The 120,978-nt window shown below is 40.7% G+C and overlaps 2 protein-coding genes and 1 long non-coding RNA gene across 6 annotated transcripts; 1 reads left to right on the top strand and 2 right to left on the bottom strand.

Moving 5' to 3' along the window:
- Nucleotides 1-8,441: 8,441 nt before the first annotated feature.
- LOC6567794 (homeobox protein prospero) lies at nt 8,442-22,563 on the bottom strand. Of its 3 annotated transcripts, none has more exons than XM_001994324.3 (5): nt 18,051-22,563; nt 16,421-17,429; nt 15,157-15,342; nt 10,450-10,594; nt 8,442-9,967 (listed from the first exon to the last, which is right to left on the bottom strand). In XM_001994324.3, the coding sequence occupies exons 1-5, from the start codon at nt 21,907-21,909 to the stop codon at nt 9,788-9,790; spliced, it is 5,379 nt and encodes a 1,792-aa protein (XP_001994360.2). In that variant the 5' UTR covers nt 21,910-22,563; the 3' UTR covers nt 8,442-9,787. The 3 variants fall into 3 exon arrangements, with proteins under 3 accessions (XP_001994360.2, XP_032595998.1, XP_032595997.1); XM_032740107.2 differs by having other exon boundaries at nt 9,466-9,967; nt 15,157-15,311; nt 16,492-17,941; nt 18,002-22,563; XM_032740106.2 differs by having other exon boundaries at nt 9,466-9,967; nt 15,157-15,311; nt 16,492-17,429.
- A 363-nt stretch (nt 22,564-22,926) lies between these two features.
- On the bottom strand, nt 22,927-69,243 carry LOC116805782. 2 transcript variants are annotated; one of them, XR_004365390.1, is made up of 4 exons: nt 69,104-69,243; nt 64,707-64,755; nt 25,099-25,143; nt 22,927-23,168 (listed from the first exon to the last, which is right to left on the bottom strand). It is a non-coding gene; the product is annotated as an uncharacterized LOC116805782 (long non-coding RNA). The 2 variants fall into 2 exon arrangements; XR_006246659.1 differs by lacking the exon at nt 69,104-69,243 and adding an exon at nt 65,472-65,514.
- On the top strand, nt 53,001-55,413 carry LOC6567796 (serine/threonine-protein kinase MARK2). The gene has a single exon (XM_001994326.3). The coding sequence runs from the start codon at nt 53,030-53,032 to the stop codon at nt 55,163-55,165; it is 2,136 nt and encodes a 711-aa protein (XP_001994362.1). The 5' UTR covers nt 53,001-53,029; the 3' UTR covers nt 55,166-55,413.
- Nucleotides 69,244-120,978: the final 51,735 nt, after the last annotated feature.

Here is a 120,978-nt window from a genome sequence, read left to right as displayed (position 1 = left end):
TTTTTTTTTTTTTGGTTTTTTGCATGTTGTAAGTATGTAATTTATTTTATGTACGTTTAGTTTTCATACTTATACTGACATTGACTTTTGTTTTCTGACTGCTGTGTGTATGTGTATGTGACTGAGTGTGTGTGTGTGTGTGTTGTGTATATGCACAAAATTAAACCTAAAGGCGGTACCTCTTCAATTTGACGAGTGCTTTTCCATTTGTTGTATACGTTTCTCGTTTATATGTGTAAGTAAAAAAGCATACAAATATCATACGTATTTTCGTATTAAGTTTTGTTTTCTGGATTGGAACATATCTAACTTTTGACTGTTGTGGCTATTTCTGCTGATGTTGTTGTTGTTGCTGTTGTTGTTGTCTTTCTTGCTTTGGGTCTGCTTGGTTTGTGGTTCCTTCTTTAGTTTGATAGCATTTTCTGCTGCATATTTGATGATCGCTTTTTCGTCTGTTTTATTATTTTGTGTAATATATATTTAAAATAGCAACTACCATTATTATTATTTTTTTTACGGTTTTTTTTTTGTGTTTACTTCATCTTATATAGTTAATAAGTTATATATATTTATAGGGCGTGTGGCATGATGCATATATTGGGGGTTACGTGTTTGTGTTGGGGTGTTCGGGGGCATTGGGTTTGGTGAACAGTTTTTGGGCTAGAGGCAATCATTAAACGCACACCTGACACAGAGAAAATCAAGCGCAAATGAGATCATTTTCTATTTTTTGTGTTGCATACCATTTGACTGGCTTTTGGTGTGGACTTCTTCATTGTACATTTAAAACATTAGTTAGCTATGCTGAAATACAGTTTACGTCGTCTAGAGTATGTATAAACATATATATACATATATCTTTATATATATATATATATGTATGTATATAGTTACTTATATTTTAAATATTACCGGCACTATTGTTCAGAACTAAAAGTTATTTCAATTTTAAGACGCGCAAAACTATAGCAAAATGTAGCCAAAAATTCTTGTTGTTGTATAAACATAATGTACATGCTCCTTTACTCAGCGAAAATAACTCAAATCATTGAATACATGTAATAGGTATTTAAAAGTGTTTATTCATTTTTTATATATCATATTTGTAGGCAAAAACTGTTTTTTTTTTGTTTTTCGTTGCTGCTTTTTCGCTCGCCTGCCGAGCTCGTCTTCTACTCCACTCCTACTGGAACTAAATATAATCTTTGTATGAACCTTGAACTAAAATTACAGCAATTTTTAGGTGCTGTTTTTGTTGGTGTTGTGTATAATGAACTGAGGCATTTGTTAACTGAAAACTGGTTGAAAACTGTGGCGGCAGCCCTCGCTCGAGAGAGAGTGAGGGGAAGTGCCACCATTTTGGCTTTGTCTATTTCACTATTTGTAACTTAAATGGTAAATTGTTTCTGTGAAAGGCAACTGTTGCGCAAGAAGCTGCAGAACCTGCTCCTGGAAGGGATTCTGTGCAAGGCTGCGGCTCCCGCTCGGTTTGTTTGTCGTTTGCTATATTTAGAGATTGTTTTGTATATGCTATTGTAAAAAATATTATTATAAATATTTTTTTTTTCGTTTTTAACTTTCATATTTTTGGTTTTGTTTCGCTTACGTTTTAATATTGACTTACATTTTGCTTACAAGGTTGCGGTTGTTGTTCATTGTTGTTTTGTGGATGTTCTCGATTCGATTTTGATTCGTTTCGCTATTGCAATAAAATACTAGAAGATTTTGGTTTTGGCTTTCTTATTACTTGTTATAGCGGTTGCTTGTAAACTTATATTATTATAAAATATCTGATCACATTTGTTTGCAGTCTCTGTATAAATATTGTTGTTGCTTCTTTAATTGTTGTTGTGGATTTTTTTTGTTTTTTATTTTTTTTTTTATTTTTGCTTTGGTTATATTATTATTTATTTGTTTGATTTTTTCGTTTGTATTTCTTTTATACATATTTTACACACGCACAAAGGGGGCGTGTCAACTACGTCTTGTGTCGGTTTCGCCTTTGTCATAAGTAAAAGCGAAAAAACAACAAAACTGAGAATGAACTCAAAATTAGGAAACTGAAAGTCTATATATTTTATATATATATATTTATTTAAATATCATTTGATAAAATTGCGTTTTTCGTTTGCTCCTACAGTTTTTACAAAAAATGTGTGTAGAATTTTGACAAACGTCTGATGCGATTTCTGACAAGCGGCGCTAATTTTGAGATAGATTTCCATCTATGGATTCAAATACTTGACGGACCTAGGCATATTTCGAGCAACAGAATAAATATTGTTTAAGATCATCGTCTGATCGATTCGTGGTGCCAATGTTGTTTCTTTTTTTTTGTTTTTGTTTGGTTGTACTTCTGTTTTACGGCGGTTTTTGGCGCCTCTTTAATCCTCGAGGAATTACAAAGAAGGCGCCCTGGGAAAATAAGAATAATATTTCTGGGCTATTGTCTGTGGCACTCTGAGGCGCACAATTCGAATTGATTGATCAATTTATCGCTTGTTTATTGTTTGCTTGTTGCATTTGTGTATTTCTATTTGTGAGAGTAAACCAAAAGAGTTTGCAGTTTTCATCGTCATCTTCCTTTCTGTTGCATATACCATTGTGTAGCGACCGTAGTGACTCTGTCAGAAATTGCGTCAGTTCAACGCACGCAAATCTTGTGGTTCATATCAATTGATTGATTAAGTTTTCCGTAAGAGAATTGTGAAACAAAAGGTTTGTTTGTTTGTTTTTCTTTTTATCACTTATTTTTGTTGTCTATTTGTGCTGCTGAGTCTTGATATTTATTCATGGCGCTGGCTTAGGCAGGAGGCAGACAGTTTCAACCACGTGATCTACAATTGAATAGAGAGTTTGGACACAATCACATGGGCTGGGCGAATATATTTTGTTTCTTTGTAGCAGGCAGGCATCTTTGGGGGTCATCCAGTCTATCAGTCTTCGATTCTTCATATATATGTATATTGGACATATATATTTAGCTTTCATATACTTGTTGGGTTTCTATTGTTAATTTCATTTATGGCATGTGCTTGTGTTGCTCCCCTAATCGTAGGCGTGGCATGTTGCAAATACCTCTCGGTTCATATTATGCCTTACCAGCTGGCAGTCAGCTCTGTTTTTCTTTTTAACTTAAAACATAAATGTTGCTGTTGTTAAATTGTGAACAAAAAATTAGTTGTGAATGTGAACTAAAAGTTTTGGCTTATTTGGCTAATTGGCTATTGTTGTTATGGTTAATTCATAATCAATCTTTCATTTTTTTGTTTGTATAAAAATATAAATAGTTTTATAAAAATTTATTATGTATGTATTTTGTTTGGTTGTTTGTTTGGTTTTGGTTTGTTTGTTTGTTGTTGCATTGTACTATAAATTATCCCGGTTCGCGCGGTTGGCACGTTTTGACTATTGCAAATGAAACTGTGGCATAAAATTCTTTACACTTTCGATGAAGTCATTGAAAATTCAACTATATGTATAAACACTTATAATATTTATATATTTTATGTTATGTTAATTATTATATTTTGAGTAAATATATCATTCATATTGACGTTTAAAATTTGAACTTAGGATGGCTTAAGGAGTCAACACAAAATCATGTTTCAACGTTCCTGTCGTACGTCGTACTTATTGGGTCTTTACTGTTATGTTGGTTTTTTATTTTGATATGTGTAGACAACCCAAAAGAAGTTGCTGTTGGAAGTGCGATGTGTGTTTGTTGTTGTTGTTGTATTTGAAGTTATTATAATATTTGGTTGTTGTTGTGTTCGTTTGTTAATATTGTCACATTGAATTGGGCTTGTTGTTACATTGTTGTATTGTTGTATATGCGTTTCAGTAAAAATAAATTAGAGATAAACTCAAAAATATCACATACGAGTTGTGTATGTTTCCCTGGCTATTGTTGGCTGTTAAAACTAAATTCATGAATTATCAGTTATCAATTTCTTTGTTGTTATTTATATAGTTTGTTTAATTATTATTACGATAAATGTTATGCAACTGTTTTATATTATTATTCGTTTTCTTCTTGCTTCACAAACATGTGCAGATTGTGTGTGTGTGTGTGTGTGGGTGACTGTGTCTGTATGTGTATGTGTAAGTGTAATATATATATATATATAAGTATATCAATCGAATTTCGAATTTTCAATTAGTTGTTGTGGATTTTTCAACTTGGTTTTATGATAAGCCAAAAATTTTAACATCTTTTTATAAACTTCAAAACTGAGGATGCTTAAGACTGTTGCTTGTTGTTAACTGAAAAATTGTTCAGTAATTTCAAAAATTTCGTATTTAACTTAATCCGTTTGTTTGCAGCACAGTGTGCGCCAAAAGTATGCACGCCTGTGCTGCTCTATTGCAGTTGTGAAATTAAAAGTTGACGCATCTCTTGTGATGCGACCAAAAGTTGGTATTCTCTGATACTCTACGCCAAATAAGTGATAAAAATGTACATTTTTCTCGAAACATTTTGTTACTTCTTTTTTGTCATCTGGGTTCAAAAGTTGTTGGAATTTTGTGAATCGCGTTCGCTACTAAAAAAACGCAATCATTTTAAGTATTCGTTTTCGTTTTTTGTTTTTTTGTTTTGTTTTTGTCGGGTTTTCTTTTTCCGCATTTTTCTTGGTTTGTATTTACCTAAACTGCAAATTTTTGTGCTCATTTTTGTTATATTTCGTTATTGTTTTGTGATCAGATGTTTTCCAAAATCAGGATGTTTAACTAACTTACCTAAATAGAATGCAAGTACATATCATTATTATGATTTGAAATTTCATTCTGCCTTTTGCCAAAATCTTTGTTTTATTTGATATACATATACTATGTCTACAATGAGATACAAATTGTATCTGTAACTGTTGATGTATCTGTATCTTATGTTGGTTTTGGCACATGTTCTAGAAACTTGAATATCATTTGCGCGCATTTTCAATGCATTAAAGCTCTGTGTATAAGGATTGCCTTTGCCCTTGGCTGAGTTGTTGCTTGGGTTGTTTTGTTGGTTGGTTGGTGTGGATTTAAGGGGTTTTATTATTCTGTTTGGGTTTAGCTTTTAGGTTTGTTTGCTTATGCTTAAACTGTAGTAATATTTAATTACGTGTATGTAGTTGTATTTAAATGTGATTTTATGTACAAATTTAACCAATTGTTCTCATTAAATCTTTTCATTCAGTATATGCGGTAATCGGTATTTTGGTATTTTGCGGTAATAATGCATTAAAATCTAGTTAAAATTGCATATGGCTGCATTTGCATTTATATTTCGTATTTTGTTTATGTGTAGTATATAGTTTGGTTTTTGGTTTTTGTTTTTCGATTTTCGTTTTTAGATTACGTGTAGTTCTTGATTTTTTTTTTATAATTTGCTTGTGGTTATGCTCACAATCAGTTAATCGGTAAATCAAATTATTCCGCTTTAGTTTTTCGGTCTGTCATATTGCTGGTGCTGTGCAGCACTGCAGTTGCCACACAGTGCGTTAACCAATACTGTGCGTCATATTTGCTTGTGAAGGGGGCTTTTTCTATACGGTTTACCTGTTTTTTTACCTGTCTGGTTGGCTGTTTGGATGCGGCTGCTTGGCTGCTGTCACTGCGTTCTGATCTGGCTTTTGTTTATTGTTGTGGTCTGTTTGCTGGTTTGGCTGGCTGGTTTGCTTGCTTCCTTACAAGTATTCAATGCTTATGCTAATGTCCTGGCTCTCGTTTATTAACCAGAATGTAAACTGTACTTGGCCACATTGATGTGGAATGGCGCAATGGGGCCACAAAAGCAGTGACAAGTATTTGAATAAATTATTTAAACTGGTCTCCAGGCTATGGCGATATTCAATATTTGTTTCATATTTTGGAATTTTTCAACACCAAAATCTCGATCATACATTTGTGTGTGTGGTTAACAAAACGCAATTTGAGCGCCTCAAAAGTAATTGCCAAAGAGTGTGAATATACTTTAAGGATTGCCGTTGCTTTTATGGACCACATTTTGACCTTTGATTATACATAGTTGGTATGAAAAATATTCGCTTACCGTTAGTTGTGCTTGGTTGTGATTTGGTTTTGAATTTGTGTTGTTGTAGTGTTGGTGAAGGCCAATCAATCCAATAGTCTCTGATAAATGCCGAAAGTTGTGACGCTCGTTCGAAATTTGTATAATTAAATGAAAATAACCGAAAATGTTGAGAAAAAATAATGCCAAAGTGGGGAGCAATTTTGTAAAGAAAAAGCAAGCACCGTTTGTTTTTTTTTTGTTGTGTTTTTTTTCTCAATGAATTTTGTTTATTAACCAATTATTAATATGCCTTTTTTGTTTTGTTTTGTTTGGTTCACTTATAGTATAATTATGTATGTAAGTATAAATGTATGAAATATGTACGTATGTATGTCAATTTATATAGTATATGTAGTTGTATGTATGTTGTTGTGTATTGTATTTTTGTTGTTCATTTTCTTGGTACGCAAGTGTAAATGTGCTGATTAAAATTTTCAAACTTCTAAATTTCTCAATTATCTTAAATATCGTCAATAAATGAGCTATGACATTTTGTTTTTAGTTTTTAGTTTTTTTTTTTTAATGGTGTGTTCTTACTAAATCTACACAAGGAAATAAATTGACAAACTGAAACAGAACAGAACTTTAATTTTGCAAATTTGTCTTTTTTGTTTTTGCTGTTATTCATTTTGACGGACTTTTTTTTTGGCTTTTCTCATCTCTTACGAGTATATCAAATATATGCTGAATTTTGACTTGCTTAATTTATAAAATTTTGCCTAAGGTTTTTTTTTTCGTAGCCAAACGTTTTGTAGCATTTGTTTATTGTTAATACGCCTTAAATTGCCTAAAGGGGGTTTTTGAAAAAATATTTTCAATTTCGATTAAATTTTTTCGCTTTCAATTTACTATTTTTTTGTTATCAATAATTTCGTATGGCTGCTCGTGTGGATCGTGGGCGCAACCACCGCCCACCGGAGCCGCCATATTGGTATTTACCGAAACAGTAATGTAGTTTTTTTACGTTTCTTATGTTTTTTTTTGTCTTTTTGGTATTTTTTTGTTTGTTTTTATCACAAAATCAGTTACAATTGTATTTAAATAAATTTTTAAGTCGACTTCAGTGCCAAAAGTACTTTTTAGTTTCAATTTCGTTTAATAAATTTTGTAAAGGCATTAACAATCAACGAGCTTTCAATTTTGAGTTTTCAATTTCGATTTCTGTCTGCTGCAAGTATGAAGTGAAACGAAAATCCTAAAATAAAATCAACTGGATAAAAGTCAAAATAAAAATATTTGATTTTTTTCATATTTAGCCAAGATAATAAATTTATGTTTGTACGCTTTGTTAGTCTAATTATACATTTTAAATTTAATTTTTTAAGAAATTGCAATTTTTATTTAAATTTCGATTTGAATTTAAATTTTCAAAGTTGTTCGCATTAGATTAGGAAACTCACCGTTTATAGTTGTTTAATTTTGTCATAATTTCGCCGAATTGCATAAAATTTTGTTTAGTTGACCATACTTATGTGGTTTAGGCCTAAAACTTTTTGTTAGTTCGTTTCAATTTTGCTTTAGCTAAAATTCGACTATTGTTAAAATTTTGCATAATCATTGGGTTGCCAAAAGGTTTGCATTGTAATGTTGTACAGATCAGCTTAGAATCAGCTCGTACTGTACGCCTATATAAAGCGGTGTTCTTCCGACTCTAATCATTAATTTCCAGCCAAAAAGTGCTAGGGGGCGTTAGGGGCGGGGCGTGTCGGAGTTGAAAACGAATGCCGACTTGTGAACTGCTTAATGCACATGATGGGCCGAAATTTCTGTGTTTCGAATGCTTGCCGCAAAGTTGTTGAGGAATATTTGTTTCATTTTGTTTTGTTTTTTTTTTTTTTTGTGAATGATAATATTTTGATAAATATTTTAGCGATGTATTTATGTGTTTGTTGATACTGATGTTGATGTTAGTGTGCTGCTGTTGGTGAAGTGCAGCATTGGTTTGCCCACCCTTTGACGAGGCTCAGAGCAGGCAAACATATCCCTCTTAACCCGCCCACTTTCCATGTTTGGTATGAAATGAAGGTGCATTTCGAGTTTCACAGCCGGCTTCACGACAAAATGTTTTATAATAATAATGTTACATCGATTTGAATGTCAACTGATAAGAAAAGAAACTCAAATATTTGATATTACAGTGTTGTGATTTTTTTTGTGTATATATTTTGTATTTTGTTTGTATTTTGTTGCAACTTAAGGCCAAGTAATTTAAACTAAACATAAACTTAAACCGAATGCTATTCAACTAAACGTATAAATATGTACATAAATAACAGACTAGTGTGTGTGTGTTTGTGTGAGTGTGTATATGTGTGTGTGTTCTTGGGTATTTAAAAAATTAATATGCGTGCACAATTTGGTGCAATTAAAAATGAATGTTTTATTATGGGGCATGTTTCAAAAATAAATCGCATTCAAATTTAGATTTTTTAACAATTAACTTTGGTCGTATGTTTGCATAACATTATATAAAATTTAGCTACCCTAACGCCCTCTGCTAATACAAATTATTATTAATTGTTCGTTTTAAAATACTACGCGCAAGATTTTATACTTTTTTTCTTGATCATTTTTTTTTTAAATTTTATATTTTTGGTTTTTTTTTTTTAATAGACATCGAATATATGCTTAAGGTTAAAAGGAAAGAAGCAACCTGAACTTGGCTTATTTAATTAATATGTTTGTTGATTTAAGCAACAGAATTGCACGAGACTTTTTTAAAGCTTGTGCAATACTGTCTGTAAATACGTACTGAAAAGTTGGTCTGCAATTGGAGCCGATTAATCAAAGCGATTGCTCCAACCGGAAAGCACTTTTCAATCGGCTAAAAACACACTTTAAATTTCTGCGAAAACTGTACCGATGTGTATTAGTGTGGGTGTGGTTGTGTTTGTATTTGAAATGTGTGTTTGTGTGAATGTGAATGTGTGTCAACTTTCGGTAGATTATTAGACGGCTCAACTATGTATGTATTTTAAATATATACGTATTGTAAAAATATTTTTTAAAAAATTTCAACTAGCAAACCAACGGTCAGAGTACAGTTTACACTCTGCATAGATACATTTTTTGGTATGTGTGAGAGTTTCTCTGTTTTTAACGGCTCAGGTGTTTTTTTTATATTTTGTTTTTGTTTTTTTTTTTTTAATTTGCACTATAGTATTTCTTGTTCAAAAGCGATGCATACTTTTCAGCGATCAATTATTTGGTGGCTGAGGCTTGTTGTTCAGGTATGTGTTTGTATGAATTGGTGTTGTTGTTGTTGCTGTTTGTTGTTGCATCAAACCTAATGCGAAATGCGGCTATATTTGTATTTTGTTGCTTTTAGTACGCTCCGCAGAGCGTCGACGGCATTTTCGAAATTTTTGAAAAAATATTTTACGGCTCTACAGAATTTTTGTATTGAATTTGAATATGTTTTAGTTGTTGCTGTTTTTCTTTTTGTTTTTACTGTTTTTCGACGAGAGGCCTAAATCTGCGAATACTTAAGAAAGTGTTGCCTCTGTTTTGATGATGTGTGTCTATAATACAACGTTACTGTGCATTATATCCAGTTGTATTTCTTACGTAGATTTAACTTTTTGACTTTTGTTTTCGCTTCGCTTTCGGCATTGTTGTTGTTGTTGTTGCTGCTCTTGTTGTTGTTGCAGTTGTTGTAGTAGTAGTCGTAGCAGGGTTCGTAGGATGATTCAGGGGCGGTGGCATTGTTGGCAAAGCCAACTCCTCCACTTATTCCAGCTGCTCTAAAAAATTCGGCGACTTGAAGTACTCGGGCACGGGATCGTCCATGCGTGAGATTATTTTGTATATGGATTTCTTCCACGATTGCTCGGTGTCTTTGCCACCCTGTATTGCACGGAAAAATTCACGCAGTGTCTGTTCGACCACAAAGCGAAAATTTTGGGGTACCTGCGAACGTGGGCGAAGCCGAAGGCGTACGATAAAATTAGCAAAAGGTCACAGCAGCGAAACTCAAAGTGTTAGTATGTGTGTTGATGTGTGTGTGTGTGTGTGTGTTAGTGTATTTTCGATTGTGTGTGTGTGTACGTGTGAGTGTTTGAGTGTGCTCTAAATATCAGCTATAAATATCAGCGATGGTTCATATCCCACTCTCTCTACACTCACAAGCACACGACACTCTGTTAATGTTGTTGTTAACAGATCTATAATTACTCGTAATTACCATTCGCAAGCAATTCTCAACTGCAACTATTTCAGTGGAATTCAAAAAAACATTACTTAATTACTTAAATGTGTGTTTTAAGTAACACTTAGGTAACAGCAATGATTGAAAGTAATTGTTGTTGAGAATTGATCTTATGCTCGTTTCTATTTAGTGGCGGTAATTGAAAGTATTTACATCTCTTGTTGATAGTGGGAATGTTGCATACCTCAATGTGATTATTGCGATTGTAGTGCAAATTGAGCACGCGATATAATTCACTATCTCCAGCAATCAACAGATCATCGGGTGTCTTGATGCCTTCAGTGACAGCTTGTCGTGCATATTTCTCCATTTGTATGTAGTAGAATTCTCTGCAGATGCGTAGATGAGGAATATGTTTGGATTGGTCAGTATACTAAATAGCTATGCTTTTGTTTTTTGTTGTTGATTTTTTAGATTTTGGTTGTTTTTTTTTTTTTAGTATTTTTTTTTTGGACAGCATTCAAATTTACGAAATCAAAGTAAAATGTACAAAAAAACAAAACATGTAAGATACAAATGAAAGAAAAGAAAATGCAAAGAACATAAAAAAATATACGGCTAAATTAGACAACTGAATTCGAATACAAAAGTTAAAAGATCTCTCATGCATACACAATACACCCAAAGCGGAGACTTGCTTTCTCTCTCTCGCTTGCACACTCACGCTCATGCCCACTCTCTCGCACTCACACGTCTCTGCTAACTAGTGCTAAGCCTACTTAGACTGCCTTTTTGCCTCTATGGGTTTAATGCATTATATTGGATCGACTTTGCAATATGACATTATTAATAAATTTAGCAGCATACTCTTAGGCGCGCCTTTGTGTCCTACCCTCAAAAAGCCTCGACTCTGCTTGTGGGTGGTGTATGGGTGTATGTGTGTGTGTGTGTGTGTGGGTGTGTGTGTGATTCTTGTGCTTCTTTGTTGTAAAGAATTTTTAATAAATCTCAAATGTGCAACGACAGCGCTGAGGGGTATATGAGGCATATATGCACATATATCCTGCACGTATATCCTGGCGCTTAACAATTGCAAGTCAACGGGCAGCGTCTTCTCGATGCGGTTTGCACCGCCAACCAGCCGTCGCCCTTGCCTGACGGCTGACTGTTGCCTGCCGATTGCCTGGTGGTTGGGGACTTAATTAGCAAGTGCAGTGGTGCCACAGTGGTGCCTGTTTATGCTCCTCGTGTTGGCAGCTGTGTCGCCGCCTTGTTTAGTCAAGTGATTTGTGTCTGCACCAGCAGCTGGCTGGCGAGGGGTGTGGCTTGGGGTTGTCGGTTCGGGCTGATGTATAAGTGATTGCTTGTCTTTTTCTAATGAACGCTCCTCCACCACCAACTGTCAGTGAGCAGTGCTGAGTAGCAGTCTGTGTATATTTTGTTTGTAATTGTTGCTTGCCGCCCACTTGACAATCCGCTCCGATAATCGCGCTAATTTCAAGATTTCCCAGCAGTAGACCGCCAAATGCAGTTCTTTTTTTCTGTTTTTGCTCTTGTGTTGATTTTTCCAAACAATAAGCGCGAATTGCGCAAATAGAACAGATTGCCAGCACGGCCGGCTAAATCTTTGGCATGAAGAACGAGAAACGAGAAACGAGAAAGGAGAACGAGAACGAGGCCTGTCAAGCTCGGTGCGAGCAGGAGTTCCCTGGAGGCAACTGCCACGCGCACTTGAACAGAGCCAGAGTCCCTACAATGGGCATCGGTGGCCATAATAATGAGTCGAGCACAACACACAAGAAAGCCGCCAGTACAAATTGTGACAGTTTTGCGTATGTATAAGTGTGTGTATGTGTCTGTGTGTGTGTGTGTATGTGTGTGTGTGTGAGTGTTGCTTTGTTTGAGCTTGCAACAATATCTGAATATCTGCGGTTGCAACTGGAGGGGGCACTGTGTGTCTATAGTTATTAGGCGTTTGGCAACAATGCATTTGCCTACTTGGAAAAGCACAATAAATAAATTTTTTTTTTTTTTTTTGATGCAATTAGCTTTGGGTTTTCTTTTTTATATATTTTTAGCTGTTGTTGTTTAGCTTGAGGCAGGCATTCAAATGCCACACACATCAAGTGTTAAAAGTGGGGCCAGGAAAAGGAAGTTTAGCTAACTGCCTGCCACAAGTGTGTGAGCGCTGCGCCACTTAATTTAGATAATACGCTACTAAAAACACACACACCACACACACACACCACACACACACACAACACACACACTCGCACACAGTCGTCAACGGATGTGCAGTCGCTTCTATAACTAATTAGTTTTATATATTTTTCGTAGCCTATTTACAATTCAGATTTGTATGCACATTTTTTTGGACGTGGGCGGGGGGCGTTTCAGCTGCTTCTTCAGCCCATTTAAAAGCAGGCAAGCGTGCGTGAGTGTCTCTGTGTGTGTGAGTGTGTGTGTGTGTGCGTGTCTAGTTGAGGTAGCTGTTGCTGTTTTTGTTGTTGTTGTTGTTGTTGTTGTGTGTCAAGTCTGCTTCTTTGCTACTTCTTTGCCTTTCTTCAGAAGTGCCATTCACTTATGGTATATGAATAGAGAATAAGTACATTAATAAGCTCACACATACTCACCCACACATATGCAGACATCTCTACCTCATACATTAATGAAGTAATTGGCAACACTTAATATACATGTACATATATATAATATATATATATACTGAAATATGTGTGTGTGTGTTTGTGTGTGGGTGTATGTATTTTTTTTTCTTTTTACATATATACGTATTTTGTGTGCTGTTGTTTGTTGCTGTTCATATTTCATAATATTTTCCATATGTATTTTTTTTTTTTTTTTGGATTCAGCAAGATCTTTTCACGCGGCTGGCAGGCTGGCTGGGAGTGAAAGGGTCGGTGGAGGGGGTGCCTAAGCGCCAAAAGGACACTTAACCTCAAAAATGCTTGATGAAAAAAATGGAAAAAATAGAAAAAAGAAAGAAAAAAAGAAAACACAGCGCATATGTGCGAAAATGTGTGTGTGTGTGTATGTGTGTGTGGAGTGCCTTGCATATCCTTGAGCGCCTTTTGCCAGTTGAGAATAGTGAGGAGGAGGGCGAGTGGTGCTGCCATTATGCGCATCTCTCCAGGCGCGACTCTCAAGTAGCTTGCCCCACGAACAAAACGTGGCAGCCAAAGAAACGAGCTCCTCCTAACTGGCAGTCAGTCAAACAAACTAATTAGCCTGCCCCTAACTGTACTTGTGTGTGGATGTTTGTGCAGGACATGCATGGGTCCTTTGGATGCTTTCTTTTCATTATTTGCATTTGCCATAAGAGTAACGGGCAGATAATGCAATTATATAAGTGCCATACAAACACAAAAGGCACTTTTGCTAATTAGCCAACACAAAGGCAAAAGAGTGGCAAGAAATGGCTTGAATGCTGCCCATTCAGTACATCATACATGGCTCTGCAGCACAACTACTTTTTATACATATATATTTATATATATTTTTTAATAATAAGCAGCCAGCCACAGCAGTTGCAACTTTCTTTCACACTTCGAGCATGTGAAAAGTGGCCAACATCCTTGGAACCCTCATCTCAACTCAGTTGGAGGCTGCCCCTTTTGCATTTTCTTAAGTGGCCACTACAAGCGGCATGCAACATGTTATTAGTAGTAAGCAGTCTAAGGGTCTCTCTCTGTGTGTGTGTGTGTGTGTGAAACTCATAATGCTAAACTTCGCTAGTTAGAAAGCAATCCTTGAGTTGCAATATGAAAAAGATATACTCAAAATGAAACAAAATTGCATGAGATAAAAAATGCAAACAAGTTGCGTTTGAAGTAATTGAAAAATAACCGTTACATATTAAACAACCCCTAAGCGTTAAGGACTGTGAAACTAGAGGACCAAAAAAACATAAAGAAATCAACAAAAATATTCCCACCCATTTTAACCTCAGCAGTCGAAAGTTGAAGTCGCTCAAAGATACGCCAAAGAAATTCCCATGCAAAAGTCGCTTTTCATTCATAAGAAAAAGGCGACACACAACCCCTTTTTGTGGAGCCGGGGCAGAGCCAACCCCTAAGAAGCAGTACAAAAGGTGCAAGAACCCAGAGAACAAATTCGGAAATTCCGACAAACAGCAGAGGGAAAAACCCAGAACGTGCTGCGATTTGTGTGCGCAGGTAACAAATGTCTTAAGACGTTGCGCATGTCTTGAGACAAATCGGATAGAGTAGGGCAGGATTGGGTAGGGCAGGGCAGGGCAGGGTAGTTTAGTTGCTTAAGCACGAGAAGGGACAGCTGCTAAGCCAATGAATGTATGTATGTATTTATGTGTGTGTGTGTTTTGTTAGGGGCTGCAAATCAAAATCCAGGTGAACTATTGTACTGTCGCGTGGATAGAGTGTTGCAGATGTGGCTCGCATTTGGCGCGAAAATCGAAGCGCAGTTCTTAACTGCAGGCAGCAACTGCAGAAGCCCGCATGGAACACGAGGAGCTGTCGCTTTGGCAGCTGTCGTTTATTTCTCTGATACATATATGTTTTTTTGGCAACTTCTCTCTTGCTCACAGCCTGACAGGCATATGCAAATTGCCAAATAATTTAAATATGTTTTTGTTTTTTGGGTGGTGTTGGGGTTTTGTGGGGATTTTAGCATTGCATGTGCGGATTTCTTGGAGTGCAAGTCAAAAGGGTTTTCGACAGTTGAATTGGAACTTTTTTTTTTGAAGTGTGCCTGACAGATATGCTGCTCGTCGTCGTTGTCATTGTTGTCTATTGCCATATATAGCTGTATAATACTAACCGAAAAAAAACCATAAATGAAATCATAAAAATGAATGCTGCTTGAAGAAGTTACATATAATAGAGTTACAAATATATATATATATATATATATATATATTGGGAATTTGGTGTTTGGAGGCGTGTGCAAAACTTACCGAAAATTCGAGAACCATTTCACCAATTGTGCTGTATTATTTTTGTTGAACTTGATGTCCGGGAAGTACATCTTGAGCACCGCTGAGCTTGGATAGCGGACCCAGAAGAACATCAGTTTCGCCTTGCGCAGGTGCATCGGTGTCAATGTTGAAGAGTGCAGAGGAGTCAAGGATTCGCAATGATTGCTACATTTTCATATATTTATGTATATATACATATCGTACAGATAGGGTATATCGTTATTATTATAGTCAATGCTGTTTTAGGCCCAAAGAAATTTCCATGTTCGTGCTCCAAGGGGTACCAAGGGGACCAGGGTTCGACTTCGAGATGGGGGGCATGTCTAACGTTTGCTGTTGCACTTTCGAGTGTTGCAAAGGCAGCAATAAATGCCAATAATGAACGTCTAAGGGCGCCGAGTAGCGTAAGGGTTAGTTAGGGCAAGGGGCGGCTGTGGGGTGTGGGGTGCTGAGCTTGCCACTTGGCTTTGGCTGATTGAAAACACAACAGCGAGAATGAGAAAAGTGACAAACAGTGTTCTGCATCGATATTCGTATACACTATCCATGCAAAACTCTCAATTGAAGAAACTAGAAACATTTTGAGCCTATTTAAAAATAAGGTGACAAATGTAAGGCATTGAAAAGTAACTGGTTTTCGAGTATATTCTTTATTTTTAGGAGAATTTAATAATGAGATCAGAATTTAATAAATGAATACTTTAGTAATAATATGTGTTAATAAATATTACTAAATCCGACCTTGCACTCAATCATAAATGCCCAATAATATAAGGGTATATTGAGAATGAATTCAGGCAGTTGTATGCGCTGCTTAGGGACAGTGTAGGGGCTGGGAGGAATAGAGGGGGTGTGTTACACTTGGAACTCATTGCAATTGGCTGCGCCGATTGGGCATTGATTTTTCTGGTTTGCTGTTGCAGCGATTCCAAATGCAACTCAAGCCAAGAGGCGGTCGAGACCGAGACGACGTCGACGACGACGACGACGACGATGATGATGATGACTTGAGGTGGTTGGGTGGTGGGTGTTGTATCGGGGCGTTTGCAATAAATAAGGTTTTGATTACATTTTATAAAAGAATTTAGTTGAAATGGGAAAATAAATAAACTGAAGAAGACACTTGATTGGTTTCGTTTTGTAAGCAACGGACCCGGACCCCAGCTCGTAAATGTACTTAATTTGCTCTACACCAAGAACCCCCCGGGGCACTAGATGGACTATAATGTTGGGTAAAACTCACTTGACCATTAGCATTGAATGCTCTCCGGATTGCAGGGATTGTTGCTGTTGTTGTTGTTTTAAAAAGGATATAGTAGGTTGCATGCCATCGAATGACATATCGGCCGAGTTGCACTCGGACTGTCGATCCTGGGCATCCATGACGGCACGCAGACAGGTCTTGTAATCCGGCGAGCCGCCATGATGAGCGGCTGCGAGGAGAGCGGGATGCAGCATCGTTGGCGGATGTGGCAGTGGCGGTGAGTCACGCGAGTCCATTAGGGCGCCCAAACTGCCCGGCGGACTTGACGACAGCTGCATCGGATGGTGGTGCTGGTGGTGCAACTGGGCAGCACTTGGCTGCCCACCATGTGGCGGACCGTGTGGACCCGGCGCCGCATGAGGATTAAAGAATGGACTGTACGGCGAGAAGACCTTGGACTCGTGCAACGATGGATTTGGTATGGCCACCGAGGTAGGCAAGGACACAGGCATCATGGGTGGTGGTGGTGGTGGTGGCGGATGATATGTGCCCGTGGACTGGCCACGACCCGTTGGGCTCTGTGCTGGCGTTGCATTGCTGCTGTTATTGTTATTATTGGTCTGCTGCTGCTGTTGCTGCTGCTGCTGCTGTTGCTGTTGTTGCTGTTGCTGCTGTGCGGCAGCAACTGCTGCTGCTGCTGCTGCTGCCTGTCCACTGGGCGGCACAACGCCATCCTGAGCTAATATGCGACTAACGGTACGTGGTGTTATACGCGTATCGGTGACCTTATGACGCTTCTTCTTGGGTGTTACGACCAGGCTCAAAGCCTCATTCTGCTCCAATTGCTGTTGGGTTTGCTGTGCGCTTTGTTGCTGCTGCTGCTGTTGTTGCTGCTGCTGTTGCTGTTGCTGCTGTGCGGCTTGCTGCTGCTGCTGCTGCTGTTGATCTGGTGGCAGGCAGAAGGGACTCGTCATCGAGTTGTAGAGCGCTGCGGCTGCAACGGGATTCATGCCCTGTGGCGTTTTGGGCGCCTGAAACATGGCCGCCGCTGTGGGCGAGGGACGTATGTGAGGTGGTGGTATATTAAGTGAACTTAAGCTATTGTTAGTGGCATTCGTTTGGCTAACATTATTGGACGCATTGCCTCCAGCAACAGCTGCCTCACTAGCATGCTGCTGCTGTTGCTGCTGGTGTTGCTGCTGCTGCTGTTGCATTGCTGCCGCGGCGGCAGCATGGTGCATTTGCAGACCCATCGCGGCGGCAGCAGCTGCGGCGGGTGAGGCAAAAGACAGCTGATTGCCATTTAAACGTGGTGCAGCAATTAGCTGCTGGCAATTGGGCAACTGTTGCTGTGCAGCAGCCATTGCAGACATGACTTGTGATTGGTTTAGTTGCGGCTGTTGTTGCTGCTGCTGTTGCTGCTGCTGCTGCTGCTGTTGCTGCTGCTGTTGTTGTTGCTGCTGCTGTTGTTGTTGCTGTGCAAGTTGCTGCTGTGCGCTATGCTGCTGCTGTTGTGCAAGTTGCTGCTGCTGTTGCTGCTGCTGTGCATTGACAACATTACTGTTGTTGCTGCTGCTGCTGTTGCTGTTTTGACTTTGACTCTGACTTGCCTGCTGCTGCTGCTGTGCGGGCATTTGACTATTAGCTAGTAGTAGTGAACCATTATTACCTGATTGTGTTGCTGGCGTCGGACCATTTTGGGCGCCCGTTCCCCGATCCGCGACGACCTTCGTTCGCGGCGACTTCCGGTCGAGTATCTGCGAGGCCAACATCAGATCCTTGTTGAGCTGCTCCGCTGCTGCGGTCACTGAATCCGCCTGCTTGCTGAACAGACGACGCTGATGCACAAAGCGGGTGACAATCGTGTCCACCAATGCGGACAATGATGTCGTTATCTCTGATTTGAGCACATCAGCTAAGCCCTCCAGATCCGTGCCAGACATTCGCATCATTGAGCTGTTGTTGTTGTTGCTGTTATTGCTATTGCTGCTGCTGTTGTTGTTGCTGTTCTGCTGTCGCAGCATTTGAAACTTCTCCGAGAGTTCGGACTTTAGAGCATTGTGTGCAGCAGCACCACCCATCCTTGTGGGTAGTCGGGCGGGAGGATGGAGTTGAGCGCGTGGCACGGCAACTGCAGCGGCAACATGTTGCTCGAGTTGCTGCTGTTGTTGCAGTTGTTGCAAGTGCTGTTGCTGTCGCTGCAACTGTTGCTGCTGCTCCTCTTTGCGGCGCTGCTGCTCCTGTTCCTGCTCAAAGCGACGCTGTTGCTCCTGTTGCTGCTGCTGCTGTTGCTGTTGTTGTTGCTGCTGCTGCTGCTGCTGTTGTTGTTGTTGCTGCTGCTGCTCGGCAGCCTCTTTGGCCATGCGTGCCTCTTGCTCGAAGAAGAATTGCTGATACATGGCAGCCGCATGCGACATATCGCCCATGTGCTGCAGTAGCGGTGGAAATCCTTGTGGCAGGGCAGGATGTGCCACGCCCACTAGAGGATTATGCTGCTGCTGCTGCTGTTGTTGCAGTTTGCTGGACATCATTTTGCTCATCATCTGTGTGAGCATGTTGGGTGTGGTTTCACTGCTACTCTTGTTGCTGTTGTTACTGGGTGGCTTCAGTGGTGGAGAACTGGAACCGGCACGCTCCACTACATCCTTGGGCGTGGATTCGCTTAGGCTGGGTGAATGGGAGAGCTCGATGTCATCGTTCTGTTGTTGCTCTGGCTCGTGCTCCTGTTCCTGTTCCTGTTCCTGCTCCATGCTGTCCATGTCCTGTTCGTGATCATTGTCCAGCTCCTGGCATTCTGATTCCTGCTCCATCCGTGAGCACAGCTGCACATATTTCTGTTGCATCTCAGCCAGTTGTTCCTGCATTGATCGCAGCTGTGACTTCAGCGCATTCTTTTCCACGCGCTTCTGTTGGATTTGTGGGGACTCCAGCTCATTGGATTCACTGTCATCCTGGTCGAGCATCATGCTCTGCAGATTCAGGCCGAAATTTAGACCCGCTGCAGCAGCAACGTACCGTTCCATGGCATGCTGTTGGGGCTGATAGAGCTTTCGCTTCTTGCAACCGTTCACTTGGAGCTGGCCAGCATGTGCCTGGACGGAGGAGGGACTACATCGCATGCTGGACACAATGTGCTCGACACGGGCGCGTTTCAGCTCCATGCCTGGTTTCTTTAGGCAGTTGGTGCTGTTGTTGGACTCACGTTTCGTTTCGATGCAATCATCATCTTCTTCCTCATCGTCATCGTCATCCTCGATGATGTCATCGTTGTCCAGCACCTCGTCCTTGCTGTTGTTGTCCAGTAGCATCATGTCCGAGTGACTGGGCGATGCCAGCGATTCCATATCCGAGTTGCGTGAGTGTCCCGAGTGTCCAGCCAAAGCCAACAGTTCCACCTCGTCCAGCAAATCTTCGACAGCCTCCTTTTTGGTGGGCAACTGCTCACTTGCCTCCGCAACTGTTGCTCCTATTGCCACTGCTGCTACTGCAGCTGCTGCTGGAGTTGCTCGTTCCTCGTCCAGCGAGTCAGAGGATTTGCGACGCAGACTGTCATTGCTGACAATGCTATTGCTGCTGCTGTTGTGGCTGTTGTTGCTGTTGCTATTGCTGCTGCTACTGCTGCTACTGTGACTGTGACTGCTGCCGCCGTTTGGCGAATGCGGCGCTTCTGTTGCTGCTATTAGCAGTTCGGGCTCACTTTTGATTTTTATCTCCGACATTTCGCAATCCTCAATCAAATTGATGCTCTCGGTGACAACATTATTGTTGTTGTTGGTGGTCGTATTGTTGTTGAGCTTTGAGTGCAGCTCCTGTTGCTGTTTCTCCTGATGTTGCTGCTGTTGTTGCTGCTGCTGTTGCTGCTGTTGCTGCTGCTGCTGCTGTTGCATTGCTGTGCGCAGCTCTTGATCCAGCTGCATTAGCTCCTTTTTCCCCTGCAATATGTTGCGCAGCATGTGATGTGCAACTAAATCGTGTTGCAATTGTTGCTGATGCTGCTGCTCATTGTTGGCGCCACCATTTAAAGAACTGACTGAAGCCGCACGCGGCGGTGAACCGCCAGCAACATCTGCTGATGCAACTGCTGCCGCATCCAGTGAGCGATCGCTGCAATTGGATACACGACGACTGTTGCCATCTTTGGTCGAGGATGACGAATGCGCCGATCCTGGCGATATTGAGGCATTATTATTATTATTGGTTTTATTGCCATTGCTGAGCGGCGTATTGTTATTGTTGTTGTTGTTATTGTTGAGCAATTTGCTGTTGTTGCTACTGCTGTTATTAAGGCTGCTAACCAAGCCAGCAGCACTCAAAAGCTCCGCACTGGTTGCCGTCTCCATGGCAGCTGCCAGCATCGCATTATCTAGACTCTGTGGCAGGCCACTGGTCGCATCCTGCGCCTGCTTCATTTGCCGCCCGAACAGCTCGTTTAACATTTTCGCCGATGTGCCACCGAATAGATTGCCAAAGGCAGCTGTCAACAGCGATGAGGCGGAATTTACCGAACCCGGCGAACTGCAGCCGGATAGAGCAGTTGCTGTTGATCCTGTTGCTGTTGCCGCTGATGTTGTTGCAATTGTTGTTGGGCTTAAATTTGTGATGTTGCCAGTGTTGTTGTTGTTGTTGATGTTGATGTTGTTAGTGTAGTGAAGTGCACCACCAGCGGCACCCGCAGCAGCCGCAGCAGCGCTACTCATGAAGGCAGCGGTTGCCGTTGCGCCGCCGTTGCTGCAGCTGTTATTGTTAACACTATTACTGACACTGTTACCGTTAGTATTACTGTTATTGTTGCTCAAGTCTTTGCTCAAGGATCGCGTGCGCGTGCGACGATTTCTCACCAAGTTCGCGTTCGAGTTGCAATTGCTGGCAACTTTGGTTGCAGCAAGAGTCGCTATTGGTTTTTTAGCCGCGCTCGTTGTTGTCTTGCCGACGGCCGTTGACTGACTGATTTGCCGTTTGTGTGCGTTACGGCGATTGCTACGACTGCGACTGCGACAGTTACTGTTGGCTGTTGGCGCTGCTGCTGCTGCTGCTGCCGTTGTCGTCGTCGTCGTCGTCGTCGTTGTCGTTGCCTTGTTGTTGCTTGCTTCGATTACGACGACGTCGTCCGAGTCAGAGTCGCCCTCGTCGTTGTCGTTGTCGTTATCGTCGTCGTCCGAGTCGCTGCCTCTGCCCTTACAATGCTTCTCCGCTTCGCTAACGTTTTCGCCGCAATTCGCCGTGTCGTCGCTGCCGTTTGTTTGTGTTTGTGTTAGTGTTAGTGCTGGTGCTGGTGTTGTCAGAACGTTGCCGCTGCCGTTACCGTTGCTTGCCTGCAGTGGCTGCGGTGCTGGTGGTGGCAGCGCAATCGCAACGCTCTTCGCCAGTTGTGGGGGTTGCTGCTGCTGCTTAGACTCTGCCTCTATCTCTGATGTGGCTATTGTTGTTGCTGTTGCTGTTGCTGCTGTTGTTGTTGCCTTTAGCAGCACATCGTTCTCATCGCTGTACAAACCAAAACAGTCCGCGTCGTACTCCTCTGATGACATCATAAGATGATGCCAAACAGCAGCAGCAGCGCGCGCTCTCCTCTCCACGTTGCCTCTCCTCACTTGCCCTTGCCGCGTTGCTCTCTTGTTCTTGCTCTTGCTCTTGCTCTTGCTCTTGCACTTTCGGTTGCTCTCTCACAGCACAAACAGGCACACACATGCAGGCCACTTCTCCTGCTTGCGATTAGAAGAGACAGACACAGAGTGAGAGAGAGCGAGAGCGCGTTTCGCCTTCGCTTGTGATTGGCTGTCACTCGATGCCGTCGTCGTCGTCGCCGTCGTCGTCGTCGGCGTTGTCGTAGCCGCGTTCTCCTGACTCCCCTCTTTTTTTGTTCTGCTCTGAGTATTGTAATTCGCCGCTGTTGCGCTCAGGCGGCGTATGTGTAATTTCAAGTTTGAGTCTCTTCTTCGGTCTCTGCCCGATCTGTAAGCTCTAATCTGTTATCTGTAATCTGTAATCAGTAAACAGTATCTTTATCCTTTAGCTGGTTGTTTTTGTAGGTCCGAGTTGTCGATGTGTGTGTGTGTGTGTGTGCGTGTGCTTCTATGCTATGCTTCAAAACTTTTTGTTTCAGCTGGCCCAAGACTTCAGATTCTTCTTGCGACTTCTTTTTATCCTTGGGCTGGGCTGCCTCTTTCTCTTCCTTTTCCTTTTCCTCTTCCTCTTGCTCTTCCTCTCTCGCTATCTCGCTCTCGCTGTCTTCGTTTAGTTGCGCCAAACTTTGAAATTTTGCTTTCGCTCAACTTGTTTGTCGAAATGTTACAATTCAAAATTGTTCGCGTTGTCGTTGTTGACAGTTTGTTGCAGTTGTTGTTGTTGTTGTTCTTGTCGATTTTGCGTCTACGTTTTCTACGTTTTTTTCTGCGTTTTCTAATTGTGAATTTTGTTTTGAATTTTCTTTCCACCACCACACACATGCGAATGTCCTTTGCATTTAATGTTATTTCAATTTGTTTTGATTTTGTTTTCTCCTTGTATTAATGGTCTTCGTTTAATTTTTCTTCCTCTTCTTCTTCTGCTTCTGCTTCTTCCTTTTCTTTTTACTTATTTTGCTTGTCGTTAGGTTTCGCTTTGATATTTATATGTAATTCTCTAAAAGTATTTTTTTCGGCTTCTTTGTCGAGAACTTGCGTTGAAATTTGTTCGTTTTCGTGTTATATTTATTTATTTATTTTTTGGTTTTTGTTTTTTGTTCTTTTTGTTTTGGCTTTCGTTTCTGTTGTTGTCTTGAATAATCCTTGCTTGCGTTCAAAAAGTGTTTCTGTGAATATATAGTAGAAGATGAAGTCACAAACAAGACTTTAACTAAATAAAAATACCGAATTATTGTACATAAGCAAGCAATTTAATTGCAAACAGCCAGCGACGGCGCTGAGAGGGATGGTTGCGGATGGGAATGGGTGGTAGTGGGGGGAGTGGGTAGCGGGGGGTGTTTAAATGGAAAGTAAAAGTGGCGAGCCAAAAGCTTTTGGTTTGGGTGGCCACTTGATTGGTTGGTGCTCGGTTGCTGCCGCTCGGGGGTTGACTCTGTTCGCCTGACCTTTGCCTCTGCTCTCCCTCCCCGTCCAGGCAGTGGGAAGGAAGCTGTAATCGATGTGTATGTGTGTGTGTGTGTGTGTATGTGTGCGTGTTTTAGTCCTTAATTCAGCTAAAGCCAACCCTTTGCCCTTTTTTAGAATGCGACAGGTTTTTATCTAATTTCTCCACTTGAGCTTATTTAGCTGGCAACTTCTTTCCATTTGTGTGTGTGCTCCTCGCACCCCCTTTTGAATATATCATATACCACATACGTGAACAATAACTGGAGATAACGAATGTGTTATATTTGGCTGATAAGCAAGTTTGACTTACTTTCGGTACAGCTACACAGATACACAGATACTTGTTTGTGAAAACACAGATACTTTTGCATATGCCCAGCGAACCGAATGCGTAAGCACTCAAAATAATCAATAAGAGAACTTTGAAACTGGGAAACTTTCCGCCAGCACATAATGCGTCAAAGTCACTTTGAATTTGGGGGCGTTTCTGCCAAGTTTCGACATTTGTATCTATCAGCGGTCATTTCTCATATTTATATAATAAAAATACATCTCATTTGCTCTGCATTTCAAAGAAATATGAATTTTGATTAATTTGACAGAAATATTATCTTAAAACCATTCAAAACCAAAAACTAATAAGAAATACCTATTTTATTTAATATTAAAATAATTTTTTAGCATTTCTCTTAAGCAAATTTAAACTATAATCGAGGTGACAAAATGTAAAAAGGTAAAATAAAAAATAAATGAATAACACTTTTTTTTTATTTGATAAGCATTTAAATATTTTTTTAAAAATTTGTTATAAAAAATTTAAGCTATAAAAAAATAAAAATATTCTAAATAAATCCAGTTAAATTGTTTAATTTAGTAGCAGTATTTATGAACACTTGAATATAAAATACAATTTAAAAAAATGCATAGAAAAGACGGAAAACTTAAATACGAACTTAGAGTAAAGTAAAGTAAGGGTAATAAGAAACTTTTAGAATACTACCTAAATAAAAAATAAAAAACATATACGCCCTCAATTACTGTAGGAAATGAATTCACATACTTAGTTAGTTTGTTAAGCTCTTAAAAAATGAAGTTTACTGTTCAAACTCGCCGGTGAGTCTGTCTGTCAACTCGCAACTTATCTTTTAGCTGTAGTAGTTGGAGAAAGCGGATTTAATTCATGGAATTCGAAGTTGCATCTGTATAAATGACATATGCAGTTTTCCAAGAACCGAAACCTCCCCTACGGGAGGCGATTATTTTAAAGCATTGCCATGACAACAAAGTCGCATTTGCCATCTAATTGCATTGGAATGCAGTTCTCGAGGCGCACAGAGGCAACCAACCCGCCCGTTTGCCCAAGTCAATGTCAACAGAAACTCCGTCCATACCCCACCCCTATGTGTGTCCTGTGTTCGGGTCCTTTAAAAGGACTGTACTTGGCAAGCGTGCAGCTTGCAAGGCAACGTTAAGAGCCACCCCTATACACATGCATACCTACACACACACACACACACACACACAATTTATACTTATGTATAAATTCATATCAAGGATCAAACTTGGGCTTGGGATGGGAACTGCAGAAATGCCACTGCAGTCTCGCAGATCTCTCTTAATATAGGTAAAACTTAGCCAAAATATATTTACCACAAACAAAGCGTTATTTTTCTCCGTCGTTCATCATAGATCCTCCTGCAAGGGAAAAACAAAATATTGGTTAACAAGATTGAAATTGTTAAAGGCAAGCAACTTCCATCATTTAAAAATGGGAAAGTTCAATGCACCAAGAACAACGGCTTGTCTTGAGCCTTGCTCAAACATCTACCGACCAACCCTCGGAACGAGCGCCCAAAGTAACATATGGCCCATTTCATAGTTTTGATAGCGCACTAGGGATCAAAGAAAGTTGGCTCACTATGAACTTGCCACCTACAAACGTGCCACAGTGGAAACATCAGGCGACTGCAGCGCACATAATTACGACCTTAACACATTTCTCTAGACAGGGTGTCTGAGCAGCAAATAGAAGGTTCTTCATATGTAGCGTTTTCTTTGAATATTGTAATCATTGTAACTGATTACAATAGTGGAATACAAATGCATTTAGTAGTATTATATTGAATCTGCTTCAGAATGAAAATTATTCAACATTTCTTAATATTTCCAGTCGCATAAGTTTTTTTTTTTTATCAATCTGATCATAATTACCAATCATTGACTGAATATTGTAGAGAAAACTTAATAAATATAATTGAATTTAATGTGCAATATAATCTATTGTTGAAAAATTAGTTTAAAATTCAAAAATTCAATATTTATATTTTGATCCAAATTTAAAAGTAACTCAACTGTATATAAAATAAAAATTCATTATATTTTAAGATCTATTAATAAAAAATTTATAAATTGCAATTAAAAAATTCCTTGCATATAATAGGAAGACTTAGAAGATAAGATCCCCATGAAAAAATCCCCCGAAGAAAAGCAAAAGCTCATTCAAAATCCAAAAAATACTATATATATTAAGATCAATTGACCTAAAAGTAATAAGTTGTCATAAAAACGATTTTATATGAAAAACTAATTAAAAATTTAAAATTCTAAAATGCCATACATAAAGTACTACTTCAATAATACCACATATTTCTATATGTATTCGGGTATATGTATTTATGTCGCAGCTGTTATCAGCACACACACATACACAAATTGCTGTGTTCCATTCACATTTGGGTTCCATAAAGCAGGCACATACTTTGCATGCACACACACACAGACACACACATATATAGATGTGTGGTATACACAGGGCGAATGTATCTGAAAGTGTGCTTTGGAATGTGCCTTCACAGATCGCGGCACACGGTAATGTACCCATCGCATTTACTGCCTACTGCCTGCTGCCTGCTGCCAACAAATGTACAAAGTGTGGCACAGCCATGTGTTCTCCTTCCACACCTCTCCTTGCTGGTGTTGTTGCTGTTATTTTTTGGCCGGGTGTCATCATTAAAATATGCTTTAACTCAACTTGGGCCGGGTGGCTAGCTGGCTAGCTGGCTAGTCGACTGGCCTGCTAGCTGGCGACACTTGGACACAATTGCGTTACGGTCAAGTGCTTTTGAAATCCGTTAAAAAATTCATCGCATTTGATGGCCTCAACATAAAAATATGACAGCGAATTCGTCTAATTGACACAAATGCAATTAGGCACTACGACTATTTGAGACTTGTATTCGATTTTAGATACTTTGCGAGAGCAGATTGCCAACTGCTAAAATAATCCAAACATGCACAGGCAGAAATCACAGTCTGAACTGGGGAGAGCCGCAGAGCCACAGACAGAGAGATAGAGAAAGAGAGCGAGAGAGATAGAGAGAGTGATCACATTCTCAACCCCCAGAGACCCGTATGGGTGTGTGCCTGCTGTGTATGATGATGATGATCGCAATCGCGATCGCATGACAGGCAACAACAACAAGAAAAAGTACGTGCCACAACTTGCAGCCACGAGCCCAGTGCGCACACCTGGGCACATATTGAGACTCGAACTCGAACTCGACTCGATCTCGACTCGATCTCGACTCGGCCTCGACTCGCTCTCGGGTTTTGACTATATGCCTGAATGCGCGTGCGCACAAGCCGATGATCGAGCAGGAAGGAAGCAGCGAGGCAAGGAGACCAGCAGCAACCCAAAAGGGGCGTTTCTGGCTTCTGTTCGTTAGTGGTTGACACAAAGAGGTAGAAACTGAGAGCGAGTGAATTCAGTTCCGATTTTTGATGCGTTACCTGAATGAAATTCTGTTGGGTTTTCTGTCGGAAGTTGTCGATCCTCAAAAAGTTGGAAAAACACCTTTCAACTTGTTTTTTTTTTCTGTGGTAATTGGAATACAAAAGTAAACGCCACCCCAAAAAAAAGTCCACTAAAAGCCCGTCTGGCTGCAATTGCTAATCCGGCTACGCGAAACACATTAGAATTACATTCGTAATGCGGACAAAACTTTTCTGGCAGTTGTTTCCAGGAGAATTGGCAGAGCAGCAGCAACTTTGTGAGCACAATTCAAGCGAAAATTATGCTAAAAGAAAATGTCCTTTCTGCTCGGGTCGACCTTGTCTGTGTAAGTTCGTGTGTGTGTGTGTGTGTGAAGACAGCGGCAAAGATTTTAATGTTTATGTGAAAAGTTTGTCGCAAAATTGGGCAAAAGGTTGCGTCTCTGAATGGAAATTGCTATGAAATGCAACTATTACTGCGAGTCTAACGAGTGCTCAGCAAGAATACTTCTGCAAGTAACTAGATACATTTACATAACGTGTGCTGAGAGTGGATAGTTCGGAAAGTAACTAAACACACTTACATACCTTGTGCTCAGAAAGGATACTTGTGGCAAGGAGCTAGATACACTCATATCCTGTTTGTGTGCGTCTGCTAATCAAGCTGTTTGCCAGGGTTCTATGCCATTTTGTTATTCTTGACTTGCAGCTAAGCTCATTGATAATACTGATAAGATATGTGTGTAGATATATATATATATATATATATGGAGATAGTGTTGCCTACATGAAAATACTTTTATAGACGCGATACCGATTTAGTTCGCCATATGGCAGCTCTGTAGATATCAATAACTTCCAACTGCTCTCAAGTGGAGCAGCACCGGCAGTCACAGCCGTTGTCATTGCACTGAGAAAAATAGCAGAAAATCCATCCATATGCGACAGGCTAAAAACACACAAAACACCTTCAAATCGATGTGTTTTGATATTCATAAATATATATAACAAATAAATGTTAAGTACATATTAAAAATAAAATAAGATAAATTTAATATTAAGATGAGTGTATGTATTTTGTGTATGTTGATCACTAATGAAAATTATAAATAAAAGTTTCTAAAAAATGTTCTTATTGTTATAAGTATAATTTTAAGAAAGCATAATTTGAGAGCGATGTCAACAATATTTATTAAGCTTTAGATAAATGTGTTTCCCTTTTACAAAAACATTGTCAATCCTCATCAAATATTTGTAGCTTAATCATAAAAAGAAGTCACTGAAATAACTGTCTCTCAGTGTAGCCATTGCACTTAGCCAGCTAAAAGTAGCTGGCTCCAGTTTTAGACCCCAGCACCAGCTCCACCCCTCCTAACTCTGCATACGAGTATCAATATCTACGAGGTTTTTCTAGTTGCTGTTGTTCCTGTTATTGTTTTAGACATGAGCACTTTTTGTGGTCGCTGTTTGTCGTGGCTGTGTGTGTGTGTGTGTGTGTGTGTGTGTTTGCTTTTATTGTCTTTCAGTGCTTGATTAGATAGCTGTGCCACACACACACACACTGAGTCACACACGCAATGCTGTGCGCCTGTAAAAATGGCCATATGTGGCCAAGTTGTTGGGCATTGTATTTGTTTGCAAAGGGACGGCAAAGTCCGTCAGTTGGTTCGACTTTGGCGCTGCATGCTTCTTGCCTGAATGTTTTGTTGCATAGCGGCAGGCGCCGTGGCGAGGCTTTTGTCTATTACCTGATGTCCGTCACTGTCCAAACGCCTGTCTACCGTTTCGTGTCTGTTGCTTATCGCGCTTTTAATATCAAAAAAATGAAAAAAAAAAACGAAAAAAAAATGCATGCCTAACGTGAGTTTTTCGATATAGCCATATAGTAGTCTCTCATGGCTTCCCATGCTACTCGGGCAAGGGGGCAGCAGTAGTTGCTGCCTTTATCTATGCAGATATCTTTCTCTGTCCGCCTGCCTGTGTATTTGTGTGTGTGTGTGTGTGGCATTAAAAACATTTTCATTGTAATCAAGCGTACTTTCTTTTATTATTATTATTTGCCTCTCTGTCTAATGCTAACGACGCAAATTACTCAAATGTATCTGCCAGATACTTTTTATTTTCTACTGTCGTGTGTAGTTCGTTCGTTCGCTTTTTTTTCGCTGCTCATATATTATTTATTGATCGCGATAAGCGTCACGAAGCCAATTTCAAGCGCACACCAAATGATAGAGAAGCACTCCAACTCTCCAACTCATACATCTAAAGCACCCACCCTCCCACGCTACCACCCATTTATCTAGGTGCCTTTGCCTTTGTTACGTTTAACTTGCAGCTTTTCCACTCATATTTCATATGGCAATAAAAACGAGGTACAGTCTGACCAACTCAGTGATTTCCTTACCAACCCGCCTTGGTGCGTGGCAGTTGAGTTTTGTCCCGGCCGCTTCCCTCAATTAACTCACAATCAAAGGTAGCCCTACACAGCCCTACCATATCGTACCCTCCAAACAGCCAGCTGCCAGATGCCGCTTCAGTAAGTAAGCAAGTAAGTCACCCCACTCGGCAAACGTCTTCAAGACGCTCTGGGAAAACAACTGTCGTCGTCGGCAGCGACTTCGACTTCGACTTCAGCCGTTACCTTTGCCACGTGCTGCATATGCAACATACACATGCAGCCGCTTAAGCACGAAGCGTAAAGGAAAACCCATTGCAAGGCGCACTCAATGGAACTGTAAGGCACACACCACCACCAAGCCATAGCATGCCACCATAGACCCAATGCTGCAGTAACTTATCGCCACCTTTTCAAAAATAAGAAATACAACAAAATATATGCCTTATGTTCGCTTTTTGTAACGTATTTTCTCAAACGCTGGCTGAGGCTATTACGAGTTTGTTGGACTTAACTTAAACACAACCCAAGCCAAGAACCCCAATAAACAAAGTTTTTCTGGTAGACAGAACCTTTTTATTTTCTTTGTGAACTTGTAGAGACGTTAACGACCCCATTTATTATATATATTCTTGATCAGTATCACATGCCTAGTCAATATCGCCATTTTTCCTTAGTTTAAAAGCATATTTGATGAAACTTGATATACAACTTTTTGCTGGAGAGTGTAAGTAAGTTGGATATGACCAGATCGTACCACTAAATCCTATAGCTGACACTTTATAATTAGATATATAAAAACGCTTAAGCTCTAATCTTTATATGACTTTGCTGCTGATTCAGTAATGAAATAATTATAGCTTTAATATGAGCACGAGTTCAGTATAAATCGAGCAAAAATCAGTTTGAGTTTTTAATGAGATAAGCAATAAATATTCAGAATGAAATGAAAAAATCTCGAAGCAAAAATAAAAACTGAAAAACAGCCAAAGTTATATTGAACTTATGCTTACTAATTATATATATTATATTGAACTAATTAATGTTTTAAACATTCATGTTTCTTATCATAAATTTGTACTTAAAAAACAACTCTTTTGTTTCGCACAGGTAAATATTTTTCACAAATATTTTACTTTTTATTATTTTTACGAGCTTTTCAGGCTTATTTTAAATAAGAGAATAAAATGAAATTTTTCAAGAGCGCTTTTATTAAATTGAATTGAAAAGAATAATATAGGCTGGTATTTTAAAAATAATTTGTTGACTACATCCCAAGGCACAAAGTTGCTAAAGTTTTGGTCAAGAAATTGTTTGAAAGTGGCTCACGCAATTCCATTTGTTAACTTAAGTTTGGAGGCAACGCCTCTGGGAAGAAGGCGCCTTAATAATTCAATTTTCGTGTGTGTTGGCCGTAATAAGTATGTTGTGTGTGTGTGTGTGTGTGTGTGTGTGTGTCATTTAGTGTAATTACGAACGCATATGACCGGCGCTTAATATGCATAAACATTTCCTTGCCCTGACCGGCCACGAATTTCCTTAACAAAACGCCTCCAAATGGCGGGGTGGTGTGTGGTACGGGGGAGGGGCAGTTGTTGGGATGGGGAAGTTGCCTACAACTGGGAGTACACCTGGCGGGTTGCGTAAGCAACGCTTGCTCCATGGGGCATTGTGTGGGTGGGTGGTATGGGGTGGGAGTGGGTTTGACTTATTTCTATGACAAATGTGAGATATGTTAATGTGATAGGCTGCGGGTTATTAAGGAAATTACCTACAACAACTGGCAAATGTCTGGACAGGTAAACGTCGAGTTCGAGGTGTGGGTGTTCACAGCTAACCAAGTCCTTGGGCTCTTGGCCAGAACAAATATTTGAAGTTTCAATTTCATGTGTGCGCGTTGGGCGAGCAAGCATTCATATATAGATAGATATATCCGTGACAGAGAAATGACTTCATGACATGCCTTGAAATAATTAGAGGTTGCAGGGGCACACTTTCCTCCTCGTCCTTCTCCTCTCCTCGCCCCCGGCTACGTTAGCTTATCGTTTAGCACAAATCAGCTTTATACTTTTCTGTCAATGCGAAAGTGTTCAATTTGCGTCAAAGGGGCAATTGCAGGCGATTGCATGTCCACGCACAGAGCCTAGTCACGGATCGATGGGTTCTGTAGGCGACGGTGGCGATACACATATATATATAAATACTATATATTAGAAAGAAAATGGCTACATTTGCTATAATTCTTAGTTTGATTCAGTTGCATTTGTGTTTAAGTGCTGCTATTTGCATGGCCATTGCTGTGGTATATCACACTTTGGTGTCATTAAGTCCAATGCAATGACTAAGGCCATCAACAGGCAGCAAGTGCTGCAAAAAGAGTTGACTCATCGCCTCAGTGTGGTGACAAAGGGGGCAGAGGGGGCGTGTAGGGGTTAAGGGCGGCAACAAAGTTCAATTGAATTGTGAAATTGTGAGACGTGGTCGAGTGCTTTGTGTGTGTGTGTGTGTGTGTGTGTGTGTGTGTGAACCAAATGTAAATTTATTTAAATGTAACTGCGTATAAGCAAATTGATTGCATTTAATTCAATTTAATTCAAGTGCGGACAGCTTGACTTGAAAATTAAATTGAAAATGAGAATAAAATTCTCAATTGACAGCTAATAAAGGCTGGTACAGAGATGTAAATATGAGTTCAGCTTGTTTTCGTAACAAATTCAACAAATTCACTTATACCAGACAGTCAAAAAGTCGCAATAAAATCCTGTAAAGCATAAAATTCAATTCCAATTTCAATTGTTCTCAGCCTCAGTTTCAAAAGTCGACCCCTCGTCTCCAGCAACTCCTTCGGCACCGTCTCCTTCTCATCTTCCTACTTGGCCATTGTGATTGCATTTAATGAAAAGATTTTCTTGGTCAAACAATGGAAGCTCCGCTGTCAGATGGGCTATTTGTGTAGTTGGGCGTTTGTTGATTTATGCATTGGTGCAGAATTCTTGGAAAAGGCTTAAAGTTTGCCAATAAGCAAAGCATTTAAATCTGGCTGCTGCTGCTTCATTATGTCCGCTGCATTAGTATGGAAAGAGCTGCTTCAGAGTGGAAGCGTCCTGGTCAGCGCTGTTGCAGAAAATCAATGGCATTTCAGTCGAGTGTCCAGGCTGGCCAGGACTTGGCAAGCCAAGGCAGCCGGGATATATTAACAAAACTTGCACTCGCCCTGCGGCTTGAAAAACTCTCGGCGGCTATAAGTGACATTTTCATTAAAAGGAAAAACTGTCAGCTGGTGGGAAATAGGACGGTAAGCGAGAGGACTGCGCCGGGCAGGACATAAGAGGCACAAGGACGCTTAGCTGTAAATATAATCGCAGCGCCAACTTGTGGCCACAAGAAGTGTGGATGGGGGATGGGGGGACGGGGCTTGGATGCATAACTCAAGTAGTTGAAAGAGCAAGCAAAGTCGCCCAGTCGGATTCATTATGATAATTTAGTTGCCTCGCCCAACGTTGATGAGAGAGTTTCGCGAATGCATTGACATTTCAAGAACTTTGAAGAGCAGCCCGGCAAAAAAGAAAACCAAAAAAAAATGAGTAAAGAAAAGCTTCGAGCGAACATTAATGAAATTAAATTTGTCGGAAAATGGTTTTGCATTTTGAGCAGTGGACAGTGGAGTAGCAGCAGCTGACGAGGGGTAGAGGGCAGAGACAACAGTTTAACACGTGCTATAAACGACTATAAACGACTCTGAGTGCAATATGAGGGCAGATTTATCTGTCTCTGTGTCTCCTACTCAGTGCTCTGAAAGCAATGAATTAACTTTAACAACCCAACCAACCACTTGCCTGACTGACTTAGTCAACTCTGACAGCTCGTCAGCTGGCATCATAACTCATACAACAGAACGAGTTCCAGTACCAGTTCAAAGGCTGCACTTAATGAGTGCATCCGGTGCATCCTACCCAAACAATACCCACCCTACACTCAGAGAAAAAAGAAGATTTTTACTTTAAATTTAGAATCTAATGCTTATCATATTAATTGTCAAAAAGTCAAGTTCTTAAACGAAAGCTAATTTTTAATTTTTCAATTCTTTGCCAGATTATTTTTAACTTAAATATAAAAATATATTTATAACATTGTTCCAAGTGCACTGTATTTTCCTAAAAATTACAAATAAATACGTAGCAAGTTATAATACTTAAATTATTTAACAGACTTAATTTAGTGTTTCTAATTTTAGGAAATTTATATCATAACAACATTCTCGTTTTGAGGACGACTTTCAATTGGGGACAAACTTTTTTCTGAGTGTAGCTACCCGCTGCCCCTTAGCTGTTGGCCTTGCATTGCTTCATTGCACTTTACATTAAAGTCGCGACATTACACAATACACAAATATTAATGTTCATTAGCCTCCACTTGGACTATTTTTAGGGGTATGTCCATGTCCAGTTCGATCGACAGGTTCGTCACATCCAAGTCCCTTATTGTTACTAGGTGTCTGGGCATTGCAACGCTTCACGCTCAATTACAGCGTGCCACAGTCATCAACAGCATAGTCATCCGCTGCTTCGAAAGTTCGAAAATCTTTGACGCGTAATTGAAACCAAGACTTGCTCTTCTTCATCTTCAGGTGCTGCTGCTGCTCCTTCTGCTGCTCCTTCTTCTGCTACTTCTGCTTCTTCTGCTTCTTCTTCTTCTTCTTCGCAGGAAACGGGAGCAACCGCCGTGACGTTTCCTTTCCTTTGCTCAGCTTTATTGTTTGTTTGTTTTTTGGTGGTCGCTTCTAGGCTTTGTCTTTGCTTAACATTACTTTAGTCGACTTGTCTTTCACTTCTTAGACTTGACCTTTTGTTTATTGGTTGCTGGTTGCTGGTTGCGGTTCATTAAGGCAACTTGAAACCCTTGCGGGCTGCTGCCCGATGGGAACCTTTTGCGCGTTAAGTTGACTGAACTTTGCTTGTTGTCATTTTGATTTGTATTTTCCCAACTTGACTGGTCGATTTTCGACGCTTGGTCGTGGTGTCAATTAAGTGGTGCGCCTTCGAAGCTATTTGTTGTTTTAGTATTACTGCCAGCACAACGACTTCAGAGAATTAGTTGATTTATGAATTATGACAATGTGGAGCAGAGTCGCAACCATTTGCAGACATGCTGTCTGCTTTGCCTCCTCTAAGCTGCCGGATATTCTAATAAAGCAACTGCTGCAGCAGCCATAGCAGCCACAGCAGCAGCAGCCACAGCAGCAGCAGCAGCTCACAATTGCAGCTAAACTGTGTGTGCCACTGTGCAGATTTAACACTTCTTGTCAGAAATTGATTGAAGTAACCCCTAGCAGACCAGTTGAGCCTCAGTGTTTTGGGTGTCTGTCCATCTGCCTGTCTGTCGCTGATCCAGCAACAACAGCAGCTGATATTGCTGAAGAAGGAACCAGCAATTGTCCCATGCGGAACTAGACTTTTACTACTTACAATATACACTGACTGCGCCCCGACATGACCCGACTGCTTTTTCATCCACTTTGCAACGCTTCAACATTGCATTTTTAATATAGAATATAAGATATATTAAATATATTTTATATAGATATATTAAACTAAAATTTCAAGAGAAACTGAAATATCTGGTTCATCCAACATGATTCACTTTTGAAAAATGTATTATAAATAATTTTCGCATAGTTTTGCCAAGTTGTAAAATGCATTTATAGAACGGTCAGTTAAGTGTATCTTTTATAGGGCAGTGAATAGCCTGCTTATTAAGCAGATAGTTTTCCTTAATCTTCGGCATTAGCATGGTGGCTGGACGATCTTTGGGTGTTTGGATATGCCCCTGGCCCCTGCCACACCAAACAGTTGTCAGTTGTCGCTCTAAATAGCAGGGGCATGGGAACTGTTTGCGTTAAGGCTGCTGCAACTGCTGTTGTTGTTGTTGTTTTTATTGTTGTTTGCAGCATTCAAATTAGTGCAATCAAGTTATCTTGTATCTGCACAAGTGCAACTGCAACTGCAACTGCAACGGCAACGGCGACTGCCCGACCACTTGCTGGCAATTGTATCTTTGCATCTAACACTTCAATTGCGGACTCTGTGGGAATTTGTTGTGCATATGCAAGCGCAATTGTTGCGATCAACTCAAAGGAAAAACCATTTAAACAAAGGAAATTATTAAAAATTATTGCCGACCCTAGGGCCTAGGGGCTGCTTGGCTTGCTAGGCAGGCAGGTCGGGGGCATATTGCACCGTGTGAAAAGTGCACCCTCGCTGCAAAGTGAAAAGATCTCGAGACCAAGTCGCCGCATGCAAATGGGAAACAACTTCCTTTCTCAGAGTGCTGTGCCAAGTTATTATCGGTGGTTAGTTGGTTATGCTTCAAGGCGCTTTTCATGTCGGCCAAGGTGCACTATGGGTCAGCACGCAAATAGCTTTACATGATTCGAGCATTATTTTTTTTTTGTTGCTCAATAACCATCTGGCCAAGAAAGGTCCTGGGTGAGCAAGCAAAGCGTGAAGTGACGCGACAAAGGGTTCAGTTAAGTCGCTCGGCTCGGCTACCCTAGGAGCCGTTGCTACATTTCTGTATATTTTGGTTGGGGAGGTTGGGTTGTGTGGGTTGGTGGCAATGCAAGTTCCTTGCCGTCTTTGCAGCCTGTCAGCAGCCTGGGGCACAATTAATTACTTTGGATTTGCAGCCTGTATGCGCCTAAAAGTAGACAATGTGCAACCCCAAAGTGGTGAGCCCAAACACCCCGAAAAATATGCCAGGCCAAGAAGATGGAAAAAAGTCTTAAAAAATTGCACGAACAGCTCAAGTAGCAACTTGCTGGCAATGCAACGGCATCAGAAGACAACCCACACCAGCAGCACCTCAGCCTGGCGCATAAAAAAGGGTGGCTCTGCCTGCCAAGGATATTCGGGTTGCAGCCCACTTGAGGCCTCGCAGCGAGCGGATTTTTAATTTTACAAATATCAGCGGCAGGGGCAAGTAAAAACGCATTTCTTCTACATAAAGCGTCAACACATTTAGCTGCGATTTTGACTCGTGTCGAGTCGTGTCGTGACTAGAGATGGTCGCGTGAGTATTAAGATAAATGACAAAAAATAAAAATTATAGAAGAAACTTAAAATAATTTTATTGTTTACAAATACAGCTCTTTAGGAAAGAAGAAGGAAGAGAGATAAAAATATAACATATAATATTAATTAATTAATGAGTTTCGACCTTTATTTAAAATTTTTGTAAGCTTAGAATAATATATCAAAATGTGAACGATATATTTTTAACGCGAGTGTCACAAGCACATTTCTGCTTGAAGATTGAGGCCATTGGCTCGAGACAAAAGAAATTAAAAAGTGCATAATATGAATCTATAATACATAATAATAAAGCTTAACAGCAACATCGTCATCATCATCATCTTAATTATCATGAGCCTCATAATCAGTCTGCTTGAGAGTGCTGCCAAATACATATATAAAAAAAGGGTTGGCTTGTTTCTGGCCGTTTTTCTTTTATTTTTGGCATGGCGAACAACAAGAAATGCAAACAGAAAATACAATTTTCGTTGAAAAGAAATTAAAAATCTGCAAGATTTGCATTTTGCCTCAGACCAGACCAGACCAGACCAGGACACCATCCACCACCCACCACCACCCCCCTGCATAAAAGTAATATATATATTTATACATATATATGACTTTTTTTTAGCGCCACCCCCTTCTTTTGCGCCCAGGCAAACTTTGAGTGTTCACCTCAAAGTGCAGTGGCGTGGACATTGAGAACTTGCGTGGGCGTTAAAGGGCGTGGCACCGCACAGTTGCTGCTGGCTTAGTGACAGCTTCAGACTTCGCTTGTGCTGCTGCTGGACAACTGGGCAGCTGAGCTGAGCTGAGCAGCATCGTAATGATGTGCGCTGCGCTTTGATGCTGCTCCAGCGGCAAGTCAAGTTCTTCTCCTGTAATATTTTGTTGTTGATTTTTTTTCCAAGCTCTTTGGCAAAGAGTTGCCCCTGCCACCCACAACGACTGCTGCTACTGTCAATTTGGTTCAATTTTAATTAATGAGCACACAATTCGCCGCATAATTTGCATTCGCATTCAACTTGCCAGCCATGCAAGCCCAGCGACGGCCTTGCCATTATCTAAGCATAATGGACCTGCGACTTGCGCCCGCTTAATTAAAAGCCAGGCGGCGCAGCTGCTCGACTTGGACGGCATTTTTTTACCCCATTGTAGAGGGTATTCTAATTTTGTCATCAAGCTTGTAATGCATTTAAATAGACAGCGCCGACTACGTAAAATATCTATATTTTTTATCAGCACAACTAACCGAGTCGAGTCGTTATAGCCATGTCTGTCTGCCAACATTCATATAAAAAATAATCCAGATCAGAATACAATATTGTAATGCTGCTATAAGAACGAACGGTCGATAAATGAATTCTTGTGTAAGTAACTCTTTGCTTTACCTTGATATCTCAGTCAAATTTACTATGCTTTTAACAATTAGACAAATACTATTCCAGCTAAGACTGCTATATAGAACCTATAGAAACGGGCCCATCGGAAAGATTAGTTCTTGTTTTATTTGTTGGCTTATTCGATTATGCGATTTTTAACATCAAGACAAAAATGTATCCAGATCAGACTACTATATCATGAAGCTGCCATTGAAGTCATCAGTCAAATAATAAGTTTATTGTATGCCAAGACAGCTTAAATTGGAATCAAAAATCATCAACATCAGACAACTATATCATAAATTAAATTTATAGTGAAGGTCAGTATATTAGCGTTGTTGACTCCGGTCAAAAAGGGTATTTCACTCTTCGGCGTGTACAAGATAATCATTCTTGCAGTTTTTTTTTGTGTGTATTCTACCTGGACGCCGTATCTGTGGGCATAGAATAAACACAATATGCAAAGTTTCTCTGTGCTTTTATTTACGCCCAGGCAGCCAGCTGCCATTGAGTTTTGCAGTTCATTGAAATGGCAGCAGCAGAAGAAGAAGCAGCACAAGAAAATTCGCCAAAGAAAGAGTGCAATTCATTTATTTGCGTTTCCTTCTTCAGTTTTTGTCTACTATTTTTTTAGGTTTGTTTCTTGTTTTTTATTTGCACCCGTTTTGGCCAGCAAATCCTTTCGACCAAGTAGTCAGGCTTAACTCAGTCTCACGATGCTGCTGCTGCTGCTGCTGCTGCTACTGCATTCCTCATCGTCATTCATATTTATGGGCTTTTGTGGGTTTTGCTGGGTGGCGTCTTCTGCTTCTGGTTCAGCTTCTGTTTCAGCTTCTGTGTGCAATGCACTTGTCAAAGCTTAATTGAAGGCAAGATTGCAGTCTGACTCGGGTTTCTTTCTCTTCCTCTCCTCTTCCCTTTCCCTCTCCCTGACTTGCTGGCTCTGTGCAGATGTAGCTGTGTGTGTGTGTGTGTGTGTGTCTGTGTGTGTGAATGCGGCATATTTTCCTGACGACTTGGCAAAAGTAACTGCAACGTCGCGTCGCTCAAACAAAGTGAAAGCCAAAGAAAAGAAATTATTTATATCCGACGTACACTGAGCAAAATGGATTATAAAAGTGCCTGTCAGCTTCTTATAGCAGTAGTGATGGATTTTAAAAATAAATATATTTTTTGTATTTTTCCCATTATAAATATTTGATTTATTTTAGACAGAATAAATTTGTATTTAAGAAAAATTGATTTAATTTATTAAAAATGTATTTTTAGTTTTGATAAAAAAAAACTGTGTTCATTTAAAAGCGAAATTAGTACATTTTTGTGGCATTTCAAGTCGCATTTTGCTACAAAAAGAAACCAAAAAATGAGACAAAAGCCTCGCATCAGGCAGGAAAGGACCTCGTGCGAAGAATGAGAACGCTGCCAAGGCGAGTTGCCCTACTCACTAATAGTCACACACACACACACACACACACACACGCGAAACCAAATAAGAAAAGTCAACGACGACGACGACGACGTCAAAAGAATGCAGTTAAGCACACAATTGACATTTGAAACGTCAACTTGGGCAAGCACTCGTGCTGAAGAAGTTGCATAAAAAAGTGCCTCCGTTAGGACTTCCACAAGGCAGCGGCAAGCCCTAAGAGAACGACGAAGCCTTCCTGCACACACACACACACACATTGCACACACACACATTGCACACGACTGCCGTTTATTTGCTGAGCAAATAAATTTCTATATATATGTATGTGTATATGTATATGTCGTCGGCAACGGAGCGTATGAGTTATCTTCTTTCTTGCCATGCTCTCCATTCTAAGATAATCAACAAACGGCGGCTGATGCTGAAGACTAACGATGTGCGCATATCTGATTGCAGTTTACTGTTGCATGCATCATTAAAATGTGTCTGTCGTCCCTTAACCCCTTCCATGCACAACCCCTTCCCCTTCCACTTCCCCCTTGGCCCACCTTTGCAGCGGAGCATTGCTGCAATTTCTTTTTATCATCCTACATTTACTTTGCTCAAGGTGCATCATCGAGTTGTGGGCGCAGTATTTGCATATGGGACAGCATCGTTGCTGGGTTGCAGGGGTTTGGGGTTGCGGGGAAGGGGGGAGGGGGAAGGGGGGTAGTGGCACTGAATTGAAAGACGTGCGTGAATCCTTTTGAGCTGCGTGTCGCTGAACTGTTGCCCAAGAGAGTGGGCCAGAAGGACGCTGGCAGGACACTTGCTGCGGCAACTGGCAATGCACAGTTTTAGGGCGCCCCAACTACACTCGGTGTATCTTTAATTAAGATCTATGAACTTAAGGATTAGCTGCTTTGCTCTTTATAAATTCACTTTTTGCACAGTGCTGAGCCAAAGCAAAGCAACAACTACTCAAAGGGGTTAAATATTACTATTATTGATTCTGACTGATGTTTTGAGTGTGGAAAACATTTTTGAGCAATCTCTTAGCGCAGGAAGTAAACAATAATGATTGCATTGAAATTTAGATAACAAGACGCTGAACAACTTAAATTAAAGAAGACATTTGTTTTTCAATTATTCTGTTAATCTGAAAAATGCAATATAAAATATTAATAAGAATGCATTTAGTTTATGCTGATTAAACATTTTGAAACGCATTTAGGAAACCCTACCGATTGAGTAACCTGGAGACTAGCTTGCCACCACAACTACTACTACTACACACACACACACACTCACACACACTTGCAGTAAGTGCAGCGCTAAGCCGTGAAGAAATAACTTTTGCTACATTTTCCGGGGTCTCAAAAAAAAAAGAAAAAAAATAATAATAATAAATAAAGGAAAACGAGAAGTCAGCCAAACGAATGCTGCAAAGGGTCGTGGAGCAACAGCACCTGCAGCTGTAGCAACCGCAGCCACTAGCGACTACTACAGTAAAGAGTGCAAAGTTTTCAACTGCCTCACACACACACACACACACACACACACTCGCACAGCTGAAAAGAAGCAACTGCATACGTTGCACATACGTATAGAGAACTAGGCTCCAGTTGCACGGCCCCAAACCTAACGCATTTGTCGACCAAGGCGCACAAGGACTAACCAAATACATACAAACGCATCTGCGACGGCAGCTAAGAGCGCAAAAAAAGAATTATGTTGCATACATTACGGCGTGCACACAAAAACAAAAGAAACTGCAGGGCAACTTTCTGCAGCAAACATTTTTCTTGCTGCTGGCGCGCACTGCTTCTTCAGTCTGCCACCCCTAGACCAATACCACCGACACCGGCACCGGCACCAACACTAGCACCCCCAACCCAACCCGTAGGCAGCGCTACTTCTGAGTAAATTAACTGCATTTCTTTAGTGGTGCACCTCGTGCCGCATATTTGGAGGCTCGACATGGCAAAAATTGCTTAACTACCTGGCTGGTTGGCTTGCTGGCTGGCTGGCTGGCTGCTGTGCGCAGCTCCCGTTTTCTGTTGGCGCCCGTAAGGGTTGGGGTATTCAGCGCCCAAAGGGTTGCGCTGCCAGTTGCAAAACAAGTTTTACTTGTAGAAAATGTACTTTGCATTCGCATTAATTAATTAAAAATAAAATATAGAGAACGCCCTCCGCCTGCAGAATACCAAAAATAAAAAAAAGATATAAATATATATTTATATATATATATATATATATAAATAAAGGGTGGCACTGCAGTCAGACGAAGGAGCAGCGAACAAGACGAGCTCGACGAAGGTTAGGGCTTGCGGTGTGGGGAGGGGGCTGTGGGGGCAGCCAAAGTGAATGCAACGGATGCGAAGACATGGCAAAGAAGCATGGCATGGGCGGACTGCGGACGGAAGTGCCTGGATGGGGTGCGACTCAAAAACTTGATGACTGCAAAAACTGGACTTTTGGGGGCGTGCGCATAAAAGCAGCAGCAAACGACCAGCAGCAGTAGCAGCAACAGCAGCAGCAGCAGCAGCGCCAGCAGCAGCAGAACAAAGGCAAGAAAAAGTCACGGCAAATGAGTGGGACGGGGGGTGGGGGGCAGGCAGCTGGACAGGCGAAGCTGAGCGCGGCAGGCGGCGATTTTATTTTGTTGATTGTTTGATTTTTGCTTCACTCTCCTCACTTGACGTCTGAGTAGGAGTCAGAGTCGGAGGGGTATGGGGGAGGGGTAAGCCGTGGCGTTGGCATTGCATTTCTGGCGCAGTTGCCTGTTGGTCACTGAAGGGTCTCCAGCGTAGCCTCAAGACTTTCGCGCTCTGTATGTGTGTGTGTGTGTGTGTGTGGCTTGTCGAGCTAAGCGGAAGTGTGCGGTGCGCTTGGAACGCCGTCGTTGATGAAAAACGCACTCGAATTAAAAAACCGTTGAGAGTCGAAGGGGGTGGGGGTGGGAGGGGGTACTCGGTGCAGTGTGGGTGCGACGGCCTTTAAGAATGGGGCATCGCCACACTGGACTCAGTCCAACTTTTGTGTGGCATGAAGTGCGTTTTGCGAAGCCAAGGGGCAGCTCGCGCATGTGGCTGGGGAAGGAGGCTGACCGAATAGCAACCCTGTGTCGATGCCAATATTTGCATTGCGTTTGAGTTGTATGCCCAGTTAAGGGGTGGGGTGGAGGGGGTGGGGGTGTGGGTGCAAAGTCTTGAAAATAAAATTAATGGCAAATTCAAATATTCAATGAAAAAATGATATTATTGCAAATAAAAATAATCAAATCAGAAAAATAGTAATAAAATTTAATAAAGAATCATCAAATAATAATCAGTGAGTTATATAATTAAAAAATAAGTATCTATTTACACTCAACTGAGTTGGCTTATTGCCAAGGGCTGAAGATTCTACAGTGCTGATTGCTTGAGCATTTTTCGTGTTGCCAACTCAAATTTGGGTCTTAACTTGGCCACTGCAGTCTAACTGCAGCAAGCAGCAAATAATGCGTACAAATGCAGTCGTAGGCGTAGTTTGGGGCCGTAGCTGGGGGCGGACAACTGCTGCCTGGCATGGGTGCCAGCAACCAGCTAGCATATTGCAATTTTACAAATCAAACAAAAGCCAGCAGGCAGTAAAAAACAAAAGCTAAAAAAAAAACATTAAGAGAGAAGGAGAGGAAAAACAGCGCCATAAAATGCAGAAGAATGACTGAAGCTCGACCAAAAGGACAATGCACGGTCCGACCACACACACACACACACACACACATGGATGGCACAGGACACAGCTCAGCTCAGCTAATATGCATTGCACATGCAGCCAGTGAAGTGCAGGCGTAGGAAAGGGGTGGGGTTGGGGGAGGCGGGGGGTTTTGGGTCGGACGAAACTTTTTTCATGACTGTTTGGCTGTTGCCTGTTGGCGGTTGTTTGGAGCTGGATAGCTGCCTCCAGCTCACTCAACTTGTTTGCCAAGCCAAATGCATCCGATGCAATATTCTTGCCATTTTTTTATATTTTTGTTTTATTTTTTTTTGGGGCGCAATATAGACGCAAGTCCTTGCTGCAATCAACTTTGCCATGTGCAAGAATATGATGGCTTGGGTTTTTGGCCACCGCCGCCGACGCCGCGCAAGTCAATCAGTCCAAAAAGTTGCAAAAGCCAAGCGACTCCCCCTTCCCCCTTGTCCTTTACTATCCGGCTAAAGTACTTATTATCCTTGTATGTTTGGCTGGCAACGAGCAAAATGCAAAAATGCAATATCGAATGCATTTGGAGAACAGACCCCAAACCCCAACCACGCCCCCGCAAAGCCCAACTAAACGCACAGAACTGCAACCGCAAAGAAATTGCAAAAATAGAAAAAAAAGAAATAAACAAAAATAACAAAAACAACAACAAAAAATGTCGTAATGCTTTTGCACTTGTAGAAGAGGGCGGTGCGGGGAGGGGCAACAACAACAAGCCAGCCGAGAGATTTTCAATTAAAAGGAATTGCTGCTCTCTATGTGGATTTTTGTGCTTATTAGGCTGCCAGTCTCCACCCCACCCCCTGCCCCTGCCCCTGTCCCTCTTCCTCACACACACACACAGACACACACACACAGAAATCTACAGCACTCAAAAACGCCCGTCGCATTTGGTAATCAATTTCAGTTGTTGTGTGTCGACGTCGCCTGCTGCTGCGGCTGCTGCTGCTGCTGCTGCTGCTGCTGCTGCATAGACAATCTTCGCTAATAAGCTGGTGGCATGCAACACACCACAACTCGTGCCCCTTAGTTTTAAAATGCACTTGCATTATACAACAGAAATCAGCATTCAGCATTCAGCATTCAGTATTTGGCATTTGGTATTTGGCATTCTGCTTCGCTCTGCCAAAATGCATTTGTCGGGCATAATTCACGCCAAAATGCTTAGGATGCCGCATTTCAATTAGGACAAGCCGCCGTTGGTCTGCTTAGCACAAGGATTAGTTTCCCGCTTATCTGCTCCTCTCCATGAACGCATCGAGGGCCAAAAGCAAAAAAGTGTCATTCTAGCACTACACAGACTGCAGCATAGGCAAAATATTGCCGAGCATCCCTTTGCCGGATGACGAGTGACTGCACAAAAAAGGATGCATTTTTGTTGCCTCCTTAAGCGAATGCTCAAATACAAAATACGAAAAAGATCGCTGCCCTCACAAAACAGTCGAGTCCATTACTTTACTCGACTAATTCGAGACAATTTTGTAAGCACTTGGTGAGAGAATATGCTTTAGGCCTTCTTTTTGGTGCGGCAGGAGGAAGGGATATCTTCTTTTAGTTACAGAATGAAAAATATATTATAAGTAAATAAAATATATAAGTTAAGTTAAGCAATGGTTAAAACAATGGGAAGGAACAGCGCAGGTTTTGTGAAAGAGAGGAGCTATCCTGGATGAACATCCTAGCAGAATGAGTAGCCTTAACTAGAAGAAGATGCAGCATCCTAGGGATGCATGTTATGAACTTCAGAGACATAGAAGACCCCAACACAACAAAGATTCCCATATTCGTGGGGCAGCTAGGGCTGATGGAAGAGCTATGGGCTCAGAAGGGGCACAATAGATCGAGTAGTAATAATAATATACGTTAAATTTGATTTCTTGCTGTTCCAAAAAAAAAACTTCAACTTCGATTGGAAGAATGAAATTTTTTCATTAAGTGTTTCATCTTTTAAAATATTAAATTTCCACAATTCAAATTAAGCTATGCATAAATTAAATTTGTATTTTATAGTCGATTTTTTATAATAAAAAAAGAAACAATTCCAGCTAGAAAATTTAATTTACAGCTGACATTTCCAGCTAAAGATCTAAACAATCTTCAGCCTCAGGTAAGTCGCAGAGTATGCAAATTTCGGTTCGTGGAAAATCGTGGAAATATATGTGTATTTTTTAAAATGTTGCTTCGGCTAATTCCTCAACGCATAAGCAGTGCAAATTGCGTTAAAGTTGTTGTATGCTGCATGAGGCATATTTAAGTAGCCTGCGAGGAAAACAATAAATGAAAAGCGACACAAACTATGCAAAAATGTAACAAAAACGGGCGAAAAACTCTTTGACAATGGCAGGTAGCAGAAAGAGGAATTGAATGGTTCAATGGTTGAATGGTGCTGAATGAATGGTTTGGTCCCGCAAAGGATTCACATTGGTTACAAATGCAAAACAAGCCCAGCAGATCAACAAAAGAAACCTTTTGGCCAAGACCCAAGTGCGATTCCTTTCTGCGGCGCACTCGAATGACAAATGATTGACAATGAACCCCATTTGAATGTGTGAGAATGTGAGAAAATATGCATGCAGTTTTCCGACAATTTCTTGATCAAAAGCCGACTTTTACTTTTACTTGCGGTGTGAATCCTTTTTGGCAGCTGAAAACTCTGATTTCTCCTTCTGCTGCTGCCTCTGATTTCTCCTTCTGCTGCTGCGGCTGCTGTTGATTTTATTGATATGCATTCAGCTCATTTGGAGTTGATTGTTGTTTGGCTCTTAGCGCTGCCAACATTTGACACATTTCAAGAATGCCAGCAGCCCTTTTTGTTTGAATGGGTTAATTTGTATATTTAGCTGGTTTGTTCCGGTGGTTGATTGCTCCTCCCCCAACTCCCAGCAGAGTCCAGCAGCTGTTTTCCTTGCTCACCTGGTCGGTCAAGACATGCTCAGTCTGATCTTCTCTGGTGGCTCCACACATTAGCATGCGGCTGCTGCTGCTGCTGCTGCTGCATTATCGAATCTATTGATGCAGTGCGTCTGCCAGCATTGAAACATAAATCCAATTAATCGTTAAGTCGCCGCAGACAATTTGTGGCACGTTTTGCTTGCACCTTTTTTGGCAGTCAAATGGAAAACGCAAATCATACCAAACCAAAAAAAAAAGACCGCAAGTCTTCTGCGTCAACGTAATCGATATGCGCCCGCATCCCTAAGATGCCCATAACTCATGGCAATGTGCAAAAGTGGATGTATCGCATATCCTTGCCGAGTCGACCGAGTCCTTTGTTTGCCAAAATGAAAGATGCGCCAGCCGCCTGAAGTCTGAAGGCTGAAGTCTACAGTCGGATTCCCCGACTCCTTGCTCGCCTCTTGTCCCTTTTAACCTTTTGGCCTTTTGTTTGCGCCTCGTCATCTGGTGCTGCAATCTGTTTTTCCGCATCCTCCATGATTAAACATTGCCAAATGCAGCACAGTCGTTGTGGCAGTGGCAGTGCCAGAGTTTGCATCGATATCAGGTGCTGCTCTTCCTGCTCCTGCTCCTGCTCCTATTCCTGTTCCTGCTGCTACTCCTAATTCTATTGCTGCCCCTGCCCCTGCCTCTTGCTACTGCCACATTCAGCGCGTGTCTATTTGTGGCCAACTGTGATTTGCCGACTGCGCTATTGTGTGTCCTTCAGGACCAATTCCTGCGCGTCAGCTGTGGACGCCATGTGGCACGTGTGCCTGACCCAATTATAGACACAAGATGTCTCTCTTTCCACGCTTTAGCTTATCTAGCTACACTTTAATGTACAACAACATTATTTCATCTGTGTATTGTCCAACATACCCTAAAAGTCTTCACTTATACAAGGAAGGCTTATTCTATGAGCCATATTTGCTTCACAATTTTAGCTGAATTATAACATTCTTGGAGTGACTATCAGTCAACAATTTGTTTTTATCGTATCAAATGAACATTAATTTATTTAGAATATACTTTCAATTAATTTAATAAAAATAAACTGTTATTTACTTAATTAGATAACAATATATTTAAAAAGGAATAAGAGAAAGTGCTTATTTTGTTAGATAAACTTGTCAAATATAATAATCAAAATATTATAAGATTAATTAATAAAATGAGATTATCTGATCTTAAATAAATGAAAAACCAGTTTTGAAATTATAATTATTTCTTTAATTTATTACAAAACTTGTCTGCAGTTTGTGTTAAGTATTTTTGCTGAAAATAATTTGGCAAGCGACTCAAATATTTTAGTCAATTTGTGCAATCGCTAAAAACTATATTTAAAGTAAAGAATAGAGAAAATGTCTACGAACAATGTAAACTTAACTGTTCGAGACAATCTATTAATCTATTATCTATTTGAGATATTTTAGAGCAGCTGACAGGGTATCTCTAGGTCGATGTTCCCTTTAGCATTTTATTTGTTTGGCGGTCTTTCGTTGGCTGTTGTTGGCATGTTAAAGTACCCGCTTGATTATTAACATGTTACTTTGGCCCACATTCGGAGCCAAGTCGGTGTCTTCTTCTCACACACAAGTATTTCACTTGTATGCAAATGCGACGATCTCAATTCGAATTGGAGTAATGTAAATTGGGCGCACATTGAACGAGACGAGGAGAGAGCAAGTCGGAGGCACAAGTTTCACTCAAAGTAATTTTAATCAAAAGGAAAACTGTTGCAGGGACTGACGTGGGGCGGGGAAAGTGCAAAAGCTTTTTAATCAAGCGCCTCAAAGTCGCCGCGGCCAAAGAAAACCGTCAAACGACAAAATGGACCAAGAATCAAGCAAAAATCACAAAAACTGTTATTATAATCATCAGCATCTGCATCTGCATCTGTTTTCTGCAACGTCCGAGTAGTCGACACTCGCCCGGACCACGCACCCCGCCCCACGTTGGGCTCTACTCATAATCTCTTGTCGCCTACTTTGTCATTATAATTTTTCTTTTCATTTAAATGAGAAAAATAAAATGGGTAAAACCAAATGCATTTTATTATTTATTCGGTATGGCAACTTTTGCTTGTGTTTTTTTTTCTCTTTTTTTCTTGTTGTTTTTAATCAATCTGCTTTGGCCGTTTTTGCTTGCTGGCATTGTGTATGAAACAGTTGGTTTGCCAGTGGAATTCACTTTGAGAGTGCCGCATTCTTATTGGTCCCCTGCCCAGACACCCACACGTACACTTGATTTAACGATAAGATACCAGTTACAAATACAATGCACGAGCGAACGGCGAATAAGAAAACTTCAAGCAACACACACACGCACACACACACGCACACCACAGCACAATTAGAAAGAGTCGGCAATAGGGGCGAACTACCACCGCGACGACAGCAAACTACACTAAGAAAACTCACACCACTAAGGTTTAAGGAGGAGATGTGTTGAGGCGAGAGCCATTTGGAACCACTACAAAAGCAAATTGACGACAAATTCGCCGCAGACACGAAGACGAAGACGGAGTCGTTGTCGAAGTCGAACTCGCTGGCGAAGCCGAAGTGCGCTGTGCATTGTTGTGGCCAGGCAGCCAACGAACATTTCCCCTCACCACAGACGATGTCGTCATTGTTGTCTACCTGTGACGTCACGGCTCAAGAAACGCTCAAAGAAACGCAACGACCTTCAACGCTTGAGCAGCAACAGCAACAGCAGCAGCAGCAACAACAGAATGAGCGTGTAATGTGCCAAAAGCAACGATGAGAGGTGAAGTAAAGTGAGTGTGGGTCTCTCACGTGCTCATCGCACCGCATTCTCGCCGCTCTCTTGTGCAGTTCCTTAAGATTCTCTCACTCTCTTTGTGACGCTGCTTGTCTCAGACGCGTGCATCGGTATGTGTATCAGTGTGTGTGTGTGTATGTGTGTGAGATCTGGAACTGGGCCTCAGTTGAGTTGTGCGTTCAGTAGAACGACGCGCTTTGTATCTTGTAGTTCGTCGCGCAGAGTCGTCGATACATTTTTGGATTTCGGATTAACTTTAATTTGTTTTTGATTGCTGCCCAGGGGAACGAACAGGGAGGGAACGGAACGGAACGTAAGTAAAATGTGCAATTATCTTTGGAGCCGCGTTGGTCTCTTTTCCAATTTCTGCTTTACGATATCGGTCATAGCAGAAGATAAGCTTGCAGCTCCATGGGGACTTGCCATGATCAGTTGTTGTCTTATCGCCGTTTCGCTTCTCTCAGTCAGTTTTGGGATCTGTCTTGTGTCGCTGCTTGCCATCTGCAGCATGTGGTGCTGCAGCAAGTGGGCGTTCTTCTTTTGCATTTAAAGAGGCGTTTTTTGTTGTTGTATTTTTTATTAATAAACGAAGCGATTCAGCGATCAATCCCAGCGGGGGAATTGAGATAGATTCAAGTGCTCAAAATAATGCTCAACGCTGAGCTGACGAAAATAAAAACTTATAGTCAGAAATCGTTCCTCGGAAATAGTGTCAAAGTAGAAACAATGAAACAATTAAGTGTTGCCGGGCCGTTAATGAAGCACAAGCATGTATATGTATGTGTGTGTGTGTGTGTTGGTTCTGTGCCTGCCTAACCAAGGGCAAAAGATCGATGGGAAAACTAGAAAAGTAAGCTAAAGACACAAACGCACAACAAGAAGCAGAACAGAGAACCACAAAGAGAGTGAGAGAGAGAGAGAGAGCGAGAGCGAACACAGAGAAAAAGTGGGGGAAAAACAAAGACGAAGACGCCGTTGGGCAGTTGGCGAGCTGTGGGCAGTTTCCTGGTCTCTGATGACTCAGTGGGAAGAGTTCTGTTTGTCGTCGTCGTCTTCTTCTGCTTTTGCCTAACGCAGCGCCCGATAAACATCAAGGAAGGACGTTGAGCAAAGGAGAGCAGAGAAGAGGAGAGAGGAGCAGGCAAACAGTTCGAGAGAGTTGGTTGTCTTTTGTTCGACTAAAGGAGAAGGGGGTTGTTGTTGCTGCTGCTGCTGAGATCGGCGCACAAGAATGAGAACCAAAATAGAATGGGGCAAAAGAAGAAATGAGAAGAAGGCGCTAAAGTGCCAGCAAGCAACAACAAAGCCACAAAGGCGACACACTTGAATGTTAACGCTTTGTCCCTCAGAACGCTCCCCAAGCTTCCATGAAGCAAAAAAAAAAAGAGCCATCTGCATATGGGGGGAAGCCAAGTTCTGCCAGTGTTTGAATAACTGACTAACCACGTACATGCCACAGCCATGTTCAACCAAATAATACAGTTAATTAAATCACATTAATTTGTGTATTCAAATCAATTAAAATGAAAATAGTTGAAGTTTAGTTGATGAAGCTTCGCAGGTAAGACCAACAGCAGTTTAGTAAAATTTAGTCTAAATAATGTCGAAAATAGACTGATCATATATGTGTGCACAGATGTGTATCCATGTGTGGGGTGGGGGGGTCTCTTGTGGTGCATTGAACTGAGCTGCTTGCAAGTGTGGCAAGTGTTGGCGATCGTTCTCAAGCTGTGTACATTTAAATCGACCAAATATGTATGTCGACACTGCTCATGACTATTGCCAATTCGGGGAATTAACAAACAAGTGTCTCTTGCTGATTTTGTTGTTGTTGTTGTTGTTGGTTAGCCGACATTGCGAATCGCAGCAGCAGAGGAAACGTGTGCGTTGGCCAAAAATAATACAAAAGCACAAAAGAAGCAGCTGCAATTGAATTACGAATAAACGCAACACCAACACACACACACACAAACACAAACACACATATACACACATACACACATACTCGCACACACACGCACAGTCAAAGAAAGGAGCACACAGCCGGGCAGAGTAAGAAGAGGAAGCGACAACAGCAATAAAAGGAGACGACAAAAACGAACAGACAAGTCTGTCAGGCAGGCAGGCAGGCAGCCGAGCAGGCGAGCAGGCTGGAAGAGAGAGAAAAGAGTGGAAGGCAGTCGGGGTTGGTTGGTTGGCTGGTTCGTTGAGAATGAGGGAATGGGACGAATGACGATGGCTAAATTTGAGAAAATGTTGCAAAGGCAGCACAGCAATAACAACAACGAAAACAAAAAAACCGAAAACAAGTAAGCAGGATCAAGGACACAGGCTGGCCTGGCCTGGCCTGGTCATATGAGTGTGTGTGTGTGCGAGAGCTCAAAGTGTGTACGAGAAATTGTTACACGTCGCACGGGGCGAGCGAATGCTGAGGCGAAGGGAAAAGCCAGATTAAGGACCAGTTTCGATTCCTTTGTTGTGTGTAGTTTGCAGTTGTTGCATGAGTTAATTTCTTTTTTTTTTCTCATTTATTGTTGTTTGTAGGCAGGCAGTTGTGAGGGTTGTTCGGCTAGGTAGTTGCAGATCGCAGGATATGCAAGCGAAATGTAAGTGCAAAACAAGAGGGAATCAAGACAGAAGTGAAAGAATGGTCGCATTGCCAGAGAGAGAGAGAGAGAGAGAGAGAGAGAGCGAGAGAGGGAGAGCAATTGTACTTGTAATCGAGGCAACCAAACAGCGGCTGTGCACAGTGGTGCAAAAGTAAACGAAAATGCAAATGATCATTGCCAGAATTAATATGATGAAAATATTTAGGTAATAAAAATATATTTTGTATTCGCAGAAGATCGTTGCAAGAGTTGTATTTAGCGAGGATAAAAATCAAATAGAGTCAAAAAGATCTTTAGTTGGGAAGATTTGTCAGAAACAAATTGTTAAATGCTCTTATCTATTTGATATAATTTTTATGACTTTATCTTCTACAGCTTAAATGTTAAAGTTATCAATAATCGAAAAAGTACCTATCATCCAGAAATCTATACTATATATAACTTCAAGTATATCTTTACATATATCAGAGCTGTGTTCCTTGTATAAGTATAAGTCTTGTATTCAAAAATATTAACATTTGTTTTGATCTATTATGGTATTTGAATAGCTGAGATCTTCTTTTGATGTTTTTAAGAACCGCATTTCCAGACATGTACATAACGCTTAGGAAACATGTCAAAACAAGCCGTATTTAATTGATTTATTGTGCTTATGTTGCAAGCACTTCGATTGCAAGCTGATCGAATTCGCTTTCGCTGTTACCTGTAATGGAATACTTTACTGTTTTTCTTTACAGGCAGCTGCTGACACTTTGAAATAAGCGAACTGGATGTTAATGTGACACCAAGAGCAGCGGCAGCAGCAGGAGTAGGAGCAGGAGCCGCACACGATCAAATCAGCAGCGTCATCAAAGACAGCCGGACGGACGAGGACAATAAAAGGCTCATTGAGTTACTCGCTCGTGCCATATGAAGCATTGCCTCCGACTCTGACTACGGCTCCGGTTCTGACTGTCTGTCGAGGGGGTTGTTAAATATACAAAGAAGAAATTACAGCTCATGCGGTGGGTCGACGGGGCGAGACAAAGCGATCCTGTCGACGACAAGAACGAGGACGAGAACGAGAACGAGGACGAGGACGAGGACGCGCTGCTTATCAGCCATGAATGCCAGCTGAACGCTGAACCCTGAGGGTTGAGAAAATACAGCAACAACAACGCACAACACGCGCCAGCACAGTTCTTATCTTAAAGCTTGCGGCCCACAAGGGTGCCAGCAAAAAAAGAAAAAAGACTGAAAAAAAAGAGCAGATGTGCCGTGTGTGGAAAACCTATTATTGAGCTGAGGCGAGTCAACAATTAAAGCGAGGGAACAGAACATCCAACTCCCGATTGGAGGGACGCGTGCCCGGCATGCGTTTAACTGGGCGAGCTGAGAGGAGGGAGGAACTGCTTCAGTGTGCAACTGTGTTGGTTGAGCTGAGATCGGTTTAGTTTTTTTTTATTTTTATGTTTGGAAATTGAGTTTGCTTGTTGTCTAAAATGTCAACCGATAAACATTTAGAAATTGTTGAATTTAGCTTGGCAGATGAGAGTGCGCCCAAAATAAAAGCAACAGCTGCCGCCGTTGACGAGAAAGCGCCGAAAACATTTAAAACAGCTGAAAAAGAGAATCGCAACAGTCAATCCCCGAGCGGAATTGCAACAGCAATTGCAACCGGTACAGCCAAGGCGGAACCCGCCACACCCAGCAGCGCAACGGTGCGAATAAGCAGTAAGACCAACGGCGGCCAGGATGTCGCTGACGGAACGGAGCTCAAGTTCCAGACGTATGTGAACGGCAATGGCAACGGCGTCTACAAGATCATCAAGACCTTGGGCAAAGGCAACTTTGCCAAGGTGAAGCTGGCCCTGCACGTCCCAACCGGCCGTGAGGTGGCCATCAAGGTGATCGACAAGACGCAGCTGAACACGAGCGCCCGCCAGAAGCTGTACCGCGAGGTGCGGATCATGAAGTTGCTGAACCATCCGAACATCGTACGCCTCTTCCAGGTGATCGAATCGGAGCGCACGCTCTATCTCATCATGGAGTATGCCAGTCGTGGCGAACTATTCGATCATCTGGTGAAGAACGGACGGATGTACGAGCGCGATGCTCGCGTCATCTTCCGGCAGCTGGTCTCGGCCATTCAGTATTGTCATAGCAAATTCGTTGTCCACCGCGATCTGAAGGCGGAGAATCTGTTGCTCGATGCGCACATGAACATTAAGATTGCCGACTTTGGTTTTGGCAACACTTTCGATCCGAACGCCCAGCTGGAGACGTTCTGCGGCAGTCCGCCGTATGCGGCGCCGGAGCTGTTCATGGGTCGCAAGTATGCCGGACCGGAGGTAGATGCCTGGTCACTGGGCGTTGTTCTCTACACGTTGGTCAGCAGCTCGCTGCCCTTCGACGGCGGCACACTCAAGGAGCTGCGGGAGCGTGTGCTGCGCGGCAAGTACCGGGTGCCCTACTACATCTCGATGGACTGTGAGAATCTGATGCGTAAGTTCCTAGTCCTCAATCCGGCCAAGCGGACAACCCTCAACGGTGTGATGAGCGACAAGTGGATCAATTTGGGCTACAACGACGAAGCGGACCGATTGCGACCATATCGCGAGAGGCCGATGGAGCTGCAGGATGTCCAACGTATCGATCGGCTGGTCAGCATGGGCTACAAGCGACGCGATGTGGAGGCATCTCTCAAGAATCAGGCCTTCGATGACATCTACTGCACCTACATGCTCCTCAGTGTCTCCCGGCCACACAGTTCCCAGACCAGCTCAACGGAGAACACGTCTGCACCCGTTGCGAGCAGTGCCCAAGTGATGCTGCCCCTCGAGAAGAGTCTCTCGTCAACGAATCGTCCACTGCCGCCGCGTGTTGTCAACGCCCTTGCCACGCCCACAGCGCCACCAGCCAAACCAACGCGGCGCACACCAGCCCGCAAGACAGTACCCACAATCACCAGCGCCATCTCCAGCTCAGCGGCGACACCCAGTCGCAATCGCTCCCCGCAGACGCCGCAGGGCAAGCGGTCAGCGGATGTGAAGCCGACGCTTCTCAGCGCCCAGCGGCAATTGGCCCAGGCGCAGAAGAAGGTGAATAGTCCGCAACGCTTTCACTACCAAGGCTCTGTGCGACGACCGGCAACGCTCTACGAGAAGGCGGATTCAACCACGCCCACAACAACAACAGGAACAACAGCAGCAGCAACAGCAGCAGCAGCAGCAGCAACAACGACTGCAATGCTGGCGCCCAAGTCACCCAAGGAGGGTCGGCTGCTGGAGCGACTGCACTTACCAACAGACTCCAAAGTGAACGCTGCCACGCCCACTTCAACATCCACATCTGCCTCGTCCTCAGCCTCGGATAACAAGCCCTTCACGCGCAGCAATGCGGCACGTGCAACGTTTCACTTTGGCCAGGGTCGCACGGGGAAGCATGGACGCGGCACCTCCGCCAACAGTGGCGAGGAGGCGGAGGCCAGCTATCAGGCGCCGCCGCTGTCGGCGGACGACACCAAGCCCGCCTCCCGTGTGGGTTTCTTCTCCAAGCTAACGGCTCGCTTCGGACGCCGCGTGATCCATCTGAATGAGAAGGATGTCGCCGAGCAGCGCAAGAACCTCACCAAGTAGCATTAATGTTCAATGTTCTTACCTACATCAAAACATACATCATGTATACATCATACTTCATTCATCAGCCACCCAAATGGAAATTGCCTTATGCTGATATTGCCTCAAAATGTGTCAACGAGCAGCAGCACAGTACAAAGAATGGAAAAGCAACAGCCAAGTAAAAAAATAAACAACTCGAGTGAAAATTGTTTACAGATTTAGAACTATAAGTGATATTATATTATATTTTTTTAAATGCAAAAAATACACATAATCCTATAAAAAAAAAAACAACAAAAAAAATAATTATCCTTTGCAATAAATATTCATTTGAGCTTCAGTTTCAGTTGAGCATCCAAAATTCAGGCTGTGAGTGTTCCTCAAACTGTATGCAAACTGGGAGTATTACAGTTTAAGAGTCATCATGTTCAGCCAACAAATACAGTGTTTAAAAGAAAAAGTCTTTTAGGGTTGCATACAAAATCAAACTGAAAATAAATAATTATCTTGAATGTTTGTTTGCTTTCGAAAAAAATGTAGTATTTAAAATTTCTTCAATTTAATCTTTTAACTAAGAGAATTCGGTTTCAAAGTCTGACAATTTTTTAGAGTTAAATTGCAAGCAACAATTAAGAATTATTTGTAAGGATATAAAGTTCCAATAGAAACTTTAATTTTTCTAAATAAACCACCTAGTTATTTTAGTTTAATATTTTAATAAATAATAACAGCGTTGGCCATACGAGAACTTATATTCTTACAGTCTCTAAGACCAAGTTGGATACATTTTGCAAGCGAACAAAGTCCAAGTAACAGTTTGACAATCTCTGTGTTAAACATGAAAGCAACGGTAAGTCTAATTGGAGTACAGTGCGAAGGGGATCACAAACTGTGCAGTGCTTTTGCAACTGTTATTCGCACAGCAATTTGAACTCGCGTGTTGCCCTCCCATTAAACTACGAAGGAAATGGACTGGAGGGAGGGGTGCGTATTGGATTGAGTGGCTAACTCACCAAGAACTGGCAAAACACGAAACCGCAATCATTTTGCACTTTTTTTTTTAAATTTGCTAACAACAAAAACAACAACAACTCGAACACGAGGTAAAACAACTTGGGCGTGGGTGTCGAGCGGCGGAAGGAAAAGGCGTTCACATAGCCATCAACACACTAACACACACACACACACACAAATACAAATACATGTGTATGTATTTGAATAGTTGGGCACATAACAATATCCGGGAAATTCCGCAGAAGGGCGCCGACTTTATGGTGGGAACTTGCTAGAAACCCTAAAATGCGACTAAGGGTGGCGGCAATAAGGACGTTAAGCTTATTGGACGCTCATTGAAAGCGGAAGTAGAGCGTTTAATTTGTTAGTTAGTTGGTTGCTGGCGGAAGTCTTTTGGCCGGAACAACAACAGGTAACAGGTCGCACATAAATTATGCATATTAGGCAGTCAGACAGTGAGAGAGAGAGAGAGAGAGAAATGAAGAGAAAAAAGGTTTCAAAGTGCATATTCAGCAGCGATTTTCCGATAAGATTTTCTGGAAACCCAAAGTGCAAACAATGGCAAAGGGCGCAATCATAAATGCGATAAAAAATGTGAATCGTAATCGAAATAATACTTGAAGCGAATAAGCAAATAAATGTGGCTATGGCTATGCAAATAAAGCAAGTTAATATTTCACCATTGATTAGATATGGAATATGGAATATTGATAAAGCTGTTTATCAAGGATCTAAAGTGTGTACAAGATTTGACAATCAGCCCCACAATACGATTAGATAAAGCTAAAACAACAAGCGTACCCACTTCCTTCCAGTCGTATAAAGCCAGCACTTAAACTATCAATATATAAATACATATATACATGACCCCTTTGCCTGAGAAATATGCTAAATGAAACTTGTAGCGGAAGTGCCAATAAGAAGGCGCCTGCCTAATCAGCACAGAAACAAAAGCTAATTTGCGGCAAAACTCGCATAACGAGCATGTAAATGAAACCAAACCAGAACCAGAACCATAAACTGAAACCGAAACCCAAACAGTCGTCGAAATAAAGAAAACAAATATTAACAAAAGAACATGCGGCTTATACAGTGAGGTGGGTGCACTTGGCAAAAAGGACAACGTCTTCTCGCAGCAAACTCGAACAGCTAATTGAGGGTGGATTTGTCTTCAGAATTGGCCCTCAAGTGTCTGGCCAACGCCTTGAGTGTGACTCGCCCACAAAAATTATGTCAATAGCCCCCAAAAGCAAAACTTTGCATTCTCTTTAAATTTGTAGTGTGTGTATAGATGTGTGTGTGTGTGCCTGTGTGTGTGTGTGTGTCTGTGTGTGTGTATAGATGAGTGTGTGTGTGTGTGTCTTTGCTGCAAACTCTCAACTGTCGCAAGAGTTTAGCTTTTTGGTTTTGTGTCTTGGCGCTTGCCATTGTTTGGCTTGGGCAAATATTTTAAGAAATGCTCGAAGAAAGCAGAAATAAGTGTGGCCAGCTCAAGCGGTTAACGGTTAATGTCAAGTGGGGTCGATGACGTTGCTGATGCTGAGTTTCCTTTTGATTCCTTTTGATTTTTGCTTGTCGTTTTGCGGTTGTTTAACAACACTTTTTTCCAGCATTTGCCCCTTGGGTCGCATTGGCATTGTGCTGATTTTGTTTTTTTTGTTTTTTTTTCTTTCACACCAGCCAATTAGTCGAATTCGTTTTGGACTTCTGTTCTTTTCTTCTCTTAGCTGTGTTGCCTTCCTCAAGCTGCCCTTAATTAAGGCTGAGCATATTTGAGCTTCTTTGGTGCGCCTTAGTTTGCAACTATTTTGTCTCATTTTCCGCCTGACTAAAGCGTTTAATAGTTTTCAGTTTTCACAGCTTACAGTTTACGGTTTACAGTTTATAGTTTTTGCCTGCTCTTATAGTTTTACATGCTCCTCTGAGGGTTGCCCCGTTTTCTTGCTCAAGTTGCAAAAGTTTTTCTTATTGGAAAGGGTTTGAAACTTTGCTGCGTCCTCAGCTGAAGTTGATGCTACATATTTTTTTGTTTTGTGGTCTTCTGGCAGTTAATCAATTTTTCGTTCTTCGAGGTTCTTTTTTTTTGCCTTTTGCATGGCATGTAGAAAAGTTTATTAGAGTAGCGAGAGTCTGTGGTTTTGTTGTTGGCCAAAAAACTTTTAATTAAGAAAACCTTGAAGTGATTTATTGATTAGCTTACCCCCCGCGCTCCACAGCCTTTCAGAAAAGTTAAGTTGCCTAAAAGTAAGGAATTGCCCTCGGGGAGGCTTCGAAGCTGAATAGCCAATGAGAATACGATCCGACTTGCAAGTTAATCAGCGCTGCGAACGGCGTGCCATGTACTTAATGAAAGATAAGTGACAGACAGAGAAAGAAAACAGAGAGAGAGAGAGAGAGAGAGAGAGAGGGAGAGAGGGAGAGAGTGGCAAGTATAACTAAATCAAAGAGGCAGACAAGCAGCAAATACGAAACGCGGCGAAATCAATTGTGTGCCCAAAAGAATATTAAGTGATAAGGGGGCCGGGTAAGTGTAAGTGTGTGTGTGTGGGTGTGTGTGTGGGTGTGTGTGTGGGTATCTGATGTGACGGATTTCACTTTGAGCTCGTTTCGCTAGTGATTCGCTGAGGCGCGCTGCTTATGGAAGCGCAAAGAAATACACCCACAACAGAAACACAGCTAAAAAACCAACAAAAATAAATGAAAACCAAAAACACCGTCACAGTCAGGCTCATAGAGCGTAACGTAAAAAACAAGCGTAACAACTTTGAGCGTTACGAATTGTTGGCTGTATCATTATAAACTGAATCTCTGTCTCTTTTGCTGGCCAATGCGCAGCAAGAAACCCAACTGAGTAGGCTGCAAGCGGAGCACACAAAATGGCGCCCATTTCCGGAGCGGCGATCAAGTGATCAAAATGCTCAGGTGTGCTTCCCCTTTCTCCAGCTCTAGATGTTGGTCTGTGCCGCACACGCCTAGTGCCACGCCCACGCCCACACTCGTACTCTTAATTGTACTCATTAAATGTACAAAGATAATAAACAACAGTAAATCGCAGGTGGACTGAATGCCGACAGAACTCTTCTGACTAACAACGTGCCACTTAGCGGAAATAAAAAAATTGATATTTAAATTTCAAATAAGTTTAAGCAGATTTAATAATTTAATAATAAATATTTAATTATTTTCTTATGCATTGAATTGATTGAGCTTAGGCTTGATTTACATACTTAAGAAATTTAAAAAAATTAATATTTAAGGTATAATTATTTAAAAGTTTAAAGTATTTTGATTTTGAAACGGCGCCCACATCCGGTGCAGCAGTCAGGTGCCCCCAACTCTAGAAGTTGGTCTGTGCCGCACATTTAACGCCTAGTGACATGCCCAGCAGCGTTCTTTTAATTGTAATTATCAGCACACAAAGATAATCAACAGTTGGAAATCAGAGGAGGGCTGACTGCGGACAGAATTCTTCGTGACAGTTCGAAACTCGAAGCGGATGTGGCCGAAACAAAAAAGCGGAACTACTCTTGAAAGATTTGCGCTGGCCATTTCGGCCACCTTCGCCGTCACTTGTTGTCCCGTGCTCTTGTCTCTCACTTCCCCACTCTAGGCCAACAGCAGCAGCAGCAACACCAGCAGCAACAGCAGCAGCATCGACAACCACCATCGTGCAACGTGCAACGGCAGCAGTCGGAACTTTGCTTCATGGGCGATGCTTTTACCTTGTTGCTGTTGTTGCTGTTGTTGCTTTCTCGTTTTTTGTCTGTTTTAATATATACTTATTTATGTCGCGTTCCCCCTTTTTGTTTGTTGATTTCGGGCTTGGTGCGTGCTATATGGCAAGTTGCACTTGCGACTTGTTGGCCTGTTGCCAGTGTATGTGTGTGTGGCAGGGTGTGATTATGAATATGCTGCCAGCTCGAAGGGTGTGCCACTTGTTGGTGCCGCTGCACACGTGGGAAACACTGCGACTTATTGCAGTCAGCTGTAATATGTAGATTATAGTAGCATTCAAAGCTATTAAACTTCCGCCTTGCCTATGCAACAATTACAAGTGCTACACATTTCCAAATATATATGGCAGACTAGAAAGGCAAAACTGTACCCCAAACGGGTCAGTGTAATGCGATGCTTCGATGATTTTGCCATATGAGACACTTGAAAAAAAGCGAACAGGGCCACTGGACACAGACTCGGGCCTAGAGATCTACAGAATCAACATCAAAATCGGAAAACGACTAACGCCAAGTGCTCGGGGATCCGGTCGAGATCGTCGGCGGAGTGGGGAGTGTTAAGTGTTTTTTTTACAAATGTATTGGGTGTGTTTTCTGTGAATATATAGAGTGTACTTTTGATCGGTCCAGTCGTCATTGCCACGGCAGATTTAATTTTTAGTCGATTATAGTATAAACTACGATATAATTGCTTATACAGGAATAAGGGGAATTTTATTAATAATTGAATTGTTTTTTTTTTTTTAAATACATTAAAATTCTATACAATTTTTCAATTTTTACTCTTCAAAATGTTAAATCAGACAAAAATGATTAATAGCGTTATCAGTCACAATAATAATAATTGTATTATTTTTGGTGAACCCTTTTTAAATAATAATAATTATTCAAAATCAGTTTGATAATAATCAGTTCGTATTGTGTTAAACAGCAAATATTTAAGTATAAAATGCAATTGTTGAATCTATAGAAATTATAAATTATTAAAGTTAAATGTTTTGAGTTGACAAAAGTATTAATAAAAACAAATAATATTATGTTTCAAAAGTGTTAAAATTAATAAGCATAAACAATTAATTGGTTAAATGTATATAGTATATATAATATATAATATTCAGAAGTTTCTCCAGCTTATTTCTTTTAAGGTTTGCTGCCTCATTTTTTTGGAACGGATTAAACAATTTATTAGGCTAACAATTTGCAAATACTTTAAAGCAAGTAAGCAATGTTTTTGTTTTTTTAAATGCCAATATTTAAAGATATAATAAATTGAATCGCTAAATATAGTAATTAAGTATTTAAATGGAAATTGAGAGGATATTAATAAAACTACGCTACCTTCAAAGTATTATAAAAGCCTTTTAAGCACTGTCATGTAATATGTTTGTAAATATAATATACATTTTTGGTAAGCATACATAAATGAATTTAAAAAGTATTTTCCTGAACTTATATTTTAAAATAATATATTGTAGAGCATTAAAATATCGCTGCAAGGCATTTAGCTAATCTGTCTTGCCTCTGGTTGTATTGGACTTGTGCAGCTGTGTTTATCTCAGTTCGCATTTGGGTTTCGAGATACTAGATAGTCAGATGGATGTTCGTATTCATCGTTATATACTCATACTCGTACTTAGTCGTAGTCGTTTTACTCATGCATGGCGCGCACCAAATACGAAATAAATTACACTTGATTATCTTGTTGCTCGGCTGGTTGCTGCTGCTGTTGTTGTTGCTGTTGCTGTCGCCAGCTCATGTCCGAAATACGAAAATAAAAAAATAAAACACACAAAACAATCTCACAGATACATGGACAAGAGAACTAGTAGCTGGCTGGGCATGTGTTGATATTCTACAAGTCATTTGCTGACTTAATTTCCAAAGCGAATAGCGCTCGCGATCGTTTGGGAGCATTTGAATTTGGGATGGGCAGAAGAACAGAGGGGGGTGTGGGGCTAGGGGCAGGGGAGATCAGAGTGGTTCGGGTCGGGGACGCGGCTTCTGCTCAGCGAGGCGTGCAACTTGGTCCAACGCTCAAGTGAACGATTGCCATTGGTTATTTTTGTTGAGTTGGACCCAGACTTATGTCTGTTTTGTGTGTGTGCGTGTGTGTGTATGTGTGCTTTATTTAATTCTAGATAATCATAACGACTTGTTGCTGTAGTTTAGCTTTAGTAGTAGATGCCACTGTCTATCTGTCTGTCTGTCTGTCTGTGTTGCTGCTCTGCGTTTTTTAGGGTAATTTTCTTTTTGCAATTGAATGAATTTGCGTTGTAGTCGCGCTCAGTATTTTTTTATTGTTTAGTTTCAATAGAAGATTACGCGGTCCCCAGATGGACGATGTTAGATGTGTATTTAGATGGTTGCGCTCAGCTGCTGCTGCTGCTGCTGCTGCCGAGCCAGCGAGTGATGTTAATGCCAGAATTTTCACTTCCGTTCTTAAAACGATTTCCGGCCATGGTAGCCTCAGCTATTTCAGAGTTGTCAGTGCATGGCGAAACAGTCCCAACTTTCCACATGACAAAAGAGCCACGTGTGTGTGTGTGGGGGGGGGGGGGGGAGAGATAGAGGGGCTATCAGTAAATGGACAGAGCAGAGTAGAGAATGGTCGCTGTTCTAAATATTCAATGTGCAAAACTTTCTTAAAACCGAACACAGACTTTGCAAGTTTGCAAAAAAAAAATACATGGAGGACTTGTGGCTGGCTGTGTTAGACCATTGTGCGCCTAAAAGTCAACTTTAATTTGCATTTTTCATAAGTAGCCTGAGGTGCACTTACTTAGGCCGACATAAGAGCAGCTGAGGAGGCAGCATCTAAATGAGAAGTTGTTGTTGTTGCTGTTGTTGCACATGGCAAATATGAAAAGAAAACTGGCAAAGTAGCAAGAGCAGCAGAAAAAGTCGCAGGCTGGGGTCGAGAAGTGCCGGCACACATATGAGAGGCCTAAGCGGCAGTAACAGCAACAGGAGCAGGGGCAGGAGCAGGACTCATGACTCAAGCAGCCGGGCCAAAGTTGGGCGCACGCTGTTTAAATTAAACAAAACACACACATAGCAATAACACCAACAACACCCACAACAACAACAATAGTAGAGAGTCGTGCAGAGTTCATGATAAAGAAAATGGCAAGGCAATAGGAAAGATTGAACGACTATAAGATACCAATCACATTAGTTGCACAATGGTGCAATTAAGCTGTGTGTGCTATACTAATATTTATAAATTGAAATTTTATTCACATTTTAATGAAAATATTAAAAATAAAATGTCATTCATACAGAAATATTTCACTCTGCGTCATTTGAATGATTTAATTTGTAAATGAAAGTCACATTTAATTGCTGTCAAAGATACAAACATATTTTCTTACTATGACTATATATAAATATGCACATTGAGTTTAAAAAATTCGAATTATTTTATTTTAAAGTATGTAAAATTCAATAAAATATCTGACGAACAAATATGAAAATATTTTATTCTCAAGTAAAAACCGAACTCAATTTCTTCAAAAGAAATAGAAATGTGTTAACTATTAAGGATAAGCAACGACATTTTTTTTTTAAATAAAACATATTTGAAAATTTGGCCATTTATATTTCGGTGCACTGTGATAAAATTGATTAAATTGATTAATTAAAATATTTGACATAAAGGTTAGGAACATTGTTAATATTGTGTTGCCTTAAGTTTCTTTCAAATATAAAGACAAATTTTGATCATATTGCTTAAGTCTACAACTGATCTATGTGCGCTCGCAATTTAACTCGCTTTTAAGTAACATAGGGTATTTCAAATGCTGGAAAAAAACTCATTTACACGTAGGGTATTTAAAATGCTGGAAAAAAACTCATTTACACGTTGGCAACTTGTGTGGAGGACCTGACAGCCAGCAGCAAAAATAACAACAAGAATAGGCAAACAACACGAGAATAATAATAATAATAACGAGGCCTGGTTTGGGGCTGGCTTTGGATAGGTGGTGCAAATGCTTAAGACTTGTTTCCTTGTATTTTGTCATTTAAGCTGAAAATAATTGCAACTGCTTGTAAATGTTGCACGGCGGCAGCAATGACAGAGCAACAGCAACAACAACTAACTGCGTCTGTTGGCAGCAGAAGGATAACATGGCGCATCATTACACACACACACACTAGACTGAGACACAGGCACATATACAGATGCAACTTCAGCAATTTCCGCTTCCGTTGCTGTTGCTGTTGCGTCTGCCTCAAGAGGCGGCGCCTGCCCCACACACTCAATCGCCTCGTCTTCAATTTTTCTATCCCACACATATTGCAATATAAACGATAAAGAGGCAAAGACAGACAGAGCGAGACAGACAGAGAGGAATAAATGAAAAGAAACGGCAGTCAACGTTGCGTTAAGAGTACCTAAAATTAAAACGGACACCGGCTAGTCCATCCATCCAGCCGAGCCGATGTATAGAAAACCGCCCCAACCCATTCACAATGTGTGAACTCAACCAATTCTCTCATCCATTCCGTGTACTGCATCAACGTCACTTTTCTTTGCCATTTCATCTTAAGTAGCACACAAATAAGAGTAAACAAAGCCAAACAAAAAGGGGCCAGGAGTGAGAGCTTACAAAGGCGCCTCTCTTCACATATATGCGAGATTGCAGCATCCCTCATCGCTCATGCCACACTTTGTGTGTGTTGACTTTCTAATTAAAAAATGAAGTCCACTCAGGCACAAAAGCCAGAATTTGAATTGTAGACAAGACTTTCAAGTCTTTGGTCAGTCTAAACATAATAGGGGGATTCCCTTAAATGTATGGGGTACTTACCAAAATTTAAGCGGCTTTCTCATTGGATAACTTCTCGATATGGTGTAACCTGCAAGTAGAAAGCAAACAATTGCACATGGCGCAAAAGAATTTTGTGATTAGTAATTTGATCTTGCGTTTGGTCATTTTTTAAGCTGCAACAAATACAAATTGTGTTATGCAAAGGATTTGAACTGGAGATGAAGCTACACTTGCGACTAAACAACATTTTCCAATTTCTTTTAATTTTTCAATATATTTATGTATTGATCGGATTAATATTTATATGCCACTTGGCATTAAGTATTGCTGCAATTATTTTAAGCTGCAAGTGTGCAAAATAAAAACGCAAATTTGATTTGTTTTAAATTATAGTTATAAATAATTTGATTTATAGTGAGATTTAAAGATTAATGCTGACATTCAATTACTTCTATTGTTGAGTAAAAATATGAAAATAATAATTTAATAATACCAAGTGCCTTGTAACTTAAATCTGGTTAACTAATATTTAACTATTCTTAAATGAGGAAATAAAAAAATTCAATTCAAATTACTCTTGCTGCTTTTCTATTAAGTTTATTTGTATTGCGATTGCAAACTTCTAAGTAATTAAATATTAATGGCTGCCTTCGAAGCTCTAAAGAAACATATCTCATATCATTCCATAGTTCAAAGGTTTACTAGTTTATATATTATAGAAATGTTTATTTTGGATTTTTCAGTTTTTGTTTTGTTTGTTTGTTTTTTTTTGTTTTTGCACCAATACCATTTGCGATATTTTACCCTTAATTTAAGTTTACATAGCCATTGGCGATTTCGTGGGCAGTGAAAACTGCGATGCGGTTCAGCGTTGGCTGCTGCTTGGTTGCCACCGTGGCGCCTCCATTGACTGGACACCGACCAGCGGCATTGCCACTGATACTGGCTGTGGCAATTTCAGTGGCAGTTGCATAGGCAGTGGCAGTTGCACTTCTCGTGCTTGTGCCTTTACCTCTGCCTGTGCCTGCTGTTGAGGCGTTGCTTTCTGGCGTAGTTGGTGGCACATTTTTGTAGCCGGCTCGTTAGAACACAAAATTTGCGAATAAATTTTCATTGAGAGGACAGGGGACAGACACACAAACGTCAAAGGAGCGCTGCGGGCAACTTCGGGGTCAAGAGCGGGCTTCACTAAACACGTTGGGTTTTGATCTATATATTTTTTTCATTTATTTATTTATTTTTTTTTGATTAAGTGGCAACACAAAAAACAATATTTAAGGCACAGCCGCGTTGAATGCTACATTTTAAACGGTTTGCTTTTTGCTTTCACTTCATCACTGCCAAAGGTTGGACTACACTTTTATTATAAGCTCATATTTGAAATCATATTGAAAATGTTGAACTCATTTTTTGAGGTTTGATATTTTTGTCACTTATTAATTTTGTTTGTTTAAGTTATATCTTTAACATGATTTATATATGTGAAAATTTTGTTAGAAAATTTGATTTGGTTGCCGCAGCGCTTTTGAGTTTTATTTTAATGTAGATTATTTTTTTTTATTCTTACTTTTTAATTGTTATCTTTTAAAGTTTGGAAGTTCTAAAGACAATTAAAAAATATATTAATGATGACAGTGGAAAAATTATTTTAATAACTAAAATGTAACTAGAAGTTTGGAATTTTTATTGTGAACATTTTTTAGTATTTAAAATATACAAATTACACAATTTTATATTTTCAGAATAAAATTATTTTTATGATTATGGGAGCTTATGGAAAAATTTTCCATTTGCTTGGATATTTTTGAATTTTATTTCTTAAGCTGACTACACTTTTTGTTTTTAAGTTCAAGTCGTTTTCAATCACATTATTTGAATTATTGTATTTTGTTAAATATTCTAAAATCTTAATATCCCGGAACTATTTTTGTTTTGTATTCGACACTTTAGTACAGTCATTTAAATATTATCAGTTATGAAGATTATACAAATAATGCCATCAATTATTCATAGTACTTGCTATCAACCTTTTTGAGCTAAAAATTAGATGTCGTACAAAATACGCCAAGAAGACAAGTGTCCTTAGACAACATCCTCAGACGTACCCACGAAGTGAATGCTGCGTTAGCCGAACTACAACTGACTACCTGACTGACCAACTGACCAAAGGCTGGCTGCCTGTCTAACTGGGTGCTGCTGGCTGCTTGCTGCTGACTATGTTGCTGTTGCTCTGGCCTGAGAGGCCACGACGCTGACGTTGCGAGCCAAGACGATCGAATGTCTCACAAGAAACGAAGGCCAAATGCTTTTATATTCGTCTCGTGAAACCCAATTTGTGTCTGTTTGTGTGTCGGAGAGTATTTATATAAAATAAAGCATCTATGTGAGAGTGTGTTTGTGTATGGGTTTTTGTATGGGTATCTCAACTATATAAGTATGTGTGTGACTCTGTGCAAATCCAAACCACAGTCAGTTGCTGACAAAGTTGAGCAGCGCTGCGGCGAATCAAAGTTGCTACACTTTGGATTTGTCTGTCTGGGTACTTTTTAGATAATTTCCGGCCAAGTTTTTACCCCAACAAAGCCAAGACGCAGTTGCTGCCAATGCGCAGCAAGTGAAACCGCGAGACAACTTGTCGTATGCGCAACTTTGGCTACCACCAATGCCAGCAACAGCCGCAAGTGTTTGAGAATGCGTGTATGTGTGTGTGTGTGTGTGTGTGTGCGGCAGTGTGTGTGTTTGTTTATTTGTGTGTGTGGTTGCTCCGTTGGTTGGCTAATCGAGCGCCTATCTGCCGACCGCCTTGAAGTAGGCAACAAATAAACTCATCTCGACTTCAAACTTCAATTTCAAACAACGACATTAGCGCTCACGTACCACAATCAGCAGCGAAACATTTGCAAATTATAATTTACTTCTGTTCTTATTTTTTATTATTTATTTTATTTTATGAAGATATTTAGTTTTATTATGATGTTAATTGATAATTTTTTAAATTGATTGTTTACATTATTATTTAATGAATTTAAATTTATTTAACGGTTGCTAATGCACTATATGCTTGCATAGAATTTTACGTGATGCTGTTTAAATAGTTGAAATTGTTTTCTTATTTTCTTGTCAGTTGATTATTTTGATAAGTTAATTTGAATAAATTGTATGCATTTTTTACACAAGTCGAGGCGGCGTTCGTCAACGTCGTCAGATGAAGACAGAAACGCCAAAGCAAAACTTCTGCCAGCGCGCGTGACTAGAAACGTACTGAATTTTGTATTCTACAATATAAAAGTAAAATGCTTGGCTTGGCCAAAAATGCCGAAAACCTAAAAGACCAAGGCGCTGCCGCTACTGCTGCTGCTGCTGCTGCGACGTCAACGTTGTGCCCACATAAGTATGCAACACTTTCTTGCAAGCAGGCAGCAACGTCGTCATCATCGTCGTTGCTTACTTGCTGGCTTGCTTGCTCCTACCTAACGACGCCGACGCTGGCTTGCTTGTTTTTTCTATATACACGGAGAGACACGAAGAGCGCATTTAAATATATGCATATATCTATATAATAATATATATTATTTATATATGTATTAGACGACGTCGTCGCAGCAACAGCAGCCATAGCAGCAGCAGCTGCAAAAGCAGCAGCGAAGCAGCAGCAGCAGCAGCAGATAATTTCCTATACGCAGACGGCAGTAAGTGCAAGTAAGTGTGCGCTTGCTCACACGCACAGCACACACAAACACACACACACACACGTACCTATACGAAGACATACAGCAAAGAAAGAGCCGATTGACGAAGCGCACTCACGAAGCTAGGCGAGACGAGGCGACAAGTAAACCGACGAGCACGAACGGCGAGGCGAACCGTACGCGCGCGTAGCTTAAGATGAACTAGAAGAAGCAGGCAGCAAGCAAGCAGCAGGCCGGCTAAAGAGAGACGCACTCACACACACACACACACACGCAGAGACAGAGAGACACCCGCACAAGCCGATGTCCGAAGGATGGCGATAACGATGATAGCGCCGATGTGTTGCTGCTGCTGCTGCTGCTTCTGCTGCTATTGCACGCTAATATAATGCACTCTCACACACACACATAGACAGACACACAGACTGTAGGCAGCTGGAGAGAGGACGCAATTAGAAAGCAGCGGCGCACGAAGTAGCCGAAAACTGTTGTTGCCTTAAGGCACGAAGGCAGTGCAGTCTTCGTGCCGAGGGAGAGAGCGAAGTGAGAGCGTGGTTTGTAAACGTGTGTTGGGAAGTGAGTTGTCTGCAATTGAAAGGAGAAGTTGGCCGGCAGAACCAACGACTGTTGAGTGCGGGAGTATATTTTGTGGCATTGTTGTTGCTGTTGTTCTGCCTGATTTCTCCTAATGTTCATTAAATTCTAACACACAGAGATTTCGCACACACACGCACACAATTTGCTTACCAGTTCGTCGAGTCTCAGAGCATCACGTGTGTCATTTTGTTGTAGAAAATGGTGTTGTTGTTGTTTGTCGTGTTGTTGTTCGCGATGTTGTCGTATAAAAAATACATATATACAAATTATAATAATACGTGTATACTTATAAAAATGTTGCCAACTATCTTTTTGCTTTGTACTTTTGATTTAACATTTGAATTTCGTATTTTGTAGTTTCTTTTCCTTTGTCTTTCTTGTTTCTTTTTTTTTCATTTAGTTTTTTGTTTTTGTTTTTTTTTTTTTACAAACTAAAATGTTTATGATTACTTCTTTTGAGCGTTCAACGTAAATGCAAATAGTCGAAACTAAATATACTTGGGAACAGTTTGAGAGTTTCTTCCGGTAACTAGTCGAGATCGAGTTTCAGAGATATATGTCTTGATCGAAATTGCACTTTTAAATTTTTTCGGACTTAGCGTTTTTTTTTTATTATTAGCTTTTTCAAAACCGGCAAAATGTTTGCAAACAATTTACTATGTTTTTTTTTCAATTTTCTTTTCTGAAAAGTGTCTTGGCTTTTGTTTGTTGTTGATTTTGTTCAAGGATAGAGTTCGATATGCATGTACAATATACACATATATGAATAATTTTTGAATGATTTTGTTTCTTTTTGTTATGTTTTTTTTTTTTTTTTTTTTTGTTGCTTGTATTTTGTTGTTTTTTTGAGTGCACGCAAAATTAATACTTAAAAATAAATGAAAACGTAATTGAAAAATCCGAAAATAAAAATTTGTTTGTACGACGACGTTGATGTGAAGCTTTGTACTAAAAATGCGAAAAATTATTTCGCCGCGAATAGGCCGAGGACGACGCCGTTTGCCGCGTCGCATATCACAGTCTGTATACGTGTGTGTGTGTGTGTGTCTGGATGTGTGTGTGAGTGAGCATACATGTATTGGCAGGCAGCTCCAACAACACCAAAAGCAAAAGCAACAACGATTGCAAAAAAATTGTGTTTCCCGCTGCAGCCGCGAAAAAATACGCGAGCACAGGACATTGGCAGGACATCGGGTAGCAGCTGTGGATTTGCAAAGCCAGCAGCAGCAGCAGCAACAGCAAACACAAAGCCCCAACCAAAGCCCCCCACACCCCTTGGTGGGTGTTTTTTTTACAAATAACATCGTTGGCAGCGCTGCCCTCACCCACAGGCAATAAAATAAATGCAAAAACAGGATATACACACATACAAGTACACAGAAGGGGGGAACACAGAAAAACTCTCTCTTTGAGCTAGAGTTAGTGCGCATTTCAAATACATGGAGGGGCAGCCAGTCGCAGCAGCAGCGACGCCAGCTGCACAGTCAGCTGCGACGTCGACAGCGACTGCGCGTTGGGGCAATAGAACAAAATGGAGTATGAGCAATGAGTCTTTGTCGGTTTGTGTGTGTATGTGTGTGTGTGAGTGTGTCTGACTGTATGTGTGCGGGGGCATCTGAAGCAACCCCTTCAGATAGGCAGCAGTTGCCTTAATTCTTAAGATGAAACAAAGTGAAACCAAGTCGATGCTCTTTTAATGCTGCTGATTTAGTTTAGATACATTTCGTAGATAATATATGCAGTGTGTAAGTGTGTGTGTGCCTTTGACATTTAGCCGTCGGCTGCTGAGAAAGTCGCGGCGAAAGTTGCAATGGGGAAATTCTCACACTTAAGCTAAACTCTTTTCTATGCTTAAAAATAAACTGGAATTTGTTTCAAGGTGTATGTAAATACATACATATGTGTGTAGTTGTATAACCATAACCCTTCTTTTTAGTATGTTCTACTTCAGCATATAAAAAGGCGGCGAGCACGTGTTGGGATTTGCAAAGGAAGCTAACAAGTAGTTTTTGAATTTGCAAGGAAATTATTGCGGAAATGGAATAATAATATTATTGGAATAATAATAATATTTAATTAAAGTAAATATATAAATAAAACTAAAGAATTCTTATATCTATCTACACGATATGTTCAAGTTAATAAAAATGATATTAATTATGTATATATCCTACTCACAATTTTCTTACTTCTTAAAAGAAAACTAAACTAAAAATTCTAATAAATTTTGCATAATAAAAACTTTCCTTTCCTTTTGAAATTTATATTCAAATAGAGAAAACTTTATGGGAAGAAAATCTGAAAAAACCTTCAGCTTAAATGCTCAAAAAGATTAAAATGATATTTTGTAAGAAATCGATGCTTTTTGTACAATGAATCATTGATTTTTTATTAGGGTAGAAGACTTGTTTTTTTTTTTTAAATTGACAATCAGCTGAGGAAAATCTCATGGTAAGGAAAATTGAGAAGAGCTTAAGCCCAAATGCTTAAAAAAATTCAAAAATAGAAATAAAATTCATTAAGACTTTCACCTACAGGACAATTTACTGATGTTATTTATCCATGGCAATGTTGTTGTTCTCTCTCGGGTCCACAGCTAATGCTGGCAGTCTGAAGCGGCAGTTCGTTGATTGCGGTGCGCAACGCGTTGCCAGTTTTGGCATTTTTGTCTGCGTCGCCGTCGCCGTTAACAGAATGCGATTCGAACAATGCGAAAGATCTATGCGATCCCAACTTGGTGTCTCTGGCAATTGCAATGTATCAAAGTATCTGTCGAATTGCACCAGTTTCAATTTGTATGCGTACATGAGAACGCAATCGATTTCAAATATCTTTGACTTTGTTTCTCTTGCTGTTATTGTTGTTATTGAACTAAAACAAATAATTTGCTTCAACTTTGTATTTGATAGTTGGAAAGGGTTTAGTTTTTAATGTGGAGGCAGCCATTTGGATGGGGGGTTAACTTAAACGGTGAGCAGACGACGACGCAGACTTCGAAAGTGATTTACGAAAGTTTTGGCTCTAAATTATTTGTCAAAAAGCTTGTTTCGATTTATACTGATTTGGTTTTAAATATTTAACGTTAAATGTTTTAACTTTTTTTGTCGCTGTTTATTTTTTCGATTTTAGGGATGTTGTTTGTTGTTGTTGTTATTTTTCATTGGTCGCTATTAAATATTAAAAATCAATTTGACGATGAGAGTTGATTTATTTTGATTGCTTGTATTGCAGTATTCCAAAGTTATTGCATTAGAATAGGCCGTTGTTATTGTAATTCACACTCACTCACACTCGCCTACATTCGTGGCCACTCAAACATATGTATATACACATATATATTTATATAAATACACACATATATATATGTTTATATATATATTTCATTTCATATATATTTTATTTCATTTATTGTATATGAATAGTATTTGATGGCACTCAAAACTCAACGCCCGATTCAAGGGTGGCTTCGGGGCGTTAAACGCGCGCGCACTTTGCATCCATATATATATTTATATATATATATATATATTATATATATATATATTATATATATATATTATATATATAATAATATGGGGCTTTCTATGTGTGAATGCGAGTGTGTGTATAAGTATTTTTAGAAAATAAGCAAGTCCGAAAATGAACCGAACCGTCGACGACTTGGACCAGCTCTGTCTCTGCCAGGACTTCTCACGGAAAGTTTCGAGCGCTGACGTTGCCCGTTTTACCGTTAGCCACTCGGCAACTGCTGCCGTTGCTGCTGCGTTTAGTGTCCTTTTGCTCGGTGCGTCGAGCCGAGAATATATGTGTAGGAAAAAAGGCAATGGTGGCACTCAAAAGACGTCCAAAAGCCGTATGCCAACTACCCGCACGCCCGATGCCGATAGATCTGTTGCAATGCGTTCGGCGTTCCATCAACTAGCGACCAGCTATCCAGTTAGCAACGATACAACACACGGCACACAAAACATAACACGGACGAGCACGACGCGTACATGGACTGCGCCACCCCTTCCATGGGTTCGCCTCCTTCAACAGGAACGACCGCCAAAAAAAAAAACAAAACACAAGAGGACACCAGACGCGCAAAATGCAGCGGGGCTGCTGTGGAATCTCAGGCGCTCAAGCCCCCCCAAACTCACCCATCCTACATGCCTAGTCCTATGTAAAAGTATCTGTGATAAGTTTTTTTCCTTGCACAAAGTTCGCGCGCGCGAATTTCATACTCACACATAGAGAAACACACACAAGTTTTGGGAGAGTGGAATGCTCTATATAAAAGCATTCTATATACTGCATTGAACACACATTGAACGTGGGTGGGTGGTCAAAAAAGCGGCGCATCAAGAAATAGAAAAAACTTGATGCTTGGACTCTACGCACAATGTCTACGCGACCACACTTCCGTTGGGGTCAGCCCACCCACTCACACTCAAACACACACACACCCCCAACACCCACACCGACATGTGCAGCTGACCAACCAAACGCACCACGTTCACGACACCGACAACGACAACGACATCGGCGACGACTCCGACGATGTTGATAAAGAAGTGCAGCTGCAGCCTATCTGCCCAACTCCAACCGCCCACCGGCCTGGCCAGACAGCCTCATCGTGCTTATCATCATCATCATCATGGTCATCATGAATGCAGGCAGCATTGCAACGCACAATGAGCTGGGTGTGAGCCGAGCTGAGCTGCCTTCCCTTATGGCTAGTTGCTTGCTGCACGTGCTGAGCCTCCACGAACAGCTGCTGCTGCTACTGCTGCTCCTGGTCCTGGTCCTGCTATGTAAAAGTTACGAGTCTGATCAAGTAAATAAACGGTGGCGCTTGTGAGTTATGGGTGAGGCGGTGGGGAGTTGTAGGCATAACTTCTAAAAATAAGCCGAAAAGAGACAACAAAACAAAAAAAGAAGCAACGACTACTTCTCTGTGTGCTTTTGTGTCTGCCTCCTCCTGCAATGCAGGATCCTTCCTTGCTCCTGCCTCGCACTTCAAGTGCATTATTGCATGTTGCATACGATTTTCTGTTGTTGTTTTTATTGCCCCTGTTGCAGAGCTGCGGGCTGCACTCGCAGCCAATTCCTTTCTCTTTCGCACACGCTTGCTTTCTCTTTCTCTCCCTCTCTCTCTGTGTTGCTTGCTCTGTGTGTGTGTGTGTGGCTCTCTCTCTCTCTCTCTCTCTCTGTCGCTGGCACTCTCTGGATGCCGGCGGAGACTCACTCACACATGAAGTTGGTTTTATTGCAGCTCCTTTTGGTCATCTAAATTGTGGCAAGTTGACGCCAACAGCGACGCCAGCTGCGCTGTCATGTACTAGGACAGCAGTTGGTAAATGCACGGCAACCACCACCCACCCCGCTCCCTCCCCTCTTTTGCCCACTATCTTCTAGTTGGCAGGCAAATTGCAATTGCATGCATTGCAACATATTTCTCCAGTTGGGGAAGTGCAAATGGCGCTGCTGCCTGTGCCGCATTGCGCATGTCCTTGTTTACATTATGTGCCTGTGCCCCCAAACTTGCCATCCAGCATGCAACCGTGTGCATGTGCATAACTGTGTGTGTATGTGTGTGTGTGAGGATGTAGAAAAGCAAAAAGTCTACTACTACAACTAAACCTGCTGCTCGGGCAGGAGTCCCTTGTATATACACATACACACACACACACACATACTCAAACACATACACACAGCCTGCCTGCCTGCAAGTTGCTACTGCAGCGGAGCGCCTCCATCGCCGATGCAGAAGTGGCGAAGCTCTGAGAACGACAACGAATTCAAGACGAAGCTGGCAGTCACGAGGAAGGAGTCTGTTGACGACACCAATGATCATTGCCAACTGGAGACTAACTAACTATGTACGAATGCTCGATCATATTTCGAAGTGTATTTTGCATTTTGTGATAATCAACATTTATATAATACTTAGCATTATTTATGAACAAAATTAATTTAATGTTTGTTTTATTTTGGAATATTTAATGATATGTATTTTGAATAGTTACTTTTATGTATACTTGAATAGAAATATCAGGTAGTAATCATATTCATTTAATTCAAGTAGTATACTAAACTATTTATGTACATTAAAATATCTAACAATTGCATACTTCATATTTAAATAAAGTATATGACACATACTTCCTCAAATGAAATGCTTGAATGAATATTTTGAGCAAAAGTTGGAGAGTAGGTTGATTTGTTATATGATTGTATAGCTATATAGAGATAGGAACATTTATAAGTAATTAAAATATTCATATTATTTAAACTATAGAAATCCTAAGCTCGACAAGTATTCTCACACATTTGCAGAAATAATAATTGTTGAAAGAGCAATACGCTAGAAGAGGGCACAATAGATATTGAAGATCGAAATGCATGGATCCCCCAATAATAATATATATTTAAAATATATATTTTGTTAAAATTTGTATTTTAAATTTAAAGTAAGTTTTTATACTTAAAATTGAAATATTTATTTTCGAAAGTTGTATGTTTAATATCAAGATCAATATTTACTTACCAGAACATTAAAAATATATCGAAAAAATATCACATCACAACAATTTTTGATATTAATTTGGTTTTAAAATTTCTTGAGTTCCTAAAATTTTTACTAAGCAATTTTATGGGTAAAGTTTTTTTTTTTTAATTTTCTCTATAATTTTTTGTCGAGTTTTTTTTTGTTTTGTAAATAATTATAATAAAATCTTCGCACTTGTAAAATTTTGCTTCTAATTTTCTGCTCCGTGTTTCGTTTTTCTGTTCGTAGACTTTTCAGTTGGTTCAAAAATTTTCAGGTAATTTCGTAGGTTTTGATTTACATTTCTCTTCAAATTTTATGTATTTTTTTTTGTGATTTTTTTTGGGTTTTTTTTGTCCAAAAATTCGACGCCAAAATGCACAATAGAAAAGGTTAATCAACTAAAGAGTTACGTCTGAATTTGTAGAAAACCAAAATTTGCCGTTACGTTTGGACCGAGACAAAATTTGTTTGACCGAAACTTGGAAAACTCAACTCTAGACAAGATCAAATTCAGACGCTTAAATTTTGCTTCAAATCGGAACCGGTGCGGAACTAAAAGTGGAAGTTACTTCTGACTGACTGACTGACTGCCTGCTTATTATTTGGTTTATGTGTATTAGTAGTTGATACTAATTATTTTTGTTGACTTGTTGGTTTTAGTTGTTGTTGCTGTTGTTGTTGACGAACAAAATGCGATGCGTGTTGTTGTTGTTGTTGTTGCTGTTGCTGCGGCTGTTGCTGCTGCTTATCTTATTGGTAAAAATTGAGCTTTGTCTATTTGATTATTTGTTGTTGGCTGGCTTGGTTTGTAGTTTGGTTTGTTTTGTGGAAATGAAGAAAAAACTGCCTACATGCTAAACGCCGGCGTTTACATTGTCTTTGGTGGATTGTGCATGGATGGCAGCGTGGATCGGAGGGGGGCGTTCACTTCCATTCAAGATGGCGTCGCGGCGCTCAGAAACGGCGCCTGCAACACCTTCAACAAAGCGAATCGCCTTGGCCCAGTCGGTTGTTGAGCGTCGTCGGCTCGAGGCAACGGCATTTCGAGGCACATATCAGCAAGCCACCCAAAAGGAAAAAAACTGTTTCGGTTGGGGTAGTGGGGGGTTGGCTTGGGTCTGCTTTCTATGTATAAGTATATTAGTATATTAGGTGGCTCCGCACTTGCACTTCAAGTCATTTTCTGTGCACTTTCACTTTTTTTGGCCAAAAGCACAAACACTCACACACGCAGCACACTCGCACCGTTAAATGGTTTTCTTTTTGTGTGTTTTTTTGTTGTTTGTTTTTTCTTTCACTGTTCCACTTTCTTGATGCGAGTTGAGTTCGAGTTTGGAGTTTTGAGTTTGAGTCTGTGCAAAGTCTCGGCTTGGCTTGTGATTTATGCGCTGCGAAGACTGCGTTACTGGACTGTCGGTCGACCTGCCTGCCGACTGCCTGCCTGCCTGCCTGGGCACTGCCTAATAATTTGCCTGACTGTTGCTGTCTGTCTGTCGGCCAGCCAGCATGCCTGCCTGCCTGCGTACTAAGCCAGCAGGACCCGAGGAGCAGAAAAAAATGCGCCGCAACTTGTTTCGCGTTTAGCGCTTTTCTGTTGCAATGTTGTGCAAAAATTGTTAACGATGACGGCCCAGGCCGTCGTTGCCGTTGTCGTTGTCGCTGGCGTCGCTGTCGCTGCCTTCGATGACGTCGCTGCATTCGCGATTTGATTGTATAGTATGGTCCCCGCTCTAAAGTTTTTGGCTTGATGAAAGTGGCCGCTGGCCGTGCGCGTTGATGTGGCGGGCGCGAAAAGCGAGAAAAAATTCAACGGCTCGCAGCGAACAGCAGCGAATTGTCCTCGTCGTTTTTGGTTTGTGCTTGGCGCAAAAAAATAAAATAAAAAATATAGAATTTATTTTTGCTGCGACGGCGGCGATGGTCGCTTTGCTAATGTACATACATGTGCAGTAGCGCACACATACAGGAACAAATGCACATTGCTGGATAAATCCAAAACACACAGAAACATATAGGGACTGACAAAGGGGGTGGAGGGGGTGGCTACAGGGCGGGGATATGGACAGCAATGAGCGCTCAGTCGCGCAGAAATCAAAACAAAGCGCGACGAAAGCAGCGACTACGATGGCGGCAGCGAACACACACACACACACACACACACACACATACATACATATACATAAACACATACACACACATACTGCTAGGCAGAGCCATGCACATACCTCACACACATTGACCAAGCGCACACATACAGCTAGCTATCCCCAATCAAGCGGCGAAACGCATTTTGCATTTTGCTGCGCCTAAAAATCAAACAACGCCAAAAAGTATGCAACGCAAAATGCAACCCCATCGAGTCGTGGATTTTGGCTCTGACCGTGGGTGCATTCGACTGAGCAGCGCTGCCCACAACGCAGTTGCGTATAGGCAGCTCAAAATGCAGCCTAAATTGTACCTAAGACCCGCACACAATCACACATCACACACATACACATGGGGAGAGACCTGCAAGTTGTGTGTGGTGTGGTGTGGTGTTTGTGGCGCGCTGTTGCTCCTAGCTGCGCATTGCTGTGCTTGCCGCTTTCGTGCTCAATTCGATTGCCCCGCCAGCTACTGAACACCCCTACCCTACCTCCTCCCGCAACTAACCAAACTCAATCTGCAATTTCCAAACCCCTCATACGGGTCTGTGCCATGTGGCAGTTTTGTTTTGATTCTGTGCTTTTGTTCCTTTCTTATTTCACACATTCACACACACGTTCACTCACTTACAGACACATGCATAGCAAATACAATTTTTTCGTTCTCATTTGCCACAAAGCAAATCGTTGCAAAAGTGACGAAACTTTTGCGATTTGCCCCTGCGCATATGCAACACTTTTTTGTGTAGCATTACGTGATTTTTGCCTGCGCTTTGGCATTAGAATGGGTAAACGCATATACCAGAGTTGCCAGCAGCATGTAAAAAATTGCAGCAAGAAAGTGCAGCAAGAACGAATATAAATGCGAGAAAAACAACAATAGCTCTATCAGTATTCTGACAAAATCCAAACTCACGCAGACATATCCATATACATACATATATATATATATATATATATATATATATATTATACATAAATATATAATAAACACACAAGCGAGTAAGCGCATCAATAAAGCGGAGAAAAATTGTTGGGCCCAAAACGCAGCCTCTTTCTGTCATGTACATATACACCCACATATCCACACCCACACATACATAAATACATGCAGACACATACGTATATATGTACTGGAAACTAAAACAGAGAATGCATTTGATCCTAGACAGCCACACGCATTCCGCATATTACTCATACGCCGCATAGACGGCCGGTCAACTTAGGCCTGCTTTGTCTCCGCCTGCCTGCCTGCCCTCATACAAACTCACACACACGCACACACACACACACACATTTGTACATATGTATGGGGTGGCAGCTGCTGCTCCCACAAGCTATACATATATCTGTATATGGACATTTATGGCACTATCGATGGCATTGGTTATTGACTTTGATTTTGGTTTTGCAATTCGTGCAAAGGTTTTGAGTTTAGCAGCTGCAAAGGCATAGTGTGGGCCAGGAGGCCGTTACTCATTTCATGCATATAAAAGAATTACCAGATTGCCTTATGGATTAATAAGTTGCACTGCACAAATACCAAAGGTACATCAAATACAAATACGCACCCCCTCCACACCCGTCCGGTTCCATCCATACACAGGTACTGTCCGCGATTATCAACTGCCTGTGAGTACTGCGGTCTTCGGCCGGTCAGCCCACCACAATTTCCCCCTTTTGTTCAGCCGTTTGTTGATTATTATTTAATGAGCAAACGGGAGCGCGGCGCATAAATTGTGAAATCGCGCTGAAATGCTATAGAAAATATACATTGGAAATACAATAAATAAGGAGAGGGGAAGTAAATAAAAAAAAGAGTAAGCCAAGAAGAAATTCAACAATACTCAGGGCCCTCGATAATGTTTGTACATTAAAAAATGATTTCATTTAATTCTTTAAATACATATATCTACATATATATTTAATATATTTTTATTAAAATAAAAAATGGGTATGTATTAGTACAAATAACTAAATCGATTGTTGAATTTCAACATTTGTTGTGTAGTACTTTTAATATACAATCTAAAGAATCGCGTGATAATGGTTGAGAAACTATACCTATATTTCTGTATATCATTTAACTTATAAGTTGTTTTTTTATTGGCCAAATAAGCAATGTGCATGTGAAGCAAGCATCATTTTGAGTGCCTCCGACCATATAAAGTATTTTTGTTAAAGCTGAGTCGGTCCTGACATATTTGCCAATCTTAGGCAATACATTCCATAAAATGATCTTCATAATATATAATACATACATACAAAGTTTCCGACAGTAAGATAAAATCGAAAATCTTTTATGAATAATTGAGTGGACTTTAAAATATGTAAATCTACTTTTTTGCCACTTAGGTATAGATATGAGATGGATGTTAGTGCCAACTAGTTTAAAGATACACAATCGAACGATGCCCTCTAATCTGCATTAAAATCGCATCAGAGTATTGGCTCATTAGTTGGTTGAAAAGGAAAAATGATCACAAAATTATTTGGCTGGTCCAAAAACGCATCAATCAAGTGCAATCGGAAAATTGTGTGGAGACTGCCTCCAACTGACCCGAGCCCAAAATCATTTTTAGTTTGATGATGTTGATTTTATGCGCTGCAGATAGGATGCCTGGATGGAAATGATGTCGATGCTGATGTAACTGCTGCTGCGTTTGGCTGATGCTGATGCAGTCTTTGTTACGCAGCTGAAACTGCAGCTGCTGATGGCTGATGGCTGATTTGCATAGTCCCTAAAGCGTACTGCGTTGCAGTTGCAATTCGTTGCCTAAAAGCATCGAGTACGCCGTCAAGTGGTGTTCATGCATGCGAGGGGGCTGGAAGGGGAGGTGCCACATAACGTAAATATCGGCAGCCAGCAGCAGCAACAAAAATGACAAAGACAGCGCGGAAAATTGCGCGAAAAACTAAACATGCGACAGTCCCAAAGGGGGGGGGGGGGTCAATGGGATGGGGGCTCAACAGCGACAGCTGCAACATAGCGAACAACAAAAGTCCATTCGAGCTTTTGCCCATTGCACCAAAGCAGCTGCAGTTGCAACAGTCCATTCAATAAACAAAAACAACAAAAATTGACAACAGCAACTGCAACTGCAATAAGGGAAGTTTACACTGTTTGGGCTTTTGGCTCCTGATTGTTGCAGGCAGCAAGACGTTGGGGGCTACTACGACGAGGTTGGGAAGGGGTCAAGTGCCAAGCGGAGGTCACTCTATCGACATATGGCTGAGTTGGCCGCACTTGAGAGTAAATCAGCATCAGCTTCGCTCCAACTCCCAGGGGCACTGCATAATTCATTAGGCTCATTTTTTGTTGCGCGCTGTCCCCAAAGATAGCTCTGGCCATAAACATATTTCACTTTTAATTAATCAAGCGAATGAAACGAGAGTCGCTCAAAGGACATGCCGACAAAACGGATGCCCTACAACCGAACTTTCAACTTGTGATATGGTATATTTTTTTGTAAACTCTGTAATTCTATAGGCAATGCTGGCTGGCCGGCAGCAAGAGCAAAAATAAAAGCAAACTGCTAAGCTCCCTATTTGGTATGATGTGGGCGTGGCAGGGCAGCAGCTTCCTCCTCTCAATGGCTGGATTGTTGTCGTTGCATTTAAAATGCGCGCTTGCGTTTGAAAACCAACACAAAAAATACAAAAATGCTCCGCCTACCAGCGGGCTAACAGCGGTGGCAGTATAGGTTGGTATGGAGGAGGGAGGGGGGTTTGGTTTGAGTCGGTCCGCCATGGTTGCAATGACAGAAAATGAATGCAACTGCACTGAAAAAAAGAAAATTGCTTCGGCAAACAGAAAGTTTTTCTGGATTCCAGAAATAATTGAGACGAAATAAATTTATAAGTTTAGAATGGGTTTTTATGTTGAAAAGTAAAAAATGCTAGAAGAAACTTTTTCTCGTAACTCCATTTTTCTGAAATATTTTCTATTTCTAAGAAATAAATTCAGAATAATTTAAATAATAGTAAATAAATAAATAATTTCAATATGTTAAATCTTTAAATAATTGCGTTTAGAAGTTTACATTTTTATTTTTTATTTGCGATTTTCTAAATTTCGAAAAGACTTTTTATCTGAGTGTCCGCTGCTTGTGGGCTGCCCTGGCTGCGACTGCGTGCATTGCTCATCCGTCCGGTGAGCCGCCGTTAACATACGCAAAATGCACTTTCGCGGCAACAACAACAACAATGGCAAAATCAAATGTCACGTTGTTGTTGCTGCTGTTCGCTGGATTTTGTTAGGGGAGCTGCGGGCGTTGCACAATATTTACCGACTTGGGTTTGGGGAATTCGAATGGGCGAACGGCATGGGCAGATAGACAGACGGATGGACAGACAGATAGACAACATGGTTGGGCTTTTACGCTGCAGCTGCTTTGTCAATCCGCGGACTTGTCCATATATATCAATTTGTTGTCTGTTAGCATTGCTCCTTTGTTGTTGTCGTCGCAGTTGCTGCAGTTGCAGTGCTACTCTATATGAGGTTGCGACAGTCGATTTTAACGGCTGCCCATGCTCCGCTCAACATTCGAGCCAACTTTATTCATTCTCAAACCCACTCAGACTAAAAGCCCTTCGGCTTGACCAAAAAAACATTGCATTAGGCTAAGCTGTCGATGGACAATAAAAAATGAAAATTAACTGAATGACAAAAATACCTTAGAATAAAAAAATGTATATGTATGAAATGAAATTCGACGCATTATTATTAAAGCAACCAACGAATTTTCTACGGCCACTTTAATGAAGACATTATTTAGTTAACTACAGTGGAAAGAAATGTGTTAATTTCAATTAAACACACACGAGTCTTTTGTTGCCGTGTCAGCGAGCACGGTAATTACCTCTACAGAATACAGGACAACCAGGACGACGTCATCTTTAACAAAAGAAAGCATTAATATTTAATACCAAAAGCACAATTAAACTGAAATACTCTTTCAATTTATTTTAAGGATTCAAAAAAAAAAATTAATAATAAATGGAATACTCTTTGAAGTACCCAAAAATATTTAATACCCAATATGGACTTATTTTACGATCTTACATTTGAAGTGCAGTTTTTATTTATAAAAACTTACTACTATTCAAAATGGATATTCTTCCTATCCCTGCCATGAACATCCTTAGAAATTAAAAACTATTCGAATTATTATTATTTAAAAAACATATTCGATTTTTAAAAAGCATTGTTTTAATACCAAAAACATTTAAATATCTAAGAAGGTATAAATATATATAGAACGATCTACGTGAAAGCATTAAGCGGAAGTTGAATTAATGAATTATATTTATACACAAAAAAAATTATTACAATAAGAAAGTACCGTAAAATTAAATCGTCGATTAAATCGTAATAATAGTAAAGATGTATAAAATAGTAATCTGTATAAAATATAATAAAAGTTAAATGAAATCAAATATTTTATAGATATTGAAGTAGTAGCATGGCAATGGTTGCTCATGTAACAAAATAAACGTCTTCATTTGAATATCCTTAGTGAGGGTACAAAAGTTAAGCAAGGCGACAACGACAACATCACGAAACAAACATGAAAATAGTTAAGTGCTAAACCGCCGTTAAGGATAAGCGCAATCGCGCTTGAGGAGTGCCACACACAACGCTTATTCACTAACACACGAGCACCCACACATACACACACACACACGCACACACACTCGGGGGGGACTGTGGCCAGCATGAAATATCTCAGGAGACAGCGCATAAACCACAACAACTACAAAAATAACAACAAGAGCAGCAGCAGCAGCAGACGACAACAACGGCATATTATAATTAAAGTAGAACAGCTTAAAGGACATGCGAGGACAAGGACACACAACAACTGGTAAGTCGTAAGTTTGCTTCACTGGAGGCGACCGCCAGGCGGACGTCCGACGACCGACGACATCTTTCGCATTGTGCGCTTTTGTTGTGTGTTGAACGAAAATTCCGCTTGTCATGTGATAAGGATAATGAAATCCTTGGCTCTGAAAATATTTGCTCTGACACTATTTACACGCTTCCCCCTCTTTCGCAGTGTGTGTGTGTGGCCACGTGTAGGTAAGCAAAGGTGTGGCCAAAGTTGTCGTCGTCACCGTCTTTGAGTCCTTTGGGGGCTGCCCCGGCGGCAACTGACCGCTATTTTCCTTCGTTTTAGTATCAATTTGGTCGCAAGTGTAGTCACACATACACACACACACACACTTACTTGTACTTATGTGTGTCAGTGTGTGTGTGTGTGTGTGTGCAGAAACCCTTAAGTCATCAACAACAATTTAGATGGGCGCGCCTCTTCTACATATATATGCGCAATTTTTGAGGTCAAGGAAATGGCTTCATGCATACAGCCGACTGTTAGATTGTGCGATACAACAATTATGCAGCCAGAACAAACCCTTCTCTGCCCCTAGTACAATTGTAAATTCAGCTGGCGCCAAACTAATTGCTTACTTCCCATTTAATCTTAAAGGCAATTTCGCTTTTCTTGCTGCACGGCTCGGCACATCAAAATGCAATTTAGGAAACTTTGCAGCCAAAAATTGCATGCAATTGCACACACATGTGGAGGATCTGAACTCACTCAAAAGTGGCAGCTACCAAGGACGAAGGACTAAGGAACGTTGACTGCACTGCTGCTAGACAGGCGTGGTGGCAAAGGCGGCGATTTCGTTTCGGGTAATTGCGTTTTGCGCCATGCGTCTGCTAGACAACAAGTTGCAAAACCTTTAACCAGTCCCCTCTGGGGTGAAGTCAGGCCAAAGTGCATATTATGCAAGCCAAAACTGCAGTTCGACAACAGCGGCAACAGATACGGGGAGAGTGAGGGGAAAGAGGATGAGCACTGATTGCAGGGCACCAAATTAAAAACTTCCATTGATGGCAGACAAACAATGCCCAGACTGGCTACCTCGTCATCACCATCACCAGTACCATCAACATCGCCGTCGTCGTCGATTCTTTGTCGTAATTTTGTTGATTTATAGCTGGAAGTTGGGCTTAACAACCTGCTGATAACAATTAGGGTTATTCATGAGCTGTGAAGCAAGGGAGAATTCCAAACTGGGCAGCACAATGTGTAAGGCAAGTCAAGGTTTCCAATAGCGAACTTAAAATTTCAAAGCAAGTTGAATAATTTTTGAAGAATTAAAGTTGCGCCTGTAGTTATTAGCACATTAAGTGAATTAAGTTGTACAACTTCGAAAGGGCGTATCAAAAACGAAGAAGTGTTTTTACTATATTAAAATATTAATTAGTTAAGATTGACTTGCCAATTTCCAACAGGTACGTAAATTTGTGTGTGGTCGTTATTGAATTGATAAAAGCAATTGCTTTTAGGATAGCTGAAAATCGATAATGCATTTATTGTAAAGGTTTTCAGAATTTTTTCAAACCTATGATATTTTGGGCCGCGCATTGAATTGCTAATCGTCAGTCAGATTAAAATGTTTAAGATTTATTTACTTTGGTCTTTAATGTATGCTGTCTAAATAAGATAGATGGTATTTCAAAGTAAATATACATAATTTTTCCTTTCTATTTAAGTATTACTGTATTGCAAAGAATCAATGGAAAATGTGTTCCTATAAGAATTCGGAGTCAGCCAAAGGCAACTTTAAATTCATAAAGTAATACATGCAGCATTCTTGCTGTTTACCTGGCCGAACCGAACGTATAATTGCAACTGAATATTCATATATTCATTGAGCAAATATACATATGTATATACATAATAATATATGGAATGAGCCACGTACATTAAGAATACAATTTAATAATTTAATTACAAATATATACATATATAATTTGAAAACAATGTTTGCTATGAGCACAAAATGAGCGATGCAGAAATGCATTAAACTATTTTATACATTCTGTCGCTGGCTGTGCTCAATGGCATTCTAGGAAAGTTTTCTTTGCCACACGACCTGCAGTCACTATAATCGGACTTTATGAGACGCCTACTTTTATTATTGTATTCCTTTTTATTGTTGTGGTGGCAACTGCCAGCTGTTGCATGACGTGTTGCCACTGCATACACACACACAAACACATACACGCACTAAAAATCATACCGACACAGAATGAGAACGAAAGAGGCAGTTTGAGAGAACGAGAATGAGCGAGAGCGGGTGTCGTAAATGCATCCTCCATTTATAAAGATACATATATACATATATACATTTATATATATATATATTGTATATAATGAGTTTGACCGGCATTATTTTGCAATTTTTAAAATTGCACGTGGGTTTTACAAGCCGGCAAAAAAAGCGCAACACAAAAATCGCACGGCTGATGAGCAATAACTGCATGGGCTGGGGATGGTGCGAGGCGAGTTGTAGAAGCGAATAGAGTCGGGCCGAGTGAGAATCGCGTTTAATGCTCGGCAGCAGTGTGAGAGCGCGCACAGAATACCGACCAGAACGAGCCTGGCTCAAGCGAGCACCCAAAAAAAAAAAAAAAAAAAGAAAAAAAAAGAAACGCCACCAAGGAAATGAGCACAAATAAATTGAAATATAAGCGCGAAAATTGGCGGCAAGTGCAGATATATTTTTTTGTGTTACCCCTCTTTGTGTGCTGAAGCAACATATGGTTGCCGAGTGGGTGCCGTGAGGTGTTTAAGCTGATTGCAACGGACAAGTCAAGCAAACAGCTGCAGCTCACAGCTACAGCAAACATGCACGGAACCTGTGAAAGAATCGCTGAAAATTTCGATCGAGCCATGCGAAAATAGGGTTCTCTAGCTCAAACTGTATTTTATTTGCAGCAATATACAATTATTTTGCTGAGTATTATATTTTGGTGAAAGCTTGACTCTTCTCTGACTTTTTGCATCCATTCACTTCACAGCGAGGTCAACTTTAAATGCCTTGTAAAGGCCGCACATTGCTGGGTAATCCCTGCTGCTGCAACTGCTGCTGTTGATGTCGATGCTGCTGTTTGCTTGTTGCAATATCCTTTTTATATTTTCGACACTTTGTGTTTTTTATTTCATTTTGTATGCTGCAACACCCCAGCAACAGTTTTACTGCTCATTGGCGGCCACACCAATACCTCGCAATACACTCACACACACACAAACACACACACTCACACACTCTCTCTTATTCATGCACTTATAGAGCAGGCAATGGGAATCGTGGACTCGTCTGCTACTGCTGACCGGCGTTTTTTTGGCTTTTTGTGTATATTTTTTCTTTTTTCGTGTGTTTTTTATTTTTTTTTTATTTCTGCTGTGAGTATCACATTCGCGCGTATTTTTTATAATTTTTGTTGTGCTTTTTGTGCGAATAAAAAATAAATTAAAAAACAATCAAAAATAAATTGCAACCCACAATAAAAAAAAATTGAAAACAAAACGAAACGAAAAAACCAAAAATTAAGCGTGTGCAGCTGCGCGGGCATTTAATGTGGAAAATCTGGTTGTTGCCACGCCCCCGCGGCCTTTATCAGTTTGTGTGCCATTGATTTTTAATTATGTTGCATACTTTGGGGCGCACGCTTCGCTTTTTCTCTTCTTTTTTCGGCAATAATTCACACAATGAGTTTGGCGTAGTGTCGTGGGCGGCGGCAGGGGTGTTGGCCGAAATTGCATTAACTGGAAATTAAAGAAGAAAAACAAGTGACAAAAATAAAAATGAGGCGCACAACGAGGCCATTAAAATGTGAGCGACCCCAAAATGGGGCAACCAAAAACAAAAGAAGAAAAAAAAAGATTGTGAGAGAGGAATAATTTTCATTATCAACGATTATGGTTTGACCTTGAGCGGCATTGGGACACACTTGCTGATGTTGTTGTTGTTGCTGTTGTTGTTCTTGTTATTATATATTGCATTGTAATGGTATGAGTAAGCGAAAAAAATAAACGAGAATGCCGGCTCCGTGTCCGGCGAATGAGTTGGAACCGTGTTTATGTGTAAGAATGTGTGTGTATTTGTGTGTGTGTGTGCGTGTGTGTGTGTGCGTGTGTGTGCGAGTGCCGGTTAATGAAGCAACCAGTACGCACCCCATTGGAATGGGGTCAGGGTTTACACGAATCTGGCTCCGGCAACGGGTCAGCGCCACAACATTGTCCTGTAGGATGCGTACGCAAAGGATATGTTTACTGTGTATGTATGTGTGTGTGTGTGTATTTGTGTTTGTGCGTATGTGTGAGTAGTTTGTTTGACATGCGTAGAGTATTTCATTTTATTTCGTTTTTTCGGTTAATTTTAATTGATTACTCAATATGCGAAAATTATTCGTTCGTTTTTCCGGCCCTTTTATTTTTGTACATGATATTATTTTTTACACGTTTTCGCTTTTTACGCTGCGCTTTTTTTTCTCGACTTGTTAACCAACTTTTACGCAATTTCATTCATGATTTCCAACTGATTTCATCGCATTGTTTGTTTACAATTTTATTGGGCTGTTGTTGATTTTTATTTTTTTTTTTTGGGCTGTGCTTTAATGCATGTAGGTATAAGTTTGGCCAGTTCATTGACTGGGCTCAACTTTGGCCATAACTCAAGGGCAAGCCAGCAAGATGTTAATCTTCAAGAAACAATAATCGCACACAGACGGCCAACTTTCTAAAGAACAAAAGCGAAGCCCCGGAACCTGTCCGGCAATAGAACAACTTTCCCTGACACAATTGCCTTTCTGTGTGCTGTGCGCTGTGTGTCACGTATCTGAAATTAAGAAGTAGCCCGGCAGACTAAAGCTGCTCAGGTGGAGGCTCTTGTCGCTGGTCGCATGTCCTTTTGTTTGTCACACTAGCCATTCAGAGTGCCGTCAAAGGGTTGGCCATTAAAAACTATGCAAAGTGTTTATGAATTTAGTGCCCGGCTCGGCAGCTCGAAGTTGAGCCGTGTAATTATTGGCTCGTGTGTGTTAATGTGTGTGTGTGTGTGTTGTCTGTTGGCAACCGGTTATCCTTGCCCGTCGGGCATCCTAACCTAATGAGCAATTGTTAAGGAAAACGCATTTTAGGCTTATCGCCGCACTTGCATCTCGTCCTTTTGTGTTGTGCAGCGCTACCCTTCGTGGGCATTGAAAGGGCTTCGATAAGCAAACGAGCTGAGTAGCAGCGAGTTATCGACTTTCATTTGGGTTTGGTTTTTGGGGGCTTTTAAGTCAACTTTTCTAGCGCTTAAACTAAAGACAATGCCAGCCTGAATCTTGAGGCGAGAATGTGTGTAACTGAAAATGTTGCAACTTTTCCACTGTCATCGTTAAGATACGAATCTTTATGAAGGTCGCCCTTGTGTATTAAATGCATGCATGATCATAAAACGTGGCAAGCTTAATGTGAAATCTGAAAGATACGTGATAGTTACCTTTGCCAGTAATCCAAATGCCAAAAGCAATCTGTGTCTCTTATTCGAATTGCGGCCAAGCGTGTGTCCTTATGTCGCTTCTTATTCGATTGTGGTAACTACACTCAGGAAAAAATTCCACTTCAATTTAGAAAATCGCACTAAACTAAAAGGCTGACTGAAAACCAGACTGTTTTTCTATTTTCTAGAAAAAATAGAAAGCAAAGCAGAGACTTTATATATATATATATATATATATAGAGCTATCTCTATAGTCTTTGCTTAGAGATGGCTCAAAATGGAAAATGCGCTGCTTACAACGCGTTTCAAGTCGCTCATTTTTAAAAATATGAATATAAAATATTAATTTATATAAAATCTTAAGAGTCTTCGTATAACAGCGTCCAAAAAAATACAATATTAAAAAACAGTCTAAACATTCAGCGAACATATATAATATAAATCGTATTTATCCAATTTTAGAATAATTTAATAATCGAACTAAGAATATTAGAAAGACCGAACCGTTTGCTTTAAAAATTCACTTTCTGAATAATAAGGTGAGCTGCCACTGGCAATGGTTTTTCTGAGTGTGTCTGACTGACTGACGGGTTGACTAGTTGTGTTCTTCGACCCACTTGTAAGCCTCGGGTGTCATTTTGGGTCGCTTGACTTTTCTTGTCGTTTGTTGGTTGTCGGGTAAATTTATGACACAAGTAATTTGCGTACGGTCAAGCGCACACAGTCTCAACCACGAATACAGATACAGATACAGATACAAATGAACTTTCATAACCACACATATCTGTATCTGTGCCCTGTGTCCTACTATGTCCTGTGTTATATGTATATTCTCCAGGCTGGCATGTGTCTAATTAGTTGTGCGTCTTCACCAGCTGCGAAATGAGGTCAAATTGTATGCGAGGGATATTTTCATTCCTTGGCGTGTGCCATGGATTTGTCTTGCCCAAGTTTATGGCCTCTGCGTTTGCTGTGCGTTTTTGAGGTGCGTCGGGTTAATTGAAATGCCCGCCGCAGTTGGGGCACTCAAATTTAGATTAGTCAGGCATTAGAGGACTTTCTTTTGGCCCGTAGCCCCCAGGCCTGGCCCAGACACTCTCTGTCCAGACAATGTTATGGCTAATTGAAACTAATGCGCAAAATCTCAATGCGAATAAAACGACGGCCCTTGAAATCAGTGACAAGCTATGGAGTTTTCCATCAGGGCTTCTCGTTGACAGAAATTATGCAAATTTAAAACAATTAAAAATACTTGCTAATTGACTTGAGCGCCGCTGCGACAAGCAGCTTCAGCTTCACGTTAACGGATTGGCAAACAGTTGGCAAAAAAATCCCATAGAGAAGCGGATTTGTACCGCGATACTGGATATATGTGACAGGCAAGCAGGCATGCAGGCAGGAAGGCGGGCATCCTGGGAGTGGGCAACGACTAATTAAATTAAACAGTGACTGGAGCGGACTGAGGCGGACGGTAAACTACGGAGCGAGGCACTGTGCCGGCGCGGAGTATCAACTTATTTTTCGTGCAATTAACTTTTTAGTGGCGCTTTACATATCGCACAAACAGCCAAATAAAAATCAAATCAAAGAATTCCCATTTCCATATCCACGTATGTGCACAGCTCCAGGCAGGCCCAGTCCCCAGCCGAGTTCTGGTCAGCCCAGTCCAGCAAATCGCACAAAGAGAGCAAAGTAGCTCAGCACCAGAGGCCTGCCCGCTACTTGCACCACCCATCCCACTCCACCCGTGTTTGAACAGTCGACGAGTCATTCATTCTGCATTATGCAAAAGTCGACAAGTGCATGCGTGCAAAGTTCCTTTTTGGTGAGCACTTTTTGCCAGCTACAAAAACAAATGCATATGCATATGTATATGTACATGTATGGTATGGCTATGAAATTTGCATGCTTACAGTAGAGGCCATCAGCATCAATCAGTAGCAGTGCTCCAGTCCAGTCTACACAATTCCATCCTCATTGACTGCTTGCCTTTTTGTTCAGCTTTTTCTTCGTTCGTTTGCATTGAATGCCAAATGTTAAACGAGAATTTCTATATTTATATTAGACGGGAGAAAATAAAATGGGTGGGAGAGTGCAAGAGTGTGAGAGAAGGAAGAACATGAATATATATACAGAACAGGCACCAAACGGGGCTGGACAATTTCAAATAAAGGCTCTAAGATATCCATGTGGCAAATACTTCTTAAATTTCTCGCAATTAGCTAATCAATTAAGTTTAATAAATAAATAAATATTTAAATGTAGATATATTAAACGTTTTATTTTTCTATTAACACATCTTTTACATTACATTAAATATACGCTTTTATTAGGAACAAAAAACACTTGACAATTAAAAAATTATAATTTAATTCACATTCACTTACCCAGCATTCTGTGGGTCATTAATAATAATTTAAGAATATATTTTTGTGTAATTATAATAATAATAATTTGAAAGCAGTCTGGATCATAAGATTGAAATATGTATGCATAAATTTGTTTAAAAATAAATATATCCCATTTCTTCTTTTTATTACTTTGAACTGCATACCAAATCCCAGCTGATTTTTATAAGCAGGGTATATACTACACATTGAAATCAGTATAATGTTTTGATTCCTAATTTAACACACCCACACACACAAACACACATTCAAATGCTGAGCACTGATTTAAATGGATATACTTGTCTCGTGCATGCGTTCGAAACTGGCCCCGAGCGATAATGTTTGACGTCGTGGACTGCATTTGATTTTGAATAGCGTCTGTTGGTCAGTACGCCTCCTTCCGCAACACCCGACTTCTATTTCTATTGGCCAGCACACGGCGGACACTCGGAATTCTTTGCGCTTCCTTTGTGGCCATTCAATTCCAACGTTCCGCCAAGGGCTATTATTAGTCCATAATTATGGGCATGTCATTACGCAATGGGTACTCTTAAGCAAGCATCAGTGTGGAATATTAATTATTAGTTCATGAGTCAATAATTAGGTTTGATTAAATTTGTAGTGTTTGAGTGATTAATTACAAATAAAATCTGTATACGAAATCATAAAACAAATAAGGTTTTTATTTAATCGAAGTCAGATCAAGAAAGTTATATGCACACTGCCCTCAGCTGGGCCATCAAAATAAAAATAGCGCCCGCTGCTCAATAATTAAGGGAAAGGAATCAAAAATCTCTTGCCTCGGGGTGGCTGACTGTCAGACTTCGATGCCAGCTGGTCAACAGCCAAGTCAAGGTTTCGAAGTTCAGTTGACCAGTTGAAAGCAGCTCGCTTCCGCTTGTTTACGTGCATGCCCAAAGACAAGGCACAAAGGATTAATCCGGCGTCTCATTCAGAATCGGAGTCGACATCGCGCAGGGCACATGTTGTAATCAAAGAAATTAGCGCCACGTTGCGTGCAACGGCCCGTGGCGAGTGTGGATGGTTGAATTGAGTTGCGTTGAGTTGAGCCTGAGCTCAGCTGGGCAGTGTCCAAGAAGGGTTGCCACTGACCATTCGCACAGACGTGCACCCTTCCCTGCGATATTCAAATTTAGCGCAGCGTGCGGCATTGCTGCCTGCTTGCCACCAACCTCCTTGCCCGGTTTGTTGTTACCCTTGTCAATGAGGCTGCTTAAAGTCTGTTTGTACATTGTCTTAAACAGTTTGACTTTTAATTTGCAGCCAAGTTTAATAACAAAGACAGTCGGACAGACAGACTCCACACATCTAGTACAGACCACTCACTTTTTAATTACAAAATAATGATAGACAGCAGCAGCTAACTCCATATATATATGACTTGGGCATATATGTAATCTTATGCAGGCCTTAGTTGTGCGTACTTTAAGAACAGTTCGCTCCGCTTAGTTCAGTCTACACCCTCGGCATACGTATGTGCAATTAAGCCCGGGCGTTGAAGTGTAAATTATTTATTAATAAATAAACACACACGCCTACTAATTGCTACAAAGGCGAATGGCGACAAACGGTAGTCGGCTCCGTCGCATCATTGACGCAGTTAGTCGTTAGCGTTGCCTCAAAGAGTGTTTCCAGCCGTGAGACGACGCACAGGAGACCTCGTTGAGGTCCAGGCCTAAGTTCAAAGTGCCCAACGCACACACACACCCACACACACACCTAACACGTGGGTACATTCTTTTTTTTACGTTTTAATTTCTGCAACCTCAAAGTGTTAATGGAAAATCAATAATTACGCATCTTGGAATTATTAATAGGAGCACACATGGCACATATCCTTATGCCCTTCTCTGCTCTGCCCTCTTGTGTCCTCCCCTATCCTGTCCCGGAGGTAGAAGATATATACGTGACGGCTCATTAGGCAAATGCACAAGTAATTGCAATTTTTCATGCGTTGATTATGATTGCCTCAACTAAAGTGAAACTATTATTATTATATGTAATATTCTAATTAAACCGATAAATATGTCGATTTACTTGAATGTAATTCCGACCCATTTTCTACAGCTAATACAACAGTCCATTTATCTTGCAATTTACTTTATATTTTATCGATTTTTATTTTTAAATATATTAATAATATTCAAATTAAATGAACAAGTTTTAGCAACTTTGTTTTCGCTCATCCTAACGGGACAATAATTAATGTATTTGCTTTTACTGAGCTTCTAATTAGGCTTAAAGGCATTATAATAATAACAAGTAAGAATATTTTCGTTGACAGCTAAAAATAAAACAAACTAACACATTTGAAGATTTGATTACATGTGTTAAAAATTATAATATATTTTGTTGTATTTTATTTTGATATACTCAAGAAAAGATTACAATTTCTTAAGACTACAGAAATGGCACAAAAAAGTATTCATGTTTTTTAGTATAAAATATATAAAATAAGATTTAAATTAGTAACAAAAAAAACCTTAAAGCATTTTATTTGATTAAAGTTATCGAAATAATAAAATTCATGATCAAAGCATATACTACACAAAATAGTAATGTAATCAAATAAAACACACCCACTCACACTCAATTCGACTTTATCGCATTCGTTTGAGATGTGGACTCTAGGATATCACTGAAACGTGAATTTGTTTATATGTTATTTTTGTAATTTGTTTTTTGTTTCGGTGCGTCTGCTGTAATTGGCTACATAAAAAACATTTGCATCAGCATTTATTTCAACGCATCCTTACATTTTATTTATTGTATTTATTTTAAATGAAACAAAAATAATTGCACTGACGCACGAGTTGGATTTTTGATTGCTACTGCCTGAATGCATCGCTGCATTTGACAGGTGTGTAGGGGGCATTGAGGAGCGGCATCGGGACGGTCAGCGGGGTGCTGGATACACCACTAATTGACAATAAGCCGCACGCACTTAAAACAGCTTTTTAGGCAACACACACATGGAAGACGCAACGCGGATGCCAAATCCAGCTAAGTTCCGAGTGGTTGAGCAGGGGGCGGAGACTGCAATTCGCTGGTAAAGGCAAATAATTTTAATTAAATGAAAAAGAAGCGCAACAGGGGGGTCCGAGGCATTTGGATGTGCAAAGAGCCATGGGACCTGGCCAGTAGGCTGGAGCCATGGCACTTAAGCGCCACTCCAGCGCTTCAATCCGACATGCCAGCGAATTGGCACTTGGTCGTCAACGAACCAAAGTCCGCACCCAAATGCAACGGCCCAGACCCAGCCCCTGCCCCAGCCCCGATCCCAATACCTCATACATACAAGTAAGTATGTAAATGCAACCAACTGCTGCGAAGTGGTGGGTGCATGTCCTTTGTAAGAATTCATTTGCAACGCGAAACTTTTTTTTTCAAAATTTCTAACGCCACACACTCAAAGTCACCAAAGAGCCAGTAGAACCCAGGGCAGCGGCAGACATGGAGAGGTTCATTGGGGGTAGTAACAGGGCAAACCAAATATGGCAAAGAGGTAAACTGCACTTAAAGTGCAACGAGAAAAAATGCCAGTCGCGAGCTGCAACTGACCAAAAATGCACTGGGCACCCAAGGCGGGCATCGCATCAGAGTGGGGCGGGAACAAGTGAAGTGGAAGAGCAGGCAGGGTGGTGCAAGCAACGTTTATATGCAAAAAGATAAAGAGCAAGTGCTACACACTCACGCACACACACACACACCATACACACATATACAATTGCAGACTGGCTAACTGTTTGTTTTATGCGCGAGTTTTGCGAGTTTGCCAAAATGCAGCCGAGTGCAATTTTTGTGAAGCCTGCTTGTTGTTTTTGCCCCTTGCAGCATGATGTGCTTGTTGTTGCTGCTACTGCAGTTGCTGCTGTTGAGCGATTTTGATTGAAAATGCACTCACACCCCCGAACAACAACAGTACATGGTTGCCAAAGAGGATGCGTTCTGCCTTCACCAGGAAATCGTCCTGGCTTTTGCTTTGCCAGCTTTTTTTTTAGATTCGAACTACATTTGGCGCAAAAAATCAACTTGCAATATGTGCGTTTCGTTGTTGCCACCAAAACGACCAGTCAAACCGTCAACGTGACGCATGAGCGATGGCCCTAAATATATACACCCATGTTGTGGTACGCAGTTCAGGGTTTGGGGCAAGTACAAGCACCAAAGGTTCTCATTTAAATTGTCGAAATCTCTTAAATGTGTTGTCTGCAAGAAATTGTACACAGCATTTTAGTTTTTCATAGAATTTCCAAACTTTTGTTAATCCCAATCCTAGAGTCAGGATAAATTATTACTGATAACAGCTGTATTTATTTGGATAAAGTCGTACATTTCTACTAAGATGACCATGATCATAATTGCATATATGTATATATATATGTATATGTCAATTTAAACTTCCTAACTTGCAATCTTTGATCCAATCGATAGTTACTCATTGTCACACTTGAATATGTCGATGCGACCAGCTTAAGCCTATTCCCCGCAGTATTATTTGGGAACAACGATTAAATCAACAAGCTGAAAATTCATTTTAAGCTATTTTTTTTTTGGAATTTTCGTTTTTTGCTCTTTACTATTGACATTGTCATTGTGTTTATATTTGACTTTCGACATTTTTTTCGATTAGGTCGCGTCCCCTGCTAAATGTTTGTTTTTGTTATAATTCACATCGTTGTTGTCTGGATCGCTTAATATCAAACCAGTCGGACTTCCATGAGAAAATTGCTGTTGTTCATGTTTTTGTTGATGTTATTGTTTTTTTTTTATGGCTTTTGCTGCCTGCCAAATTGTTGTTGTTTTTTGAGATTAATCCTCGGCAATGGCAGCCACTTTGGCGCACATAATTGAGGTTACATTCGACTGCACAAATTGCCAGCATTAATTGATTATTGGAGAGAGGATTGGAACGATGTCATCAGTATCAACAGCGGCATCCGCAACGTTGGTTTATTCGTATAAAAAATGTAATAATCGGATTTTCATGGGTGCATTTCGGACCGTATGTGGCACATTTATTGTTTGACGCACAGCACTCCCGCTGTGTCGCGACGGGAGGGGGACACCGTTGGACTCTGTCAAAATTTGGTGTACAGTTCAGCGGTCCTGACCTGCACAACATGCCCCAGCAATTTCAAAACGCGACACTTGCGGCACGCACAGACCACAAAAGTTTGACACCCCTCTACTCCACCACCCACTCCACCCTCTGTGCCTGTATTCATCTGGCTTCCGGAAACCAACCACCAAAAAAAAAAAACCAAAAATCACAAAAGAAAAAAGAAAATAGCCGTACATCTACGAAACATGTGCTACACTTTTTATGCTGCTTTTCTACTCTGAACAGGCTTGTCTCATATTTTTTAACACCTCAGATTTATGGCTTGTCCGCGACCATCAGTTAATTGTCTCTCAATTGTAAATTGTTCATCTTCTGAACATGTCGGGGGCTTAAGGCGCCACTTGTGGCCGACATAAACATGAAAACCAATTTCAGAACACACATTTTTTTATAGCAAAGATGATGGACAATTGCTCAATCTAACTTTGTTCGTATCTGTTTCGCCTTGTTTTCTTACAAGTTAATGACGAACATTTGACATTTTATTAGCTCTTCGTGCCGCCACCAATCTCAGTTTAATTGTGGTTCAAGATTTGTCACAAATTTGCTACGTTGGCTAAATTTTTTGATCTGTTTAGAGGACCCAAACTTTGTTATAAGGATTGCAAAAGCTTGTTGTCACCTTTATTAATTCACTCGTTAGAAAACAAATATATGGTTAAATGCAATAATTGAAATTTTAAAATAGTACGATAATAATTCTTAATTTTTTTTTAAATTATAAAACTATAATAATATTCCTGCATTTAGAGGATGAAATGAATACATGAATAAATATATAATATAATATGTATTTTAAATTGAGTTAGAGTATTGTAACTTCGTTGAAGATGGATTTTTAATATTTTATGAGCAGATTCGAAATGAAGAATTAAGTGTCAATGGTCGTCATGAAAAATGTATCCCACGACAGAAGTTGAGTAACAAAACACAATAAGAAATAAAGTGAATATGATAAGATAAAGTGAAGCGTATAATTCTTATTATCTCCATAATGCTTTAGAAACATACGGATAAAGAATTATATGTATTATAACGAGAAAATCTACATAATAATTCAATTTAAGAGATAGTTTTAAAATCTGGCAAAGTTGCAAAGAAATATAAGAATATATATGCATATAAAAAGCTTTAACTTTGATAATGAAAGACAACTGATTTCTTTAATTAATTTAAAGCTCAAAGTGATCGTACTGCTAACTAAAGCTTAAAATGACTGTATAAATACTTAATTTTCTTACATATTCTACATATTACCACACTATTTCCCTTTTAGAATTTCCCGAATATTTTAATAGGCACCCTTGTACAAAGTGGCATCAAAATCAACCCCCAGAGCAAAAATGTACAGCCCAATCTTATCAGCAATCTGAAAATGACTCTACTAGCGCCATCTATTGGCAGTTAGATGACTTAGAACAATGGTCGGTAAAGTAGTTTCCAGTAACGGATAATTTAAGAGAAACCACGCAGAAATAAGCCAAGTGCAGCTCTTAGCATGCAACCCAGAGGGTGGCCAAGTCCAAGAGACCACCCCGCTTAACTGTGGCAGCGCTGCCAACCCATTGCAATTCCGACGCACAGGGAATGAGGCATAAGGCAGGCAGAATGAGGCGTGGGCAGCAGCGCTGTGGACGACTAAACGCCATGGCCGACGAAGGCAAAATGGAAGCCTGACTGCGGAATGGCCGACGCAGTGTTGGATTTTCATTGTTTAGCTGCAGCATACAAAAACACACACACACACATGCAGACATAGACTCATATACATAGACTATATGTAGCTAGTTTGCGCATGTCCGTTGGCCAAATATCAGCAGCAGAAGCAGCAAAGTCGGCAGCAGGAGTTACCGACGGCAGAGCAGCTTTATGCACTGGCCCTTGGATTATGTAGTCGTGGACACAGCTATAAGCATAAATTGGAAAATTTGCAATGCAACAAACACATTGCCTAACATTCGATTGGTCCAAAAGGGGTGTGAGGTGGGCGATAGGGACAAATACATATGCATGCATGTCGGTTTGGTCTTCGCCATTGATAGACAGCAGACAATGTACATCACCCACACAGGTTTGCAGTAATTAATCATTTTTATGGATTATTAATGGATTTGCATGTGCTTTTGTTGGTGTATTCTGCGTTTACTTTTGTTTGCCTGGTGTCGCCTCATTTACGTATTTAAATTATAAATTGCTGCCGATTTGTTTTAGAGCACAGATTAGTGGCATTTATTGAATTTCGATTGTGCCATGAGAAACCGGATTTGATTTATATATCATGTCGTTACACCTCGTCAATTGCCAGTCATCCCGTTCGTATTTCTGCCACAAGCCAAACACGCGTTAAACGTTCTCAAATGGGACCTCATAAAGAACCGAGACGACAAAAAAAAAAGGGAAAAAATAAACCCAGACGACAATACCGATGATAGGCCATAAACGGCACAATCGAGTTGAAACAAAAAGAAAGACTGAAAAAAGCACAGACCTTAATGACGTCCCGAGGATTAGATACCCTGATAATTTTTTATATGTTAAGATTTCATTTTGTGTTTATTTGATACAATTTTTTTAATCAAACTAAAACTCACTCCGTCTAAAGAAAATTGTATTTTGCATAGATTTAAATTTAATATAATATTACCAAGCAAGTTATAAAATATTTAATAAGTTATTGATTGTGTTTAATAAAATCATATAATAGTTATTAAATTAAAACAAAGTTGTTTCTTAATTTCTTATTATGATTATGTTTATATTATTGAAAATTATAAACTAAATAAAATTAAATTATAAAAAAATTGTTAAGATTTTGCTTATTAATTTGGTAACTTCAAAAATCAAAGTGTACTTCATAAGAATAACAACCTCAAAACAATACAAAGGAGTAGTATCATAAAAGAGGGTGTGCAACTATGCATCTAAAAAAGCCTTGTGTAAAAAGCGAATGAGGAAAAATATCAAAAAAACCAGACACTATCTCAACCCTCTTCCATCTTCTGCAGTTTCTTTTCAATAGTGTGTTGCTGTCGTCCTGGTGCTCTGTCTAGTCGGAGAGTTTCGTCTAGATGTCTATATGTTTGTCTGGCTTAGCTGCTGCCTCTTCTTGTGAGTTCATTCAGCTGAGTCTGAGACAATATTTGTGCGCCGCATACATTAGGTCAAGTCCGGGGGGATGAGAACGGAAAACCAAGTAAATTTAATGGGTTGGCCAATGTACACAAGAAGCCGCAAAAGGAAACTGAAACCCTTTATAATGCTTTTTTCTTGGCTGCTTGCTTTAATTAAATTCAAGTTGACTTAGACCCTTGTAAATTCCAAATTTTAGCCAAGTTCACAACTGGTAGTGTATAAAGTATGTATTTAAATGAGAATAATACAAACTTAAACTGCAAGCCTTTCATGCAGACGCTTGACTAATTCAATAATTTGGTATCCAGGGCCAGTGCAAATATTTGTAGCTAGCATGAAAATGCAAATTAAATTCATCTGCCCGTTCCACACACGTCAGAAACCCCAATCTAACATGGCGTCTTCAGTTTGCAGTCATGGCCAAAAAGTCGCAATCATCTGGCGGTGGGTTGCATGGCATGGCTGGGTGGGTGGGTCAAACGAGATCCGCACCCGAATACGAAACCCGCATGCCAACTTGGGATAGTTGTGACTTTTGTCTGCGCACGAATGAGAATGTGGGCTTGGCTTTTGTCAAAAGGGAGGATGGTGCTGGATGGCAGGTCCCTGGACAAGGGTAGCACTAGGATCGTATCCCTCACAGTTTCTGGTGTGGGTGCAATAAAACTTATTTCCTTTGGCTGAAGTGCTATGGTTCTAAAGTCCCAACCCCCAAAACTTGTCCAGCTCTCTAACGCTATCTTCTTGTGTGTGTGTGTGCTTGCGTAAATTGAATTAGTAGACAGTTGAATGTCTGAATGCTGTGCAGGAAATTGAATAGTTTTAGTTGTTAGTTGGCAAGTAATTTGCTTCCCATATGAATTGAGTTCTTTTTCTACTGCTCCAGTCAAGTCGAACAAATGTTTGACATATAGAAAATACAACAAAACAAAAAATCATTTTAATTTTCTCGTTTCTCGTTTATTGTTGATATTTATCCTTTTGTTTGCGTCACTCAAATTTTGCCCGCCTTTGTGCATCAAAGTAATTAGTAAAAACTCTGAAGGACTTTCTCTCATTGCTGCCTAGCTTTTGTTAGACGAGTTGGCGAGCCACTTTTTATGTTCATTCTTTGTGCATGCTTCTTGTTTGATTTTTGCATGTAAATTCGTCGACTGAGGCCATTTGTTGAATAAATTCAAGCTCACTCTTTTTGGATCCGAGAAACGCCCCAAGAAGAAGCCAAAAGCCGAAACCTATTTATACAAAAACATGGCAACATATAACATATAACAAAGTATCCGGACGCCCCAACCGGGAACCAAGAGCCGTTACTGCTAAGCGTGTAAGCCGAGCAGAGGTCCTTGAAGCGAAGCATGAGAAGTAATGCAAAGTTGTCAACGTTTTGGGGTAAGGCAGCACAAATATGTTGACGATGACGACAGCGACGACGACGCCATGGCGCAGATTATAATTTCAAAAGAGACGAGCAAAGGGACACCGAAGAGGAAGTGGAACTGGTATACGGACACACTGGCGGCAACGCAGCACCAAGGACCTTCATTATGAAAGTTGCTGTTTTCATTATATTCTTTGCGCGAATTGCCACTGCCACTGCCACTGCCAGTGTTGCTGCTGTTACTGCCACTCCTGCTACTGTGAGTGCCTGGACGACGCCAGATCCCAAAGAACTAATCTACATTTGAAGCAGGACGAGGGGCAATTGTGGGTTGCGTGGGAGGGTTGTACTACAGCTGCCGTTCCTTGTATTCTCTGAACTCATTTCAAATGGTTAACGCGCTATAATGAAGTTGTGCTAAATTATGTGACAGTTAGAAGGAAGATTCTTTTTTCTTTCCTATCGATAATTTCCACAGATACACGCTTGAATATGAATATATATTTCAGATCGCCTTAGCAATTTTCAAGGAAATTGCACGACTTTCAATAGGGATTTGGGTTCAGGGTATCCACGAATCGAGCTCGCTCGATTAGAACATTCCTGCTTGTTTTATTTTTGCACCCTGAAGGCATTTGCCGAAAGGATTCATCTTACGACATTAGTGACCTCAGCAACTGCGCACAAAACATGCGGCAGTAGCTGGAACTGGAGCTAGAAGGGGAGGACATTGGGTAATCGCGTGTGTGTGTGGTGCAGGGTGGTGGAGGAAGTTGGGATGTGAGGGAGGTGACGGAGGTCGTCGAGGACGAGTTATGCTTTGTTGTGTTTCTCCAGCGCAAATATAAGTTTGCCATAATGGCTGCCAGCAACAGCAGCAAGGGGGAACGGAATGGGAGACGGCACTTTGCTTGTACCTTGGGGTACAATCTGCCGCAAATACAACAAGCAGACCACCCATCCAATCCACCCAATCCACTGAATCACCGAGGCAACTTCTACCTGCCCCATCCAGTCAATGCTTCAGGGTGTCAAAGTTGCGGGCCATGTTGGGGGCTGCCAACTCTCCGCAGGTCACAGAGCTCTCGCATCTCCGGCAACTCTCGCCGGTCTCGGTGCTCGCATCTTCTGCTGGTCACGTCACGTAGCCAGCGCAGAGAGCTTCTCATTTATTTTACTTAATTGTCAAGTTTGAATTTTGAAAGGGTTGTCAACGGCCGCCTGTCTCCGCAATCGCCCGCTCGCTTGTGTTAAAAATTTCGCTACGCTTTTGCTTCGCTGCGTTGTTGGGTTGTCAGGGGCAGATTAAGGAGTGGCATGAAGTTATCCAGGATAAAGAGTGAGTCAAGTGAGCAACGCACTCGCTTGTAAATTACATTGTGGAAGCCCTTTCAAGCTTTAAGCAATCTGACTTTTCAAAATAGATAGTACAGGTATACGTGAAAAATTGAGAGTATAACTAGGTAAAAATAGGAACTCAGACTACTATTAATTATGTAAATGTTTATTTTTTTTTTTATTTTCGATTTATCTGGAGTTCTCAAATCAAAAATTAATTTACCTTTAATTTATTACCGCGCTATATTGGTTTTGTACAGTATTTATCTATAAATACTTTAAACATATTTTCCCTCACAGAAGAGGAGAGATCAGTCATATATGGAAGGTGGAGCTGATCATCATCATCATCATCGAATCAATTATTGAGAGAAAAAAATACAGAAAAGTTTGTGTATGCCGATTCAAATTTATTTTGTTAGAGAAAATCGTTTTTTAAGTTAATGAGTGAACAATTATGTTTAAATTCTTCACTTATTACAGACGTTTTTTTCTTTAAATTTAGTTCTGAACTGAAAGGTTATAAAATAACAACAGAAATTTGTAGAAAACTTTCACAAGACAATTCAACTTTCTCCAACAGGGTCTTGACAATATAGCATTTCACAACAATAAAAATTATATTTATATATATTAATTAAATCCAATCCCTTAACATATATCTTGCTATTTGTAAACGCTTTTGTAAATTTCATTGGCGATTTTGTAGGGTTAGCCCGCAGCAAGTTTTGTGCAGTTGCCTGGCCAAAAAGTTCTAAACCAACATCAGTGTACGCATTTTGGACTGGTTTTCCATTTTCAAATGCTGGCCCCAAAAAGAGAGCTGGCGGGCACAACCGACACCGCGAACTAGCATATGAGGGAATCACACACATACATATACTAAACAAACGGACTGAGGGGCAGATGGACAGACAGACAAAGTTTGAAAACAGCTGCCCGATGTGCAATATAAATGTGGTTTTCATATTTTTGTGGTTCACTTTAGTGCAGAGCTTCTCTCCAGTGTTCCAGCACTAGATATAGTTTTTAGGGCCAAAAGTACAACCAAACAAACCCACCTACACACCCACACACACAGAGAGTGACTGGAGCCCATAATGAACGCCATTCATAAAACTTTAGCTAAATACGAACATTCATTATAAAATAATTTCGCTCCGCAAAGAACGAATAGTGCAAGGTGCGCAGCGGGAGGGGGTGTCAACTCTGAGCCGAAAGCGTTGCACAAAATTTACATGCAGAGTGAAAAAGTTATGCACTGAACTAAAAGATAATAACCAATCTATGCAGTAGTCGCCTGTGTGGCGCTCGGTTTTGTGTGACACAGGATACCAACTGAATTTTCGCCTGGCTGACAGAATAACCCAAACAGAGCTCGTTTGGAGTGCTGACCAGCTTGACTGCATGGTTTGTGGCAATGGTTGTTGCTTCATTAAATTTCAGTTTTCATTTGGCCCCGTCCAACCCAAGCCACTGCTGGAGATATCCTTAGCATTAACATAATGAATACAGCTTTGAGAGAGTCTCAAAATGGCGATTGTATTACCATTCTACAAGCTGTCAGCAACATTTGCGTATTTTAAGAAAATGTCACAATAAATCTTCAACTTTGTACAAACACCCTTAGCTCTTTGGGGGCTGTTGGGCGCAACAAACCTAAGCCTGGCTACGTGACTTAACATAATGAACGCCACTTGGGCATGGGGCATGGGGCATGGAGCGAGCAACTGGCGCTGCACTAATCCATTACTAAATTAAACATTACACTAAACATATATAAGTAAATAGCTAGACAGCGTGACGGCAATAATGGTTCGAGAGACGCACAGATCTGAGCTTAGGTAGCACAATCTCTGGTAAGAGAGAGAGAGAGCGAAACCTTCTGCAGCCATCAGAAGAACCCTTTCTAATTTGGTCTAAAACGACGAGTGGTGCGTGAGCAGTATAAACTTTTGTCTGTCAAACAATAAATCATCAGGGCTTGAGAGTAAGAGATAGATGGGGGCACATCAGGAGCTAGGGAGTCAGGGAGAGAGACCTTTAATTATGGGTAGGCTCAAGTGTATTTGGAAACTAAATACCAATACCACACAACACACACACCGAGGCACAGAGAAACCAAGGACCAGACGCAGCTGAACGCCCAAAACAATTAAAACCCTTTGCCCTTTGCCGCTTGTTGGACTCGGCCATTTCATTTGGGCCTGGCCTGGAAAATTCCAAGTAAGCTTAAAAAATTAATGACATCAAGAAGCTGACGGCAGCACTCGAAGGGAAAGCAAAGTCCTTGGGGCGCGTTGGCTGGATCAAATTGCTGTGCAAACTAGAAATTTACATTTCATTTTCAATTTCATTTAGGTGGGTTGCAGGGGAACGTATTTCGTATTTCTTATTAATGGCCTTTGTTTAACTTTGTTAAGTGCATGCCGGTATTAAAAATTAACCCTTTTGATGATGCCACCGCTGACATTTGAGACACTTACTTCTTAAAGCAATCGGTTCTTTAAACCCTGCAAGTTTGCTTCCGTGCTCAGCATTTGATGTAGGAGGAAAGTGCACGATAGTTTTTGAGCACACATATTTTAATTGCACTAATTGCAAATTTTCTAGTAAATTACCTTTCATCAGAAGTGCAGCGACGGCCAGGACATGAAGGACATGCCTGACAAGAAGCAGCGAGCAACTCATATTATAATTTTATAATTTTGATAACATGGAAAATAAGAGAAACTGCGAGCTCAGTTTATTTATGACTGGGATAGACGCTTGGGGGCGCCAGCCAGCAACAACTCAGCTCCTCTAATTTCTAAAAATCATATTCATAATTATTATTTTAGTAAGCGAAAAACTAAAAGTTGCCTTTGTGGCAAGCCAAACGACACAGCTCTCAGTCGCTTAACTTTACTCCTTTCTCGACTATACCCAGAGCACACAGGCACCCCCCTCCAACTAGGCCCCGCCCTGAGTTGAGCTGAGTGCATGAAGTTTATCCGCAAAGTTGCTGCAGCATTTTAGAAACCACTTTGGAGTACTAGCAGCAGCAACAACAAATTCGAAAAGCATTTTACCAAATGCTCGCCAGGAGGCTTTTGTTCACTGAGTTTTCAAAATTGTGTTGTTAAGCTAAATGCTTAAAGAGCTTGCATAATGATAATAGTTAACAAACAGCAAATGCAACACTAGGGCTTAATATTAGTGAGTTACCCCGTTCTAGGTGGCTTAACCTGTGCCCTCAAAACAGGTCCCATTTTGGAATAACCTCGAGCTGGAAGGCGCACGCGTGCTGCTCACACTTAAGGGTTGGCTGCCTGGCATATCCCAGAAGCAGACAACAAAGAGCTTGAGCTTGAAGTATGCCTATGACCAAATGGGTGAGATCAATTAACCCTTGACTTTTGACACGCATCCCAAAACGGGACAACCACAAATGAAACCACCCCAATTAACTTGATGCACTTTTGCTGAATACAATAAACTGAGGAATAAGGGTTACACCTCAACGTTCTTAAGAAATTTAATCTGATTCGCTATACTATTTTAAATATTTTCTAAGTTCTGGATTAGTTTATTTACTCTAGCAGAGTGTTTTCTAGTTTACTCATAGTTCGTTAGCATCATTATCATTAGCTAAAACTAGTTTGACGGGTTTTCGGTTCCCATGCAACAGCAGCAGCTGAGGATCCTCATCTAATGCCTAATGCTTAATGCCTATGCACCCCAGTCCGAATTATTATTTGAAAATGTTGTGTAAACCTTTGTGACCAAAAAAAAATATAAAAAAACTTGTGAAAAAGGGTGAAAAAGGTGAGGCGTTTTCAATGGTCAGAAACAAGTTTGAAGACATCAAAAGGCTGCCAAGATCTTCCTTTATTAATTGTCACACCGAACAAAAGAAGTTTAGAGTTGGAAAAATCGATTCTGTTTTTAAGAGAAAAAAAAAACTGGTTGTTCAGGCCAAAAAGCAGACTGGCAGCCTGTGAGCTTTTCGCTCGTCTGTGATCAGTTTCACTTTGCCAGCGAACGCGTCGTGATCGCAATGGAATCGCGCAAAATTCTCGACTTGAAAATGTGTTGAGCATACTGAACTGAGAAACATTAAACACCAAGAAGCTGTCAGATCGGTAAGGCTTGCAACTATCCCATATTAAATATTTTGGTTTTGGGTCAACTTCGCTGCTGCATGCAGCATGCTGGCCAAGTTTAAAGGGCACACTTGTGGCGAACCGCAGCGCCAAAAACAAAAACACACAGCGACGAAAAAAATACAAAAAGGTTACAAGGTTATTCAAACGTCCTTCGCCTTCGTCTAAAGCAGCACACAATAAAAAAAAGCCAACGGACGACCAAAGCAAAACACAAAACGCAGCATGGAAAACTCACAAAGTACAAAAAAAAAGTGTTGCCACTTTTCTTTTACTTGCGCACACATTTCACATATTTTTCCGCTTTTCCTTTTCGCTTGCCGCTTTTTTTTTTGCCATGCAACACTGCAAATTTCGCAAAAAATAAATTTTCTAACAACCCAAACAAACAAACAGCAAAAAAATATATCAAATCCGAGCCAGACCCCACAAAGTCACTCGAAAAAATCATATACCCGTGTGAGTGTAGCAGTGTGTGTGCGTCTGTGTTGTTATATGTGGGTGCTTTCTATATGTTATAGAAAAAAATATTAAATGTGAATGAGTTGCTTGCTTGTTGCTTACTGGCAGGTGGGGCAAATTTACCCATACGCCCTTGGCCTTTGACCTCCGCCCTCGATCGGGATTGATTAGAAACGGACGTCGAATTCCGACTGCATTTTTAATTCGGCATTAATAGCGTTATAAGCCTTTTTAGATTTACTACAGATACTAAATTGGGTCAAGTGGTACAGAATATTAGCTTCTTATTTGTATTTCTTGGTTTGCTTATTGATTAAAATATACTTTTAGCAATAGTACGCTTAATATACGAATAAAATCAACTCGACTTGCTCATCTAAACAATTAGCCAAAAAATCAAGCTTCAGACGGAAAATATTTAATTAGGATTAAGTAATTAGTAAATCTTTATTGTTTTTTTGCCCTAAAATAAACCCATTCATATTAAAATTAGCAATTGCCTATTGATTATTTTATTGAATCAGTAATGCTATCAAAAAACATACAAAAACTAAATAAAGTGCAGACTTATCATATAATAAATTAGTCAATTTAGAACAGATTTAATTTGCAATGTATTGAACCCATTTTACCACTTTCATAATTAAAATTTTCGTGTGTCATGTTCAGTGTTAAGAATTTGTTCCACAATTGCATTCTATAAAAATGATTAGGAAGATTATATAAAAGTATGCCTCATTAAAATATCAAATGCTATGGCATACTTTCAGTTATTTAATATAAGTGGATTAAGTGCAACGTAAGACCTTAAATGAATGGCATAATCTGATGTAGAAACAAAAATCCTTGAACGGGCTAAGGCTGCAGACTTTTCTTTTTAGCAATGCAAGTGGGTGGTTGATGGTGGGGGGTGCAACGGTTTGAGGCAGCTGCTGGCCAAATCCGAGTTTGGGACTGTGGAAAAAGAAACAGTTGTGCAGCAGGCACCCGATTGGCTTTTGCCACGCACACAAAATGTGCATATAGAGTGCAACTTTTAGCACCAACCGAATGCAGTTGCATGTACACACACACACACACTCAGGCAAGCAGGCGCACACACATGCAACACTAAAAACGCAGAGTAGTAAAAAGAGTAGTAAGTGAATATTTGTTGTACATAGGCGAAAGGAAAAAAGTAACAAAACCAAAAAAAAAAAAACAAAAACGAAAAATCCAAAAAGCGCTTGTAGAAAAATGCACTTTTTCAGGGTGTGGCAGCAGCATGCACATATCAGCGACGCCAACGTCAACGTCAACGTCGACAGCGACAGAAACGCATTGCATTAGATTCTGAGCCAGAGCCTAGCTCGATCCCCAAAGCCTTGCAAGCCAAAATGGCTGCTCGAAACTTTGCCTGTAGTTGTGCGTGTGGAAATGCAAATGCAGTTGCAAGCACAGAGACACACACACACACACACATACACAGTCATATACACATACACAGACACATACACATTCCCATACAAATAGAAATATGTGCACATAGATTTGCAGTAGCCTGTGGGGCAGAGCGGAGCAGGAGTAGCAGTTATTTTTAGTTGGTGCAAGCAACACAACAACAATAAAAATAGCAACAAACGCAGATGCATTTTTCACTCCCTTTTTTCCTGGTGCGGTATATAGGGCCCTGCCCCTTTGGGAGCGCATATGTATATGTGTGTGTGTGTGTCTGTTTTGTATCCCTATTTTATATCCTAAAAAAGTACACAAAATTTTGGTGCGCAAGCAGCGCTGTCAACGCAAGCAGCGAGCAGCGACGTTGACAGCACAAACACGCCCATGTTTTATGTACAAGCCGAGGCACCTTTTACATGCGCAGCTACAGTCACACTGTTTGCGCGTGTGTATGTGTGTGTGTGTGTATGAATGGCAAAAAAGGAAACAAAAAAGCGAGATGCAAAACGCTAAAAACTAATGCGCGAGAAAGAGAAACAGACATTAGAAAACGAAAAGCGTCGCATGGCCCATTTGATGTGTGTGTATTGGTGAGCGAGAGCAGTCACCATTGCTGCGCATATACTAGTCCAGTCGAGAGAGAGGCGATAGAAAGAGCGAGCGTGACAGAGGATGAGCGAGCAAGAGAGCAGCAGACGAGAAGGCGACAACACGCAAGCTGGCAGGCAGGCAGGCAGGAAGGCAGGAAGGCTGGCAGGACATAGACGTAGTGTGTAGAAGTAGTTGTTTGTCGCAGGGTGGCGTGGGCGGGCGGGCGGCTGTTGAGCTGTTCCACGGACTTGGCGTGCTAAGAGCGCGTCTGTCATAAGAGAGAGCCAGAGAGAGAGAGAGAGAGAGAGAGAGAGAGAAAGAGTCGAAGAGTAACGCAAGCGAAGCATTCTGAATTGTAAAAGTACTTTAAGTCTTAGCAATCCAGTGGATCGTGACAGTAATTTCTTGAGCTGCTCAATAGATTTATGTCGCACCAGAATTTCTTAAGCCAGAAAGCTCCTAGTATCTGGTACCCTCTCTCAATCTGCCTCTCCTTCTTGCTTGCTCTCTGTAGCAAGTTGCTATGCGTTACCCTTTGTACACATCTGTATTTTCTATGTACAACGACGGCAGCGACGATAATGACGAGCGACGACAACGAGCCACGAGATTCAGACTCGAACTTCACATTAGCTAAACAAAAGGTTCTGAATTGTTGTTGCTCTCCTTTTTTTGCTCGCACTTTATATACGTTTGTGTGTATGCATACTTATATTTACATATGAACACTTGTATTTGATATGTCCCCCTCCATCTGATAAATCTGTGTATGTATGTATCGGTGTATACTTGCGGTTTGTTGTTGGACATCTTAAGCAGCTGAAACTGTGTGAGTGCGTATGTATTCGTCTGTGTATTGGTGCAGTATGATAAGGATATATGTATATAGCACACTAGCAAATATAGTCTTGTATGCCCTAAGCCGACTTTAAGTAACAAAAATACTTTGATAATATTTAAATAGACTTTTTTATTATGCATTTGATTGCACATTTATTTTTGCTTATTTTTAGAAATTCAATCAATTTCTCGACTTAAATGAATTAAAAGTTTAATTATTATTCCCTTTTAATGCCAACGTTTGAAATGCATTGCAAATGAAATATTTTCAATTGACTGAACGCATTGAAAAAAATGTAGAGAACAAAAGTCATTAAAAAAATATGGTGACACTGAAAGATGTCCTTTAAGATGTTGTCGAGTGTATCGGTTTTGAGTACCAACTTTATAGCTGTGTGTAAGTCTTGTCATTTTTGTAAAATAACACCGGAAATGAATAGCTGTATAAAAAAAAACAACAGATTTTTACGTAACATTTCGCCTAAGTTTTGGTTTTTGTACATAATAATTCGTATTTCATTTAAGAGATATATCAAAGAATACATTTTATTTAAAACAGATGTGTGTAAACAAAAACAAAATACGTGCGCACTTATCTAGAAAAGAAGAATAAATAGTAGTAAGTAAATTTATTGATTTACTAATTTATGGCTTTATTCGCGGCAGTCGAATTTTATCGTATAATATTTCCAACGAGTTTCAAGCTCAACTCTAAACAAAATGTGCAAAAATGCATGGCATTCAATTAAATTTCATATAAATTAAAGACTATTTCATATGGCCAGATTAATAATCGCACACACACACGCACATTTGCCCTGTTAAACACATCAGTACACACACACACACACAAATACACACACACATACACAAATACACACACAGATATACTCGAACAAGCTGCTTGTGTTATGGTTGGCATTGTTTTTGGCAACAGCCGCATTGACATCATCCACATGGTGGATTCGGCCTGGCCATCTCATAATAAACATAACTATAATACAAAATAAACACATAGGAGAAACAATCTAAATATGGCGAAAATTTATGTATTGATTTTCATTAAAATTATTCTGCCTGTTTCGGTATAGGATATTCTCTGTTCTCTGTGGTCGGCTCCCTGTGTTTCGGCGATTGAGGTTGGGGATTGGGACAGCTAGTCCCGTCTCTCGACTGGCAATGGCGTTTTTCCAATTTGGCCTCCGTTGGGCGTCCAGCAAATTGAAAATTTCTGCAAAACAACGCAATGCAACATAGTGCAGTTAGAGAGCGGAGTGCGGTGGCCAACAACCGTCGCCGGCAAGTGCATCATTTTTCATCAAAAGCGGACCAGAAGTGTGTGTAAGGGGAGGGGGGTGTATGTGTGTGTGTGTGGTGTGCTGTGTATGAGGCAAGGGGCAAACAAACAAAAACCATTTGGCCTGGCCTTAGCTATCGGGCAGAGTTTAGCATTGGGTTATGCATCATAAATATAGCTATATTGCGCGCGGGGAGGCCGAGCTGCATAAATCTATAGATTGCAACGGCTGCCTGGAAATGGCTTCCAGCCTGCTGCTGTTGTTGTTGCTGCGACTGCTGCTTCTGATGCACCTTTAAAATGCAATTTATGTACGTCATCTGCGCTGCGCTCAAATCCATTGTAGCCCAGACCAGCCAGCACCTAAACACGACCAAAAAACACCCACTCATATTCAGAATGTTGTCCGCCTGATTTCACCTTTTTACCAGCCAATTCATAGGCCTCTTTTCTAGGCAGTTGCAATGCAATGGGTTTAGCTTCCATTATTTTAGCTAAGCAAAGTTCAGCTTTTTAAAATGCGTAGTATATTTCTTATCAAATGCAGATAACTTATTGAGAAATATTTTAGTGATCTTTTTATGAGCAATTTATGTATCAGTGTACAAAAACTTCGGAGCGATTATACTTATTTACCCTACACATTGTTGTTTATTTCATGCTCATATATGTGTGGGTGTGTTCGGATCTCTGTGTGTGTGTGTGTGTGTGTGTGTGTGCATTGCGTTTTTCGAGCTTTTCTATTTGCATTGTCGACCAGCGACGTCGACGTAGACGTCGACAGCGGCAAGAGAGGCTGACGTCTGCAATGTTTGCCCTTCTGGTTTTATTTTGCATCGTACATTGAGTTCGAGGTCCTGGACAGAATCATGTTTTTGCCAAAATGCATTTTCATACGCCACGTAAGCCGTCCGCCCATGTACATTGTGCATGCATGCGGGAAGCCCTGTATACAAAGTGCCCCATTCCAGCTAAAACAGTAGCTCCAGCTCCAGCTGCAGCTCATATGTGAATGCATTCAGTACATGGATCTAGCTATGTGCAGTGCAATGCACTTTTATCTATCTAATCAGACCAGATAGACCGAGACAGACAGAGAGAGAGAGAGAGAGAAAGAGAGACAGAGAGAGAGATAGAAAGACAAAGACAGAGAGGGAGTCGGGCAATCCTTGATGATGAAGAGCGATGGCTTTAAATTTAATTAATGCATTTCCGGCTCTGATTGGCATCCTGTGGCCTCACCCATTTGACAGTTATGCGTATATAACTCTATTTATTTAAGCTAATTTTTGCCTACCATTTCATTGATTATATTCAACCAAAATTCATAAATTACATTGGAGCTGTAGGCTCTTTTGATATCCTAAAGTAAGCTGCTAAAGAACTGTGGTGTTTCTGACAAATGCATAGGGAGATCCTAATACTATCATAGATATTCACATATATTAGAAAACTTAATATTTTCACCTATTTTATCAGAATAAGTAAATATTAGGTAACTCAATTATGCTGAAAAGTTCACACCAGTTTTTAAACATTACTTAATTTTGATTGATTTGGTATTCATAGAAAATGCTTTACGTTGCTAACATCAACTAAATCTAAAACGCAGTCATAGTTATTTAAGTGAAAAAAACTAATGCGAACAAATTTCGACAGCAAAACAACCAGAAACATGATGCTGCATATACTGCAAATACTGGCAAAAAGAATGCAGAGCCATCAAAGCAGCATCCGATGCAGTCTAATATTTTTTCACAAAGCCCGCCAACCCAATGCACTTTTCCGCGAAATGCTAATAAGAGCGGACAGCAGTGATGAGGGCTGTGCAAAGCTTCTGGTGCTGGGCATGGTCATTACATTGGCTCTGGGCTTGTCTTTGACTACGGGTTTGGCATCAGCCAATGCTTTGACTCTGTTAACGAACCGGATTGTGTTCTGTGTACTCGAATCCATTAGAATTGATCTTTATGGGGGATTTAAGATTATTCAGGAAAGGTATAGATGCGTCAGCATTGCTTTTTGAATAATATTTTCGCAATATGATAATTGTAAAAGAAAATTTCGAAAAGATTTAAGTGGTTCTTCTTTATCTTTCGGAAGCTGAACTTTCAATCTTGAACATAATGGAACATCCTAAAAATGAAATGGCCCAAAGATGCTGTTCCACAATAGAAACGATACGAGCAGATGGAATGATCATAAATATTAAATACAACAATAACAATGGTATTGAGAATAGAAACCAACATTGCAACAAACAAAACCATAATAAAAGGGGACCTCTTATAAATCGTCTAACATATTATACGATCTCATTAAGTGATTTCAATTAAATATTTCGGTCAAACATGTACAAATTACAATATAAAGACCATATTTTGTTGACATTGCGCCTGTGGCCAGCATTAAATGTGGCTTAAAGTTGTTCAGATGTTCCGCACCATTGGAAGCTTTCTCAAGCCCCGTTTTCAGAAACAAAAAAAAAAAATAAAATCGTCGAAGTGCAAAACAAACTGCACTTGTTTATCATTCAGCACCCAACCGCCTGCCCATTACAAATACTTGGCATCAGCTATGTGTGTGTGTGTGTGTGTGTTGGTGTGTGTGTATATGAGTACATTCTGTGACTCTTTCCACTCACTGCTGTCGCTACTGCAATTCTTCCAAAACAACAAACTAAAAGCAAACAGCGCTGGCAGCCATGGCAACAAGCTGAAAAATAAGCAAAAATCAAAATGCATGGCAACCATTTTGAATAACAAGTGCGCAGAGCGAAAAGCACCAGTAGCAGCACCCTCGCCCCTAACGCCGATCCAGTTGCACCCCCCTCTCCCATCCATTTGTCATGCCAAGCCTTCGAACAAAAAGAAAGTACTAGAGGATTCTGTAGAAAAATGCATTGCGAGTGCATTGCAAGAAAAAATGCAGCCCACGGCTTCCTGCTGCAGCCTACTCAGTAACAAAACAATGAGAGTGCAACCCCTTGCAACCCCCTTCCCACAATCCATGCTGATCCTCCCTCGACTAACTGTAGTTGTGCACTGTGCACAGGATATATACATACGCCTCCTTAAGCGCCCAGTAAAAGCGACAAAATCAAATGCCGAGAAATAAAATTTCATGCACAACAACAGCTACAAAGAAAAAAAAAGAAGACAAGGCCAATTTTTTCCATACTTGACGGCACGAACAGGACGAGCTGGCACGACAAGGATAACGACAAAGCTGCAGCTGATGTGGGAGTGGATGTGCATGTGTATATGTGTATATATGTGAGCGATATAGGAGAAGCCTATTTCAAAAAATTGAAAATGCAAAATTTCATTTGTGCAGCGCCTGGCGCCCAACGTGTGCCACGACTCCCACCCGTATAGTACTGCCGGCACAAATGCATTGGAACTGGCAATGTCTGCAGTCTCTATTTGTTGCTGTTGCTGTTTTTATTTTGGATGCGAGGCCGGCACACCGACAAAGCAATTCTTCAGAAATGAAATGTCCTGCGTCGGCTTTGCCAGCAATGCATTTGCAAACTCCAACATTGCCACCGATTCTGGCAGGGTGGATGCAGTGGCTGGGCAACGGAAAATGAATGTACGGGAGTTCTTTTTTGGGTGGAACCAAACGCAGCAATGGCGACAACTGTCAGCGTCATAAGACTGCACACGAAAGCAGAAAGCAGAACAGAAGGTTGAAGAGAAAAACTCCCTACACCCCATCCATAAAATAGTTGATGTGCTGGCTGGAAAACAACGTAAACAACAAGTGTGTTGCACATAGAGCGGGCCAAAATTTAACTGGAACTCTGACTGAGGAAGCTTCGGGGGCAAACATACAAACCAAATGCAATCAGCAACGAGTTTTTCCTTTTGTTGTATTCCATAGCCCAGGATTTTCTTCCGTATGCTGTTTAACTTTACTCTAGTTAATAAGTTGAGGAAAAACGCGGATCGTTTGATCCAGTGCAATACCTATAAAATGGCAACTTTTGTCAAAGTGCGCATTTCTGCCAAGACATACGTAAATATAGAAAATGAGAAATGCAATCAAAAATATTTACTTACAGTTGCACAGCGCCAAAAAGTATGCAGCACCACAAAGGGAGCAAGGGGCAAGAGGCAAGTGAACCCTGTGTGAGCCAACCAACCAACCTCTCCCCACCAGCTGTACACTTGCAACTCGACCGAACTCTCTTCACTCAGCTAAATGAAAAACAGTGCAGCCATCGAAGGCAGCTGGCAAAAAAAAAGTGAAATCAAAAACTGCAACTGCGTTGCGCAAGGGGTGGCAACTGGGAAATGGAGTGAGTATGTGCTGATGCCGCTGCTGATGCGGTGCCATCTACTTCGTACAGTTCCAAGTGAAAGGCAGCAAGAAAAAATGCAAGCCAAAGGCTGCAGTAAAAATTGCGCAAAACAAAAACCCAACAAAAAACGCAAATGCAAAACAAAAGCGCACAAAACACACGAGAACTGCAAAGGGGATCTCGCATTCAGGCGGAACGAGCCAAAGGTGGTATCCAAGGACGACGAATCACTGGCCACGTTGCAACACACTGTACGCTGTACAGTACAGTATAGCAAGAGCTCCATTGCCAGCTGCCGGATGCACATTGTTAGGGCACAGGCCGTGGAATTGGATTGGACGTTGCAGCGATGCTGCTGGGGTTCATTGGTGCTGGGGTAAGGGGGCCACCAAATCAACAGAGCCGTCGTCGAGACGCCTTATGGAGGTCTGTGGAGTGGCAGTCAAGGATGCGGGAATGAGTCGCGAATGAAAAAACCCATACAAATAAAAAAGAAAAAAAAATAAAACAAAATACAAATAGAAACTGCGACAAGAGGGCGGCCAGTGGGCAACTTGAAGATGTGCACGACAGAGAATTCTGCATTTTGTATTTATTGCAGTTGAATGCTGAATGGGAGGATGTGTCAGGAGTAGTAGTAGTAGATGGAGATGGATATAGAGGAGGAGGAGGAGCATGTGGATTGGCTGCATTTGCTGGCTAGGCGACTTGGTCACGTACAGATAAAAAACACGCGAAATGTTAAGCTTGGCAATTTTTTGCAACGTCTGGCGGTGCGGTTCGGAGCGGTGCGGTATATTGTGGGTTGTTTTTGGGGCGTGGCAAGGCTTAATACTGTGTGGCATTTGTCTTGAAACTGAAACAACAGACGTCGTCGCAGTCGCAGTCGCAATCGCAGACGCTGAAAAAATGCATAAAACGTTGCAACAAAAGTGACGCAATGCTGAAACAGGAGTAGGAAGTAGACAACGGGGGCATGGAGTAAACGCAGCAGCTGCAACGTTGATTTGATGAACATTTCGCAGGACGTGGCCAGGACAACGTCTGCTTGGCCGCTAACGTGCCGATGTCTAGCCTGTAATATGCAAAAACACAACGTTCAGACTTTTGCCTTGAGGGGAATTTCGAGCTAGCTTTTGCAAAGCCCCCAAACCCCCAATGCAATGCAATTTTTCTTCATTGTAATTTGGCCGTGGACATAGCAGGACAGGACAGGATTGAACAGAACAGAACAGGAGTTGCGGTGTTTCCACGGCCGTTGCACTGATTCTCCCAACCAAAAACTATGCCGGAGTAGAGGACAGACGGACATCTATGCCTCGCATGCAAATTATGAATGTGCAAGGGGAGTGTGGGGGTGTGGGTTTTTGGGGAATCGCGAAATCGTCATGCGGAAAGGATGCCTTCTATGACCAGTGTCCATTGTAAATTTGCAATTTTTGTCGAGTGCTGTGCCGTTGCTTTGTTTCAGATTGGTTTCCGCGGGACTTGGTTAGAAATTGCAAAAGAAAAGGCAGAGTTAGAGATGGTGGAGGCGAAGCCAAATATAAAAGCGACGCGGCACAAAACAATTTTTTGGCCAAAAATGCATTTTGATGTAGTCGACAGTCTCAGCTGAGACGTCGAGTGGTGGAAACAAGAGTAAAGGCTGCATATTTTTTGGCTAGTGAGTAGAGGCATCGCAAAAAACGCTGCATGCTTTTTTTAGTCGGCTTTAAGTATTGGCAATTCGCTTTAGTTTGAGTGCTTTGGGATGTAGCAAGCGGCATGTCTTTTGTTAAGCTGACTCGAGCTGACTAATCTGCACTGGATGCACTCTCCAGAGATAAACACGGTTAAAATGCCTTATGGATGGGTGGTGGGTGGTAGAAGAGGTATGGCAAATTGCCATTATGCTCACTCAATCACGGCAACTGCAACAAAACAAAAGTTGTGCCAGCGCACACGCAAATTTATATAAATATGAGTTTTAGATATCACAAAACTTTACCTTGCCTGCTTTTCCTTTCTCTTTCACTCACTCACTCACTTGCTCTCGCTCTCTCTCTCTATCTTTCAGTATTTTCTCTATTGCATGCTTTGTCTTTGTTCTGTGCAACTCGGCCCTTGCCAGGGATTTACTTAAGCTCTTTTATCATATGCAACTGCAAGTTATTCAATTATTTTAATGGAATATGCGCTTTGGTTTTTACTAATATTACAGAGCTCGCAGCCAGATGCCTTCAACTAGTCCCCATCTGCTCCATTCCTTGGCTGGTGAGTATTAGATAAAGCGTTTAATAGAAATGCAAATTGAATTTTGTTGAATTGGTTGTTAAATGCGCATTCCTTAAGCCTGTCAGCAATATCAATTTACAAATCAAATTAAGCCGAGAATAAATGGACTCTTGTCGAATTATGTTTACGTAACACTTATCACAAAATTATTTTATGATAAAACTCTCATTTGGGCATACAAAAAAGAAAAGTTGCTCAGAACTTTGCTTTAAAAGAAAAGATTTTAATGAAAATTGAATAAGTTTCCAGTTTTCAGCAAACTGATCATCGACGATCTGGGATTGAACACCGGGCGAGAGGATATTGACAATATGATCTTTGTTATGTCTTATCAAAGTCCATTGTAGCCAGTGGGATTGTCGGTTTTACGCCCGTTAGCTATATAGTATAAGGTAATTGAATTTGAAATGTTTGTTTAAACCTTTATCCAGTAAATTTTGGGTTCTTTTGGAGATATTATTATACAATGTCTAAAAGAAGAAACAATAAACTAAACCATCTTCGGTTTATTTACCTATTAAGAACCTAAATACCTAGCAATTCTTGCCACAAGCACAATCATTGACCCCGTGTAAACATATTTTATTTTAATTAATTGAAACAATTCCAGAGCGTAATAGAGGGAAATAATTGGTGATGCAAGGGTCAAACTTTAATTTGGGGCAACTTAAATGTGCGGTTAATCGAACCAACTGCAAAGTAAACACGTGAATGCAAAATGCATGGGCTCCACCAGAAGTTATACAGGAAGTGCGATGGTCTGGTCTGGTCGGGTCGGGTCTGGTCTTGCCTGGTCTGGTCTGGTGTGATCTGGCCTGGTCATTAGGCGCGTACTCAGAGGAAAGGGGCTGTGAGAGCGGATTCTCTTTGGCCAAATGCAAAATTGTCAAATATTTGCATAGGCAATTTAGCATGCGGCAGGCGTGCAAATAATTACAAAAACGTACAGAAAACAAATAACTAATAGAAATGAATGAATGGAAATCCTAGGCAGCGTTGCAATGAAAATAAATGCGAAAAAAGCAGCAACGCCGCAATGGCGAATCATTGTAAAGCGTTAAGTAAATAAGAGTGTCGGAAAATAAATAACAAAGACCAGCAAAAAATGCAGGCTTTGAAAAAAAGAGACTAAGGATATATATAAACATATATATGTATACAAATACATATTCAAAGTGTAATGCTGTGTTATGTCATAATGATATGCATTTTTTAATTAGTGCATGGAAATAGACAAAATGCAAATAATACGTAATAGTTCGAAGAGAATTTAGTAGAACAACCCATGAGAGGATAGGGCCATAAAACACAGCGAAATACAGTGACAGGTGAAGATGTATTGCAAACGAGAGAGATGTACACACACACACATATACGGGGGTATGTACATGGGTATGTATGTGTGTGTACACATGCACCCAATGTCCAGTTTGGTCGCAACTGCAGCTGACAATGCAGTTTAGAAAATGGCTGCAGCTGAACAGCAAACAAAACCAAACCGAAAAAAAAAACAAAAGCAGCACAAAAGACAACAAAACCAAAGCGAACCACAACAAAAATGTGAATGAATGCAATGAATGAAGCCAACGATTTTTGCCAGTGTTCATGGTTCACTGTGAAATATGGTCGCCTGCTTTCTCTGCTTGTTTTATTGCAACTGCTGCTGTTGCTGCTGCTGTTATCACTTTAAGACTAATGCACAATTTTATGACGGCTTCATAGGTTCCATTTGTGAAAGCCGTGGGCAAAAATGTTCGGTTTTCGTTTTGGCCAAAATCAAGATTCAAGCAATTTGCATGGCATTTAGTCAGACAGCAACCCGTTTGGCTCATCTTGAGGCAGCCATCCAACTCCCAACATGACTTTCAAATGCATTTGCATCAAAATGACAGTCTGGCAAATGGGAGGCATGCCATGGAGTGTTCGTTTCGCACTGCTAGTCATGCATGTTCCCACACACACACACACACACACACACACATACATACACATAGTTCCAGAGATTGTCCTGGCAACGTCATATATCGTCGCAACATCCGTTGTTCAATGCGATTTTTTGGACCAGCACAAACGAACCTACCATCATGGAGATTCAGCTTCAGCTCCAACTCTGACTCCAGCCATGGGTTTGGCCATGGCTCCGGCAATGGATCATGGGTCCTGCACCGCTCATCGACCGCCTATTCATTTGAAATGCAATTTCAAAATTTTTTCCACAACTTCTTCTGCAACACAAACTGCCCGGTTTGCCCATTCAGACCCCCACCCTATAACGTTGCATGCAAAAAAATGCATTTTAGGCACCGGCTCCTCTGCACAACGACAGTGACTGCCAAATGCATTGGCTGTACATGCAGGGGCCGCAACCGTACCTAAATCCGACACCAAACTGGCAGGCCCACATTTGATGTACAATATTTTTAGTGGTAGTGCCAGGGCTCTAGGTTTTTTTTTTTCGTTTGCCTGCAAAAAATTGCAATCTAGACAAAAATGCAACAAAGGCAAAGAGCTGGGTGTATATATTCACAGCAGCGCTTTGTCCGATCCAAATCGATATGAGTGCATATGTGTGTGGGTGTGTGTGTGTTAGCTCTTGGCCATGTATGAATCTATTTGTATACATATACATACCCAGCTTGCTTATTGGAGTGGAGCATTATAAATTGTGACCATCGTCGGCAAAATTTGTTATTGTTTATCGTAAGAGAGATCAAAATATCATGCATTTTTCTTAAATTAAGTCCGTAATGCATACTGTCATATTATCCATTCCACGCAATTTAATTGGAAATCAGCTGAACATATTCATATATAGATATATAATAATTCAAGAATATGATTTTTAGATAGTACTCGACAAAATAAGTTTGACATTTGACCCAAAAACTTATTGTAATAATTATCATTACAATTATTATTATTAGATTAGTATTAGAACAATGGACACATTGTAGGCGTAAATTAATACAGGGTATAAGTGAGTCCTGTCCCATTCATATTTAGCTGTTTATATGTACATGTACATGCATGTGCATTCGTTTGGCGTTTGCTGTGGCGAAAATGCAAATTTTTTTTAGCCATCGCATCAAAAACGAGAATAGCAAAATTTGTGCAATGCAGTTTCAAAGCCTGAAAATTTCGTTTCGGAAAATGCATTCTGGTCTTGACTGCATGCATGCCCCTTTTAGATGGATTGGCAGCTGCGACATAACAACAGAATTGGGAGGGGCGTTGGCTCTCAATTGGAACTATGAAAGACCAGAC

Source organism: Drosophila grimshawi, unplaced genomic scaffold, assembly GCF_018153295.1.
Source record: "Drosophila grimshawi isolate 15287-2541.00 unplaced genomic scaffold, ASM1815329v1 contig_311, whole genome shotgun sequence".
Classification (NCBI taxonomy): domain Eukaryota; kingdom Metazoa; phylum Arthropoda; class Insecta; order Diptera; family Drosophilidae; genus Drosophila; species Drosophila grimshawi.
This window is presented reverse-complemented; position numbering and strand designations above follow the sequence as displayed.

Bases quoted from the DNA above. Each gene is read 5' to 3' on its own strand.
- LOC6567794 (XM_032740107.2), bottom strand. From the start codon at position 21,909: ATGATGTCATCAGAGGAGTACGACGCGGACTGTTTTGGTTTGTACAGC. The intron at 10,595-15,156 runs GTAAGTTTTGCA...ACGCATCTGCAG, and splicing joins AAATGGTTCTCGAATTTTCG to AGAATTCTACTACATACAAA. The intron at 9,968-10,449 runs GTATGCAACATT...CCACGTTCGCAG, and splicing joins ATCGCAATAATCACATTGAG to GTACCCCAAAATTTTCGCTT.
- LOC6567796 (XM_001994326.3), top strand. From the start codon at position 53,030: ATGTCAACCGATAAACATTTAGAAATTGTTGAATTTAGCTTGGCAGAT.